This window comes from Eptatretus burgeri, chromosome 12 (genome assembly GCF_056783735.1).
Source record: "Eptatretus burgeri isolate ZD-2024b chromosome 12, Ebu_testis_v1, whole genome shotgun sequence".
Taxonomy (NCBI): domain Eukaryota; kingdom Metazoa; phylum Chordata; class Myxini; order Myxiniformes; family Myxinidae; genus Eptatretus; species Eptatretus burgeri.
Window position 1 is genome coordinate 87,961,115 of NC_140972.1, and position 144,179 is coordinate 88,105,293.

At 43.7% G+C, this 144,179-nt stretch overlaps 2 protein-coding genes across 5 annotated transcripts in view; both read right to left on the reverse strand.

Annotated features, from left to right (window-relative positions):
* Positions 1-7,293: 7,293 nt before the first annotated feature.
* Positions 7,294-61,375, reverse strand: LOC147016074 (protein FAM131A-like). Its single transcript, XM_085848762.1, has 6 exons — positions 61,300-61,375; positions 58,420-58,527; positions 47,781-47,864; positions 11,564-11,743; positions 8,951-9,061; positions 7,294-8,733 (listed from the first exon to the last, which is right to left on the reverse strand). The coding sequence occupies exons 1-6, from the start codon at positions 61,358-61,360 to the stop codon at positions 8,648-8,650; spliced, it is 630 nt and encodes a 209-aa protein (XP_085704888.1). The 5' UTR covers positions 61,361-61,375; the 3' UTR covers positions 7,294-8,647.
* A 15,765-nt stretch (positions 61,376-77,140) lies between these two features.
* The window catches only part of CHRD (chordin), a 124,421-nt gene continuing 57,382 nt past the window's right edge, over positions 77,141-144,179 (reverse strand). For 3 of the 4 annotated variants that reach the window (XM_085848758.1, XM_085848761.1, XM_085848760.1), the window contains 18 exons: positions 141,012-141,105; positions 135,490-135,631; positions 135,093-135,221; positions 126,710-126,801; positions 124,817-124,958; positions 124,594-124,700; positions 123,712-123,825; positions 121,928-122,066; positions 121,594-121,808; positions 115,361-115,474; positions 113,812-113,988; positions 113,449-113,542; positions 104,411-104,461; positions 100,169-100,272; positions 88,032-88,134; positions 79,451-79,644; positions 78,882-78,975; positions 77,141-77,858 (listed from right to left, as the gene is read on the reverse strand). In XM_085848758.1, the coding sequence (XP_085704884.1) occupies positions 77,809-77,858; positions 78,882-78,975; positions 79,451-79,644; positions 88,032-88,134; positions 100,169-100,272; positions 104,411-104,461; positions 113,449-113,542; positions 113,812-113,988; positions 115,361-115,474; positions 121,594-121,808; positions 121,928-122,066; positions 123,712-123,825; positions 124,594-124,700; positions 124,817-124,958; positions 126,710-126,801; positions 135,093-135,221; positions 135,490-135,631; positions 141,012-141,105 (2,155 nt within the window). In that variant the 3' untranslated portion in view covers positions 77,141-77,808. The remainder of the gene's footprint in view (positions 77,859-78,881; positions 78,976-79,450; positions 79,645-88,031; positions 88,135-100,168; positions 100,273-104,410; positions 104,462-113,448; positions 113,543-113,811; positions 113,989-115,360; positions 115,475-121,593; positions 121,809-121,927; positions 122,067-123,711; positions 123,826-124,593; positions 124,701-124,816; positions 124,959-126,709; positions 126,802-135,092; positions 135,222-135,489; positions 135,632-141,011; positions 141,106-144,179) is intronic. The other variant, XM_085848759.1, reaches the window with a different exon arrangement.

The following is a 144,179-nucleotide window of genomic DNA, read 5'->3' on the forward strand; positions in this document are numbered from 1 at the left end:
TTATACATAGATGTGTATTTTTTCATGTATTTATATACATATATGTGTATTTTTTCATGTATTTATATACATATATATGTGTATTTTTTCATGTATTTACATACAAATATGTGTTTTTTCATGCATTTTTATACATATACATGTGTATTTTTTCATGTATTTATATACATATACATGTGTATTTTTTCATGTATTTATATACATGTATATGTGTATTTTTTCATGTATTTATATACATATATATCTCTATTTTTTCATGTATTTATATACATATATATGTGTATTTTTTCATGTATTTATATACATATATATGTGTATTTTTTCATGTATTTATATACATATATGTGTATTTTTTCATGTATTTAAAGATATATATGTGTATTTTTTCATGTATTTATATACATAGATGTGTATTTTTTCATGTATTTATATACATATATGTGTATTTTTTCATGTATTTATATACATATATATGTGTATTTTTTCATGTATTTACATACAAATGTGTATTTTTTCATGTATTTTTATACATACATGTGTATTTTTTCATGTATTTATATACATGTATATGTGTATTTTTTCATGTATTTATATACATATATGTGTATTTTTTCATGTATTTATATACATATATGTGTATTTTTTCATGTATTTATATACATATATGTGTATTTTTTCATGTATTTATATACATATATATGTGTATTTTTTCCATGTATTTATAGACATATATGTGTATTTTTTCATGTATTTTTATACATAGATGTGTATTTTTTCATGTATTTATATACATATATGTGTATTTTTTCATGTATTTATATACATATATATATGTGTATTTTTTCATGTATTTACATACAAATATGTGTATTTTTTCATGCATTTTTATACATATACATGTGTATTTTTTCATGTATTTATATACATGTATATGTGTATTTTTTCATGTATTTATATACATATATATCTGTATTTTTTCATGTATTTATATACATATATATGTGTATTTTTTCATGTATTTATATACATATATATGTGTATTTTTTCATGTATTTATATACATATATGTGTATTTTTTCATGTATTTATACACATATGTGTATTTTTTCATGTATTTAAAGATATATATGTGTATTTTTTCATGTATTTATATACATAGATGTGTATTTTTTCATGTATTTATATACATATATGTGTATTTTTTCATGTATTTACATGCAAATATGTGTATTTTTTCATGTATTTTTATACATATACATGTGTATTTTTTCATGTATTTCTATACATGTATATGTGTTTTTTTTCATGTATTTATATACATATATATCTGTATTTTTTCATGTATTTATATACATATATATGTGTATTTTTCATGTATTTATAAACATATATGTGTATTTTCTAGTTTCAAACTTTTTATATTTTCTATTATATTTTCTATTATAAAATTATATTTTCTAGTTTCAAACTGATTCCCATATGCACTCTCCGTGTCTCCAACCTCCTGTCCCATTATCTATCCTGCCTCAAAACCATTCCATTTTTTTCGTTTCTTCCTTCTCAAAATGACCACAAATAATAATTCTCTTCTTTCATTCAGCTTGTGTGCACCTTATTCACTCTCATGTGTCCTTCTCCCCCACTCCTTGATCTCACTCTCACCAATATTCTGCTGTTGGTGTTGATCCCTTTCCATTTTGTTGCCTTCCATTCTGCTCTCGCTCTTCCACGAGCCTCAACCATGAATCAAAAAAAAAGAAGACTTTGTAGTGCATTCCATTAGATGTCAGATGCTGCCATTTTCGCTTCTTGATGTTGTCTTTCACAATCCAGGTGTTGCAAATTGTTGCCTCATTTCGAGAAAGGACTATCGACTTGGCACAGCTCTCAACTACCACCCTGGTATTTTTCAGGCACAACATAATTATCCTTGAGATACATTTATGACAATCATTCTGTTAGTTGTATAATTATTGTTATACAATCAAAGTAATTTATTTTGTGAGGCTCATCAATTCTCATGCAACATCACCAGATCTCTGGGGAAATGCCTGAGATTATTGTCAGGGTGCTCCACTGGGAATATGAAAAAAAATTGATCTTGAACACAATTCCACAAAGGTGTTTCACTCCTTATTGATCGAAGACACTGCAGACATCATGTCAGCTGTGTATTATTTATTGCCTCCGCCACCAAAGGTGAAGGAAGTTATGTTTTCACCCCTCTCTGTCTGTCTATCTGTCTGTGTACAGGATATCTCAAAAAGTTGTGGACAGATCCTGATGAAATTTTGTGGACATGCTGGGTATGTGACAAGGATGAACTGATTTGATTTTGCTGAAGATCCCGATTCGGATCCAATGGCTAGAATTTTTAAAGTGATTCTTCACCATTGACAGACAGAGCAGAAAACGATATATAGCACGATATTTCAAAAAGTTGTGAACGGATTCGGATGAAACGTGGTAGACACGTTGGGTGTGTGACAAAGAAGAACTGATTCGATTTTGGTGAAGATCTGAATCCGGATGTGGATACGATTATTATTTAATTTTTTAAGTGATTCTTCACCATTGAGAGACAAGGCCAAAAACGATATATAGAATGATATTTCAAAAAATGGATTGGGCCCCAATATGTTCACGTGGATCAGGCATTACGTGGCGGGAGGTATGCACTCTACCGAGTGCTCTTATAGTTTAATATGTATCTCTACTTTGTTTGTTAAAATACGAAACCGATTTGGTTTGAAGCTGTCATTTCAAATATGCTCACTCGTTCCTAAAACATCATAGAGATTTTATAAAAACAAGGATGCAAGACCTTGAATATGACAGAAATTTTCGATTAGAGGCTCCGGACGAAGACATAAATGGATGGATGGAAGGACGGATTGACAAGACCCTAAATATAAGCCCCCAGCAGGGCGGACGTCCCTTTTGAAGGCCAATAAAATGTTTGTCCCATCCAAGCACAACCCAGGATAAGTAAAATCGGAGAAATTTTTAATGATAAGAAAACAAACAGTAAATTGATTGCATTGTAAAGGCAAATACATACATTACAAAAGTTTGACCCTTTGTAGTTTGCTTCCCAATGTGAATTTTAGTTTTTCTTTCAATTTAACGTTATTCATCTTCCTTCCACTGCACTACAAAGGCATCTTCTTCATCTCCCTTAATGAGAAAACAATGGGAGTTGTAAATTAATTAGAGGAAAGCAACTTGGGAATAGGAAGATCTGTCTATCTAGCTCAGCTTGGTTGTAGTTCAGAAAACGGTCTGTGCTGAACTAATTTACTGGAAACGAGCTAAGGGTGCCCCATAAATGTTGCATAACCTGGACGAGTAGTCACACCCTCAGTGGAAGCTACACACGCTCCACAACCACAAGAGGTCAGTAGTTCAGAAATGTTTACTATTTCCCGTAAGTTCAACTGGTTTGCAGGAAATGATCGATTCATTTTGTTTTGATTCGATTCTCATTCCTAAAAGCTTGCCTCACAACATGAAGTGGTTCTAACAGCTCCGATTTTCCGAATGATGCTGCTGTATCGTTTTAATGCACCCCAAGCAATTTGTGTTGAAAGAGAAATACTTTAGTATTTAACTTGGCTGCTTTCATATTAAATTTGAGGTTGATAGTGAATCATGGGTGTGACAATGATAGATTTCGAAGACATTTGAAAGACAAAGCCATTCTAAGATAGTGATTCAAGGCCAATCTAGACTTTTTACCCAATATGATGATAAAACTAAAGAAAGATAGATCACTGAATGTCATGTATTGCCACAGACAACTATTTAGTGAAGTGACGTCACAATGACAGAAGTGGAAAACATTGTTGGTATTTCAACATCCTGGTCCCAGAAAAATCAAGGAAACACAAACCAAATCCGATCCTTGAAAATGAACAAACAATGCTCATGCATGACAAGATCATCCCATCACATCTGGACATTGCAAACAAAGCATTGAGTCTAGACATAATGCTCAAAAACACAAAAAAGGAAAAGTCAGCATTGTTGTTCTAGGTTTCAGTTCCCAATGACTTTGGACTAAATGCCACAGAAATCAGGAAAAAGACCAAATACCAGGACTTAAAAAAGGAAAAAAAAAGACATAAAATGTCATACCCCCTCCCCCGTTGTTTTAGTAATTTTGCTGGATGGAGTTAAAAGGCTAGCCCATATTTATTTATACCTAAAATGGCCACCAGTCTACCAGTCGGCCATCTTTGATCAGATCACAAAATAAAGTGAGACGTAGATGTATGCTGTCATGTACTGTGATTGTGCCAAGTTTGAACAAAATCGGGCCATGCATGTCTGAGAAATGGTTGGGGACACATTTAAGTAACAAAATGACTGTCAGTCAGCCATCTTGGATCTGAAATCCAAACAAAATGATGTGCTTATGTCAGCTATCATTCCTTATCTGCCTGTCAAGTTTGAACAAGATCGGTAACAGCATGTCCGAAATTTGTTGAGGACGTGTTCGATACCAGGTGTTTTTACAACTAAAATGGCCACCAGTCTACCTATCGGCCATCTTTGATCAGATCGCAAAATAAAGTGAGGTTCATGTGTTTGCCATCATGCACTGGGTTTGTGCCAAGTTTGAACAAAATCGGACAATGCATGTCTGAGAAATGATTGCGGACACATTTAAGTAACAAAATGGCCACCATTCAGCCTTTTTTTGTATACATTATCGAGGCTCGTATAAGAGTAGGGTTGGGTAAATAGAGAAGTTTTTTCGGTTAAGTGTCTTTGTATAGCATTTTCTATGCTGAATCTGAAAACGTTGGAATTTTTTTTTTACCTCCGATGACTTTTGACACCCGGAACTTTAATTTATTCAAAATGGCGACAAAAAAATGATATTTTTATGAATTTCTGACCAACTGAGAGAAAATAAGGCTTGTAATATATCAATTTATAGGTTTTTCCGATCAGGAAATACGAAAATGACACTTATGCAACGATTTGATGATTTTTAAAACACAATTTTTGAAAACAACACGATATTTTGCTAGAATTCAACTGTTTTTGTCATTCTCAGATCAACATAATACCGAGATCACACCAGTGCCGCCAACAAAAGTTCATCAATGTTATCCTGCACGGATTCATCGGGTTTGATAGCATTCTTTATAGAGTTGTGTAGCTCGGTCAAACTGAATTTTTGAGTGCGGCATTTCCCTGCTCCATCCTTCACACGTATTTGTTGGCGTATGTCTGGGGCTACGGTTAAGCGTGAATATGTCACTTCCGCTAGTTCTTTCTCCGATAGTGTACTCAGTAAATATAGATTGTCTGGGGTCAAAGGTCCTTTGTGCTTTTTGCAAGTTTGTATAGTATTCAATAGCCCAGTATTTTTCTTTTTCTTCAGGTCTTCCTTTTTCCTAAATTACTTGATTTCGGTCCAATGCAACATCCAATCAATTTGAAAATGTGATTAGCGTATTCCTTGACCTTATTAGTTTTCAATCAATTTGAAATGATATATTACAAGCCTTATTAGTCACATTAGAGAAGGAAAATATGAAAAAGGTCAATTTTTGGCCGTCATTTAGAATAAATTAAGGTTCCGGGGGTCAAAAGTCATCGGAGGTAAAAAAAAAAAAAAAAAAATTCGGATTCAGCATGGAAAACGGCCATAGGAAATGCTATGCACAAAATTTCAATCATATTTACCCAACCCTAATAAGAGCTAACACACAGAATGTGTGGCAAAGAGAGCAGGAGACAAGAGGGATGGAAGAGAGAAGCACAAAATAGGAGAGAGCAGAGACATCAGGAGATCTGTGGAACGGAGAGAGATGGGGCAGGGGTACATGGGGAAAACAAGATGGTACTACAGTGACTTACAGAAGGAAAACAGGGAATTTGAAGGAGGTGGGTTTGGGGTGGATTAACAGGGCGAGAAAAGATCATGCTTTTGGATGGGGGAAGATAAGAGATGGTGGTGAACAGCTGTTTTGAAGACCTGGAGGGAAGAGTGGGATTGAAGAGAGTGTGGGAGTTTATTCCAGAGGTGGGAAAAAAAGAGGAATGAAAGACCCTCTTCTGGAAAGGCCCTTGCTGCTCCTTTGGTTTGCAGTGAGTGCCCCAGAAGCAGCGGAGGAAAGAGAGTGGCATCTCCATATGTGGAAGAATTGTGCACTCAGCCAGAGGGTTGCCCAGATAGCTCAGATGGCAAAGCACTCATATGGCTTACTAGAAGACCTGGGTTTGCATTCCTGGTCTGGGCCTGTAATTTTTCCACATATACTTATAAGGAATGAAAGAGTGAAGGTAATCAGTAATTCTTGATTTCTGTTTTTGATCTTTAAAAAAAAATGACGTGCATATGTAAGTGATCATTGATAATAATCTGTGTGCTAAGTTTGAACAAAATCGGTAAATGCATGTCCGATAAACAGTTGACGACGTGTTCAACATCGGGGTTTTTTTTACAACTAAAATGTCTGCCAGTTAGCCATCGTTGATTGCATCGCGAAACAAAATGATGTGTATATGTACGCCATCAGACGTTGTCTTTGTGCCAAGTACGAATAAAATCGGTCTATACATGTCCAAGATATGGTTGCGGACGCACACATGCACGCACGAACACGAAAATCGAGACCAAATCCACAAGCCCACCTTTTGAGCTAAGTTCCATGGGGGCTAAAAAATGAGTTCAAGCGGACTTGGAAATTGGAGAAAGCTGAAATTATACCAGTGATATTTGGAGCTACAGGAATGATTTTTGAAAAACCTTTAATGAGTATTTAAAAATCATTCCGGGAATATCACTCCACACGAGCTGCAAGTGGAGGCTGTCAGAGGTTCAGTGAAGATTTCGAAAAGAGCCCTTGGAAAAAGGATATGAAAATGAAGTTTTACAGTTTGGTTCATGAATCACGATCCTTTATCAAAAACGAGGTGGACATTTTGAGTTGTCCTTCCCACCTCCTGAAACCCGCAAATGGCGATAACAACCAACAAGAAAAGGTATTTCTAAGACAGCAACGAATAGCATGTCGTGTTTTGAGTGACAAAATTGTGAAATATTTCGGTGAAACGGTATGTTTGAAAATGGTAATGCACATGTGTTTAAATGTACATGGCAATTACGTCATACAGAATGTACAGAATAACCTTGAATTTGGTGTGCCCTCGTCGCTCACGGGATAGTGGAATTAGAAAAGTCCTCAACTGATCCGTCTCCCGCCATCACCACTACCATGTGGTGAAATTTCATGCCTGCCAATAAATTAATTCGCACAGAATAAACGAAACAAATTATTTGATAAGCAACATCTTTATTGGGCACAATGTTGTGCAAAAGCTGCATGTGAGGAGCAGAATGGCTTTGCCACGAACCAATGCGATAGGTAACAGCCAGTGCAGACAAAATCAGCAGTCAAATACTGTCGAGTTTACAAGAGAAACTTCTCCATGAACTGTGTTTTCAGAAAAGGACAAATATTTTGGATTCACAACAAAGCAATACCATTTTAAGTGAATTGGTTTGTGGACGGGTGTGTGTCACGTGTGAACATTTGTGCATTCTGGTGCCAAATGCTAAACATAACAGGGTGTGTTTTGTTTGTAATTTTTTTGCAGAGAGGGTGACAGTGTATTAAATCCTACTTCCTCATTGAGGTAATTAATACAAGTGCTTTGTTTCTATGTTGCACTCAATTGTAATTAGCAAAATGCTAAGTGCTATGATCTCGGGATGCATATGCCGCTGGCAAAGCTTCTTCATTACGCAGAGTAAAACATGACTTGGGTCTATTTCTTCAAGGAAAGAAAAAGAAAATCATAAATGTGGTTCTTCTTCCTGCTTCCTAACAATATGATTCTTGTTTTCCTGATGATGCAGAGATTCCAGCAGAGATAGCAAAGCTAGTGCAGTAGCCAAGTGGTTATTAATCATGCAAATACAAAAACTGTACAGAGACTGGGCTATGGCTGTCGGCTCATTCTACGATTCCACAGCAATGACGGCTCTCCACTTACTTGAAGGGTTAAGTGCCACAACTGCAGAATTTTACCATGACAGAACAACTTCCTAGCGGGCAATGTGATGGAGGGATGGCCACCGAGGTGGTCAAACCTACCAACCACACAACCAAGTTCGTTAATTTGGCCAAGTTGAAGAATAATGACTTGGGGGGGAGGGGCTGGCCAATTAGAGATTCATGTTAAATCACTAATAAATAAATGTGGTACTAATGGTATTCAGGTAATTATTACTCCTCTTTTTCTTATGATTAGTATGATTATTACACAACATAATACCCATCAAGTACAAAAGTATTTTTTTTCAAGTTCGGAGAATAATACGAGTGTTACGGACTGAGTATCCGATAATTTATTTTTTAATTTGTGTTCAACAGGAGACTGCATGTCATCGGGACGCAGTTTGGTGGACTATAGCAAGTCAAATACGCATGATGTAACAATGCATTTTGAGTATTAAGGCTGCATAACAGCACTCTTGCATAAAGTACAATGACGCCTGCAATTTTACTCTTAAAAATAGCTTACAAAATCACCAACTAGTGGACAGACCAAGACAATGACAATTATTTCTTTAAAAACTTTGCTAAAACTTGACCGACTGCATCGGCCTGTGGAGTAACGATGATTATCTGTCGCCGCCAGTCTTGAGGTCTCCACAAAGTGCAGGAGGAAATCCATCAGAGATCGGTGTCAGATGACTGGATGAGAGCTCTGGGTTCAAAGGTATAGAATAGAGTGAATGGAGACATTAGGAAGTGATATCACCCTTTGAAAACCAACTTGGGCCTTCATCATAATATCTACGTGAAGAACATGAGCTTAAGATTACCGCCAAAGTGTGCAATCCCGACCCCCCCTCACCCCCTCCCCCGGGTCTCCTCAGCCCACTGCCAAAGTCGCTACTAGCCTCACCACCCCACTGACTGACCTGTGGATGGTGTTGCACTCCGACTAACATCTGTAGACTCGTCACTTGCATCATCGAGTGAAGACCATGCCCGAAGTCTTGCTTCAGCGATGGCAAATTGTTCAGCCACACCTGTATGTCAGGCATAAAGTACATTCATGCCCATATCCTTCTAACATTGTTAAGAGTTTATTCTGTTGCCTCGAGCATATTTCCTGGACACAAATCAGCTGATTATGATACGGTACACAACAAGAATGCTGACACCATCATCGTGTCTTTTTTTTACGCAGCATGTGGCCACAGGTTAGCATCAGTTCTTACAGGGGTGAAGCGGTGCCACTTGATGCAGTGCATCCTGTATGTTGGAGCCGGAATTTGTAATTTGGTCAGGGTATCAACAAAAGGTCACAGACTCTTCACAAAGGAGAGCGTGGGATGTTTACCATCCACTAACTCATGCTAGCAGATGAGACAACCATTTTAATGTTCATCCAAGGAATGGCACACACATTGATGCCTCACTGTCGGAGGGTGATACAGTGATACACGCACCTCGGGGGTTTCCTTCCCTTTGGTGTACATATGTTATCCGGGCACCGAACCCATCCCTCCTTTAACAGCTGCAATCAAAGGTTTGAGCTTCATGAGTATCAACAATTGTAACCATCAGCTACCACTTGAATGAATCTTTGTCAGTTGGGGTCTGTGACTTCTGAGTGAGGTTACAGTGACCACATCAACAGCGTAACGTTTTTAAAACTTTTATTTGAAATAAACAGACGCAAAGTCAAATGAGGAAGTTCACCATGACATACAATGTCCAACTCCGATTCCCACCTTGGGTTGTTTCTACCCAGTGTCTCTGTTCTGCCGGCTCAACTCGCGTGTGTTCACCTGTTGAATGATCGAGTCTTGTCGCAGTGTTCTCTCTCGTACGATGGCCCGTCCAGGATGATTTAAAGAGCTCAAAGGAATTCTTTCCCAAAACGCAATCTTAATGAGTTTTAATCAACCTGATTATAATCGGCTCCACGTGTTAACAACCACTCTGGACATTAACACATTGTTCACTCAGAGTTAAATCGAGCACAGGAACGATGGAAACACGTGGCTAGTCGCATGTCACCCGTCTCTCTACACCTCGCTCTCGTGGGTTTATGTAGTATCACAGAACAATCTCGTGCATTCCAGCAAATGCAATTCTCATCCATCCTGGAAATTTCGTCTGAGAACGTTCCAGCACCTTCATGAATCTCACCAGACAGTTTAAAGTACAATACTGCCGTCTACAGTCAAAATTATCTCATAACATCAAGCAGTTTATGTTACAATTTACCCATCTGTGCTCCACTAAACTTATAACATGCAACCGTCAATTTTAATCATTCATTTGCAGGCATTGACAAATGCTTACAACATCTAGATTTTAACTGACACTCTCACTGCCTGCTAAACACCCGTGGGACAGTGTATAGTTGGTCAAGATTCAAACACAGGCGAGACAGATCAAAGGTGAGTGCTCTGACCTCTCGGCTATCCTGCGAGCCCACCAGGATGTTGAGAGACCAACTTGTAGCAAAATACATCTATCGCACCTACTACCACTAAGTCTACTACTACTACTACTACTACTACTACTACTACTACTACTACTACGCTTCTTTAAACTGGTGCCAATTATTCTCCCCTTATTGTAGGGCTGACCAGTGAATGATTTGATCCATATCATTCATGAACTGGCCAGCCAAGCCTGACATTCAACTGGTACCAGTGAACCTGCAGCGACTGTTATGGAAACAATGACATTGAGTGGATGCGATGAAAATGAATGGAGTGATCGAATAATGTGGGAAAAGATACCCCAGTTGGGAAAGATGTAACAAAATCTCCCGTTCACCAATTCTACACATTATTCTCGGTCGTTATATTCAGCATAGTGAACATTTTTCCATTGCAATTGCCCGCTATATCATCAGTGAGAGAGTCCTCTTCTTTTGTTGTATGCAATGTAAGGCTGCAGATTAGCATCATTGGCTGAGGGTGCGGCTGTGCTGCTGATGTAATGCCCTCTGTACATTCAGGCAGGAATTTGGAATTTGTTGATGGTGCCGACGACGGCTCGCCTACTCCTTGCGAAGGACACCGTATGACCTTTACCGTCCACCAATTAATGCCAGGATAAAATGGGATTCCAAATTTAATGTCTATCCGAGGGACAGCACCCACATTAATGAATTCACCTGCCTGTGAAACACCAGGATGACAGTTTATAGCTGGGCTGAGATTCAAACCCAGGTAAAACAGCTTAAAGGTGAGTGTGCGTACTTCTAGGACATCCTGCCAGCCCAAGAGACTCCTCTTATGCATATGTTCAGGATACTATACATATAACCAGGACCAGGGAGATCATACAAGGGTTGGAGGCATCTTGACCCATCTTTTCCAATGGGTAGCATTTTGCCACATCTTACTCAATGAATGAAAACGATCAGCATGTATTTCGGAAAATGTACTAATACTGGAAGACTTGTATTTAGAGTGGGAGGGAAGGATAAGATGGTGGAAAAGAGAAAAGAAGAATGGATAACATTATTTAATTGAGCATGAGATGAATACATGCACTGAGCTTACCTGCAGCAAATAGGGCGGCTTGCTCTGTTGCACTGAGCTCACTGTAAGCCTGGCCTTCAGGTGTGGCTGGACGGCCACCCCCAGGTCGTTCCCAACCTTTCCAAGCTATGACATGTGCAACGCGTCCTCGAGCCATCAGGGTTGGTTGAGTTACGTGCTCACGCATGGTCTGTGACAGGCCTGAAGCATGGTGATAAAGAATCCACATTGAGAAGCAAGCAAAGGAACAAAATAAAGGAGTTTAAGCAAATTGTAATGAACCAGCACACACACACACAAACGTTTACTTCTACAACACTTCTTCGATAGCTTAAGAAAAAAGGCAAGTTGAGCAAGGGAAAGGAAAGCAGCAAACATAATCCTAGTGCTAATCTCATTTGTTCTGATGGTGTATCAAAATGCCAAAGCATAAGAAGCAAATGGATGTTTTTCTTTGTGTGCTACTTAGTGCATTCAACTGCAATTTTTAGTGCAAAAAATTGATTGCAACTGTGTTATTTTTGCTGTGCTTTCTTCCCTGAGATTAAACATTAATGCTGCAAGAAGCTCGAAAGCCGTTAGCAAGGACCGATGAATCAATCCCATGAGGATGCTCTGCGCATGGTTGGGAACTAAGCTCATCGGCATCTGGCATGATGCTGTGGCGTCCAGCTAAAAGGAAGGCCCGATTCTGATCAAAAGTAGAATTAATGGTAATTTTACTGTTTCAAGTAACAATAGCCATTATCACCATGGCACCGTTTTTACAGTCCATATGATGAACTTCACGGACAAAACAAAAAAAAATTATTATACATAATGACGATGACGATATGAAAACATCACTAGCGTTGAACGTCATCGAAAAATAGTTGCGAAGAAAAAATTTCAATAAGCATCTTCCTGAAATGAAAAAGACTGTCAAGGGAAAGCAGGCAGAAGGTTTAGGCAATCGTCATGACGACAAGTATTTCATTATCAGGGATGATGCAAAAGCCTGGTGGCTGGCGTCAGAGATGTCAACAAGTCACCTGAGCCGCATCTCAAGTCAAGTCTCATGTCTATGAGGGCAAGTCTCACATGACGTCTCAAGTCAAGTGTCACATTATGTCACTATCGTCGACTTTGGTTAAGTGTAGGCCTTTAAACTTAAAAGGTTTACACGAGGCATGAGCTGGTTGTTGATATGAAATTGATGATTGTTTGGGCATGCGTACTCTGTAAAATAAATAACATGGAAAACATGAAAATGACAAGGCTTAACTGCTTTAATTCAAACTCGTTGACCAGACTCGGTGGTGTAATAATTACATTTGGTGACCAAAATGGTTACAATCGGTGACCAGACTCATTATTTTGCGTGTCGTCAATCTTGGTGGTTCTGCTCCGAATATGCAAGGTTGGTGATTCGAACCCTGGCAAAGTCATACCAAAGACTTTAAAAAATTGTACTTTGCTGCTCCGTTGCTTGACGTTCAGCATTTCAAAGGATAGAGCACAACAGACAATCCCCATAGGGTAGCATCTATGGGGAGGAGGAAATCCTCCTTTAGAGGGGGCCCTGCTATCATGCGATGAAAGAGGTGACACCATTGGTGCCAAATCACTGGCACGTAAGTGTTGTCACTTCCCACAATTTCAGTGGCTCTGTTGTTTATGTGTTTGTCCATATGTGTCTATGACCAAGTATGAGGTGTGTGTTATGTTGTTGTTGTTGTTGTTGTTATGGATGGGCAATCTGAAATTTTTATACCACTAGTTTAACATTCAGCACTGATTTTATTCAATGCACCTTCAAAATGTTTCAGCAAATCAGATCAACCTCAGTATCTCCGCCGTGCTACCGGTAATGAAGTGAAGTGCGCATAAAGAGTGTAGCAGCAAGCTATGTAGTGATGCTCAGTGTCGATGGTGTAATGGTAAGAACATCCACCCCAAACTCAAACCATTATGCGTGTTTGTGTGTGTGGTTGTTTGCTTATTTCAGTTCCATTATGAGCCATAAAACACATAAACTAAATTAAAAAAAAACACGGAAGAAGCTCAATGGATAGGAACCAAGCAGCAGCAATAACATTCCCAAACGTACGCCGTACGGTGGGTCTACATGCCGACTGAACTCAAGGACGTATAATCCAAGGAATGAGGAATACTTTGCTCTACTTGCTTTTCCCTGTAGTTTATCTCCTTTTACTCCACCAGACACATGTATGTGTAGTGCGATCGGAGGCTCGGAGCTCAGCTACATTTTGGGCGGTGTGTAACTAATAGCTTTTGTAAGCTCAGCACAATCAATTTACCGAGTTCATGCTCACTTTGGTGTGCGACTCCAGCAGTCTTTGTTCATAAATATAATCACATCCAAGCAGACATCGAATGAAAATTAGTCGCAAACACATCACTGAGATATATTTCTTTTGATATAGTGTTCATTCATTCAAAGTCATTGTCAACAAGTATACAATCTCAAGTCTCAAGTTTAGTCTGAAGTCTTTAAGGCCAAGTCACAAAATGTGACTCGAGTCCAAGTCGCCCACTTGATTCACCATCTCAGGCCGGCGGCAGCAATGCTTGACCCCACATCCCAATATACACTTTATAGCAGCCTTCAGTGGCCTCAAAACGGATGTCAAAGCCAATGTGTGAACCTTAAAACCTTGCCCAGATTCTGAAATAGCTACACCCAAAATTTGAGGCCTCGAGGTGCTTTAGTTCGGCCGTGAAAGGATAACATACAAACACACAAACGCTTGAAAATATTGAAATGGATAATCCAATAAGTGAGAAGGCACACATCAGACAAGAAGCTGACGTCAATAAAGATGTATGAGTATCTGTGCTGGAATTAGCGAGCTAAGCACACACAAGGAGCAAACGTGCGTTTTCATCAAGTAGTTTCCCATCACTTTAAGTCCACGTTTCTCAACTCAGGATCCTTGGACCCCTCAGGAGGGGTACTTAATGGAAATGAAATAAAATATAATAAACATCACTTTTTCTTTATCTATGCACTGAAAGAGCACACTTTCATGTTCTGAACACATCACATAATTGTTCAAACATGTTGGCTTTCATCTCTGGCTCAGCTTCCCTTTATCCATCAAGAAACTCATGATGCCCAGTTTCAGAAATCAAATTTCGTATCGCTCTTATTTTCTCTTTTTTTTTTGTAAACAGCGTTGAGGATCGCGGAGGAGCTAGAACATAGAATGGATCAGGATGTAACAGAACAAAAGGAACAGTAGAAAGATAGGGGGAAACAAACCAACAGCAGGGATGAAGGACAAAATCGAGGGAGACTTGGAGAAATAAAAGATGTGTGGAAGAATGTGGAAGTCGGGGAGGGCATTATGGGGTGGACAAGATGGATGGAGAAGCAAACTCTCAAGGAGGAAAAACTGGAAACTTCGATCGAGGTGGGCTTGGGGCAGGCTAGTAAAGGTAGAAAAGATCATGGTTTTCGATGGGGGATGATCTGAGATGGTGGTGAACGGCTGTCTTGAAGACAGAGAAGAATGAGATAGAAGAGAATGTGGAAGTTTGTTCCACAGGTGGGAAAAAAGGAACGAATGAGTGGAGGTGAGCAGTGATCCTAGATTTTGGGAGCTTCACCAGAAGTGGATTACTGACAAACCATGTGTGCTTTGCAGAAACCTAGTGGGGGAAGGAAGGAATAGAAAATAGGAATAGCAGACAGTGCAAGAACAGAAAGGGGGGCAGTGGAAGCCAGTAGAAGAGAGACCACCAACCTGTTTGTGTTGTGAAAGTGATAGGCCCAGAAAGACTCAGCTTAATCACAGGATTATCCAATAATCTTGACAGCCTTAGTTTCCAGCACGTCAAGCTGAGCAAGGTGTGAGGCAGGGACACGAGTCCAAAGGGGAGAGCAGTACTCCATAAAGCTGTGGAAGAAGGTCTTGTAGGGAGATAAAAGTTCAGGTGTGCCAAGGAAAGACTGCACTATGGAGGATGTCGAGTCGGCAGCTGGTTTTTGAGGCCAACTTAGACATGCAGTTTACCCAAGAAGGTCATGGCTGAGGTGAGGCACAAAAGTTTGAGTGACTGAACTTCGTCGACAGGTATGTTAAGGAAGTAGATGGGAGAGTTCACCAGACAGCCCTTGCAGATGATAAAGTGAGTGTGTCAGATTTGTCAGGATTGTTTTTTTTTATTCCAAGTGTTGGAGTAGCTTGTGATTCTATCAACGTTTGAAGAGAAGGAAGTGGCTGCTGCCTGTTTATCTGAAGGCTGGGGGATGTGATGGCGGAAGTTGGAGTCATCAGCAAAGAGATAAAGAAGATTTTCCAATTTTCGGTAACCGTGTTGTTACCAAACACAGGTACATCTGGTTCTTTATGACATTCATTGGTGTGAGATGGAATTCACTGGAATTCCACACCTCGTATGTTCCCGACAGTGGTCCCTATAAATATATGAGGTTGTACTACATGACACCAGAAAAACTCCAAAACCACAGTCGAATCACCCATGATCCTTGAGCGTACCGACTACAGTGCAATCACAAGCATGACACAGGACAGGTATAACAATGTATTTGTCGGCACTTTCATCCATCTAAAACAACCCTTTACAACAATGCACAGTCTTCACAACCCAGGAGTTTTCTGAAGCTACAAACGCATGTCCTTATTACCAGTCGAAATGGTATCATCAGTGACCAAAACCAAAATACAACTGGAACTTTAACATCACTTAATGCACTAATCGACGTCACAAACTCAAAAACACTCATTCAAAAAATCTCAACATGGAAAAAACAGTCTCCAATCCTTAAACCTGTCCATTGTTATCATATATTTTAACAATACAATGGGTTGTTAATACCCTCCACGATTCGCACTTTTTCAAGTATGATGAGTTTTATCTATTTATTTATTCATTTATTAACTCTCCTACATCACCCAACACTTTGTCTCTCTGCCTGCTGAAACTTACTTTTAAACAGCAAACTCTTGCAAAATTATTAACTGGTAAATTGCAAAAGTGAAGACAACGTCCGGTAATATATTTTCTAAACTCAACGTTATCTCTCGATCTTCAACTCTCAGCTTGATTACAATAAATCTGCCCCAAAAAATTGGACTTCAATCAAATTATTAATCAACTGTCAGGTTTTTACACAAAATGTTCTCATTGGGTCGTTATCCATATTATATCCAACAATTTTCAACAAAAGAACTTTAAACTGAAACACAAAAGCATAGAAACAATACTCCATACACATATGTGTGTCATTATCTTCCTTGTACACGAGAATCAAACAACGACAAAACTTGGGTTGGCCTGTTGGTGTTCCAAACTTAACCCTGGCTCGTGACGAAGCGGACTCAGGTTCAGATCCCAAACACTGAACGGACCTTCGTCAAATTTTCAGAGGTTTATCAGTGGGGAGTGTTTTAGGCAACTAAGAAAACTTTTATACTTTATATTTTTTTTAAGTTGGATTTTTTGGGGGGATATACATGTTTTTAAATTGCTCTGTAGTGCCGAAACCTTTGTAGCTATGTGAAAGGTAATATTAAATGATCCCCAACTCCATTCATTAGTGGGTGTAGGGAAGTGTTTTAAGCCCCCACAAAAAAAAAAACGAGAAAAAATTGATTTCTTCAAAATGTCCAACAGCATGAGAATAGCACCGGGCAATGCCAGGTACCCCCTGCTCATAATAAATAATACAATTCTCTGTGTGTACATCTGAACAATCAGATTAAAGAAAAAAGATGGCTGGGTCAATCTCCACCACATTTTGCAGACATGCTGGAGGTACCCAGGGTCAGGTCAGGGGCACAAACAATTGACATCCCTCCCCCCCCCCCAACCCCTTCCACTCCCATAGGGAGAGACAAATTACAATTTTTCCCTGTGCAAATGGCACGGTGCATATGGTTTACTGAACTCTGCTGGAGACAGGGGGTGGGGGGGGGGATTACTAGCCATGGCACAAAATATATTTGCCTCAACTCCCCTAATATCCCCCCAGCCTGCACCTGGAGGGAGTGGGTGTTTTTAATTCATGTGAATGTACACTCATGTCTACTCATGTATTTGGCCTCCATGTGATTTATGTACAAGTCCCTCCATGAGCATTCATCATCATCGTTTTGTTTATGCACCACAGGGCACACTTTCACGTTATCTCAAGTTATTGTCCAAATGCGTTGGCTTTCATCTATTAGCTCAGCTGACCTTTATCCGCTAACTGACGATGTTCTGTTTCGTCAATTAAATTTGGTCATTTGCTCGTCATTGTTCCGTCTCGTGAGTGACCATAGTGCTCACAGTACATCGTTGATAATGAAGAGTCTCTTGGCAGGAGTTATGCTCGGTGGTTTGCCGTTGCCTTCCAAGCAGTCAATTTGGAATTTGTTCAAGGTGGTGGCAATAACTTGCTTATTCTCTGTGAAAGACACCGAGGGATCTTTAACGACTACAAACGACCATACAGTGCAGGTAGATGGGTCCACAAGCTTCGCACTTTTCTGATCAATGTCACACACTGATGCCTCACCCTGAATGCAAAACGGTCGGGTGACCGTAGCTGGGTCAGAATTTAAACCCAGGTTAAGCAGCTCAAAGGTCAGTGTGCATCCCTCTAAGCTATCCTCCTAACCTCCACGAGCCTCAGATCATTGTAAATATTTTAAAGGAAATTAAATAATCAAATAAGGATGCTCACGGGGCTCTTTGGGGAGCTTCAATTGCCATTCCTCCTTTGAATATCCAGCTGCTCCTTGCAGGCACACTGATTAAAACCCATCCTTCAATCCAAGAGACCTACCACCTCTTGCTTCCAATCCACCGTTTGCCTGATTCCGAATTTACTTCTGTACCATCACTCTCAATTTCAGGTAATAATTTTCCCAGGCGATGCTTCTCGATCAACCCTGCACCCATACACCAATCCCATGGCTCATTTACTAACAGCTGCTCCATTTGTGCCTGCCTTTCCATTTGCACATGTTCTTCCACATTATCACACTTTGAAACCAATTCCCCAATCACCACAACCTCACATCTATCCACGACGTCCGACATTACAATTCCCTCTCGGCCATTATTACCATTCCCGATCGATAAGTCCGTAGCTCCATTCACACCTGTGGTTTTGCCTGTACAAACCTGTCCCACAGGTTCGACAACGTATTCGGCCTCCACCAGCCACACTACCTTTTACACAAATTGCTCATCACTTTGCTCGTCGTTGCTCCAAAGTGTGTGCTCCTCCCCGTCATTAATTACAATCAAGACGATTCTCCCTTTTCATTACTCTGGAGTCTCCAGTTGCTCCATTTTACAAAACACTTCATTCAAGTCTCCCCTGTGTCCCTTCTTTTGTGTGATTGACTTATCCGTCAGTTGCGGCAAATTTTTATCCATTTTAACACGTCGAGCATATAATTTGGCATTCGACTCGCTCAGAAGTTGTCATCTCAGACCTCTGCACATTCATCATGTCAGTCAGCCTGGCATTTACACGGTCTATTTCAGCATTCATATCAGCATCTTGCCCAGCTGAGGTTTTGAATGGTGAGATATTGGTTGTAATCCCACTATAGAACTAGAAGGGCACTCGGTAGAGCACGTACCTCCACCACGTAATGCCTGATCCACGAGAATATATCAGTCCCAACATACTTTTGAAATATCGTGCTACATATCGTTTTTGGCCATATCTCTCAATGGTGAAGAATCAGTATAAAAATTCTACTATCCGGATTCGGATCTTCACCAAAATCAAATCGGTTCGTCCTTGTCACCTGTCCACAAAATTTCATCCGGATCCGTTCTCAACTTTTTGAGATATCCTGCACACAGATAGACGACAAACAGACAGAAATGGGGGAAAACATCACCTCCTTCACCTTCGGTGGTGGAGGTAATGAAGAATGTTTCAATGTTTGCTTTTGTACTTCCGATATTAACATCCATAGTTGCTTTTATATCAGTCATTTAGTATCCTGAGCATTAAAGGGGGTATTTGTCCCAACAATGATTACATCCATATTGCTCATTCTCACATTTTTCCCCGGGAACACATACATTAGTCGAGCTCTTTGCTCAACACTCAAAACCACCCTAGATTGATCATGATGGGGTTGAATCCAAATCCCTTAAGCACCATCTGAAGGCTGCAAAATAACTCCCAATTTCAGCCCAAAAAAGCCCCCCAAAAAATTCCCTCAAATGGAATCTGTAATGCAATCTCCAAATCCTCTTGTTCGTTTTTCTTGGAACTCTATCCTGTTTAAAACCCATAGCTGATTGCAACAGATTGCCAATCAACATACAATTCAAATTCAAAAGATGATAATTTGGTCACAGTGATTGTAATAATTCAACATTTCTGATGCCAATTCCATAACATGGATTAAAAATGCCAAGATTGCAATTTCCAATCTCTCGTTGGATATTAAAAGTTTGCGAACGATTTGTCACGGTGGGGATGAGATTCTTAAGTTGGAATGCAGTGTAGCATTTTTGCTTGGGAGACTCATGAACACTGACATTAGCCAATGCAAGAGAGGCCTGCAGATACTTAGACATGACCCTGGAGTTCTTTGTGACCTCCTGGATTATTGTAGACCTTGCTCTTGGAGCGATTTTCATTGGACGGCTGCTCCTGGATTGTGTTGAATTTTCTTCATTTATACACTATCTACCTGACAGTGGATTTCTGGAGCTCAAAATCTTTAGAAACGGTTTTGAATCCCTTTCTAGACCAATGAGCATCGACAAATCTATTTCTGAGGTTCTCAGAAATGTTTTTTGATTGGGGCACGAGACACTTCCACAAACCTGTGTGGTGAAGACCAGACTTTGATGACGACGAACAAAGTTTACGATTTTCATATAGAGCAGGGCTACCCAAACTCACTCCCAATTGTCATCTCATTGATTTAAACACATGACTGTAATTACCCCTTGAATTGAGCTGATTAACCTCGAGGTTCACAAACGTTTTCTGACAAAGAAACTGAATGTTGATTCATTTTGGTCAATAAATAAATAAATGAAAAAGTAGGTTTTTATTTTTATTTTTTGATGTGCTATTTATTTCATGTTCTCTTTATCTGATATTAGGACTTAGATGAAGATCTGATCACATTTATGCAGAAATACAGAAAGTTCTAAAGGGTTCACAACCTTTTTCTCACCACTGTAACTCTGTGCAGAAATTATAAAACACAGAGAATACAAAAGACCTGAAGACACACAAAAAGGAGGACAGCTTGGAGTTTTCTTATTCTTTCAGCTCTTGATTATGATACACAGATTGCAGATGTGGACTGAATGCCGGAAGGTGGAGAGGTCATTGGGAATTGAAGTTGAGCTCACTATTTCACCAGCACAATGTGTTAAATTTCCCAGTACAAGGAAATGCTCAGATGACAGCATTGGGAGAATGGATTTACTGTCATCAGAGCCAAAGCAGATGGAACAGTTGCAGGTAGTTCTCATTTTCAACCAGATTTCAATCGAGTACCGCTCACTCACGCTCCTGCCTTTGGATGACCGCAGTGCTCTCCTAGTCTCAGCCTGATCTTGTATTCTGCTTCTCTCTGCCTCTCTTTGCTCAATATAGCTTGATCTTTTTTGATCTCTAGGTTTACCTTACTCTTCCTGTTTGCACTTCGGCATGGACTCGTATACTAAAGTAAATAAAAGGTGGAGGTTAGAATTTTGCATCGCCATTCCCCAGCAGATCGAAGAAGACCAGAATTTTCTAGACAACATCGTCTTTAGTGATGAGGCCCACTTCCATTTCAGCAGCCATTAGAACAAACTGAACATGCGATTTTGGGAAAAACACCAAATGCCGAACATATGGAACAACCAGTTTCTGCAGCGAAAGTAACAGTTTGGTGTGCTCTCAGACATAGTGGTATAATAGGACCTTTCTTCTATGAGAACGAAGCTGAACAGTGACAATCAACACAGATGGAAATGTGGATATGCTGCAGAGAAGATTCCTTCTGGAAATTAGAAGGAAGCAAGACACCACAATTAATTCAGTCATCTTCCAGGAAGACGGTGCACCACCACGTATGCCGAGGGTGCTTTGAAGTTTTGAGATGACATTTCACAGGTGATCGACTCATTTATCGATGGATGGATATAACCAATGACCTCCATACTTCCCGGATCTCTCTCCTCCCAACTTATCTGTGGGGGTCCATCAAGGCTAAGGTCAACACAAACAGACCACACATACTGCAGGGGTTGAAAAATAACATCAGACAGGAAATCAGCTCCAGTTCTTTAAATAAGGGGTGAGCTCCAAAGGCACCAAGCTTCTGCCCTGCCTTGACCATGATACTTCTCCACTTCCCTCTGTCCTCAGCCAACTCCCTCCACTCTCCAACCACCCACCTCCCTGATCTTTCTGATATCCCTATTCACAAATACTCCCGTATCAACCACGGTATACTTCTTTTCCTCCTACCTTGCTCCCTCAACCTATCCACTCTCTTTACCATTCTCTCTTCCCCCATCTGTACCAAGTGCACAGCCTATCTCAGCAGGGATTTCTCCAATCTCTCCATCAAGCTCATCTGCACACCAATCTCCTCCCTGAGTTCATCTTTCCTGCTTCTATCCGTCCTCTTCACTCACACAATCCTCCTAACCCAGTTGTTCTTGCAAAACAGCAGCCTTTGTTGTTGTCTCTCTGGCATTACTACCATCTCCAGACCGTAAAGGTAAGCTGGCATTACACATGACATCAGAACCTTCCCTTTCCATTTCCTTGATATCTTTCTTTTTGCCATTACTCCCTCCACCCTCCTCCATGTATTCACACCCACATGAATCCTCTTCCACACATCTGCCTGTGACTTACCATTCCCAGTCACTGTTCCCTCCAGATACTCAAACCTGTCTGTCTGATCTCCTTCCCCTGTAACATGACATTCGTTTCTTTTCTCTGCTGCCTGACCCACATCACCTCAGTCTTCTCCATATTCATCTTCATCCCATGCATCCCAAATGCCTCCTTCCACTCCCCCAGTACTTCCTGCATCTCCCACCAACTCTCCACCACAACAGCCTGATCATCCGCATACAACATACTCCTCAGAATTCCCCCAATGTTTGCCTTCCTGATTACCAGCTCCATCACCATGACAACATTAGTGGGCTGAGAGTGTGTGTATCTAAAAACCATCATTCCTGCGAGCCTTTACTTGATGTTTTATTCCTCTGTTTTTTTTTGTGTAAATGTCCTCCTTTTTAGAGTTCCTTCACTGGAGTTCCAGCAATAGGCCTCCAGCCCTTAGTTCAGGCGGGAAAAGGTGCCCCGATTATCTGGGCCTTGTTGTAGCACCGACTTGGCAAGGTGAGGGGTCAAGTAAGGCTCGCGCCGACCAATGGTGAGAGAGGGGAGGGGGCAAATCACATCACCGATGATGTGGGGCCTGAAGGTGATAAAGGAGCATGGCGTTATAACGATGCAGATGCCCAGTCTCAAGTTGCAGGAAGGCTGCATCAAGTCTACAGAGGTGCTGGGTGACGCCACACTTCCACCCGTCCTGTCATGCCTCACTTCATCGGAGCCACACCCACTCTACCCAGTCATCCCTCCCTCATTCTACGCAGGCCAGTGCAGTCAACTGATATGAGTCACGGCACCTAAAACAACATTAGCAGGCTTGGCCTAGTGACTCTGCTTACCCTGTGGCTCCCTATCTCCTCTATCGTGTGTGTTTGAAGGCTGAAGGCAAAGGATAATTAAGGTTCCTGATTGGCATTTGCCCTGTTCCATGAGATGCATATGTGTCGGAGTTAATTATTGGGATTATATTATTTGCGATCGCTGCCTGTACAGTGTACAGATGTGCCTTTTACACCACACAATACACTTGTTAACCCGACTTGGTATTTGGCTCTTCTTCATGCTTTCGATGACCTCATCTTGTGGCTCCAAAGGAATCTGACTGAGCTAGAGATTGGTCGCAGTCTTGTACCGCTCGAGTTCCCAGCAATCATGAGGATCATTTGTACGCTCGGCAGAGGTGTCCCATGATTGCCGCCGGCCCGCCACTCACCAAGCACAGAGATTTTAGTCTGCACGGTGACGAGACATTGGACGCGGAATACGACAGGAAATCTTTGCGGCAGGAGACTAACGGAGTCGCTGAGTTTACATCACAAAAACTTTACAGTGTGGTCCTATGGTCCAGCAAGGCAAAACATGGATATAGTACATCCAAAAATAATTTTCAGGTGCGCAGTGTATCCCAGAAAACAAAATCACTTTGTGGAAATATCACCACTTTAAATTGCCCCTCCGAAGAAGACCTGAGAGTGCCGATGCTCGTGTATATAAAATTTGAACCCCTAACTTGGTGAGGCAGCAAGGCACAGATAGAGTCCCAAAACAGCAAATGTTGCATGACCTGCGAGCAACAAACATTGTCTCTGCTCTGGTGAACTCCTGTTAGGAGGTGGGGGTTCAGTCGGGCAAGATAAATTAAAGCAAAAATGGCTCTTTTGACTCTGAATACATATGAGCATGATGTCAGCGTGATGTTGTATTCAGTCAGCAGAGCCGTTTTCGTGTGTGTGTGTGTGTGTGTACATATATATATATATATATATATATATATATATATATATATATATATATATATATATATATATATATACACAATATACATATATTGCTGCATCCTTTTGTTCATGATATTGAAGTTGTTTAATTTGATAGTACCTTTCATGTAGACGTTCAGTATACTAAACATAAATATGAACCACGAAAATTGAAAGAAGGAGGGAAGAGAGCGGAGCAGGGGCATCTTGCCCAAACTTTCCCCATGGAGACATCTTGACATCGCCTACTCCAGGACTTTTAAGAGAGCATGGCACAAACATTATTGTTCTTTCTCAACGTAAAGTGGATGATCTGACATCAACAGAACATGGCGTTCAAATCTCCTACGGAAAAACCAATTCAATTATCGAGTCTTAACTTACCAAACCAAAAAAATACCGGCGGTATTGAAGTCATTTTTGTGTTCTCAGCGCGGTGTTACAAACAGACAAAAAAAAAACAACAAAACTATTCCATGTCATCCACGTTAGCAGAACTATATCAAGCTAACCAGTCTAAAAACCATCCTGTTAAATGATGCCAGTGTTAATGCAATACAAAAATGATGCCATCGTGGAGTCAAGCACAGAATGCTCAATCTTTTCCACCCTTCCTTAATTCCCCCCTTCCATCATTCCCCCGAGGCCTACAAACCCAATTTCACACATGCCGCACACACATGAAAAATGTGAAATTTGACAAAACAAAGGTGAATAGGTGGCAGTTACACAAGAAAACAACAGTGAGAATGTATTTATTTAACCATGCATGTCGTAATTAAACTCTTCACTGTGCACGTGGAAATAAATCCCTCGGTTTTCACTCCAACAGGTATTTGTGTATCATCCTGAGGTTATTGTCCGTTATCTGGAAAACTGCTTTGTTGTTAAACATTTCTTCATGCAGTTATCTCGTTATCTGGTTCCGCCAAGTCGTGTCTGACTTCTGGTGACTTCTGCAGTCCATGGAATTTTTAGCATTCGTCTCGAAAACCAAATTTCAAAACTATCAATGTTCTTCCTTTCTTTCTATTTCACTGTCCACGACTCACGTCCATACATTGCCATTGGAAATACGACATCATTCACCAGCGTCCTCTTGGTTTGTTTTGTCACATACTTGTCTTTTCAGATCTTTATCAATCCTGACATTGCTGTTCTCCCCAACACTAACCATTTATTAATTTCCCCTCCAAATTCTCCTTTCACGTCAACCTTATAACCCAGGAAGATGAAACTTCCCACTACTTCCATATGATCGTCTTCCAATCTGAGCATGTCGATCTTCTCAGTTGACAATACCTTAATCGTTTTTAGGTTTGGATAAATACCATCTTTTACACTTTCCTTCTTCACTATCTGCAGCAGTTTCAGCAAGTTATCTTTACTTTCTGCCAACAGAGTAGTATCATCAGTATACCATAGGTTGTTGATACGTCTTCACGCATATATGTCTCAATTCACTTGTCTTTCAACACGCGTACCAATTTTACTGATATGAATATGTTATCTACATCTAATCCATTACATGCATATCAAAATCTTCAGTGAGATCTCCTCATGTCATTATTCTCTAATACATATTCAGTAGCGACAAATCAAGCTCCTTGCTAAATATTAACCAAGTAATCAGCCTCATTTCAACCTCCACTTTCCTCATCGTAGATAGGTGGTATGGTAAAACCTTCAGGTGTCCATTTAATCCATTTCCAGTTCACATGAATTTTAAAATGTTCTTCTTCCTGGCTTCACAATGTCACAGATATACCCACACCCTTCCCGTTGAGCAGTCACCAGCAGGAGCAGTAAGTATCTCGATGGCATGCACCAAAATTGCAGCAGAACGAAGCCGACTCTCTTCTTCCTTTAAGTTAATAATTTTCCAATTAGATTAAGATTGGCTGCTTTAAGAACATGTTCACGTGACCAAATTCATTCATGGATAAGCAGGCCAGGCCTAACGTTCGATTGAAGGTGGGAGGCATTTTGAATTTGTTTAAGGTGCCAGAACTATCCAGCCTACTCTTCGAGAAAGACTTTGTGGGATCAATAACGTCCACTAAATAATGCTGATAAGCCTGGTGTCGGCTTCGTGGTCAATATGGCTGGCTTGTGACCTCAGGGTCCTGAGTTCGAACCCCTATCAACTGTTGAATTAACACCATGTGGTGTTGACTCAGCCTGTCAGCCTTCTGAGGTCAGTGAAATGGTACCAGTGTATTGGTAATAGGCATTTTGGGTAACCTATGTTCGAGTGGTGACCCATCCAGGACAGCATGAAGGGAATGGTATTATTATTAGTAGTGGTAGTAGTAGTAGTAGTAGTATTATTACTAAATAATGCTAGTAGAGGGGTCTACTGCTTAACATCCTTCTGAGAGACAGTGCGTTTTGTGATGCAACTCCCCACCTGCAAAACACTCATAAAACAGTTTGTAGTTGGGCAAACTCAGACTAGACAGCTCAAAGGTTGGTGCACTACCTCTGCACAATCCTGTTAGATTCCAATAAATGGGATACTTCCGTAGTAATTACCCCACGCATGAAGTGAAAAGCGGTGTGAGGCAATGGGTTCGCTTTGTCTGCCTATCCTCAGACGTCAGTCTGTGATCGAGGAACAATTTCTTTTCAATGGAATGTTATATTTTAAACACAGCAGAACATGAATCGGAACACAAACCTACACTTTACCAGTACTTCGGCTTTGAATTTGGCAAATTGCACGGAACCTTGTCCCGATCGTGCATGTGCATATGAGAGTAGTGTAATTGTTTTCATCTGTCTGTCTGTCTGGCAGTCAAACAAACTTTAAAAATCATTCCAATATTAGGGACATCATAAAGGACACAAACAACAGGAATGCAGAACTGATTAAACACGTTAAATAAGGTGGTGTGAGGGAGACTGTGCATCAACCGTGAGAAACTTCTGAAAAAAAAATAAACTTTTCTTCTACCTTTAAAATCTTTGTTTTTTTCAAAAAAAATTGATTGAATTATATATTTAAACACTCAAGAACACAAATCATCTTCTTGCCATTTCCAAAAACTTCCAGTTTTGCAGCATTGTACGTGGATAAAACATTGTTATGTTTGTGGGGTTGATGGAGGAACTTCATCGTAAAGGTAGGATTATATAAAGAAGCATGGCCCTTGGACGTGTGGGAGAAATTTTGATGTAACTTAAGTAGGGGAACTGTAAGCTCAAGTGTTATGTATCACCACAGGGGGAGGGGTGCTGCTGTGTTGCATTAGGTAGGATCTAAGGCTAATTTTTTTCAGTATGTGATTGCCCCTGTGACCTTTTCCTATGTTTTTGTATTTCAAGACCGGCGATAAAAAGGAATCATGTCCTTAGAACAACGACAACCAAGCTGGACATTTCCAAGCAGGCAAAAACTCCCCCTCCAGGAATGAAAACTAGTGAAACCACACCCCTGGGGTGGATGATGGATGGGGTGACGTCAGAGAGGGGAAAGGAGGATTGAGTCAGGATTGGCGGTCAGTCGGGACAAACAGGAGTGTGAAGGGAGTTTTTCGTGAGGTACGCACTTGGAGACGGAGGTCTCGTTTTTCTGGCTTCCCCTTGACCTGGTGAAGAAGGCTGCATCAAGTGCGATTTTGAAAATAAGCTGCATGGAGGTTTCTGAGCCCTGGTGTTGAATATTACTGCCCGAACTACCTCCCGTACATTTCCCACTCAGAGAGCGGCTGGGCGCCATTTTGCGAGCTTGCGCAGGGCGATGTGGGTTCGATCGCCCAAGCTCAAAAGAAGGCCACTTCTGGACATGGAGCTAAGTTCCTGAATAAAAGGAGGGATTATTCTTTTATTTATCTTTACCACTTGTCCGTTTTTCTAATGGTCTGTGTGGAGGTGCCTCAAAATTAGATTTAGTTCACATCACGTTTCATTATTACCCTGTTTTGATTTATCTCCATTAATTATAAATATCTGATTTGTGTCATTAAACTCCCATTTATTAAAGATTGCTTGTGTCTGTCTATTTGTTGTGGGTTCGAGTATATACCCTCGTGCTTCCATTTGCTACACATCTTTGCCGCCCTTCCATCCTGCGCGTGCCATACTCTCCAAGGATCACGTGTTCGCCTCCAAGGAAGAACTGTTTCACTATCCATCCAGGTCGGTCTTAAACCAGCATGGACATGACAATATTACGCAATTTTACACAATCTCAACCAATCAAATTACCCGCTCGCGCTCGCATGTGGTAGAAAATCGAGATTTAGACAAAATTGCAGCTCGTAGTAAATATAGATCGTATTCAGAAATGCAAAGCGAGAGTTAAAGAGACCCTTCCCATGTCCTTTTTCTCATGACTGCATTGGGTAAGGTGTTCTATGAACTCTCTAGTTATCCCCATGCTTTTTTTAAGGGGGGGAGGGGGGGAGGTACATTGTAATTGGCTCCGTCTGTCTGTGTCTGTCCATCAGTCAATCCGTCAGTCCATCATGCTATCTCCACCTAAACGGTACTGCAGATATTCACCAAACTTGATAATTATGATCAGCACATGGTAAGAATGTGCGAGAGCAGTACCATTTTTGACCCCAACCTCCTCGAGCCATGGGACAGGGTCAAAAGGTCAAGTACCAAAAATGAAGTTTTAAGGGCACATTTTAAAAGTTTCTCATGAAACTTTGTATATGCAATCAACAATGCGGCAGTTGAGCACACATGAAATATGTGATGATTTTTTGGATTTCACCCCTGGTTCATGTACCGAGGTGGGGCCTTAGAAAAACAGGCGTAAAAAGAGAAGACTTTTTAACGCCAATTTTGATATTGGAGAACTTTTTGCCATCTTTCAACTTTGCATTAGGAAGGAAGCATGGGGATTTGTGATGGTGCAAATTTAACATCTCTCCAGTTAGAATATGTGAATGAAATACTGAAGCAGTATTAAATAAGTACACGATAAAAAGACAGTTATATGACCTGTCAAAAATGTCCACAGAGCTGCATGATGGATGACAAACAAGACTTGTGCATACATAATTAATGTTGAGGGCCCTAAATGTGGCCCAACGTGTGGCCCTAAATGGAGTTCTTTCATCCCCTCTTCCTGTGCAGGCTGGAGTTCCTCAAGGTAGCGTTCTGGGCCCTGTTCTTTTTCTGGTTTTCATCAATGATCTCTCGGACTCTCTGGAAAATCCTCTATTTCTCTTTGCCGATGACTCAACCCTCTGCCGTACCATCTGTCATCCCTCAGACCGGCAAGCAGCAGCTTCTTCGCTCACTGCAGATCTGGATAAAATCACAAACTGGTCCAACACGTGGAACATGTCTTTCAATCCAGACAAATCTCACACTCTCACTATGTCTCTTCGAAAGGACCGTTTACAAAACCCCCCCATCCACTTTCTCAACAATCCTCTGGAAGAAGTCTTTTCTTTCAAGCTTCTGGGTCTCACTATCTGCCATGACCTTTCCTGGGAAAGTCACATTTCCAACCTTGCCTCAAAGCCAGTCGCCGACTGGGAATCCTCCGTCGTGCAAAGTCCTTCCTCGGCCCTCTTGAGCTCCTGACCACTTACAAAGCTTTTGTCCGTAGCCTGATGGAGTACTGCTCTCCCCTCTGGGCTGGTGCTCCTGCCTCCCACCTTTCTCGACTTCACGCTGTCGAAACCAGGGCTTTTAAGATCATTGGCATCTCCCGCAATGAAGCTGAGTCTTTGGGCCTCTCACTCAATCACCGCAGGTTGGTCGGTGGTCTTTCTGTCTTCTACCGACTCCTCTCCAGCCTTTCCTCCCCCTGCTTTCTCTGCCATTTGTCCCAACCACATTTCCACAGGGCGCTGAAGGTCCACCCACAACCCCTTCTGGTAAAACTACCAAAATCACGAATCACTGCTCATCTTCACTCTTTCATTCCTCTTTTTTCCCGCCTTTGGAATAAACTTCCTCACTCTATTCTTTCCCATTCTTCCCTTCAGGCTTTCAAAACAGCTGTTCACCACCACCTCTTATCTTCCCCCATCCAAATCCTCGATCTTTTCTACCCCCGATAATCCACCCAAGCCCACTTCCTTCAATTCTCCTGCTTTCCTTCCTGAAAGTCCCTTTAATGTCCATCTTCCCCTCGCCATGTTCCCCGTCCCATCCCCATCCCTCTCCCTTCCACAGTTCACCTGTGTCTGTTCCCCAATGTTTTGTCCCTTCCACTCCCGCCCCTCTTGTCTCATGCCTCCTTGCTGTGAGTTGTGTGTTAGCTCTCATACGAGCCTCGACCAAGGTATTAAAAAAAAAAAAAAAAAAAAAAAAAAAAAAAAAGGGTGAGGATAATCATGTTGAGTTATAACGGAATGCACAACACATAAGAGAATAAAATAATGGTCATTTGTGAATTCCAGAATAATAGGACCAATATACAGAATGTATATATATATATATATATATATATATATATATATATACATATATATATACATATATATGTATACACACACACACACACACACACATTGTTGCGAATTCGCGCCCGCCGGCGTGCGAACAGCCACGTAACTCCAATCGCGGCACGTCGCCCACCGGACGGACAATTCAGTCATGACCCTCTCGGAACAACGCCGGGAGCTAATCACGGGTGGGCCTTTCGACCTCACCACAATCGTGCCAATTGCCCACCCACGCAGGATAGGGTTGCTCGCCAAATTCGATCTACCTAAGTACCTGCGCGAATGGTCGACCGGGCGATCGTACCACGCCACAGGCCGACTCCGGACCCGAACCGCTTAAGCGGTCCGTTCCGTGCTACAGTGATAAGCGAGCGGTGTTATCGTCAGCCTTGATGGTTCCGATTAATTACTGGGATGTTGCACCCACTACGAACCCCTTACGAACCCCTTACGTGAAGCAGGATGGAGAGTCAATTAAAAGGAAGGAGACGAAGTGAAACAGGCACAATTCAACATGCAAGCACTTTTATTCACACACACAGACAAGCACGTATATACAGCCATACAGTCAAAATGCACATATAACAGTTAAAACAGTTCGACTTCACAGACGGCGCCAACACACACATTTATACAACAAGCAAAGGAAGGAAAAGAAAGAAAGAAGTCGCGACTTCCCTTTTATGGCTGGTGAGTCCCTCTCCCATGACCGTCAGCGTGGTCGCGCCTGGCCCCGACCTCTCTCGCGGCTGGCGAACCCTCTCTGCACTCCCCGTCCGGACGCGCAGGTCCACCTCACAACGGGCGCTGCCGCGTCTCCCGTCCGTGCCTTCGTGAGAGGGTCACTCACCAAGCCGCGGGCGCAGGACCTCTTTCCGAAGACCAACTCTCCACAAAAACCAACCGAAAAACAACCAGACCACCAGCCAAGACAAAGAGGAAGAGGCAGAAGAGGAAGTGCGCAAGAGGAAGAGGCTCCCAAGAGGAAGAGGCGGAAGAGGAAGAGGCGACCAAGAAGAAGAGGCGGAAGAGGAAGAGGCGCCCGAGCGCCCCGCCCGTGTCCGTCTTTTATAGCGCGGGGCTCCGCCCTTCACCCACCCCGTTCTCGGCTCCACCTTTCTTCGAGAGGGTTCCCGTAAAGGGCGTTCCCTCACGCTCTCCCTCCACCCCGCCCCGTGCGGGGGCCGGGGGAGTCAGTTTTTGGCTCTGGACCAGAGAATTATTCCCCCAAAATGAGACCCCTCCTTTACATGACCTCTGACCTTTGACCTTCATTGCCTCTCCTCCACTCCAAAGTGCGGGGAAGTCAAACGGAAGAAGCAGGCGGGGAAACCTGCGCATCCTCGCAGTTCCCTCCTTGGCGCCTTTGTTTACCGTTCGGAAGCGGACGTAGTGGCGAAGATGTAGTAGCGTAGATGGTGGAGGTGGCGTGGTTGCAGTGTGGTTGGCGCTGTGATGGGGATGGCATGGTTGTTGAGATGCTGTGTGTTTGAAATAAAAGATAGCACAGAAAAATGGCTAACTGGAGGATCGCAGCCCAAATGGATCACATAAATTCCCTCTATACAACGGGTTTGGGATAACTACACATGTACCTATGAAGATATCTCACCTGAGGGCCCTTTATGGTGTAATGCGAATTTCCACAGCCGTAACAATATATATATATATATATATATATATATATATATATATATATATATATATATATATATATATATATATATATATATATATATATATATATATATATATATATATATATATATATATAACGTGCACATGCAGTTCGAGAATTCAAATAACAGGAGGAGAATGTGTATGTTGAAAAAGTCAACGAATACGAACATTTTGTATTTCAAAAAACTATAGCGTTTTTAACCATGAAGCCTTTTGTTACGATTAATACGCCGGCGCACTATTTGAAAGCCTTTTTTTTAATGGAATTTTTTATTTATTTATCTATATTGTTCATTTTTATGGAAAGCCACTCAGCGCATCCTGGAGCTGAATGTTAGGTCTATATGTGTGTAAAGTTTCATCAAGATCGGTTCACTGGTCTAGGAGCTTATTCGTTACAAAAAAAACAGACAGACAGAGCAGGGGGGCGAGACCGGAGAGGAGACGCTTAAAAGACAGAAAGACCACCGTCCAACCTGCGGTGATTGAGTGAGAGGCACAAAGACTCAGCCTCATTGCAAGAGATGCTAATTATCCAAAAAGCCTTGGTTTCCACAGCATGAAGCCAAGAAATGTGAGAGGCAGGAGCACCAGCCCAGAGGGGAGAGCAGTACTCCATCAGGCTGCAGACAAAAGCTTTGTAAGTGGTCAGGAGCTCAGGTGGGCTGAGGAAGGACTTTGCACGATGGCGGATTCCCAGTCGGCGACTGGCTTTGGAGGCAAGGTTTGAAATGTGGCTTTCCCAGGAAAGGTCATGGCAGATAGTGAGACCCAGAAGCTTGAAAGAAAGGAATTCTTCCAGAGGATTGTTGAGAAAGTGGATGAGGGGGTTTTCTCAATGGTCCTTTCAAAGAAACAGGGTGAGAGTGTGAGATTTGTCCGGATTGAAAGACATGTTCCACGTGTTGGACCAGTTTGTGATTTTATCCAGATCTGCAGTGAGCGAAGAAGCTGATGCTTGCCGGTCTGAGGGATGACCGATGGTATGGCAGAGGGTGGAGTCATCAGCAAAGAGATATAGAGGATTTTCCAGAGAGTCGGAGAGATCGTTGATGAAAACCAGAAAAAGAACAGGGCCCACAATGCTACCTTGAGGAACTCCAGCCTGGACAGGAAGAGGGGATGAAAGAACTCCATTTAGGGCCACCCGTTGACTGCGACAGGAGAGGAAGTCTGCGAGCCATGAGTGGAGATGGCCTTGGATACCATAGGAAGAGAGTTTGGTTAGCAGGGCAGGGTGCCAGACTGTGTCAAAAGCACGTGATATGTCCAGGGATACGGCTCAGATTTCCTGTCTGGCATTGAGGACCTCCATCCATTGTTGGGAGAGCAGAAGCAGCATATCCAGTGCAGAGTGACCTGGTCTGAAACCAAATTGATGATCAGAAATCAAGCCATTGGACAAGAGGAAGGATTTCATGTCTGAAGCGATGATGGATTCCATAACCTTGCTGATGATTGGGAGAAGGCTGATTGGTCTGTAGTTGCAGGGATCTGTTTTTGCACCTTTTTATGCAGGGCAGTAATGTTTGCTAATTTCCAAGCAGATGGCCTTGAGCAAATGAGAGGGTGAAGAGAAGAGAGAGAGGGTGAACAACAACAGAAGAGCAGGTTTTTAGGACACGTGGGCTGATGCCTTCTGGACCGGTTGCAGAATCTGAGTCGAGGTTTGACAGCAGGCTCTCCACCTTGTCAGGAGAAAAGGAGACAGAGTCCAGGGACAGATGGGTGCGACTGGGTAAGGTGGGTAGAAAAGTGATGGGTTTTGGACACAAGAATTAGCTGCAAACACCGAGTTTAGGCATTTAGCCTTTTCACGTGCGGTATCAGCAGTGCGGCCATTTGAGGTAAGGGAGGGGATGGAGGGTGAACATACATCAGAAACAGATTTGATTAGATGCCACCAGGATTTTGAGGAGGGAGAGAGGTTTGAGAGTTCAGATTTGAGATGAGAAAGATGTTGTTTTCTGGCTCTCCTGAGGATAGATACACACATGTTCCGAGCTTTATGGGAGGAACTGAGATTGCCCTCAGTTGGGTTTGCTTTCCATGAGGAAAAGGCAAGTTGTTTCAGGACAACTGCATCACCACAAACTTCAGTGAACCAAGGGCGGGAGGAAGGGTAGGACAACTGAAGACGAGAGGGGATAAATCTGTGCATGAGGGAGAGCAAGTTTCTTTGAAAGAATTTCCAGGATGCGTTGATGTTTGAGAAAGTAGTGATAGGAGACCAGTCTATAAGTTTGATGGCTGCTTGGAGCCCCTGCCAGTCGGCTTGAGTGAAATGCCAGACTCGACGGCGGTGAGGTGGTTCTCTGATAACAGCCAGAGAGATGCCCACTTTGACAAGGACGTGGTCAGAAGAACCGATTATAGCGGAGGAAGAGAATCAGATATTGTCAGGGAAATTTGTCAAAATCAGATTCAGAAGAGAGGGAGTACCATTGGTTGAGATCCGGGTTGGGAAATTGACCAATTGAGTCAGTCACAATGAGTCGCAGAAAGCTTTTGCTGAGGTGCCATGACAGGTGAGAGAGGTACCCACACCTCGCCAACTGGCATGATGATCCCAAATGAAGTCGCCACATATGAGGAAGAAAGAGTTTGGATGATAAGATAGAAGTTGGTCCATGTTTTCGGATAATGAGGTGTTGATGGAGTCATCACTGTTTGGTGGACGGTACAGTACACAAATAAACACGTGGTGAGAGTGGAGGGGAAGCCATAGCCAGAGGTATTCCTGGGGATGTGGGGGAGTGAGGGCAGTGCATGGAGAGTGAGGAATAGAGTCTTTGATGAAGAGAGCAACTCCTCCACCAGGATGAGGCTCAGGTCTGTCATACCGGAGGAGGGAGTAACCAGGGAGAGATACTTGAGAGTGAGACACGCCTTTGGGGAGGAAAGTTTCTGTTTGGCAGATTATGTCTGGTTTGTCAGTGGCAACCTGTATGGAAAGATCTGAAAGGTTTGAGCGAAGGCCCCGGATATTTGAGGTCCACACTTTTAATGAAGAGGGAGGGGAAGAGGCTTTGGGTGCAGGGGGTGGGGGAGGGGGAGGGTAGGACAAGGAACGAGTGGGGGGAGTTAAAGAGGGTTGTTGAAAGAGTGTGGGGGATTGCAGAATAGCCAGGGGAGGGGGCTGGATGAGGAGGAGAAAAGGCTTTGTGGTGCTGGGGGAGAGGGGGGACAAGAGAGGGGGCAGACGGCAGTTGAGGATTTGAGGAGGTGGAGTGAAGAGATGGAGGTGAGAGGGCAGTGGAAGGAGGCAGCTTTGAGAAGGGTGAGTGAGGGGATGAATGGTGGGAGAAAGGTGAGGGGGAGTTTTTGAGAGAGGTGAGAGGGAGGCTTGGAGGGAGAAGAGTGGGATGGTTGCTTTGAGAGTGAAGGGTGAGAGGGGTGAGTTGTCACAGAAGTTGGAAAAAAAAGAATGGTTGATGGAAAGCGAACATTCATAGCAACCTGGGTTTTTAAAAAGTTTTATTTCAGAGATGCGATTAGGCATGTTTCTTGATGGATGCAATAAAGGCGAATTCAGAGAATGGAAAGAAGAAACGCTGTAACAGTTCGATTTTTTAGGCAATGTATGAAGGAAAGGTCGAATTGAGAGCAGTCTGTTTAAATAGTAGAAGAGTAGTGCATTCTGATACAGTGAAGAGTACCACACGTGTAAAAGAGGAAGATGAAGCATAAGAGATCGTTTTTATTATTATTATTAATATTTGAGAGAGTTTTCAACAGATAAGGTCATGGAAGTGTTGTAGAAAAAAATCAGAGGAGGAGGAGGAGAAGGAGGAGAAGGAGGAGGAGAAGGAGAAGGAGAAGGAGAATCGAGAGTCGTTGGTGTGCAAGGGAAAAGGTCGTCGTTTTATTTTTTTATTTTTTTTTTTGGTTTAACATAAGAAATAGAGTGATTAGTGGAAGGGATGGAGGAAGTTAGGAAAGTGGGGAAGATATAAATTGAAGGTGATGGGGAAAAAAAACAAATAAACGCGATCATACACCGAAGGGGAAAAAGCCTCAAGCCTCAAGGATAGGCCTCAAGCACCCGGTAAGACAAGGTCGACAAAATCTCACAAAAATAGCACGATTTTTGAAACAAAACCGAACTAGAAACACACAGTAACATGTAGGTGAGAAAATAAACAGTTAAAAGGGGACAGATAACGACCGGAAACTTAACTTTGAGATCATCAGCAAATAGCCCTGAAGGAGACCTTCCGACACTCCAAACCCAGAACCGGAAGTGATACATATATACATATATACATATATACATATATACATATATACATATATACATATATACATATATACATCGATATATATATATATATATATATATATATATATATATATATATATATATATATATATATATATATGTGTGTACATATACATATATATAGTGTTGTGGTTGACGAAATTCGCAAACCACCATTCAGGTCCCTTAGGTGAGATATCTCTGTAAGTATATGTGTAGTTAGGCCCAACCCCGTTGTTTAGAGGGAATAAATGTCATTCATGCGGGCTGCGACCCTTCTAGATAGCCGTTTTTCTTTTACGATCTTTATTTTGGACCAGCCGCCATTACTACCACCACCAACCACGTCTCAACAGCCATCACACAACAACCACCAACCACAACGCCGCTTCACGACAATAGCCACGACCTTTACCGTCACAACTCGCCACCATCGTATTACCACCATTCTTGCGCCACTTGTGGGCACCGATACTGGACTCGTGCAGGGCGCGCACCGAGCAGCGTGTTCAGAAACATCACAGACTTTCCGAAGAAAACGGATCAAAAACGACTCACGCCCACTTCTGCTCCGTCCTATCGGTGAGCGTGGGGCGATTTGGCCCCGCCTCCAGGGCGTTGGAGTGTGGTCGCTACATGCAAATTCATGGATCAAAAAGCATTCACGCCCACTTTTCCTCGGTCCAATGGGGAGCCAGTTAGAGGTGAAGGGTCGGAGGTAAAGGGTTAAAGGTGAAGGGGCGAAGCCACGGGGCATATAAGGGGCCGCGTTCGTCAGTCGAGGCAGTCGGGAGTCTAACACGTGCGCGAGTCGAAGGGCTCGAAAGAAACCCCGGAAGCGCAATGAAAGTGTGCGGTGCGCGCGCGCAGTTGGGAGTTCGCGGAGCCAGTGAAGAGTTGGGACGAGTCAAGAGAGGAGATGGAGAGGGCGATCGGACGAAGCTGTGGAGAGGCGGCGGCGGCGAAGGCGGTTGAGGGGTGCTCGCGTCGGAGTCGGGGAGCTGTGGAGGGAGAGGCCGGCGGCGCGACCGAGGTCGTGGTGGAGACGCTCGTCGCGGGACCCGAGACAGGGAGATATCCTCCTTTCCCCCGAGCATCAACAACCCCCTCCTGTTTCCCCCCCCCCGCGCTGAGATCGTGCGACAAGGGGGCCCCTTTCCCACCCCCTACCAGACACTGTCCGCGAGGCCCGCGGAGTTGGGGCGCCACTGCCACTTTGCGTCTCATCATCAGACGGGTAGGCCCGACGCGGTCTCGGCCCCAGGCCCACCTCATCCTTGAGGGTGGTCCTTTTCTTTTGCTTTGGGTATATGTGTTGTCGGCGCCGTCTGTGAAGTAAAATTGTATAAGTGTTGCCGTGTGCTCGGTAGTCGGATAGCTCTGCATTGTCTTCTTCTTTTATATTTGCTTTTTGTGTAATATTGTGTGTTTGTTCTCCTTTTACATTTGCTTTTGGTGTAATTGTATATGTGTGCTTTCCGTGTGCCATCGCGAAATAAATGTGAATTATGTTGAACTGTTTTCCTGTTTCGCTTCGTCTTTTCTTTCATTGAATCTCCATCGTACTTCACGTAAAGGGTTGGTGGTGGGCTGAATACGCCCGATAATTAATCGAACCGTCGAGGCCGACGATAACACCGCTCGGTTATCCCGATAGTACGGAACGGGTCGCTTAAAGTGGCCCGTGTCCGAAGTCGACCTGCGGCGAGGTGCGATCGCCCGGTCTACCCTCCGTGTGGGTACTTTGGTAGGTCGAATTTGGCGAGCAACCCTATCCCACGCAGGGGGCCGATTGGCACGATCGTGGTGCGGCCGAAAGGTCCACCCGTGACTGGTTCCCGGCGTTAGTCCGAGAGGGTCACGACTGGATTGTCCGTCCGGTGGGCGACGTGCCGCGATTCGAGTTACGTGGCCGTTCGCACGCCGGCGGGCGCGAATCCGCAACACTGGTGTCAGGTCGTGCGATATAAACTCATCGCCCTCCTCGCGGCACTGGTATCGGAGAACGGGAAAACGGGCTCTCCTGTCTCCAACTAAATTCACGGGAATCGGTCCAGGGGTGAGAGGAGCGACCCCCGATTCCCTCCAAATTACGATCGAGCTAAATTAACCCTTTACGAGAAGCAAGATGGCGTCTCAAGGCGAGCGGGAGCCGGGGGTATTAGAAATGGATGTAGAATGTGTAGAATCCATGGTCCAGGATGAAATCCCCGTGCAGGAAATGTTGGTTGTACAGGAAAACGAACTCGCCCAACTGAACCCAGAGCCCGAAATGGGTGCGGCAGCGGCCGCGGTGTATGACACCTCTCCTCCCCCTCTACACCAAAACCCTTCCCCGATCCCTGCCGAAACGGCTCACCCAAGCGCACCCGACATGGCCCAGCTATTCACCATGCTGGTAAAGATGAATGCGGATATGAAAAACGAAATGAAAGGAATGAACAAACAAATGAACGAAAAGATGGATGCGAATGCACAGCAAATGAACGGAATGGAAACAAACATGAAGGAAGAAATGAAAGAGTTGCGGGGTGAGACGCAGAACATGGGCCGATGCCTGCAGGCGGGCATGAAGGCCATTTGCAGGGAGCTTAAAATGGCGACTCCACGTGTGGGAGCGAACGAGCTGGAAGGGGGTGCAACGGCTGACAGGCCCGCGGTGGAGGCGGGTGACAAAATAATTCAGGGGGTGTGTTGGGCGAGGGTCGTGACAGAAAAAGTGACGGTAACCGAGAGGGACAAACTAATTGGGGTGACGGAGACGTGCACGAGGGAGATAACAAGGGGAGAGACAGAAATAATAGTTGAGACAAGGGAGGTAAAGGGTGAAGAGTTGGCAGAGACACGGGAGATGGGAACGATAGAGGGAAGACTGCACGATGAAGACGGGGTAAGTGACGCACACACACACACACGGAGGTAGTGGAGGACAATGGGGGTGAGCTCGCGGACTGGGTGGAGGCCCGGTGCGAGCAGCTGGATGGCCTCCTCCAGGAACGAGGGGAGGGAGTATGCCCCCTTGAGGCGAGTCACGACCAGGTGGGTTCGGTCGTGCTTTGCGAGGTCGAGGGGACGGGTGCTGTGGACAGGTGCACGGAGAGCTTGGGGGTTATAGAGGCCCCGGAGACCCTTGTGGGGACACGAATCCCCAGTGTGGTTGTCCCTGTGTGTGTGGTGCAAGGTGTGAGTGCGTCCCCGTGTGTGGAAGCGACCCCGTGTGTGAGTGGTGTGGTGGCGGTTGTGCCGGAGTACGTGCTTCCCAGCACGCCGTGTGTAAAAGGGGCACCGCAAGTGAAAGAGGCCGTGTGTGTGGATGAAACGGCCAGTGTGGATGAGGCACCGCGGGTGAGTGCCCCCGCGTGTGTGAGTGAGGGACGGTGTGTGAGTGAGGCACGGTGTATGAGTGAGGCACCGCGGGTGAGTGCCCCCGCGTGTGTGAGTGGTGTGGTTTGTGTGAGGGAAATGGCACGAGTGAGTGGAAGGCCGCGAGTGAGTGGAGCCACGTGTGGAGGGAGGTAGCATGCGTGAGTGAACGGCCGAGTGCAAGGGAGACCGTGTGTGTGAGAGAGCGGTATGTAAGGGAGATGTCGGTGGGCATGTGTGAACATGCAGCCGCGTCTCCCGGGGTGAATGTAATGGAATGGAGTGTGAGCGTCGTAACACGCGGGAGTGCGTATGTTGAATGGCGACGACGACGGCGATAGAGGAAAGAAAGCCGAGTAGCGGCTGTAGTTGTTTCGGGGACCGTGCCGGGTTCGCCCAGCAGCGCGCGCGAGGTCCGTGCTGTGCAACGCACGAGGCCCCCACGTGCTCGCTTGCGAGAGTGAAGTCCCGGTCCGGAAACGCACGCGGTGGATTTGCCGATCCCGCAGACGGACAAAGTTTAGGCAGGATTACGGATTTGGACCGGACGGGTTCTCCACGCGATCGTGTGTGTTAAGCTCCAACGGGCAAAGCACATGTGTTCGCGTGGGGAACCCCTCGAGACGTAGGGCTTGTTTTTTTTATGCGCACGGTGACGCCATGGCTGCACGTGGGGTTGGAATCCGGCAGGAGGGGTATCCCTGCCGGATGGCACCGTCCAAGGAGGGACGAGGTACACGTGCAGCTGCATGACGTCACGGGCAGGTGCAAAGTGCGCGAGCTGTGAGTTACCGCGCTGGTGATGCGCATGGAAAAAAAAAAAAAAAAAAAAAAAAACAGTAAGCCTCACTTTCGGGTGCACAGGATTCCTGGGCAAGGGGTGGAAGACCCCCTTGACCTGGGCACAGGATGGAAACTAGTTAGGGGGAAGGGTTAGCTTAGCTAGACCGACTTCATGGGGCAGGGGTAAGTCCTCATGGAGTCCGTGGAATGGATTAGTTAGAGGGATGATAGCGAGATTTCGGTTGGGTAAATAATTTTTGGGACATTTGAGAACAGTGACAAACTTGTGAATGTGTAGAGGGGACGCAGTTTAGCTACGTAGTGTTAAAAGGAACGTGCTATAGTGTAAGGGACGACGTGGGAGCACGAGTTAGTTAGGGGAGGTAGTTAGAAGGATGGCAGAGTTCAGTGGTGTGTGTGTTGAAGAGTTGTTGGTGAGTGAAGTGGAAGCATGTGCTTGGTGAGTGAGTAAGGCCAGCGGGTCTGTGTGTATGGAGCGAATGGGGACTGCATGGTGCGATGAGTGATTGGGGGGAGGAGTGACTCCCGCCCAAGGGACCCCGGGGTCAGTGTAGAGCGAGTTAGCTGGGTTAGTCAAATTAACAAAAATGGAGGTTGTTTTGTTGTTGGTGGGAGTGTAGGCTCGAAACCCGTTTGGAGGGGTGCAGGAGCCCTGTTGACGGGCTGGGAGCATGGCTGCGAAAGGTGAGTATCGCTGAGTGGGTACCCCGGGCACCAGGCTAGTCGGCCGTGGTAGGCCAAGGGCCCATGGGGGGCCGGGATAGCGTAGTGGGCACGGGTGCGCCTGCTTGGTGCGGGGGCCCGGGGCGCCATTAGCCGCGTGGGCAGTGTTGTGGGCACGGGTGACCCTCGGAAAGGGGCCTGGGAAGCCAGCCTGCCACGTGTGCGTTTCAGGGGAGGTGCCATGGGGGGCACTCCCTGGTGTTAGGGAGCTGGTAGGCTCGGAGGCAGTGTAGTGCCCGGGGGTGCCATAGCGGGAGATTCGGCAGAGGGTCGTGCCTGCCAAAGGGAGCCACGTGTCCCAGCCATGAGACCGTGTGAGGGCACGGAGAGAAAATTGGGGGGCGAGGCCCGAAATTGTAAGGACACCAACACAGGCGACGGGAATCTGGGTTGTTAGAACCAATAGTTTAAGCGAGAGGCGCTTGTTGAAAGCCCCGGGGTAGTTTAACAGTTAAATGGTTAGGGTAGATTAGGAGATGTACCCCTCCGCACCATCCATCCCCTCGCTCTCGTTGTGGGCCGCTGGACCCACTTTGGTTATAGATCGCTGAACTCTGGGGAGGCCATCCTGAGGCTTCGTTGGGCCTCGGCACAGGACGTTAGCTCTCCCTTATTCCCCTCCGGGAAGGGAACGTAGGGGTTGGGAGTAGGCTAGGTGACAGGATAGGTTAGCCGAACAAGGACAGTAAAGGGGGTTAGGGGACGATTTATAGTGGGGAAGTAAAAAAAAAAAAAAAAGTTGGGGCTAAATTGAGGTTTGACAAATTAAGGGAGTGGGTATAGACAGTGACAGGCAAAGGCGATAGGTTGGGAGGGAGACCGTAGGGTAGGTCCGAGCCCGCCTTCCGAGTGGCCAGCACCACCGCACTCCCTCCACCAACCTCCACTGAATGGCAAAGACTGGCCAGCTTCATCTGCTGGCTGCGTTGCTGCAAGGCCTGTGCCGGCCGGATCATCTGCAGCTGTGGTACTTCAAGGCCTGTGCCGGCCAGTTCGTCTGCCGGCTGTGTTTGCCTGCAGCGGCCTTCTTCTGCGGGCTGTGTTTGCCTGCTGCCTTTGCCATGCCATGCCCACTGCCCCTGTTCACCAGCCCCGTTCAATTTTTGCTTTGCCCCCCCTGTTCATTGCCATGTGCGCCAGGATCAGAAAGCAACAGTTTGCAAGCTGCAAGAACTGCCCTGTTGGCAGCTACAACACGGGCCTGCAGTGGCGGCCCGTGCACCGTGCTTGCGTGCATCCATTCATCCATCCATTCGTTGTGCTCATTGCGTGTGCCACTTGAGCTGGCACGGAGACTGCGTTGTGCAGCCCATGCACCGTTGTGGTTCACTGCGTTCAGTTCAAAAGGGAAGGCCTTGGACTGCGTGTGAGCAGCCAGCCACGTTCCCTGTCACCTGCATTGTTTGAGCCAGAGACTGCATGCGAGCAGCCTGGCTCCCTGCTAACTGCTTTCTTTTTGCAGAGTTCATTGATCCTTGGCCATGGTTTAGTGTAAAATTTGTAAGTTAAGGTAAGATGTACTATAAATATGAGTGCGCCCCCGGCATGTCTGTCTTAGCGCTGGCAATTTTATTTAAGTCGTCCGTGTGAGTGAGTTTGTTTAGGTAGTTACTCAGCCCTCAGGTTATTTATTTTGGGGACACGAATACCATGAGTGTCGCACTCAGTGATCCGTAGGTAAAATGTACTAGGGGAAAACTACACATGATGGCACACGAAAATTTGACGACTCGGGACGAGTCTGTAAAAAGGGGAGGGGGTAGTGTTGTGGTTGACGAAATTCGCAAACCACCATTCAGGTCCCTTAGGTGAGATATCTCTGTAAGTATATGTGTAGTTAGGCCCAAACCCGTTGTTTAGAGGGAATAAATGTCATTCATGCGGGCTGCGACCCTTCTAGATAGCCGTTTTTCTTTTACTATCTTTATTTTGGACCAGCCGCCATTACTACCACCACCAACCACGTCTCAACAGCCATCACACAAAAACCACCAACCACAACGCCGCTTCACGACAACAGCCACGACCTTTACCGTCACAACTCGCCACCATCGTATCACCACCATTCTTGCGCCACTTGTGGGCACCGATACTGGACTCGTGCAGGGCGCGCACCGAGCAGCGTGTTCAGAAACATCACAGACTTTCCGAAGAAAACGGATCAAAAATGACTCACGCCCACTTCTGTTCCGTCCTATCGGTGAGCGTGGGGCGATTTGGCCCCGCCTCCAGGGCGTTGGAGTGTGGTCGCGATATGCAAATTCATGGATCAAAAAGCATTCACGCGCACTTTTCCTCGGTCCAATGGGGAGCCAGTTAGAGGTGAAGGGTCGGAGGTAAAGGGTCAAAGGTGAAGGGGCGAAGCCACGGGGCATATAAGGGGCCGCGTTCGTCAGTCGAGGCAGTCGGGAGTCTAACACGTGCGCGAGTCGAAGGGCTCGAAAGAAACCCCGGAAGCGCAATGAAAGTGTGCGGTGCGCGCGCGCAGTTGGGAGTTCGCGGAGCCAGTGAAGAGTTGGGACGAGTCAAGAGAGGAGACGGAGAGGGCGATCGGACGAAGCTGTGGAGAGGCGGCGGCGGCGAAGGCGGTTGAGGGGTGCTCGCGTCGGAGTCGGGGAGCTGCGGAGGGAGAGGCCGGCGGCGCGACCGAGGTCGTGGTGGAGACGCTCGTCGCGGGACCCGAGACAGGGAGATATCCTCCTTTCCCCCGAGCATCAACAACCCCCTCCTGTTTCCCCCCCGCGCTGAGATAGTGCGACAAGGGGGCCCCTTTCCCACCCCCGACCAGACACTGTCCGCGAGGCCCGCGGAGTTGGAGCGCCACCGCCACTTTGCGTCTCATCATCAGACGGGTAGGCCCGACGCGGTCTCGGCCCCAGGCCCGCTTCATCCTTGAGGGTCGTCCTATTCTTTTGCTTTGGGTATATGTGTTGTCGGCGCCGTCTGTGAAGTAAAATTGTATAAGTGTTGCCGTGTGCTCGGTAGTCGGATAGCTCTGCATTGTCTTCTTCTTTTATATTTGCTTTTTGTGTAATATTGTGTGTTTCTTCTCCTTTTACATTTGCTTTTGGTGTAATTGTATATGTGTGCTTTCCGTGTGCCATCGCGAAATAAATGTGAATTATGTTGAACTGTTTTCCCGTTTCGCTTCGTCTTTTCTTTCATTGAATCTCCATCTTACTTCACGTAAAGGGTTGGTAGTGGGCTGAATACGCCCGATAATTAATCGAACCGTCGAGGCCGACGATAACACCGCTCGGTTATCCCGATAGTACGGAACGGGTCGCTTAAAGTGGCCCGTGTCCGAAGTCGACCTGCGGCGAGGTGTGATCGCCCGGTCTACCCTCCGTGTGGGTACTTTGGTAGGTCGAATTTGGCGAGCAACCCTATCCCACGCGGGGGGCTGATTGGCACGATCGTGGTGCGGCCGAAAGGTCCACCCATGACTGGTTCCCGGCGTTAGTCCGAGAAGGTCACGACTGGATTGTCCGTCCGGTGGGCGACGTGCCGCGATTCGAGTTACGTGGCCATTCGCACGCCGGCGGGCGCGAATCCGCAACAATATATATATATATATATATATATATATATATATATATATATATATATATATATATATATATATATATATATATATATATACATATTGTTACGGCTGTGGAAATTCGCATTGGACCATGAAGGGCCCGTAGGTGAGATATATCTAAGTACATGTGTCGTTAGCCCCAAACCCGTTGTCTCGAGGGAATTTATGTGATTCATTCAGGCTGCGACGCTTTGTAATAGCCGTTTTTCTGTTCTATCTTTATTTTGACCCAACCACGTCTCAACCGCCATCACACAACAACCACCAACCACAACGCCGCTTCACAACAACCACAACCACACCTGCATATCAACGAGCACGCCATCCCCACCACTCCGCCAGCAACCGTCAACATCTCCACGAACACAAAAGGGGAACAACAACAAATCCCACCCCGATTTCCCTGGTGGAATGTCCCCTCCACCGCCCCCCACGTGCCGCGAAGGGAAGGGCGGGGTGCCGGGGAAATAAAAGGGCGCACGGAGGCGACATGAAGAGGTCAGAGGAGGTCAGGTCAGGGTGGTCGGTGAGAGTGTCAGTGTCCGTCAGCGGTTCATGGTCTTCTGCCCGTCTGGGTCTTGGAGAAGCGGTCCGTAGAGCGACCCGCTCGTTGGAGCTTGCAGTCGGTGGAGAGTCCGGACATCGCAGAGGGGACGCGGACTGGAGACGCCGCTCTGCCAGCTGTGTCGCGCGGACCTACGCGTTCGTACAAGGAGCGCCGGAGAGAGCTCGCCCACCATCACACCGCGAGGGTGCAGGTAACCTGCAACGGTCTCGTGGGACTCGTTCGGTCTGCCAAGTCCCACGCCATAAAGGCCCACGGGCCCTGTCTGCCCCCTTGTCTGTGAGGGTGGCCTTTTCTTTTCCTTTCCAATGAATGTTGTTGGCACCGTCTGTAAAGTAGAACTGTATAAGTGTTGCCGTGTGTACGCGTATTCGGTAGTAACTCTGCGTCATTGTTTCTTTTGTTTTAACTGCGATATGTGCATTTTGGCTGTATATGTGTGCTTTCCGTGTGTCGCGTAATAAATGTGCATTGTGTGAACTGTTTTCCCATTTCGCTTCGTCTTTTCTTTATAGACCCTCCATCCTGCTTCACGTAAAGGGTTCGTAGTGGGCTTAATACGCCCGGTAATTAATCGGAACCGTCGAGGCCGACGATAACAACACTCGGTTATCACTGTAGCATGGAACGGACCGCTTAAGCGGTTCGTGTCCGGAGTCGGCCTGTGGCGTGGTGCGATCGCCCGGTCGACCATTCGCGCAGGTACTTAGGTAGATCGAATTTGGCGAGCGACCCTATCCTGCGCGAGTGGGCAATTGGCACGATCGTGGTGAGGTTAAACCCCCCACCCGTGACTAGCTCCCGGCGTTGGTCCGAGAGGGTCACGACTGAATTGTCCGTCCGGTGGGTGACGTGCCGCGATCCGAGTTACGTGGCCGTCCGCACGCCGGCGGGCGCGAATTCGCAACAATATATAGTCATGTCCAGGGGGTCTAACCAATTGACCAATACTTGGATGGATGGCCAAAACTTCTCCCTTGGAGGCCTACAACCAAATCTCGGAGATTAATGTGCACACGTGGGAAACCAGTTAAGCGCTGCATCAGAACGGCACAAATACACAGACACAAGCAAATTAGATAAAATCAAAGTACAATTTGATAACAACATTCAAATTTGTACAATGACAATAATCCAAATTATAATAATGAAAGGAAAATGTGAGGTAAACTAAATCTAAATCAAAATGAGGCACCTCCACACAGATTTAAATACAGACAAGGGGAAAAAGAACCAAAGAAAAATCCCTCCTTTGTCCCTGCACTTAGCTGTGTGCCAGAGATGGTTTTGAGGCTCCTTGAATCAAGGAATTTTGTAGACACACCCAACAAAATGGTGCCAAGCCACCTTCTTGGTACGGGAAGAACGCATGTCAGGCAATTTGTGAGCGGTAACTAACACCAAGGCTCAAAGAATCCATGCAGCTTCTTTTCACAAGCGAATTGACCAGCTTTTCCTCTCTTGCACCTGGTCTATTCACAACGATGGCCCACACGACGAGATGATTTCTGAGGCCCCGTAATGAGACCACGAGGCACGCTCTCCTTCCCTCTCAGAATCATACACACTTCACGGCTCAATCAAACCGTCAACGACCAAAGTCCTGCTCAGCACATGAGCCAATTCTCACAGCACAAACACAGCAATTGTGCAGCCTTCATCGTGCTGAGAGCAAAAGCGAGATCCTCCAGTGTCCTCTGACTAACATCCTCTCCTGACCGTGTACGTCCCTTTGTTACTACTCCGCAACCTTCCTACCTGGTCTGCTCCTCCGACACCCTCTTCCTCTTCATGGGTCTCATGTCACGCCCATCAAACTCTGCCTCCGGAGCGTGGCCTGCTCACACAAAACCTGGGAAGGCAGGGCCTCTGCCCCCTCGGCACATTTTGCTTGGTTGTTATTGTAGTTTTGGTTATAAAAACATGGGGAAAAGTCACAGGGGAGCAATTACATACTGGAAAAGTTATCCTTGATTCCTACCTAATTAACATGGCACCACCCCCTGTGTGGTGAAAAGTTACACTTAAGCTCACAGTCTCCCTACTTAATTACATCAAGTTGTCTCCTACACGTCCACGGACCAAACAACTCGATACAATCCTATCTTATAAAATACCTTCAACTACCCCCACAAACATAACAATATATATATATATGTATATATATATATATATATATATATATATATATATATATATATATATATATATATATATATATGTAAACTTACCTGAGAGGGATGCACGAGCAAGTGAGGCCAGTTCCTGGATGGCCGGAACACGCTTTGCCTTGGGTAGCATCACCTCACGCAGTCCTAAAAATAAATATAAACAATAAACAAACATTTAATGCTATGTCTCTCAATATTTGCCTGACTTGTCAAAGTTAAAAGCAAGAGTTTGCATCAGACTTTAAAGAACACTTTTTGTCATAATACTTTCAATGGTACATTCAATGGAGATCCTCCGTGTCCTCTGACTAACGTCCTCTCCTGAGACCACGAGACCACGAGACTAATTGAGGCGCCTCCACACAGACGTAAATACAGACAAGGGGAAAATGAACCAAAGAAAAATCCCTCCTTTGTCGCGGCACTTAGCTGTATACATGTCCACACCCTGGAGAGCGGTGGCGATTGATGTTGTACCATCTGTTATGCAGTTAGATACCGAGGCCACAATGCAGCAGTAGTTTTTCTGCACCAGGTTACTTCATTAACTGGTTTGATGGCTGACACATTCAAAGTTGGTGAAGTAATCAACCAAATGGACAAAGATCAAAACCAGAGACAGCATCTGTTTCTTTTGGGAATTAAATGTACACTCTTCACCATACAAGAAGAATAGGGGCAATACCCCTGGGCACTCACCTGGTAGAATATTGACACTGAAGAGGAAGTCAACGTGGGACGGAATCAGCAAAATGTATGAATGAACCAATGTTATAGCTAATGCTTATTTTGTGTGGCAAATCCTCCCCCTTGTAGATCCCCATCAACCCTGATTTTAGCTCATCTGGAATGTAGTTCTGGGGAGCTTATGGAATGATGCTTCGTCCGTCCATCAGTCTGTCCATCCGTCTGTCTACAAATACTTTCAATTTCTTCTCTGAAACTAAACATACGATATAGATGAAACTTGACCACAACCTTCATCATCTGTGATGTACTTGAGTTTGTTCACACCATAAAAAAATAAAATCGGGGTGTTAGGGGGTCTATGGGGGCATTGCTCCCCAAAATATGTATTTGCTTTCTTCTCAGAAACTGTACACACAATTTCGATGAAACTTGACCACAACCTTTATCACCCGTGATGTACCAAAGTTAGTTCATGGCATTAAAAAAAATCCATTGGTATTTACTTTCTTCTCCGTGACATATTGTTATGATTGTGAGGGTATATGAAGGAATGTAATTGGCAATATAGCATTGTGTAGAGTTGCTTGGTCCGTGGAAGTGTAGGAGGCATCTCATTGTAACTAAGTAGAGAACCTGTGAGCTTAAGTGTTAAGTGTCACCACACGAGAGGATAGTGTCGTGTTAATTAGCTCGGGTTTAATTTTTTTGATTTTTTTTTTTTTTAAATTGTGATTTTCCCTATGTTTTTATGTTTCAAATTGGCAATAAAGGTGGGGATCATGTCCCTAAAACCACGACAAGCAGACAGAAAGCCCCGCCTTCCCGAGTTTCGTGCGAGCAGGCCATGCCCCGGAGGTGGAGGACTGTTAGGCATGAGACCTGAAGAGGAAGAGGGTGTGGGGGAGCATCACACTGGATAGGACGAGAGATCGGCAGAGCGCACGCATGCACGAGGTCAGTGTGAGGAACGCACAAGGCAGAGTTGATTTTGGAAACGAGTCAGAGGCGGGAGTTCAGGACTTGCGCATTTTTGGAGAGCCGTGATCAGAGCGGAGGCTAGAGGTGCATTGTTTGGAGAGGCGAGAGCGGAGGGTGTACGCATGCGACGAGGAGGACGGCACAATCCTTGAATTCGTGTTGAGGCCATTTGGCTCGTGTGGTCAAGCAAAACGCTGGCCTTTGTCTCTTGGTTGGGTTGGTGAGGATGATTGGCACACAAAGCCGTTACACTGGGGATCTGAGCCTTGGTGTGGAGTGCCACTCATGGATTGCCTGACGTGCATTTGTCCTGCTATGAGAGAGCATCACCATTATGTGCGCGTCTGCACGTGCGAATAGGAGCGTCTCAATTCCAAGTTCCACAAAGACCGACTCTGGGCCAAGCTAAGTACAAGAATACTCGAAAGGAGGGGTTTTTTATTTTGTGTTCCCTTTGTCTGTATGTGAGTTTGTGTGAGAAGGCACCTCGACTTTAGGATTTATTATTTCATTATTATTTTCATCACCTTTTTGAATTTTTGTCCTTTGTAAATATTTGTATATTTTTATTAAATGTATTCCTTTTAAGAAGCTGTAGCCATGTATTTGTAGTGGGGTTCGAGTATAACCCCCCACCCCCCTTGTGTTGTGCTCCTCCGCCCTCTGGCCCTCCGCCATTGCACCCCCTTCCCGCATGCACTAATCTCCGAGTCTCGGTTGTGGCCCTTTAAGAGAGAAGCTTTGCCATCTGTCCAGGTAGGGGTTACATGACCTGAACACGACAATATTTTGTGGATCATCCATGTCTACCAGTGATTCCCTGGTTATCTTATCCAGCCACTACCAGTTGTGCACCCACGGGTATGGCCCCAATGTTTTTAAATAGCGTGAACAAACTTTGGTACATCACGGGTGATGAAGGTTGTGGTCAAGTTTCATCCAAATTTCATGTGTAGTTTCGGAAAAGAAAGCAAATACATATTTTGGGGGGGGGGGGGTAACCTCCCCTTTACACCCTCTTTGACGTTGATTTTTTAATGTCGTGAACAAAGTTTGGGACATCATGGGTGATGAAGGATGTGGTAAAATTTCATCAAAATTGTGTGTGTCGTTTCTAACAAGAAGGCAAATACCTCTTTAGGGGGGGGGTGACCTCCCCGCCCCCCAGTGAACTCCCTCGATAGAAATAAACTTTGATACATGACCAGTGATGATGGTTGGGGTCAAGTTTAATCGGAATTGTTTGTGTCATTTCAGAGAAGAAGTTATAGGTATTCATGGACGAACGGACGGACGGACGGACTGACGACACGCCATCCCATGAGCTCCACGGAACTACGTTCAAGGTGAGCTATAGATAGAATACTTGATTCAATACTGAGTATGTCCACGTCCTGTTCTTCACTGCATTTCACCATCACATTGAGTATACAAGCACTCAATTGAGTCGTCAAACACACATCTTGCACGTATGGACATGCAGACGAATGAGTGTTGATGCAATTATTTTTAAATGTAACATCAGAGGACACAGATAAATGCTAAATAAGTACATGTCCATTTTTATTGCGACCTAAACACGTAATGCTGACTTTGTGGCGAACGTTTCTTTTTTTTTTCTTTTTTTACAGGATCTAAGGGCCCCGTCACACCTTGACGTTTTAGCCAGCGTATGGCAAGGTCTCAAAATGTATGTAAAACGCTGGCATCCGCTGACCTATTGATGTTTTTTTTTAAGTTTTGGGCATATAATAATGTGTGGGACGTACGCATAACGTATTAGTAACCTACACAGAACATTTCAATCATATATAGATAACTGATACCAACGAATGCTGAGCGTGTTGTCGACGTTCACAACCTATGCCCAACGATAGTCTAACATGCATAGCTCACGGCAGCGTATCGCTGACGATCACGTGGCGTAGGCTATTCATAGGCTGCGGCTCGACAATTCAAATCATAACCGCACTTGACATCGAAGTGTGAAGCCGCTGTCACACCTTGACGTTTTCGCCAGTGTATGCCGACGTATGAAAAATTTGCCGAACCAAGCTGACACACGTCGAATACGTTATGGGTAAGTTTTGTATACGTTAAGAGCACGCTGGCATACATCGTAGTACATTGGCATATGTTGTAGTACGCAGAGTACGTCGAGAAATTTTCAGCATGTTGAAAATTTCTCGACGTACTCGGCGTATAACGCATGTTCCGCATATGCTGGCCATAAGTTGTAGGCACGCTACGCGATCGTTGACACATGTCGACACATTTTACTTGTACGTTACTCATAAGTCGAAACACGTCAAGGTAATGGTTAGCGTCAGTGTTCCAGACTCCCCGGTTTTTTTTTTGTTTGTTTGTTTTTCTTCGGTATGATGGTGATGTTGACGCTTCAATTTCTAGTGCCGTTATGATTTAAATTGTTGAGCGGCAGCCTATTAATTATATGATATTATAACCGCACTAGAAATCAGTGTTAACATCACCATCATACCGAAGAAAAAAAAACCAGGGAGTCTGGAACACTGATGCTAACCATTACATTGACGTGTTTCGACTTATGAGTAACGTACAAGTAACGTGTGTCAACGATCGCGTAACGTGCCTACAACATGTTACTCATAGGTTAAAAATAAGTTTCGGGTACGCCAAACATTACCTCGACGTGTTTCGACTTATGAGTAACTTACAAGTAACGTGTGTCGACGTGTGTCGACATGTGTCAATGATCGCGTAACGTGCCTACAACTTATGGCCAGCATTATGTGGAACGTGTGAGTCATACGTTGGCATACATTGAAAAATTTCAAGCACTGAAAATTTGTCTAACAGCTCGGCGTACTACGACGTATGCCAGCGTACTACGAAAAAAAGCCAGCGCACTATGACGTATGCCAGCGTGCTCTTAACGTATACAAACTTACCCATAACATATTCGACGTGTGCCAGCGTTTTTGCCAAATTTTGCATACGTCAGGCATACGCTGGCTAAATCGTCAAGGTGTGACAGGGCCTTAAGGCTCGTAATTGAGTCGTCAAACACACATCTTGCACGTATGGACATGCAGACGAATGAGTGTTAGATGAGACAAACACAGCCACTGAGCTTAGGGTGAGTGTCATCACTTCCCTGGGCACACTGGGTATCAGCGACGCCACAAAAATGACGCCACCTTTCTCACCGCATGCAGCGGGGCATTTCCTAAGGAGGAATTTTATCCTCACCATGGATGCCAACCAATGGAGATTGTCCCTGTTGTTATCCTTTTAAATGCTGAACACCAAGCAAGGAAGCAGCACGTACCATTTTTTAAGTCTTTGGGATGACTCAGCCGGGGTTTAAACCACTGACCTCCCAAGCTTGGAGCGGACGCTCTAAGAATACACCACCAAGTCTGGTAATAAAGCATTTCTGATTAAAAGCAAGTTTGCACATCGGGATTCAATGTGGAAGTAACAATTTCAATACTGAGTATGTCCACGTCCTGTTCTTCACTGCATTTCACCATCACATTGAGTATACAAGCACTCAAATCTGAGCCTGGAGAATGGCATTCCGTTCCCAAATCAGCTCCTGTTCCAGCTAATTGAGGATATGTGGCTATCTTGGCAAGGTTCAAATGCATGATCAATGATATCCTGTATAATTCAATTGGATTAATATCCGTCGAGATGGCAGACCAGGTGTCATGACATTAACATTGATATTGATAAGAGCATTCCTCGTTCGAATGGCCGTCTAAACAGAAGCATTATCATGCATTAAGGTGATGCCTGGACCATGTTGTTGAAGGATAAGCAATACATGTTGCTGTAAGATCACATTAATATGTCGATCTGATGTCAGATTGCAATGGATATGGATCAAGTTGGTGCAAAATAATTCAGCAATACCACCCCACATCATGACACTTCCACATCCAAAATTTGCAGCTTCCTGGACACAGACTTTGGCATATCGCTCATTGTGCTTTCTGTCGATCTGTGAATGCTAATCACGCCTTTCATTGAGAACCCTCGATTCTTCACTGAACATCACACTTGCCTATAATCTATCGGATATGCTGTTTTTGCCACTGGAAGTGTGCTTAGATGTGTCGTGGTGCAAGTCTTGGACAATGAATGGAACACGGAGCACAGATCCCTGATTGCGTAGTACATGGGTCCTGAAAATGTATCAATCCTGAGGAAGAGTCATTGTCCTTGGTCCTCAACTTTTGACAGTCAATATATACGCTACAAAGACCATCTTAAAACTCGAAGGGCACTTGGTAGAGCACATAGTAACCTACACAGAACGTTTCAATCACATATAGATAACTTATACCAACGAATGCTGAGCGTGTTGTCGGCGTTCACAACCTATGCCCAACGATAGTCTAACTTATGCATAACGTCGATGCCCAACGATAGTCTAACTTATGCATAACTTATGCTTCATAACTTATGAAGCTGCCATTCTCAACTAAACTTGTCAAGGGGACTCAGGGTCCATCATGACTCATAAAGCAATGGTTGCAGTTACTTGAGTTGCCACCCTCCCCGGGGGTTGTAAAGCCAGGATCGACACAAATTCTCAATGAAAATGTGGATCAAGTAGCACCACTCCCAGTGAGAGAGCATATATTATGACAGGCCTTCCATCTCGATCGTTTTTGCCTTAATTTTACATTTTCAGGCATTACAGTAAATTTTCAGTCTATTATGTTGTTTTCGACTTGACTGAAAAATATCCGGAGGAATTCCGATTTTATTTGTTTTTTCCATCTTGGAAAAACGACAGCAGCTTCGAGTGTCATTTGTGACCAGACAGGTACTGTTCTCACCACTTGCTCACTTTAATTGGATTTTAGTCATTTGACTGTTGTTCCGATTAATTTCTTGCCTACTTTGATTTCTTTTCTTTTGGTTCCTTTTCCTTTATTTTTTTAAACTGTACACAGTGATCTTCACTATTTATTTTTAGAAGGGGGCCACTTTTGCCGATAAGACATCAGTGTGAGAGCCGCCATACGGTCTGCAAGACTCCAAAATGGCTGCTATTGTTAGGAATTTGGAAGCTTACTGCACACAACAGCCAGGTCCCAAAGATCAGTTATATCGGTATGTGTTTGTAGGTAGGGTCCCGTCCCTTTGTTTAATGGGTGATTAAATGTTCGTGCGCTGCGGAGTTAGTTTGATAATCAGGGTTTTCTTTTACATTTTCAACCACAACAACAACACCTTCACCTTGCTCCATCCTGCCGCCATAACGCTCGCGGTGGGTGGAGTTCAATGAAGGACTTGACGTCTCTCTCGACCAATCAGAGAGAAGCGAGCGAGTTTGCCGTAGTTCGGCCAATGGGAGCCAACGCAGGATAATATTACTTATCTTCCTGTTTGAGGGGCCGTCCGCCGTGACACCAGCCATGCCCCCCGGTCCAATCAGCGGACTTCGCGCCCCTTTTGGCCAATCACAGGGGCAACGAGCAGATCGCGCGCCAAAACCGTCCAGTAAGAGGGGGTGGGTTACAAGAGGGAGTCCCCTCCCCCCAGGACGGGGAGTGAATAATTGATCAGCGCGATCCGACTGGGGGCAGTTGGTGTTTGCCTGCCGGATCGTCTCGGATCGCCTCGCCTTGCCTGCTGGCGTTCGCTGCCTTGTCCGCCCTCGTGCTGGTTGGCGTCCGTCCTTCGCCCTCTGTCCCTGGTGCTCGGAGTGGCATCACTGTTGCGGGTTCGAGTCCCACCGAGCCAGAACATCGAAGACCACACAAGGCAGACAGGTCCAAGCTCGCTCTGGTCTCCAGCTCACCTTTCCTCAGGCTGGAAGCCTTCAATAAAGACCCGACGGGGTCCATTTCTGGGTATTTGTGTGTGTGTCTGTGTCCGTGGGCCTCGTCTGATAAGTAGAAACTGTTAAGTGCCTGTGTTCCTTGTACATTATTTGCCTTGCTATATTCGGATAGCTCTGCCCTTACGTGCTCCCCTCGTTCCATAATTATTATTGTTAATAAATTCCCCTTTTTGTTGAATGTACCAGCTCGTCCTTGTCCTTTCTACCATTGGTTTGCCACGGTGCGTATTGGGGATTAGGAAGGTCATTGTTGCTCTAATCGTGCAATCGGCCCGGCAGGATTCTGGTACTCTCCGCTCGGGGTACGACTCGGATCTGGCTCGGTAATGGGCTAGATCGTGCAGATCCTGCCAAGGGTGAATTTCCCCAGTAGTTTGGATGACGTGGGTATTTAGGTATATTGAAATTGGCAATTGACCCTATCCCACGTGGTCGACCTATTGGTGATCTTCGGTCCGATAAGGAACCCGTGACCTTTCGGATTTATCTGAAAGGTACGAACTAAATTCCAGGTGATTGGTGGAGCCGACTCTACTGCTCCCCCAAGCAGTCGCGCTCGCTGCCGAGACCCGGCACCACAATGCTATTAGGCCCCGCCTCCACGTACTCTTTTTTTTTTACTTCTGGTTATGGGGCTGTAAGCATAATTGTTTGCACACTGCCATCTATTGATGTTGTGATGTTACTTTTATGCTTCGCATTGGAACACTCATTTGAAATTATTGGGTCAACTTGACAGCATTTATGACAGATTATGATAGGGGGTGTAATCACATTTGTGTATTATCAGCCGGGTGTTGGGGGCCGCACTTTAGGCCACCAGGGGCTACCAGTGGCTCGCGGGCCGCCCAATGGAGAATAGGGACTGTACGGTACACATCGACAAATCTGCTCTCCCCTCTGGGTGGTGCTCCCGCCACTCACCTTTCTTGGCTTCACGCTGAAGAAAACAAGGCATTTAGGATCATTGGTATCTCCCATGATGAGGCTGAGTCTTTGGGTCTCTCACTCCCTCACTGCAGGAAGGTCAGTGGTCTTTCTGTCTTCTACCATCTCATCTCCGGCCTCAAACCTCCCCCCCACCCCCACTCTGTCTGAGAGATGTCCCCGTCATCGTCCACCCGCTCTGTCTGAGATATGTCCTCCACCCCATGTTTCCGCAGGGCACTCAAGGTCCGCCAGCAACCCCATTCTGGTAAAACTACCAAAATCAAGAGTCACTGCTCACCTTCACTCTTTCATTCCTCTTTTCCCCGTCTTTGGAACAAACTCCCACACTCTCTTCAATCCCACTGTTCCCTCCAGATATTCAAAAACAGCTGTTTACCACCATCTCTTATCTCCTCCCATCCAATACCATGATCTTTTCTACCCCCGCTAATCCACCCCAAACCAACCTCCTTCAAATTCCTTGCTTTCCTTTCTGAAAGTCCCTGTAGTGTCCATCATGTTTACCCCGTGTAACCCACCCAATCCCTCTCCTTTCCACAGATCTCCAAATGTCTCTGTCCCAGACTTTTCTTTTCCTTCCCACCCCTCTTGTCTCCTGCTCCCATTGTTGTACATTCTGTGTGTTAGCTCTCACACGAGCCTCGATAGTGTATACAAAAGGAAAATCACACCACGGGAGAGAGTCGGCAAAATGGAATCGTCCTCGTCAGTCGGGCTTCAACAAGTGCACCGAGCTGCATGGCTAGGCTGCGTCGCAAACGTATGTCGATCGGCGTGATACTGGATGCCACAAACAAGGTCCTCAGCCTTAATGAAGCTGTTGTATTCAATGCCATCTTCAATCCCACCAAAACTCAGTCCCACTCATCCTTGGCAGAATGGAGTCAATAAAGCCCTCCAGGATGCATAGCCAGGCCGTGTCCCAAACACATATCAATCACTGTGATACTGGGCACAACATGCACGACCTTCAGCCTTGTGTAGCTGCCGTTAACAGTTCGGTCTTCGCTCCCGTCGAAGCTGTTGAATTCAGTGTGATCTTCAATCCCACCGAAGCTCAGTCCCATTCATCCTCAGTGGGAGGAAGTCAGCTAAAGGGGGTCGCCAAAGCCTGGTCTCTAGTTCTCGGCTGGAGGTGGTTGACAGAGCCCACCAAACTGCAGGCCTAGGCTGTGTCGCAAACGCATGTTGAACGGTACTGGACACCACATACTCGATCCTCTGTCCCACCAACACTGCCACCCATTGTCATGGTCTCCACTCCCATCAAAGTTGTTTTCGGCGCGGTCCTTGGTCCCATCTGTCCCCGACGAGGGGGATGTGGCAAAGTGCACTCCCTCCACCTTGCCACCATTTGTGTGTGCATGTGTCCAGGGCATAAAACTTTTAACCATTTGACCTTTTATCATCAAATTTCCAACAAACCTTTATCATGAGAATATGGAGAAAACTAATTTACAAAATGTACTTTCCTCTTTGTTTTAGCCGTTGTTTTTGTGAAGTTTCGGTCGAGTACAAAGCGGACATGAACACGGCTTTGCATTTTGAGATTCTTTCTCATTTATATCTGAAATCTAACCTCAAGGAAGAGCAAAGATAAGAGGATAAACAAGACAATGAACTGACAGTGGAGCAATGGAGTTGGACACACCGAGCAAGGGAATGAATGAATGAAAGAGGAGAAAGTGGAGGGGAGGAAACACAGTAACCTGCAAGTAAAAGAGTTGAATGAGGTCGGACTAATAGTGGGGCAACTTAGCATAACAATTGTGCATTTGGTGAGGAAAGCACCAAATTTGACACACTAGTAGCCTATCATATTATGAATAGATTTGCATATTGGGCCATCTCAAATTCAGCCGCTGATGGCTGTGGCAGCCATTTTCCACTGCCATCAAAAATTTTGAGATGGCCCAATATCCAAATCTGTTCATAATATGATAGGCTACTAGTTTGCCAAATTTGGTGCTTTCCTCACCAAATGCACAATTGTTATGCTATATTTAGCTAAGCTGCCCCACTATAATGGGTGTCAAAAAGATTGAGGATAACACGGGGGATGACAGGAAATAGGGGGTACACTGCTTGATTGAAGGCCGAGAGGAAAGAGAGGAATTTTACTGCCACTGAAAGGAAGAACAAGGAGATGAGGTGTGCAGTCAGCCTGGGTTTTGGGAGGAGGGAGTTACTGGACAAAACTTTTTGTCCATCCTGGAAACTTTTTGTAGCCAAACTTACTTGATAAGTTCTTTCCCGATGGAATTTCACATTTCTCGTTCATTTTCTTAAGGCACTCAAGAAGCGTGCTTCTCTTGCTGGCATTCATTTCCACTCTCCATCTGAAAGCTGTGAGGGGTGTTAAAAAGGTTCTATGAATGAGGTACTCACATCAGTCCAAGAAATGGCAACATTTTATTTATTTTCTAAATTTAACTTATGACATTAAAGGATATATAATTCGTTAGATATTTTCTGATCAGATGGGGCAGAGGTAGAGCACTTGCCTTTGACCTGTCAAGTTGGGGTCCGAGTTACAGCCTGATTGAAAACTGTCGGATTGTTGTTTTGCAGGCAGGCGCGGCGTTGCACCACAAACTTTGCCATCCCTTGGATGGACGCACTGGGTGTCCTGTCTGCCAGCATTAGTTGGTGGGTGTTAAAGACCCGATACAACGGTGTCTTTCAGGAATAGTTGGCGAGTTAACACTGGCATTTGTACTTATTTCAAATCTCAGCCAAAATCAACTCCAGTCGAACTTCAGTCAGGCCAGATGATTCATGAAAGAATTGGGCCAAAAACGTTTCCTGGCTCACCCAATAATAAGCTAGGAATAAATGGGGCTGTTTAAAGAAAAGAAGAGTAGAATTAGGAATAAATTACTTTTTCAAGTAATTACGAGATATACACATTTACTTAGACTTTTTTTATTTTTTTCAAAGTTATTTCTTGGATGATTGTGAGTATCTCGTTCATAGAACCTTTTTGAACGTCCTCGGTCGCATTCCGCAATGCAGCCTTCGGGGACAAATCACTCTCTTAGTCGATATCAAAGACCTTCATCGACAAACCTTTGTATCATTCTGAAGATCATATTTAATTATGTGCCGAGCATTTCCTCTCCCAAGCACAGGGATTCCACAGTTATACCTCTATCAATCAATCTGAAAACCTAGTGTTGGCTTTTCAGTTCGAGTGGCTGGCTTCGGATCTTAGTGTCTTGAGATTGAGCCCCATCTCCTGCTGAATTAACACTAGGTGGGGTTGACTCAGCCTGTCATCCTTCCATGGTTGGTGAAATGAGCACCAGTGTACTGATAATAGGGGCATTGTGTTAGCGGCACAGCCGTGTCCCTAACCAATGATGCAACCAGCATCCTCAAGGCTGCACTCTGGAGTGAGTGTGTGCCTCAATCTCCAGGAGGTTCTAAACCTTGTTAACAAAGAAAAAACATGAATACAAACATTAGGTCTCGTATTATTGCTTGATGTATCTAGAAGGTCCTTCTTGCAGGGATCACAATCAATTCTTGGCCCAACTGATCAAATACATTTAAACATTTTTGGGGCGACTCTTCGTTCCTCATGACACACAAGGAAGACGTCAGGGAGTGTTGCTCTCCAATGGACCTGGGTTTGTACTTCCACATCTCACTTCCACCAACCACCTGGCACTCTCCAACTAAAGACACTCATTTTTAGATCCTCCTGGAGGATCTCTAAAGTCTTACTCACGTTGTTGTTTTTCATCTTCTTCTTGTGGACTTTTTTGTTTCACAGCCTACAGTTTTCATCGAAACTTCCTGAAACTTGGCGTATATATGTAAAAATACTCTGCGCAGACAGTAACCATCTCCGATTTTGAAAATTCCTCCGAGAAAAAAAGTTATGACGTCAAAATATCTCCGCGAATGGAAATCGCCTAAAAAATTATCTCCGAAACTTGGCAAGCTTTTTGAATTCTGTTTGTGGGAATCGAACAGGGCATTGGCAGAGATGAATTACCACACATATGATACATCACTATGACGTCGTATCAATTTTTATGACGTCATTCCTATATTTTGACATTTTTTTGTTTCACAACCCAGAATTTTCATCGGATCTTCGTGAAACTTGCCATGTATATGCAGAAAGCCCACGCGCAGACAGTAACCATCTCCGATTTTGGAAATTCTTCCTAGAAAAAAAAGTTGACGTCATAATATCGCCGCTAATGGAAATCGCCTATACCATTATCTCCGAAACTAGGTAAGCCGTTTGAATTTTGTTTGCGGGAATCAAGCCGGGCATTAGCACCGATAATTTATCGCAAACCTGATACATCACAATGACGTCATATTCGTTTTTATGACGTCATCATTAAGAGGATGAGGATCTTAGCTCATTTGAGTTTGTTCCCCTCCAATTTTTCGAGATATTCAAGGTATGCCATGAAGCGGTACATCGCCATTTCATGCACCCAAAGCCAACACACCAACTCTGTAACATCACTACTGCCCATTAGGCTTCATAGAGCGAGGCATCTCACCGCTCGGGCACCGAGTTTGTCACCTGGAGGCTTGGGCCGGCGTCATGTCACCTGTAAATCAACCCATTGATAACGAAGTAGGTGTTCAAATTGTCCATGTGTGCTGCAAGCAACACTCATGCTGCCCGTGTACGAGCAACGAGCGCACGTACACACAAGGCGGTGAAACCACGTCTTCAACGGGGACGGGCAATGGCAGGTGAGCATGCAACACAGGTGTGCAAAAATAGAATACACCTTGCAAAAATTACTCCGCAAGTTGGACGTTGGGTCCGTTTGATTTGAAATTGTGTGAAATGTGATTTCACAAAAATAATTTTGCGCACACGATAATGAAGTGCCTTGTATAGATAGATAGCTTTGCTATATTAATATGCATGTATATATATATATATATATATATATATATATATATATATATATATATATATATATATATATATATAATGGTTATCCGAGTGTTACGCCATTTTAATATGCTATATAATGCAACATGTGATGCACAATGACACAAATGGAATAATAACCATAATATTGTAATAAGAGCATGATATGACATGAAGATATAAATCGAATAAACATTACGCACGCGCCTTCTCCTCGAGCTCCTTTGGCACGCATGTCACGTGCTCGCGAGCCGACATCGTCATGGCAACGTCGTGATGCGCGTTTGGAGACTTGGGCGGATGAATCGGTGGGGGCTACGAAAATGTGAGGGAGGAGCGTTAACCCTTCGGGGACTGGCAGACGGACGAACAGCGGCGCCTGACGCGGGTAAAACCGAATTAACGATTTCGATAACTCGACATTAATTAGACAGATGACGGTCGTCGTGCTTTTTCAAATCGTGATGAAGATAATAATAATAATAATAATAATAATAATAATAATAATAATAATAATAATAATAATAATGACAATGTATTGAACTTAATTGATACGATGGTGTGTTCAACGTTTTCTAATTCAGTGTAACGAACGAAGTACATTTTGTATCTCCGTGCAACAACATGATAACCAGGGGTTAACGCCCCCCCCACCCCATGCCCAACTCCCCAGTGGGGCAGCACCCCCCCCCAACCAGGCCTAAGAGCACGCACGCTGAAAGCATGGCATGATTTGGGGAGTTTGGAGGGGCGGGGGGGGTAATTTTTTTAAAACGACATAATTCTAAATGCAAATGACATTCGTTGTTTTCTTTTGTCACACAAAGTAAACCCTTGAAACAATGAAAAGAGCACTTTTTCATGAAAAAAGGGGGGACCTTTCCACCGTGGTAACGTTGATCCCCCCCACCCTCCTGGAAAATGGTCACTTTCACCATGAAAAGGAAACCCATTCCATGATACTATATTAGATTTTTTTTTTAAACTATTTTATCTCGTATGAACACAGCTTTTCTCCACTCGAGCCGTTTCTTTCAGAATATTGTATTCCTCTTTTATTTCTCTTTCTCTTTCTCTTTCTCTTTCTCTTTCTCTTTCTCTTTCTCTTTCTCTCTCTCCACCCTCCTCTCTCCCTCCACCCTCCTCTCTCTCTCCACCCTCCTCTCTCTCTCTCTCTCTCTCTCTCTCTCTCTCTCTCTCTCTCTCTCTCTCTCTCTCTCTCTCTCTTGGGGGCGGTTTTGGAGTGGAGGGTATTTATAAGGGGGATTAAAACTATTTTTCTCCTCTACAAAAAAAAATTAGGGGGCACTCCCATCAGCACACCACTTCCAGCATCCTAGCTGCAGTGGGGTAGCCCCCCACCCCAGCAAGGGGAAAAATCACTCAGGAGAGCCCCCCTAGCTTTATAAAACATTGGGGGCCAAGAGGAAATTAAATAATATTAGTTAATTGACCACATGGTTGATTTGTGTGTTTTTGTTTAAGTTTTCTAAGAGGAGTGACCGAGTGAGTTTTAGCACTGCATGGACGCCCCCACATTGAGATTTGCACTCGAATTACCCCCCACCAGCTCTCCTCGTATGTTATACCTGCCGTTCTCCCAACGGCATTGTGATGCGGCTGATCAGGTGTGAAAGGTGCCAACAATCCCATCTGTGACATGTGCGGGAACACGAGAGCCCTGATAAATCAGCACAGCTCGTTTACTTGTTAACCCGACCTGCTCGGTCTCGAATCGATTATATCCATATGTATAAAGGCCGATGACGTGACACGGACCGTACACTCTGAGTCTCCGACAAAGACAATCCGTCCGTGCATAACATCGCAACAGTGCAGGATCAATGGAGCAAAAGGGAAGAGTCGACGAGAAAGTGAAACAGCAGAGAGACAGAGAGAGAGAGAGAGAGAGAGAGAGAGAGAGAGAGAGAGAGAGAGAGAGAGAGAGAGAGAGAGAGAGAGAGAGAGAGAGAGAGAGAGAGAGAGAGAGAGAGAAAGACAGGGACTCACAGATGCCTCGTCCGTTCTTCATACCGAACCATGTACCTTCGAGATGGTCGTGTCTCACTCCCTGTCCCCAGGTGTGTGTCGATCTCGTCCTTCGATTCCTACCTTCTCTTTCATTGGAAGTGCCCACGCCTTCCCCGATGGGAACCCGCCCCGGACCCGCCTCATCCGTTGATTGTTCATGCGAAGTGGGGGATATGTTGTGGGGGGTGTGGGGGTAAAACTCAAACAGTAGGTCAACGTGGGAGACGTTAAAAGGTATCACGATATGTAATAACGGTGAAACCCTTAACTTTAATAGATATTAAAAAATTAACTAGGTTTACTATTAAACAACCTAACTACAAATGCACCTGTCCACAAACCGACTGCAGCCCCTTCCCCCCAATCATTGCCATCATGTGAAAACCATCATGAAACTCCTTTCATATCGGGCCGAGATTTCGTGGAGCTACAAGAAGGTAAAACATAACATCAAGTACCTTTACAAATGGTAACCAGAGTTGGTGTCAAAGCCATCCAATGCTCGCCTGTTTATACATTTATCGTTTTTAAAAGACTAGTCGAATAATATTTTTTTTAAAGACTCGTCTCATAATATTTTTAAAAAGACCAGTCTAATAATATTTTTTAAAAGACTAGTCTAATCACATTTTTAAAAAGGCTAGTCTAATAATATTTTTTTAAAAGACTAGTCATAATATTTTTAAAAAGGCTAGTCTAATAATATTTTTTTAAAAGACTAGTCTAATAATATTTTTTAAAATGCTAGTCTAACAATATTTTTTAAAAGACGAGTCTAATAATATTTTTTAAAAGGCTAGTCTAATAATATTTTTTTAAAGACTAGTCTAATAATATTTTTAAAAAGGCTAGTCTAATAATATTTTTTTAAAAGCTAGTCTAATAATATTTTTAAAAAGGCTAGTCTAACAATATTTTTTAAAAGACGAGTCTCGTAATATTTTTTTAAAAGACTAGTCTAATAATATTTTTTAAAAAGACTAGTCTAATAATATTTTTTTAAAGACTAGTCTAATAATATTTTTTAAAAGACTAGTCTAATATTTTTTAAAAAGACTAGTCTAATAATATTTTTTAAAGACTAGTCTAATAATATTTTTAAAAAGACTAGTCTTATATTTTTTAAAAGACTCGTCTAATAATATTTTTTAAAAGACTAGTCTAATAATATTTTTAAAAAGACTAGTCTAATAATAGTTTTAAAAAGACTAGTCTAATAATATTATTTTTTAAAACACTAGTCTAATAATATTTTTTAAAACACTAGTCTAATAATATTTTTTAAAAGACGAGTCTAATAATATTTTTTTTATAAAGCATTGCAGTGAAGTCTGATCCAAATAATTTTAAAGCAATATATGTATTTGTATATTGTAATCAGTAACAAGAGCGCAAGTGAGCACAATATACGCCCGAACAAGAAGGTATATACAGAATTCTGTGTAGTTTTGAAGGAGCGTGAGTTGGGGGCATTGAAGGAAGGGTAAACAATATTGTATCGGGTCATGGCAGGAAGAAGTTGGTTGTGGTAAACCAAGGTGCGAATGATGGAGGGAAAGTTTACTCAGAGGTTTTGAAAAATAGATACAGGATATTGGGTAAGTGGCTGAAGGCAAAGGGTTGTGAGGTCATGTTTTCTGGGATCCTCCCAAGATTAGGAAACAATATAGAAATTATGAACAGACCAATAGACGTCAACCAATGTCTGGAAGAATGGTGTAGGGAGGAAGGTTTTACATTTAAAAAGCAGTAGGAATCATTTAGGGGACAAAGGGAGTGTTTCAGAATGATGGCCATATGTTAAATAGAAAGGGGGCAGCAAGGTTTGCAGTGGGAATTGAGGAAGGAATTCAGGCTTTTTTTAGGTCAGTGGAGGGTGGGGAAGGTATTAAGGAAAGAACTGATGATGTAATTGTGATGAGTAAGGCCAGGCAGGAAAATAGAATTTCAGGAAGGGAAAAGTTAAATATATTCTACACCAGGTGCCAGAAGTTTAAATAATAAGATGGAAGAGCTTGAAGCCAAAGTAGATAATGAGGAGTACGATATAGTTACAGTGAGTGAGACATGGGTTAAGGAGGAGAGTAACTGGAGGACAGGATTAGAAGACTACAAGGCGTATCGGTGTGATTGGAAGGAGAGAATAGGAGGAGGAGTAGCAATCTGGGTGAAGGACAGCATTGCATCAAGAGAAAGGGGTGACATTGAGGAAGGAATAAATGTTGAAGATTCTGTGTGGGTATAGATTAGAGATTGTAAAAACTGAATGGGTAGAGATTAGAGATTGTAAATACAGTAAGATACTGGAAGGATGCTTTTATAGGGCTCTGGGTGTGAAGGAGGAGTGCATTAAGAATTAAAAAGGGCATGTGGTAAGGGAAGAGTATTGATTAGGGGGGATTTTAACTTGCCAGGGATAGATTGGGTCCAGGAACAGGGAAAGGGCAGAGCGGATGAGGATTTCCAAGATTTAATCTAGAATTTCTTTTTAACTCAGTTTATAGATAAGCCAACTCAGGGTAGTGCAGTGTTGGACCTCCATTTAAGTAATGATCCCAATGTGGTGGAGGTCGGGGAGCATTTAGGAGCAAGTGACCAAAACATTGTGTGTGCAAAGAGTCTGTTAAGCGTTGGAGTTCAGGATAGTAGGGTAAGGCTCTTAGATTTCAGGAAGGCAAACCTTGAGGGTATGAGGAGAGAATTGAGTGATGTAGATTGAGAGACTCTAACAACAGGACAATCGGCATCAGAGAAATGGAAAACCTTGAAGGACAAAATGTGTAGAGTGCAGAGTAAGTATATTCCAATGAGGTGTAAAACTAGAAACAGAAAGAGACCAGGGTGGTTGAGTAGTGAGGTGAAGAACGTTATTAAGAAAAAGCAGAAGGTATTTATTATGTTTAAAATAACAGGACTGGAGTTAGATTTATATCACTATCGGAGTAAACAGAGGCAAGGGAAGAAAATAACTCGGCAAGCCAAAAGGGAGTATGAAAAGGACATGGCGAAGAATATTAAACATAAATAACAAGGCTTTCTTTAAGTATATCAGGGGAAAAGAACAGGTCAGGACCAGTGTGGGCCCATTGAGGAATACAACTGGGAGAGTGGTTAGTGATGAAAGTAAGACGGCAGGCTTATTAAACAGGTATTTTTCTTCAACTTTTACAAAAGAACAGTCAGGAGAATTGCCAATACCTGAGAGTATCGATCGAGGTGAGGAAGGGCTTTTACAGAAGATCCAGGTTGGAGTGGAGGAAGTGAAGGAAGAGGTAGGTAATCTAAGAGAAGATAAGGCTCTGGGTTCAGATAATATGCACCCGAGAGTATTGATGGAGGAAGCTGAGCAGGTAAGCGAGATGTTAACAGATATTTTCAATAGATCACTGGAGTCAGAACAGGTACTGGAATATTGGAGAGTAGCAAATGTAACACCATTATTTAATAAAGGATCCAGAGAAGAATTGGGAAACTATAGACCTGTTAGTTTGACTTCAGTTGTGGGGAAGGTGTTGGAGACATTAATTAGGGACTGGATGGAGGAACCATTTCAACAAAATACAAACTAATTAAAGGTAGTCAGCATGAGTTTACCAAAGGTAGCTCCTGTCGAACAAATCTTTTAGAGTTCCATGAAGCAGTGTCTGATTGGGTGGATGAGGAAAAGGCAGCGGGCATAGTATATCTCGACGTTAAGAAGGCATTTGATAAGGCACCACGTCGGAGGTTGTTAGCCAAAGTGAGAGCTTGTGGAGTGGCTGGTCAGGTAGTTAATTGGATTACAAACTGGCTCAGTGGTAGGAAGCAAAGAGTGGCTGTGAGTGGGAGGATGTCTTGCTGGGAGGACGTAAGTAGTGAGGTACTTCAGGGATCAGTACTCGGACCATTACTACTCATTATTTACATCAACGATTTAGATAATGGGGTAAAGTAAGCTTTCAAAATTTGCAGATGACACAAAGCTTGGAGGTAAAGTGGATAGCAGAGAGGGTGGTGATCAGATACAGGAAAGTATTGATACTTGTATAGATTGGGCAAAAGACTGGCAGAAGGAATCTAACCCGAAGAAGTGTAAGGTGTTGAGGATGGGAAAGAACAATGAAAATAGAGATTACAGGATGCAAGGGCTAATTTTGCAGCGTGTCACACAGGAGAAGGATCTGGGGGTGGTAATAGATACGGGAGGTAAGCAGGCAGCACAGTGCCAGGTAGCTATAGGTAAAGCAAATAGGGTTTTCGGCTGTATTCGGAGGGGGATTAATTATACTGGGCTGCATTTGAAATATTTTTTTTCAGAGGTCTCGGTTTTCTCAACGGTCCTCATATGTTTTTTGCATGCTGAATTCAGAAATGTATCTAATTTCGCTCAATCAGGTCAAGTTTTTTTTAATGCTATCTCAATTTTAAGGAAGAAAAAAATCATCAAAATTTTTATTTTTTTAATTAGCTTTTTTTTAATTCAAAATCAGACTTACATTGACAGAAAATGTACAAACTATGCATATAATGACGCGTAAGTACACTTAATGTGGAAGAAAGTGCCTTCTCAATTACTTTCATTTCAATTTCAGAAAAATATAGATAAATCGTTGTTTCTGGCAAAACCCAACTTCAGTCGCTCCAGGAGTCGCTGTTTTCCTTCGTCTTTTTAATGTTGAATTTCACATTAACGGAACCTGTGCGTCATTTTATATATAGTTTGTACGTTTTCTGTCAATGTACGTCTGATTTTGAATTTAAAAAATGTTATTCTGTCAATTTTGACAGTTGTAGTACTCATTGTCAATTTTGTTATTCTGTCTGTCTGTTTGTTTGTCAATTCAACCACCAATTATTTTGGAAGTCCACATTGGCCACAAGGACAACATCGGCCGAATTTCTAAAATTGTCAATTTTCATCCGATTCACATGAAATTTGAAGAGGATTTGCATATGTAGTCATTGAATTTAACCACCAATTATTGTTGAGGTCAAATTTGTTTTATGGATTTTGCAAGTATCGTACTATTCATGACATCTTCTTCTTGTTTGTTTGTTTGTCCACATAGAACGTGAATGTGTATTAATTACATTAGACCCTTTATAACCAGACCCTCTTGAACGTTTACAACCCTGAGACCCATGAAGACCCACAAAGACCCTAAAACTCTTAAAACCATTTAAGACCCCCCCTGCACCCCCCCCACTGAAACCATTTACAGCCTTTAGAATCCGAAGACACTTTGCAACCCTAAGACCATTTACGTAAGACCCCAAAGACACTTTAGAACCCTAACACCCTTTAAGACCCTTTATAACCCAAAAACCCTCGAAGACCCCTTAATACCCTTTCGACCCCAAACACACTTCAAGACTCCAAAGACCCTTTAGAACCCCAATACCCTTTAAGACCCTTTAGAACCCTGAAGACCCCTAATACCCTTTAGACCCCAAAGACCCTTTAAGATCCCCAAGACTCTTTAGAACCCTAACACCCTTTAAAACCATTTAGACCCCGAAAGGCCTTCAAGACTATATAGACTACGATATACCCTTTATAACCCTTTGGATCTTCTTAAAACCTTTAGAACCCCAAAGACCCTGAGACTCCTTTCTACCCTTTAAACCTTCACACCTTTCAGATCTTATAATACCCTGTACGGCACGATGTCACGATGCCACGATGAGGTGGAACAATGCTCAAACTACTATGTATATACCGAGCTAACATGACGTTTTTCCAAAATGGAAAAAGGCAACAAAAAAGAAACCCCTCCAGATTATTTGTAGTCGAGTCTAAATCAACATGGGATAAGCGACTGTGAAAATGAGATGAAGGCCTCTGACTGATATAATAAAGGTTCTTCCGGTCACTTGTAATACCCTCTTCTTGTAATTGTCACTTGTAATCGAGAACTTGCATGGGCCAATCTTCGGAACACCCTGGGGGGGGGGGGGCGGGGCGGTCAAAGTTACTACACATTTGTCTTATGACCCTCATAGTCCCCCTGGCAAGTTTGGTTGAGATTGGATAAGTAACGACTGTATGCATCGGCTACAGACATGCAGACAGCAAAATATGTAGTTTAGTATGATGATAAACACATCAAAAAATACTCAGATAGTTCCATATAAGGAAGCAGCCAAAAAATTCCCTGAACAATCACAAACTCTCCACAAACTTGAGAACCAAACGTCTCAGATTTTAACACTCGTCACGTGTTACTCCATATCTACAATTACCTATAATTTCCATAATGTGTAAAATCTAACCTCAACAAAAATGATGACGTCAGATCTGATGAACTATTATATCCATGATGGATAATCGTTCCTATATATTGTTACGGGTTGTGGTGGTATATGAAGGAATTTAAGAGGAAAGTTAGGATTGAATAGAGTTGTTTGGTCTGTGGACATGTAGGAGACATCTCCATGTAATTAAGTAGGAAGACTGTGAGCTTAATTGTTACGTGTCACCACAAGGGTAGGGGTGGTGCAGTGTTAATTAGATAGGGATTAAGAATAAGTTCCCCCAGTATGTAATTGCCCCCCCCCAATTGCGTTTTTATAACATGATCAAGAAGGAAGAAGCCCCACCTCGAAGGGTGAGGGTGGGTGAAGTCACGCCCCCGAGGCTGATGATTGATAGGCGTGACCTCAGAAGCTAGCCAAACATGCCGAGCGGGCAGAGGCCCTGCCTTCCCGGGTTTCATGTGAGCAAACCATGTCGCAGAGGAGGAAACAGGGGTTTGGTGTGATGTCAGACGGAGTTCAGGGAAGGAAGGCACGAGTGCGGAGTGAGGGTCGCACGCGGTCGAGAAAGAGAACGTAGCTAGGAGATAGCCTGTAAGAACAGGGCTTTGTGGCTGGCTTTCTTTCGATGCATAAATAAGACGGCACGATTATGGTATTCATGCTGAGGCAATTTGGCTCGCGTGGTAAAGGAAAACACTGGCCTTTGGCTCTTGGTTGGGTCGTAAGGAACAGACACACAGCCTCGTGTATGTCAAATAGTGGGTTGGTGAGGACGATCGACGCACAACGCAGCTGCACGGGGTCTCTGAGCCTTGGTGTTGAGTGCTGCTCACGAATTACCTGATGTACATTTGTCCTCCTTTTGGGTGTTTCACAAGCATGGTGATTCATCAATGTGTATGCCTTCCCTAGGATGGAGGTTAAACGGGTTCTCATCTGTCGACGTTAGCTGGTAGACGTTAACGATCCCACAGTGTCCTTCACGAAGATTAGGCGAGCTATCGCCGGGACCATGAACCAATTCCAAATTCCAGCTCTGCCAACGTTACCTGTGTCGGAGTGGCGACCCGTCCCGACCCATCACGTCCAGACCCAACCCATCCTGTCCTGTCCTGACCAGGATTGTAACCCGAACAAAAGAAACTGCTTCGGAAAAAACCTACACTCTGTATTGACGACAGAGCATGTAGACGTAGTCCATGATCTGATTTGATCCAATTCCATGCATGGGGATAATATGGTTTTAGTATTTAGTTTTATAAGCAAGCATCAAGCCTGGTTTTGGCTTAATTGTTAGGGTGACTTGATTAAGATTTTAGAGACTTAAGTTCAAGCCCCTATCGAAGCGTTGAATTAACACCAGGAGGGTTGATTCAGTGTGTCATCCTTCTGAGATGGGCAAAATGAGTACCAGCTTATTGGTAACATGGGGGCACTGTATCAGCGGCGCAGCTGTGCTTCCAGCAAATGATGCAGCCAAGCAGCCACAGACTGCATACGAATAAATAAATAAATAAATAAATAAATCATCAGGTCAGGTCAGGTATGGGAGGGAGCATGCACCGGAGCAGCGCATCACTGTGCATCATGTAACATAAGTTTGTGTTTTGATCCGTGCAAGTGAGTGAATCAAATTAATGGGTAAAATGAGAGGGTGCGATGCTGTATCCACCACCGAGTAATCTCTTTTGGATGCGATTCCCACCTGAGATGCTGAATATCAGAGCCTGTTGTCCTTACGCACGTAGATGTAAAGCTGGCTGCCTTACTTGGGTTCAGGTTGTGAAGGTTGAAGATTGTTTTTTTTTATCGAGGTTGTGTCGGTGATGTGTATTGCATCTCTGGCTAAGTTCTCCCCTTGGAGTTACCTGTGCAAATCAAACAACCTGCAGTGTCGGAATCCTGTCGTGTGGGCACGGCCCAGAGAGAACAAACCTGGATTACCTTGTGCAGTGACATGTGGAGCAGACATCATCTATAGCAAACATATGAACTACATTTCTTTATAAAAACGTGCTCTTTACAGGAAATTGGTGAGCTCACAACAAAGGTATGATGCACAATGAGAGAACAATCACAAATAGGCCTGAGCTATTCACTGGAGTTATTTGGTTTTAAACGCCTTTGATGATCAATTGATTCATATTGGATGACGCTCTGGTGTATTATTTATTTAAATGTGCTCAGTTTTTTTTCATTTTGGGAAGTGCTATCCATGGATGCAAAGTCTTTCCTTCACTCCTCTCCCAATGCACAGGGAAGAAACGGATATATAACTTTGAACTGCTCCCATTTCTATTTCGATTTGAAATTGGAAAAAGAAAAAAAATTTTTTTAAGAAAATGTAAATTAGGGATGTCCCAGCTCAACATGCTTCGGCTGGAATCGATGTCCTTGCTTTGCTTACTGAGATATCTGTAATCAGCACACTAGCCAGCAACTACTCAGGTGAGTTTATCACACACAAGTAATAAAAAGAAACATTTAAATGTGAAAAAGGATCTGGAGATGGTATGCCAAAAAGTATACAAACAACGTAGGGATGGTCACAAGAAATTATCATTTGAAACCATCCCAACATCTTTCTTGGAATAATTGTTGTTCCTTGTCCATCCCTGCATCCATTTGCAACGATACTATGTGTGTTGATTGTGTCCATGCATGAATTTGACCAGTGATATATAAAACGATTATAAAAAACACACACACACACACACACACACACACCAACGAATGAAGCAGAAATCAAGAAAATGATCAAATACCAGAACCTCAAAAATGAGATCAAGAGATCTTGGGAGCTAAAGAGTGTCGAAATTGCTCCAGTGATATAATTGGAGTGACAGGAATAATAATGAAGAACTTCACTGAGATTTTAAAACTCTACCCAGGAATATTACCACATCGAACTACTAATGGAGGCAGTCTGGGGATCGGTGACTATCCTGAAAAGAGCCCTCGGACCAAAACTCTGACAACAACAAAGTTGAACATCTTGGTCCATGAACCGTGATCTCTTTACCGAAGAGAAGGTGGATACTTTGAGTCCTGGGACGATTTTGTTCCATCTCTTGTAACTCAAAAATGGAGATAACAACCAAACACACACACACACACACACACACACACACACACACACACACACACACACACACACACACACACACACACACACACACACACACACACACACACACACACACACACACAGGATTCAGCTGGTGTTGGTAGGGATGGTGTCACATAATTTCTTGTGACCATCCCTACCTCATTTGCATACTTTTTGGCATAACATCCCCCACTTCCTTTTACATTAAAAAAAAAAGTTTTTATTACTTGTTTCTGTACTTTAAAAATGTATTTATATGCTGGAGAATTTTATTTTAATTGTACTATGAAACATCTTGTCGATTATTATGTGTGAAAACACTCTGCATGAAATAGTCATACTATTATATAATGGCAGCAATAATATTACACCATTAACCGCACCCTTATCGATTTGATTTGCCCGTGGCCATTTGTGTCGTCACGGGCCGCTCCACCAGGCTGATTGACAGGCATTATCTCACCCACCCTTCTTTGGCCTTCATTGCCCAACAACACGTCGGTATGCCATGTGCGGCTTTGCCTACTTTTAGGAATCCTTTCGAGTTGTAAAAAATTTTGAGTAGTCATGGACCTTCCCACTGTAAAAATGCAATAGATACGTGGCCAAATCAAGTCCTGAGATTTAAACAATTTTGAGTTTGGTTGTCTGAAAAGAAGAAGAGGAATAATTACGAACGGGCGATCTTGGATCGCTTAGTTCCACTGTCCAAAAGTTTCATGAATGTTATTGGATGTGAAATGCTCAACTGATTACTGGTAGGTACAGTACTCTATAAGTTTCTCAGTTTGTGTATTGTTGGATTTTTCTTTGGAGGATTTGTGTTGGTTTAAACCTCAGGAGTGTCCGTGCCATCCCCTGCATAGGAACTCTACCGACTTCCTGATGAATCAAATTCAGAATGAGCATGAAAAAGGTCATTGCTGAGAACAACTGGACCCCCTGCTGATGAGCTATGGATGTTTCCCCATTGGTGATAATGTGGTGGTTCTGGTTATGTTTGGTAGTGGCAGCACCAGTGGCTTAAAAATGTCATGATTTTTGAAAAATTTCCTTCTTGTAAAAGACATATAAAGTCATATACGTTCCACATTTTCCTCTGGAAGTTGTAATAAAATGTCATTTCGTTGAATGCCTGTAAGTCAGTAAATTGAACTGGTTAAGTTCATGGCTCTCTTTAAGATATGATGGTCCATCTTCATATGACAGATTGCTTTTCAAACTTTGCAAAATAAATTGTCATATTTCACTGCTACATCTATCCGATCTATCCAAATTAATGATGGGCTCAAGGGCAGATCCAGAAAAAAATTTTTTAGAGTGGGGTGGGAGTTAATTTGAGGTTAAGATGTTCGAAGACCGCAAAATCTACCACCATGCTTTATTCAAGTCAATGTATTCATCTTAAATTTTTTCTGATTTGTACATCGTTAGCTCTTGTAGTCCACTAGCTATGCTTAAGAATGTCCAGAAGTTCTGTTCTACATGGATTTCATCTTGCAATGTCATCAATGATGCCATTCGTATTGAAGTCCTCACCATAGTGAATGTGCATTAGTCGCAGTCCATTCATCCGATCTTCACACATTGCTGGCCGCATGTAAGTCTTAAGATGTCTGAGTCCACGAATGGATCGCTCACACTCGCATGATGTTATGGGCATCAGGCAGTGGATGCTGGGGGAGAATGATCTGTCTCTCTGTCTGAGAGATTTTTCTGCTGTGTTTGGGACCTCTGATGCTGACTTGCCTTTCCACTTTATCTGCAGCCTGTGCACCGCTGTGTCAACTGTTATTGGTGATGGCACGACATCTTGGTAGAAGTCCACCAAATCAGTGATGACATGACTTCTGTGTCTACTGGCCCAAAGTCAGCAGATTACAGACAGGATGAGGTGCAGTGCCTGCATGGCCTGTTTGATGTGCTCAGTGAAGCGGGTCTGTAGTTCTGTGAACAGGTCCTAAGCCATTGGCCGGAGCCAGCCAGCAGCAGAAGTATCATTGGAGGAGAGGCAACAGATGTGGAGTTGCATGATGGTGCCAGGGGCGACTCGGTTCCCAGGGCTGGAAAAAGATGATAGCTGGGACTCTGAAGATTGCGTACAACTTCAAGCTGCAGCATGTGGCTCGTTTGCTTTGTTGTTGGTGCTTTTGTCAAAAGTAGTAGCTGGCCTGCAATATGTAGACATCAACACACGTCTTACTTTGAGGAAGCAACCTTTGTTTGTTGTTACCAGATTCAACACACCAAGTGGAAACTCTGCTTTTGTTTACGAGTTACAATTTGTTAATGATAGATCCAAGGATGTTGTGATTATTTACATTTGTTAACAAAGAAAATATGTGCAAGAGGGTCATACCCAAGTGCACAAAACAATAGGAATTGCAAACGAGTCGAGGAAAAACTGGTTAATCCACCCAGAGATAGTAGTGTCCTCCCATAAATATGCTTCCTCCACCGGAAAATCGAGCTACTTGACGAAAAGGTCACAGGCCTGTCACTAACTGTAGGGTTGGGCACACATCGACTTTTTCTTTGTTGTCCCGTTGAAAGGCGTGTTTTTCATGGCCATTTTTCACGCTGATCATGAATCCGTTGAAATTTTTGACCGAGGATGATGTCTTAGGTTGGTAAAATGCAAAAAATCAACATGGCCACCAAATTTACCCACTTTTCAGGTAAAACTTGATAATTATGGCCTACTAGGGCAAGTAATAATATTGACGTCTTAGTAAGACGTCATCCTTGGTCAAAAATTTCAACGGATTCGTGATCAGCGTGAAAAATGGCCATAAAAAAACACTCCTTTTAACGGGACAACAGAGAAAAAGTCGATGTGTGCTCAACCCTAATATTACATGCCCTCGTAAGCCATAATTATCAAATTTTACCTGAAAAGTGGGTAAATTTGGCGGCCATTTCGATTTTTGCATTTTACCAACCGAAGACATCATCCTATGTCAAAGAGTTCAACGGATTCGTGATCAGCGTGAAATTTGGCCATAAAAAACACTCCTTTCAAAAAAAGTATGGTTGTATGCCCAACCCTACTAACTGAGTCTGAAGAAACGCTGAAGATTTTGGAATCTTTGGGACAGGTCTTCGGAAGTACAATGTAAGTATACAAAATGTTTCCAACACAGATCGACAATAACATCGAACAAACACGCACAAAATGCGACAAAAAGAACCCAGGCACTAAACCTAAACTCGCCATTACAGATCGTTATAATAACGGATCAATGGAGCCACTGAAAGTTTAGCTTACCTGGTTAAGTAATTCAGGATTGTAATGAGCTTTGCTGCAGGAGATGATCCAGAAAATGTTGCCTTTCACTTCGGAGCCATATCTGAACACTTGCGTCTCAGGAATTAACACAGAGCTAGCGGCGAACGTAGCATGGCTCAGCTTTATGGCTGCATGAAAGCAAAATAAGCGTGTGATTGCTGATTGTCCAACAATATCTTGAACGACGATCACATTTGCAGAAAATGGTCGGGGCGGAAGGGGAGTCCACGTCTATCCAGTGAACCACTTCTGGGGCTGAATTGGCAATTGAGCTCAGAGGTCTCGACCTTCAATTACAGGAGCTTGGTCTTAAGGACATGTTCAACGTAAAGAGTTTTTGTTTTTTTTTAGCAATATGTTCTTGAAAATCCGCGGACTGAAATTCTGCAAATAATCATCATTGTAGTTGAAGACGGCCATCCACATGTGATGTGTGAACGACATGGGGACATGCATTTGTTTATAGAGTTGGAGCTGCTGCCCAAGCAGCAACCATAATGGAATAGCAAGCAAAGTAACCTGGTGTTGAGGGGTATCCAAGAAGGCGAGACCACGATGCATGCACACCCACAGTTGCAGGCAATAATTCGAAATTTGTTCAGCGTACGCACAATACCTTCCTACTCTTCATGAAAAACACATTGTGAGATTTAACGTTCACCCACTATCGGAGAGTCATTGGGCTGATTGGCACACACACACACACACACACACACACACACACACACACACACACACACACACACACACACACACACACACACACACACACACACACACACACACGGAGGTGGATACTTTGATACCTGGTAGGGCTCCGTTCCACCTTCTGAAAAGCCGCATATGGAGATAACAACCAATGACACACATCACAGCGTGTCCGCTCCTTTGTGCCTGTGCATGCACGCTTGGGTTGATCATCAAATTGGCTTTCCTTTGTGCTTTATGGGTGAAGACAGGAGGACGGAACAGTTGTGCACAAGATTTGACATTTAATTCGCTCATGCTATTTTGTTCTTCCACTTTTAAGTTGAATCATACCCACATCATCTTGACCAATCGACCGTCCCTAAGGTAAATATAAACTAAAGGGAGCGTTTCAATTTAGTGTGGTGCTTGCACGGAGCCAGTAGGATGGCCTAGATGGATGCATCGAGATGGTCACCCTTGAGCTGCCTCGACTGGATTCCAATGTTCAACCAGCTATAACTGCCATTCTGGTGTTTCCGCTCTTTAGGGTGATTCATCAGTGTGTGTGCGTGTTGTGTGTTTTTGAAGGTTCAATTCAGAGAAAGGACAAATAACATATCAGTCAACACGTGCGTCATTATGGTTCATTAACGAATTAACGAGGAAACAAAACACTGCAGGCCACATGTATTCATAGCAAAGAGCTTTAATACCGCCTTCTACGCTCCTACTTATAACAGGATAAAATGGATGCTCTCAATTGTTTTTCATGGTGCTACATTTACTGCTTTTTAACCTGTTCACAATGTTTCGGTATCCCTGTATTCCTCCACTTTAGGCACAGCCAGAAAGGCAATATATACTGTACACGTATTCCTCCACTTCAAGAAATTAATAAATATTTCCTCAGATTGATTTTTCTATACAAGTTCTAGTTGTGTCACTGGATTTTGTGATTTTTTTATTTATTTTTATTATTCCTCCGTAAGAAAAACATGAACTCGTTTTTTTTTAATTTTTTTTTTTTATACAAAATCCTATGTTTATGATCTTACAATCCCAGGTCGCTAGTAAAATACTATTGCTATTATAAATCAGTCTTTGTTCAAGTATGTAATGAAGAGTCTGGCAGGCAGAGTCCCTTCCCCACCCACCCCCTCTACCCCCATCCCACACCCAATTCACAATTTTACTCCTTTCCCACAATTAGTTATCTATTCTAACCATTCATTTGGCAATTAGACATCAATAAACAAGCAGAGCGTGAACTACCGGGTCTGGATTTGTGAGTGTACGGTGATGTAGCGGTGGTTGATTCTTGGAACCAGATGAATGGGTCTCAGGAGAAAAAGGTCATCATTGCAGCAGGAACTTTTCATTTGGTCCGTACAAGTCCTGTGCAGAGTCTGAGGAACAATGGGTTGAGCTCCATGTCAAACAAACTGTATTATGAAGAGCAAAACCCTCCTAAATGCTCGAATAAATACATGCACCTCATAGTATTCGATGGTGTTTGTAACACAGAAGCACTCTCAGAGGTTGCCAGGACAACATCATCAAAACACCTCACGTCCATCCAACAACGCCAACCTGATCAAATGTATAATGGTAGCAAATGTAAAATTATTGAATCACAAAATATGTATATATATATATATATATATATATATATATATATATATATATATATATATATATATATATATATATATATATATATATATATATATATATATATATATATATATATATATCGTGTGTGTTTGGCTTTCATCATGGTCACTAAATGCTGGACATGTTCTCCTGGTTGAGATCCAGAAACTCATGTGACAGTGCAGTATTTTTTGACAAATCCCAAACTATGACATGGTCTGGCACCCAGCACTGCTTGCTAAGCTCTTGCCTGTAGCAATCAAGGTCCTCTTCACACCTGCTGGCAAATTTCCACCACATGTGGGCATCTGTGTCACTCTCAAAGGATGCCCTTTCCTTCAACATCCAACCAGGCAGAATTTTGTCGTAAATAATGTTCTTGGCGTATATAAATATCTCCTCTGGTTTTTGGAGATTACAACGTAACAGCCTAATGACTCCCCTCTGTGACACAGGAGTGGCAGACAGGCACGAGCTGCCGTCCTCTTAGCAGGTGGAAAGAAGACCAGAAGCTGGTTTGACACCCAAAGGTGTACAGGTAAACAAGGTAAGTGCCACATAATTACTCTTGCTCCAAAAAGGTCTCCTTGATAACCCTGATATGTACTTCTATGACAAACCTCTGCATGAATTGCCATCATTTTAGCTCCAGGATCACACTATAATTAGTTATCACTTGTCTTCCTGACAATATATTGTCAACATTTAATGACTTCAACACCAATATAACTTTGTTTCGTGAGCACATTGTGTTGGCGTTGAGGTTTTTTTTTTACCTGGACAGTGAGAGCAGCAGGTATCGTGTGGAGAGTCTGCACTGCGGCAAGCTTTAACATCGCATGACTGCCTCTCACAATGCACAATTCCATCCTGTGAAGACGCGCAAGCCAGTACGAGGAAAGAAGATCATGAGCCACCACCCACAGGGAAGGAGTACTGTGCTCATTTGAATTTGCAAATCTCATTTTTTTAAAGCATTTTTGGACTTGATGGGTTTCGAAAAGAAGCCTTGTTAAAACATTAAAAAGTCATCAACGGTTAACAAAACAGTATGCAAACAGAAAGGGGGTGAAAACATAACCTCCTTCCACCTTCAGTGGTGCAGGTAACAAATCTGTACACGAGATCCTTTTCGGAGAGAGATAGAGATAGAGATCGAAAGCTTCGTCTGATCCAAGTCCAGCAAAGTAAAACAAAATATTGGCAAGGTGATTGCAGACTGAGATATAAATGTGCTTTGCTGAGAAATATATTATTTAAAGCAATGCTTGATTGAATTTTTTTGTGTGTGTGTGTGTGTGTGTGTGTGTGTGTGTGTGTGACAGTTGTGAAATGAAACACTCACATTACATGTGCACACTACGCAGTGCACCACCCCAGAAGGTAAAGCTGGCCGCCAACGGGCACCGCTAGGTTGTGATGCGCCAGCGACACGGCAAGGCTTTGGCCTCGGCCCATCGGCCTGCATTCGTTGAGCCTCGCTAACATGATCCTCTCGAGTTCTCGGCAGAAAGCCAGCACCAAAATGATGTTCTGGAGCTGCAAAAATTCCATTAAACAGGATATACATGAAAATAACAAGAAGAGGTAGTTAGCAACAGTATCACTGACACTGTGACAGCTACTTGTGTCGGCCTGCCAAGAACCTGTTTTGTGCAAACGCCACTTCTCTGTTAATAGAAAATAACCACGTTAGATCAGTACACCATGCCATGCCAAACATGATGTGGGTGGATGCTATCTCTGAATTTAATGCTGAAGGGCGTTTTAAAGGTCAAAAGGGTCAAATGAGGTCAAATTTGATGTGTTATCAATTGTGCATGAACAGACACGTAAGATATGATGGTTTTTTTTTGCTTTAAGTGCATCGAATATGATGATTTTGTTGTTGACAAAGCCATTGGACACACTCAAGTGGCGAAATCTGATAACAAATGCCTGAAAAATCAAAAATTACATCATACGCCAAGAATATTGACCTTTTTGAAACAAATTCAGGAGGCATTTTCAGTCCTTTCACCTTGATTAAACATTTCCTCACACGATGATGTGTGAAAATGATGCTTTAGACTCGGCCGGGAGGGTTGAGGGGGTAGGAGGTGTTATCCTTGGTATTATTATTATTGTTAATATTATTATGAATAACTAGATGAGCCTAGGTGTCGATTTGCTGGTGGAACAATTAGTCATCCTGTTTGCCAAAAAAATGCTATGTCGGTCACTTTGCCATCACGGTGTGGACTCAAAACAGTATATGAGGCTGCAGCCACGTAGCCCCTGCTACTTCCCTCACAAACTGGTGTCTATACCCGAGTTCGGAGTTTGTAGCTTCCACCTCCTCTCCCACACCCCTTACACCGGCCGTGGGTCCCTTGCTGCTGGAAATGTTTCCCTCGCGTTATTATTTTTCACACTTTGACAGGCCCTACCATTTTGGGTGAGAGGAGAAGGAATGGAAGGCAAATTTACCCGTGCATAGAGTGCTTCAACCCCTCCCCCAACCCCCTCCCCATACTCATGTCCCGCTTCCTCCCCCGTTTTGCTCCCACGTTTCTCCTGATGTCCCTTCCCACGAGAAATGTCTCACACATAATGACAGGCTTTGACAGGGGGGGAGGGGGGGGAGGAAGGGAAGGTGTCCAGATTTACCCGTGTAAAGAGAATGCTTCAACCCCTCCCCCAACCCCCTCCACATACTCATGTCCCGCTTCCTCCCCCGTTTTGCTCCCACGTTTCTCCTGATGTCCCTTCCCACGAGAAATGTCTCACACATAATGACAGGCTTTGACAGGGGGGGAGGGGGGGGAGGAAGGGAAGGCGTCCAGATTTACCCGTGTAAAGAGAATGCTTTAATCCTTCCCACAGCACCTCCCCGTCCTCATGTCCCGCTCCCTCCCCCCTTTTGCCCCCACATTCGTCCTGATGTCCCTTCCTGCTAGACGTGTCTCACACACGATTACAGGGTTTGATAGGCCCCTCCATTTTTTTTTGGGGGGGGGGCAAGAAGAAGGAAAAGAGGACAAATTTACTTGTGCGAAGAGTGGTTTTTGACACAAGTTCTCGATGTAAATATGTATCGTGTAGCAACGCCTCCAGGTGGGGTTTCCTTCATGGACATAACCCTGGTTTTTTTTGCCTACACAGAGCTGTCAGTTGCCTATACACCACCCAAATCAAGGTATGTGTCAGAGAAACATGCTGCATGCTTGGAACAAGATCGCCCGTAGGGTGAGAACTCTCCTCATGACATATTAAGTGCCATCTGTCGGTGAGAGGTGGAAATTCATGCAAACTGCATACATTTACACATTCATGAATGTATTTTGTGCATATAAAATGAATGGCACAGCAGGATAAAGGGCTTGTACAATTTAACATGATTATTGTCTGTAGATTATTGTTTATGCCTAGTGTTGGCTTAATGGTTAGGGTGGTGGGCTTGGGATCCTAGGATCCTGAGTTCAACCACCCCCCCCCCCCTTGGTTGTTGAATTAATACCAGTTGGTGTTGACACTGCCTGTCATCCTTCTCAGGTCGGCAAAATGAGTACCAGCTTTCTGGGATGATTGAGCCATTCAAGTTTCCTGCGTCAGAGTGGCGACCTTTCAAGGATTGTACCCAAATGCCCAGGAGACTGCTTCAGCAGCACAGACGCTCTGTCCAGAGTATGGTCCAGATGGATGGATGGAATAGAAAATAAAGAATGCTCCTTTGATCAACAATTAAGTATATTTCCCCCTTGAGAAAAACTCATATGTTGTGATTTCAAAACGGAAAAACGTCCTGAAGCTCAACAAATCATGTCCACAGGTCAAATAGTTCCAGTTATCCTCAACTCAGGAAACACTATGGAGTTATATTATTATTATCGCTGTCATTATCACTGAAAAGACAGCATATCAAGACTACATTAAATGAATGCTTTGCAGAGATCAACATAGGCTGCCAGCAGCCCCTGCCAAAACTCTAATCTGCGTTCAGTGAGGACCCGAAGAGCAAGGATACGGTCAGTCGTTGACCTCTTTGGTGTAAAGCCTGACTGCTCTGGACGCTGGTGCTCAAGCAAATGGTGCTGAACCCTATCAAGATTTATCCGAGCAAAGACCTTGCCCGGCACTGAGAGCAGCATCACCCTTCGGTAGTTGTTGCAGTCTTGGCGATCACCCTTCCCTTTCCAGAGAAGGACAACAAGGCCCCTCTTCCAGTCAGTTGGGATGATGCCTGTGTTCCACGCAGAGCACAGAACTGCGTGCAATGACACGAGTGCAGTATTTCCACCAGCCTTGAGAAGTTCAGCATGGATGCCACAGATCCCTGGAGCTTTACCCCATTTTAACTGGTTCCCTGCAGTCTGTGTTTCTACAAACGAAGATGAACCACAGTTGATTGGAGGGTCAGCAGGGGGGATAGTAACACCGCTGGTGTCCAAGTCGACAGCTGGGGATCAGCCTGGTACAACCGCTCAAAGTAACCGGCCCAGCAGGCCTTCACTTCGGACTCCTCTGTCAAGAGCCTGCCACCCTCTACTCTAACTGCAGGACACCAAGGAATGGGCTTGGATGAACGCAATGTGCGAATTCCCCCTGTAAGCGGGACCAGAATCACCTGTCCACAGGTGATGCTCTTCCTCCTCACAGATTCCTCGCACATAGGCCTCCTTGTCCACCCGAAGTGCATGTGCAGTTTTACACCTCAGCTCCCTCGACAGTTCAGCTCTGCCATTCAGCCTGGACCTGCGACTCTGGTCAATGGTGTCCAGTGTCCCTTGAGAGACAAAATTCTTTTTTATCCTACGGTGAGTTCCAAGACATCCACCGGCAACATCAAGGACGGTGGTCCACACCGCCTTGAAGGCACTCCACAACTCTTCAGGATCCCCCATAGCACCCAGACCCCCCAAATCTCCAATCAGCCTGTTTGCAAACTCCTCAGCCACCTTCTCATCCTTGAGCTTGCCATCATCCAGCCTAGGCTGGAATGGTGCCATTCTCCTGGATTTAAGGTGTAACTTAAGAGTTGCTTCAACAAGCCTGTGGTCAGTATTGAGGAACTGAATACTCCGGTCGGCCCTGCAGTTCTGGATCATCCTCCAGCGACCATCAATGGACACATGGTCAATCTCCTTTGCCACACCACCAGCGTTGGAATACCAAGTCCAGCGATGAGCCTGTGGGTGCTGAAACCATGAAACGGCCACCCTAAATCCAAACTTCTTGCAAAGTCAAGGAACTTAGTGCTATTCTGGTTCACAGCTCCAGACCCTGAGGGACCAACACACACCTCATAACCATCCCTATCAGTTCCAGTCGATGCATTGAAATCCCCCAAGACTAGAAGTGTATCTCGTCTGGGGCACTGATCAACCACAGACTCGAGCGTGACATGGAATGCATCCTTCAAGGTGAAATCACTCACTTCACTCGGAGCAAAAACAGAGACCATGGAAACGACACCTAAGGAGTGACAAATCCTTTGTTTCATAATACGCCCGTTGACCGGTGTTACCTCAATTATCATTGGAGTCAGCTTATTGGACACAGCTCCAGCAACTCCTTGGGCATCAGACCTATAGTAGGTGAAGCCACCCGCCATGATCTCGCCGCAATCCGGTCTCGGAACCTCAGAGAGTGCTGCACTACCGATGTCCAAACGCTTGAGCTCAGATGATAACAGAGACAAGTGATCATCCTCTCTTCGGGATAGGACATTCCAGGCAACCACCGGAAGTAACCGCCTCAGGTTAACCTAAGGAGACCGCCATCTGGTGGATGACACCTGAGCACCACTCCGACACACACTATCACAATCTGACCTGGGAAGGTTACCCCATGTTTTCCCTCCTCTCATCAAAGATTGGGGGTTCCGAAGGCTTTGCCCCAATCCCATCATCCGGTGAGCTGCCCTGTGGATGGAAGCTGCACAGGAGGTACTCCCATGGAGTGGGTTTACAGATTATTTTTGTGCTTTTCGTACGTTTTGCAAAATGAATGATTTTACAGTGGCCGAGTGCAAATCCTGCGACCAACCTCCTAATAAGAAGTAACCCATCTGCAGGAGGACGTCCGCAGACACAGTTGGGCACAAGATATGGATGGCTGTTGACATCCTGCTGGGTGTCCATATCCACACACCATGCTCACCAAAAAACTTGGTGGGGGAGATTGTTTAATCACCGACAATCCGACCATGAAACAAGTTAGTACAGGTTTACATGGTACCTGTCACAAATCACAGATCTAATGTGACCTGACCTGACAAAAACTAGGCATCCTACATCGTGCAAAGTCCTTATTTGGCAGACCTGAGTTTCGAGCCACATACAAAGCTTTCATCCACAGTCTGATGGAGTTCTGCTTGACTCTCTGGGCACGTGTTCCCGCCACAAACCTAGCTCGACTTCACGCTCTGGAAACAAAGGCTTTTAGGATCATTGGTATCTCCCGTTATGAACCTGAGTCTTTAGGTCTCTCTCTCTCTCTCTCTCGGTCTCTCTCTCTCTCTCTCTCTCTCTCTCTCTCTCTCTCTCTCTCTCTCTCTCTCTCTCTCTCTCTCTCTCTCTCTCTCTCTCTCTCTCTCTCTCTCTCTCTCACCGGAGGAAGGCTGGTGGTCTTTCTGTCTTCTGCCGTCTCCTCTCCGGCCTTGACCCCCCCTCACTCTGTCAATGCACTGCCCCCCCTATATTTTGGCAGGGCGCTCAAGTTCTGCCACAAACACCCTTCTGGTGACACTACCAAAATCAAGAACTACTCCTCATTTTCACTTTTTCATTCCTCTTTTTTCCTGCCTCTGGAACAAACTCCCACACTCTCTTCAATCCCACTCCTCCCTCCAGGTCTTCAAAACAGCTCTTCACCACCATCTCTTATCTTCCTTCCCCCATACAAAATCTTGATCTTTACTACCCCCGTTAATCCACCCCAAACCCACCTCCTTCAAATTCCCTGTTTTCCTTCCTGAAAATCCCTGTAGTACCATCCTGTTTACACCGTGTACCCTGCCTGCCCCATCCCTCTCCCTTCCACAGATCTCCGATTGTCTCTATTCCCCACTATTTTGTGCTTCCCCACTACTCCTGCCTTGTTCTTGTCTCCTGCTTTGTTATATGTTTTGTGTGTTAGCTCTTACATGAGTCTCAACATGATATACAAACAAAACAAAAAATATATTCCTTTCCTGCAACACTTGCATCTTGTTGTGCTACCCCCACATTCACATCAGCATTTCATGGGTTCCAAACAAACATTTTGAATTAGGGGTCACCTCCATATGACGTGTAGAGATATGGACTCTTTACTCAAGGTAGATGTGTCAGTATGGTGTGTTATCTCTATTTTTAATGCAGAGTCGAGGCTCATGGAGGAGTTAGAACATAGAACGGATCAAGACGCAAGAGAACAAAATGAACAGCAGGAGATGAGGAGACGCACAACAGCAGCATTGAGGGACAAAATAAAGAGAGACTTCGAAGATGAGGGATGTGAGGAAGAATGAGGTCTGCGTGAAGCCATATATTTGCCTGGTATTTTGCACAAACAACGGCAGGCCCTCGTTGGCCTTTCCAGAGAGCAAAATCTGAGCTTCATCGTTGGTTGCCGAATGAGGAATGCCCGAGAACATCCCGACTTTGCCAATGGTATTGGTTGTGATGGAGCACTTGCTCATTCTGAGAAGTTTGTCATTGAGGTGACAAACTTCTCAGATGGAGCAAGTGATCCATCACAATCAATACTAATGACCAGGTCGGGATGGTCTTGGAAAGTTTTCCAGCAAGACTTCTTCCCATAACCTCAGAAGGATGAGGTGTAATCACAACTGGTGAAAGCATGGAAGCTGAGGACGTTATCATTCACGTTCTGTGTAAGTGTCTTTACATTTAACAATGGTATGTATGGGATAACATTTTTCGTTTCTTGGATATCCCAACTGTCATCGAAGCTTCGGCAACATTTTTGGAGAGAAAGTATTAGTGCAACAGCATCTGCGTCTCTGTGGAGAACACCAATTCTTTCATAACCAACGCTAACTGCTTCACATGCATGTAATATCAGTCTAGTGTCGACTTCTTCATGATTTCCACAAAGTCGGAGTCTCCTCTCGTCGTAGATCTTGCATCTGGTGGTTTAATGAAACCAATTCCTGTTACTGACTTGTGTTGCTGTTGTAACTCCTTTCCTTTGGACATAAGGACATCAGAAAGAAACTTCAGCAAGATCTGCTTTGTTCTCTTCCAGTGTGATGAATTGTACCTCCACACTGGTGACATTTTGAATGGGTTTCCTCTTTCCAACAAGTTTGGATCGTGTGATTGACTGTGGTCTGATTTTCAGATCAAAGATTTGGCAACTTTCTTGTTTCCCAAGTGTCTGTATGAGAGCATGACCATCGATATGTATGCAAGTCTTCAGTTGAGTGAATATGATCTGGTCAGTCTTTGGACCGTCACGGCATGTAGCATGTAACCCAGTGCTACATGTGACATGGCGGTGACTAAGCAGACTCTCTTCACTGGCTTGCCGGTGGGGAGGGTGACTGTGACACCCTGCAAGACAAAAAAACAACACCTGACAAAGAGTGGATGAGCTCCCTTTGGGAGCTAACGGCCATCCAGTAAGGAGATGGTGTCTCTGAAAAAAAACACCCATCCAGTTGACAGGAAGGGCATCCGACGGTAAAAAATAAATAAATAAAAATTCCTCCAACACCAAACATGAATCTTATATCCGGTGGTTTCGGAAAGGCTATGGCATCCTCTTCAAGCAACAGGCTGTCGTGAGAAGTGGGAAAGCAGGACCACAGAATCCACGGCTGCGGCTAAAGAGTCATGTGGAGAAAAATGACAACATCCAAGTTGGAACACGGAATGTTAGTACAATGACCGGCAAGGAGAGAGAGAGAGAGAGAGAGAGAGAGAGAGAGAGAGAGAGAGAGAGAGAGAGAGAGAGAGAGAGAGAGAGAGAGAGAGAGAGAGAGAGAGAGAGAGAGAGACAGAGAGACAGAGAGACAGAGACAGAGACAGAGACAGTGGATACTATGATGAGAAGAAAAGTTGACATCTTTGTACTGGAGACAAGTTGGACTGGAAAGAGTACAATTGTATTACTGCGGAGAACAGATAAAGATAAATGGAGTCGGAGTTGTATTGAGAAATGGAGTTGGAGTTATGTGGAACATCTGTTAAAAAGTGGAAAGAGAAAGTCCTGGAAGTGAAGATAATTAGTGATAGGTTGATGATAGTGAGGTTGGTAGCGGTACAGTCTCAGCATATGCGCCACAAACTGTGTGTTCAGACCACGAGAAAGAGGCATCCAAGAGAGAGCAGTTATAAGACCGAGTCAAGAGTGTATCAGCTGGAGAGAAAGTTAAAATTGGTACAGACTTAAATGGCCATGTTGGACAAGATGTGGGTGGATATGAATTGGATGGATCTGATTCAGTGTACCATACTCTGTTACGGAGCGTTGGTTTTGCCAAAGTAGTTTCTTGCTGAGGGTCATGCTGGAATGGCATGCCATCCGTCTCCCAGCGGAGGTTAATAAAGAGGAAGACCAAGCGAGAGAGCGGTAAAATACACATGGTGAGGCAAAGAAAACAGTCGGCAAGGCAAAATGAGAAGCAGCACAAGAACGGTATGATAGTTGGGAAACACCAGGGGGTGAGAAAATGATCTGCAGAAGCAAAAGCAGCCCTTTTATTTGAGGGGGGTGGTGGTAAAAGATGATGCTGGTCAGATACTACATGGAGTAGAAGAAATTAAGAGAAGGTGGAAAGAGTACTTTGAAAGATTACTAAATGTGGAAAATGAGAGAGAGGCCCTGGCAGAGGCATGGAAAAATTGGTGGGGAGGGAGGGTGACTCTTGCCCATCTCTCTGTGGGCTCGATGGCATGGTGGTCAACAGTGGAAAACATTTAGGACCGCAATCATACCTGGGCAATAACGGCAACAATCACTGGGATGTTTACGCACTGGCTTGGTGCAGCTGAGGTGTGGGCAGCGCACTCTCTCGCACTGCACCTCAGGGGGGCTGCCCTAAAGGGGTACAAGTGCAAGAGATGAGAAAAAAACACGTGACTGCAGAAATGAGGAGTTTAATGGCAGGTGCAACCTCATGCACATTTCATAGAAGCAAATAAAGTGCAGCGTGCAAGAAACAAGCGCAGCAGCACACATAGTGTTCCGTTTACTCCTCGATATGCGAACGACACACGCACCGCACTCCTATAGTTCAACACACTGCAATCTGTGTGTGTGTCGTTGTGGAAGGCAATTTCAATTTACTTTGATGTTTATTACGAGCAATCTGTAAAAGTTTCCTGTTGGCTCAAAGAAGCCTCTTAAATGAATTGACCAATAACTTCCATAAGGTTATTGAAAATAAATGAAGTACTTAACTCCATTTTTCAGAAAGCAACACATTTATGAAAGGAGATGGTCATATTAGTCCAAAAAATAACTTTAAATACAATTCGTTTAACAATCAAAAAGTTCTGAAGGTGTCAAAGAGTGAGAATTATTTTAAAGAAACTTGAGGTTGATGAATAACTCATCCCAAATATGTGATATTTAACACATGAACACTTTCTCTCAAAAAGCTGGGGTCGGCGGCCCGTAGAGCACTTACATCCAGAGTCTTTCGTAAACCAGCTGGTGAGGTCTAATGTCCGACTGCAGATGGGAGGAACTTTGAATCTGGCCAAGGTTCCGGCGATAACTTGCCTACCCTTCGTTGAAAGATACCGTGGGTTCTTTACTGTCCATCAGGTAACGCAAGCAGATGGGTCACCCAGCTTAACCTCCATCTTTGTGATGCAATGCCCTGCTTGTGTTGCAACCAATCAAGACAGCTGATAGTCATGTTGAGAATCAAACCCAGACTATGGCCATCTCAAAAGCAAATGTACCTCCTCCGAAATATCCTGTCGGACTTACAGTATTATAGGATAGTTTAAATAATAACTAGAACAGCACTTGGTAGAGCGTATACCTCAACCAGGTTGAACAGTTTATGTTTTGTATCCCACTGATGGGCCGGATCTGGATCCGGACCTGAACCAAAATCGAATCTCCTTGTTCTTGTCATATAACCAATGAATCCACCTCGTTTTGTCAGAAATCATCCACAACGTTTTGAGATATCATGCCAGATACAGATTTTGGCTCCATCTCTGAATGGTGAAGAATCACTTTAAAAATGAAGAATTCTCGTATCCGGATCCAGATTCGGATCTTCACCAAAATTGAATCAATTCTTCCTCGTCACACACACCCAACATGACCATCAAGTTTCTTCTGAATCCGTACAAAACTTTTTGATATCCTGCTCACAGTCAAACAGACAAACGGACTGGGGTGAAAACAAAACCTTTGTCCACCTTCTGCAGCGGAAGTAACAACAAGCGTCTCAAAAGGCAAATCCCGTCCGAGTCTGCTTTGTACTCGAGCTCAATTGTACGAAAACAAGATCATCAAATCACGATCTGTTGAGAGTGTGTGATACGAGAGTCCAAGGCGAAGGAATGGTTTTAATTTCAGAGGATGAGCTGAAATAAGCATTGCGTCCCGTTCAGATTGTCACTGTTGCATCGGTTAAACGAGAATCAAAGCTTCAGGCGACACCATTCAACAAATTGCTCTTGCCATGGAGTTTGGACGTGCAACCAAATTTGTTACTTCACATATCAACCATAACTAAAGCTTCCGACTTGCTTTTAGCCTGGTAAATCTTCTCCGTTCGTATGCAGTACAAGGCTGTGGGGTAGCATCATTGGCCGAGGGCACGGCTGTGCCGCTGATGGTGTCCTCTGTTGGTGAAGGCAGGAAATTGTAATTTGTTCATGTGCTGGAGATAGCTCGCGTACTCTTCACGAAGGACACCGTGGGATCTTTTAACGTCGACCAACGAATGCTGGCAGACGGGATTCCCGTTTGTCGTCCATCCGAGACGGCACACACACACACACACATTCATTAATCACCCCACTTGTGAAACACCGGGATGACAGTTTACAGCTGGGTCAGGATTCAAACCCATGCTTGACAGCTTCGAGGCAGAGGTGCATACCTTTGGGCCATCCTATCAGCACAACCTGGTGAACATAATTCCCTTGGTTTGACTCCCATCATTCCCATAACCATTGATAACATTTGATGAAATAACTTCAAGCATTTTTTAACAAATTGAACAATCGTCGAAAAATATGTGGAAATACCGTTACTACGTTACCTCTGCCGCCGAAGGTAAAGGAGGTGATGTTTTCACCCCTATCCTGTCTGTTTGTGTGCAGGATATCTCAAAAAGTTGTGGACGGATGAAAATTCGGATGAAATTTGGTGGACATATTGGGTGTGTGACAAGGACGAATTGATTCGATTTTGGTGAAGATCCGAAAGTTATTTAATTTTTTAACAAGAGCTCAAGGGAGCACAATATACGCCCGAACAAGAAGGTATATACAGAATTGTGCTACTACATGGAAAACAGCATCCTAGTTGCCATGGCAACCACTTTAGATGACGAACGTATGTCGTGACACACCGTCTCCACAGTCTGTACCTATGTACCAAATATGAAACGTGAAAGTTGAAAACTTTGGGAGTTAGAGTGCGGACAGGAACGGACGGACGGACAGACGGACAACCGGTATCACATAATACATATATATATATATATATATATATATATATATATATATATATATATATATATATATATATATATATATATCGGGCGTATAAAAAGTGATTCTTTCCATTGAGAGATGGGGCCAAAATGATATAGTCCCGTATAGAATGATATTTCAAAAATGTATTGGGCCCGATATGTTCTCGTGGATCAGGCATTACGTGGCGGAGGTTCGCGCTCTACCGAATGCCCTTCTAGTTTTTCCTGCAACAAACACATTTGATTTTTATGGTACGTGGCCAAAATTCTGTGTACGAGTCAGTATTTATTTATTTTGTGGGCCAATCCAGCTGTATTTTTTTTATCATTCACAGTTACATTTTTCAAACTCAAGCCGATATTTCTTATAAACTGCGGTATTAAATGTAAAGGCAATTTACATCGTGGTATGATAAGCCCTTTGGAAGCTCCCATAACATTGTTTTTCGCACGAGATGTTGTGTTTATATTGTGCCACAAAATCAGTGGTGCGTTCAAGCTGAATGGTAGGTTAAGTTAATGGAGTATATAATGGTGGATGCGTCATTGACAGGCGATGAGATCAGGAGGAGAATGCAATGGAAACACTGGTTCCAAAATGTACGCGCACATTTCCATCGATATAAAAAAAACTTACATCTACTGTACAAGGGTAGAATTTATCGCATTGAAAAATAATCCAATTAATTTATTAGGTCTAAATGAAGGAAAAATATTTTCTCTCAACACACCCCCTTTCAATTCAAGGTTAAAGCACATCATCTAATCCAACATCAAGGTAAGATACACAGCGAGATTAAATCGTATGGTGCATAACAGCTACGGCTGCTGTATGACGCCTCAGTGTGGTGTATGATGCCTAAGGGTGGTGTATGACACCTAATGGTGGTGTATGACGCCTAAGGGTGGTGTATGACGCCTCAGTGTGGTGTATGACGCCTAAGGGTGGTGTATGACGCCTAAGGGTGGTGTATGACGCCTCAGTGTGGTGTATGACGCCTAAGGGTGGTGCATAACAGCTACGGCTGCTATATGACACCTAATGGTGGTGTATGACGCCTAAGGGTGGTGTATGACGCCTAAGAGTGGTGTATGACGCCTAAGGGTGGTGTATGACGCCTAAGGGTGGTGTATGAAGCCTAAGGGTGGTGTATGACGCCTAAGGGTGGTGTATGACGCCTAAGGGTGGTGTATGACGCCTAAGGGTGGTGTATGACGCCTAAGGGTGGTGTATGACGCCTAAGGGTGGTGTATGACGCCTAAGGGTGGTGTATGACGCCTAAGGGTGGTGTATGACGCCTAAGGGTGGTGTATGACGCCTAAGGGTGGTGTATGACGCCTAAGGGTGGTGTATGACGCCTAAGGGTGGTGTATGACGCCTAAGGGTGGTGTATGACGCCTAAGGGTGGTGTATGACGCCTAAGGGTGGTGTATGACGCCTAAGGGTGGTGTATGACGCCTAAGGGTGGTGTATGACGCCTAAGGGTGGTGTATGACGCCTAAGGGTGGTGTATGACGCCTAAGGGTGGTGTATGACGCCTAAGGGTGGTGTATGACGCCTAAGGGTGGTGTATGACGCCTAAGGGTGGTGTATGACGCCTAAGGGTGGTGTATGACGCCTAAGGGTGGTGTATGACGCCTAAGGGTGGTGTATGACGCCTAAGGGTGGTGTATGACGCCTAAGGGTGGTGTATGACGCCTAAGGGTGGTGTATGACGCCTAAGGGTGGTGTATGACGCCTAAGGGTGGTGTATGACACCTAAGGGTGGTGTATGACGCCTAAGGGTGGTGTATGACGCCTAAGGGTGGTGTATGACGCCTAAGGGTGGTGTATGACGCCTAAGGGTGGTGTATGACATCTTCAGCTGGTGTCTGACAGGCTCGATTCCTTAACCAGACATAATGGATAGTGGGAGATTAGAGGTTCGAACCTGACGCCGGCCGAGTCATAACAAAAGATTTTTTTTTAATGGTATGTGCTGTTTATTTGCCTGACACTCAGCATTTAAAAAGGATAGAGCATACAGACAAACAACCATAGGTTGGAAACTATTGTGCAGACTTGATTTGCTTAATTTCCAATTTGGACTCTGCAGTCAGTCAGGTTGCCAGCTTGGATAATTTTAGATGGCATTTTGCACACTGCAGGTGTGGACGTAGGTGGTACAGATCTGGTTCACCTATGCTCGACCCTCCTTGCCCCCACCCAAAATTTCATCGAGATGATTTCAAAATAAAAATGCTGTCGAGGCAGGTTGGAATGCAGAGGGGATTCAAAGACTACCCTTAAAGTACCTCCTCTCCCCCCTTTCCCTTCAGTGGAAAATGTTTCAAGTTAACATGTGGGACGCACCATACACCATATTTTGCATTTCTCTTTGCAAGATGCCACCCCATGTGAACGCAGATAATTCAATGGGTACCCCAACCCCTGATGCACCTCTCATACATTCGCTATTGTTCATTGCCTGAGAAGAAAACTTGTTGTTGCAGTAATATATATTTTTCAGTCATCGTCTATAGATAGAGTTCATAGTAAGTGTACATCTCATGTGTCGAAAAAATAGGGGCAATTACCTCGGGTGTTCACCTGTATGTGGATAAGATAACCAGGGAACTACTGGTATGCATGGATGACCCACAAAATATGTAACGGAGAAGAAAGTAGACACACGGATTTCTTTTAATGCAATGAACAAACTTTGGTACTTCCCGGGTGATAAAGGTTGTGGTCAAGTTACATCGAAATTGTGTGTGTGTGGTCTCATAGAAGAAAGCAAATACATATTTTATGAGGCAACCCCCACGTCGAACCTCTTCGACCCCAATTTTTTTAATGTCATGAACAAACTTTGGAACATCATGGGGGGTGAAGGTTGTGGTCATGTTTCATCAGAATTGCATGTGTAGCTTCTGAGAAAAAAAGCAAATACCTATTTTGAGGGGCAACCCCACCATAGACCCCCTAAGACCCCAATTTTTCATTTTTTATTTTTTTTGTTATTGCCATGAACAATCTTTAGTACATCACGGGTGATGAAGGTTGTGGTCAAGTTTCATCAGAATTGCATGTGTACGTAGTTTCTGAGAAGAAGGCAAATACTTATTTTGGGGGGCAACCCCCGAAGACCTCCTTAGTACCAGATTTATTTATTTTTATTTTTTAATGCCATGAACAAACTTTGGTACATACACGGTGATGAACGTTGTGGTAAAGTTTCATTAAAATCGTGTGTGTAGTTTCAGAGAAGTTGAAAGTATTTGTGGACGGACGGACAGACGACGGACGACGCACCATCCCATAAGCTCCCCGGAACTACATTCCAAGTGAGATTTTTTTTTAAAAGAAAAAAGCATAAGGCCTTGTAAAATAAGTAAATAAACCAGAGAGTTGGTGTCAAAGCCACCCAATGCTCACCTGTTTATACATTTTTCGTTTTTAAAAGATATAGTCAAATAATATTTTTTTATAAAGCATTGCAGTGAAGTCTGATCCAAATAATTTTAAAGCAATATATGTATTTGTATATTGTAATCAGTAAAAAAAATAGTGTGGTAGATAAAAACATTAGAAAGGAAATAACTTGCACCAAAAGCTTTAACATTTTCACGCTCACACTGACACTCACGCTCACGCCGGGGGTATCGCTATAGCTTTCTGTTCTTCGAACAGGCGAGCTAAAAAATAAGTGGTAACGAGAAAAAAAATCTTCCAAAACATTTTTTCAATATTAAAAAAATCACCAAAACTGCACCTAATGATGTTCAATAAGTCAGAACTTAAACAGAAATGAGCAATATTAGAAGATAAGGGTGCAGCATTATGGAGTAATGGTTTCCTTAAGCTTAGATGACTGTAAGCGGATGTCAGGAAATCATTATGGAACGTATACAAAGTAATTTTTATTATTGCTGAGTCCATCCAGTCGAAAAAAAAAGAATTTTTTTTTTTTTTTTTGAAATTTGTTCTACCATTATTATCAGTATTTCCGTCGATATGTTTGTGTCTGTCTGTCTGTTCAGTCCAGTTCTCCGTTAATACAATGGCGATTTTGATGAAACTTGGTTGGTAGGTTCATACCATGACCTAGTTGTGTGCAAATGAGAACCGTTGCTATGGACACCACCGTTGCCTAGCAATGGGACTTTGAAATTTTTGAAAAATCATAAAAAAATTATTTTTTCGAAAATCAAAAATCGGGCCACGAGCGACTGTGGGCAGTACATTCAGCCATATTGTCAAAAACTTCCAGCCGGATCCTATAAAAACTGTCGGAGAAGTTAGACTTTGAATGAATCCTGGTCGAAAACAATAAAAAAACGAAGTTCGTTATATCTCAGAGACTATGAGTCAGATACACATGAAACTGGTATGGTAGGTTCATGGTATGTCCTAGTTATGTGCGAGAAAGAACCGTTGCTATTGGCCCCTCCGTTGCCTAGCAACGGCCGAAAAACCTCTAAATGTGGGGGTATTTTAACGAAAAAACAATCTGCAGCATTAACCCTTGAAGCTAGAATCATGAATTCTCTTGTGCTTAATCCTCAGGTCATTCCCCATCGAACGGGCCCATCGCGTCAGGTTCTATTGGGTAGGCGACTACCCATGTCCGCCTACCGGCTTGTTTATTTATTTGTCTTGAAAATATGGTCAACCAATTTGCATGGCTGTTGAATTATTTCATTAATTATTGAATCAACAAAATGTACTACCTGTTATTAATAACATATTAAATGTAATCTTAATTATTTGTTTTTTAAAATGTTTTGCAGTGAATTCTGGGATTTTCTAGAGGAAATTGTTTGGTGAGTTTTGCGCAGTCTATACCCTTATCGGAATCATTCCGTGAAATGAAATAAGCCCCCCCACACATCCCTTTGTCAAATCCTTCATCTCGTGCTTTGTCTTTGCCATAGTTGTTTCACACCCACTCACTTTGAAAAAATGATTGGGAGCCGACATGCTGAATACAAGAATACCCACAAACATAGGGAGCGAAACTGGTTAATCAAAATAAAAAATTTCTTGTACACTTGATACATAATTGTCAAGGTGAAGTGGAATAAGAGGAAAAGTCCTTATTTTGCAATGAAACTGAGCACAATCCGCAACTTTAAACATGAAGAAGAGTTGGACTCCAATCTGACTGCAGAAGACACAGGACACTGAACATCATATCAACAACAAATAAATATATTTTCTGCACAGATTGTGCACTGCCTTTGCTCTCTACCCCCTGCCCTCAATATCACCTCCATCACTCCGATATCATCATCCTTCGTGTTTGGTCATCTACCAGGATTTATACTTGGTAAAAGATGTGGTTTCAGTGGAACTTTCTTCAAGATAAACAACGTGTAAAACAAAATCAAAGTAATAATCACTGAAACAGCTCTTCCGTTGACTGTCTTCATGCCTTCACTGACGAACTCGCCGGAGACATTGTGTTTTTGGGTTGTACATTCGGCTGTCCGTCATTCCGTCCATCTGTGCGTGTTAGGTTTACGTTACTGCAATAACTTTAAAATGGCTGAAGGGATCTAAGTCAAACTTGGTACAGGTATGTATAATTATTCAAAGGTTAACTGATAATATTTTGGAGTCGAGAGGTCAAAGGTCAGAGGTCATGTTTGGTAAAAAATAAATAAATAAATAAATCTGTTACCGTGCTAATTTGGAAACCAGTGATTGGATTTTGACCAAACTTGATACAAGTATGTATCATATGATGTAAAGATGAACTGATTAGATTTTGGGATCAAGAGTTCAAAGGTGATGTCAGGTTAAAATGTGATACTTGAGAACATCTGGAGGGATTTAAATAAAACTTGGTACAAGTATGTATCATGATGCAATAATGTGGGTGGAGGCATATTGGTCAACGTCGCAACGTTGATGAATGCTGTTCTTGTAAAATCTGCAGCATTTAAAGCAGGTTGCATGATGAATGCATCCATCCCAACCATTTTTATCCAATCGTATTTATTTTAGGGCAATACACACACACACACACACACACACACACACACACACACACACACACACACACACACACACACACACACACACACACACACACACACACACACACACACAGGAGATTAATAAGTTTGTGAAAACTGCTTCTTCACTCGTCTAATACTAATAAAAGGTAGTGTGTGTGTGTGTGTGTGTGTGTGTGTGTGTGTGTGTGTGTGTGTGTGTGTGTGTGTGTGTGTGTGTGTGTGTGTGTGTGTGTGTGTGTGTGTGTGTGTGTCGTTGATTGGTATCTACACATGCGGGTTTCAGAATGTGGAATGGAGTCTTCCCAGGGCAGGCTCAAAGTATCCACCTTCATTTTGGTAAGGGGTCACGACTCATGGACCAAGTTGTGAAGTTTCTGTTCTCAAAGTTTTGTTCCGAGGGCTCTCTTCAGGATCGTCACTGAGTCCCGGACAGCTTCCAACTGTAGTTCATTTGTAATCATATTCCAAGGGATGGTTTTTAATATCGCTGTGAGATACTTCGTCATCATTCCCGTGAGACTCTTTGTGATGACTGGTCCAACTATGGCATTCATCAGCTTCCAGGATCTTTTCACTTCATTGTTGAGGGCTTGGTGTTTGGTCATTTTCTTGATTTCTGCATTGTTTAGTCTAAAATAACTGGTATTAACACCTCAATTTGCAATGCCTTCTTCTCTTTTTTGTACCCAAGTTTGACATCTGGTTGCAAGGCTGTTTTCTATGATCACGCTCGATGGGACCATAATGTCATACGTGAGCGGTACTTCAATGTTTTCAGTGATTGCTTTTGGTTCATGTACCCATAAATTCTCTGGAACTGGGATACCAAAGTTTTTGCAGATTACTTTACAAACTCTGTTGTGTCATTGTGTGTTCAGCTATTCTGACGTGAGTTTGTTTTTGTATGTGTGTCATTAAGCACAACATATCATCCTCTTTGCTATCCACGACCATATACTACATTCACTGAATGTACCACCTCCACCACTCACATTTTTCCTCCTCCCCCTCCCCCTCACTCTCACTCTCTTTCTCACCTCCTCCTCACACCACCTTCTCGCACCCCTCTCTCCCTGTGTCCTCTCGTCTCCTCTTCCCTCCCTCCGTCCTCTTGTCTCCTCTCCTCTCCCTCCGTCCTCTCCTCTCCCCTCCCTCTATCCTCTCGTCTCCTCTTCCCTCCCTCCATCCTCTTGTCTCCTCTCCCTCCCTCCGTCCTCTCCTCTCCCCTCCCTCTGTCCTCTCGTCTCCTCTTCTCTCCCTCTGTCCTCTCCTCTCCCCTCCCTCCGTCCTCTCCTCTCCCCTCCCTCCCTCTCCCTTTAATAACCCCATCAGCAAATCGACAGGTTGTATTTACTTGTCATAAATAAAACAGGATGTGCATGAGGAGTTATTCTAATATATAATGCAACATACCATGTATTATTTAGAGCTGTCATATGCTGAATGTTTCTCATATGGTTGACAGAATGTATATCACCTATGAAGTTATCCACCCCAAACCACCTCCCCAAACCGTTAATACACCCCAAGCCCACCTCCTTCAAATTCCCTGTTTTCCTTCCTGAAAGTTCCTGTGATGTCCATCTCGTTTACCCTGTGTACCCCCCCCCCATCCCTCTTCCTTCAACAGATCTCCTCATGTCTCTGTTCCACACTGTTTGTTTCCTTCCCTCTCCTGCCCCTCTTATCTCCTGCTCCAGGCCCGTCGCCATGGCTCACTATTAAGGGGGACATATGAACTGGATAGGGGGGGGCACAATTTAATATTTAGTATTTTTGATAACCCAGTATGCCATTGTATTCATGCAGCATTGACGCATCTATACTGAGGCTGCCATCGCATGCTAACCAAATTGATCTCAGCTAGATTTAATATGTTCCGATGTTTTTGGCCTAAAATTATTCGAATGCAGGAGAGCCGCAACAAACTGGCACATTCACAATGCAGATATTCAATAATCAGACAATTGGCACCAATTCAGGTGCACTTATACAAGGTGTTGTGAAGAATTGGCATTAGAAAATTAATATACTAACAATGACTAAACGGGGGAGGTTGGCACCAGAATCAGTGCACTTTGAAATAAGATACAGTTGGCAATGACCTGCGATCACCACGTTAAACTATCAACAGCAAATACGACCAGCCTGAAGATACCACAAGGTCCACATTTAAAACAGTCAATTACACAGAGGTAAGGTTATGCACAAAGCACTAGATATGGGATATGCAAAGCACCAAACACAACATTTAACTGAAACATCAGAAGTACAAAGCAGCCGACCACGGCGGGTGCTGACCACAACCACAACCACAACCGCAACCTTTTTCCTTTTCTTAGCCATTTTCGTATATCCATGTCTTTTTTTACTGCTGCTAGCTAGCGGTCTCCGTGACTCGTCCCTCGTGACTCGTGTCACTAATGTCGCAACTCGCGAGACTTGACGGTTGACGGTTTTATTTATTGAATGATGCATCCACCAAAAACAGGTTTTATCTGTAAAATTTCAAATGTTAGCACGATTGCAAACACACATATTTTTAATTTTTATTATAAAATTACTTTTGTAAAATGGAGGGTTGTGAAGGTCACGCGGTGCACTTCATCATTAATTATGTAAATTTATGTCTTTTCTTTTTCATATTATCATATTATGACTATATTACATTTATACCTAACTTACAACCAATCAGGTAACCTGCTTAATCGGGCCTCCATATCGAAGACGCTGATTGGCTATTCCTTAAAACTAAATGATCTATGATATATATATATATATATATATATATATATATATATATATATATATATATATATATATATATATATATATATATATATATATATATATACATATATATATATATATATAACCACCCACAGCATCGACATTCGACACGAGGTCTTGCGGCTGTCTGTCGTCTTGGCTGCTGGTGTTGGCACTTGCATTATTATCTTTTATCTTGTGGGCTTGGACTGTATTGTCTTGCCACTTGCTTTTGGAGATGCGCTGGCAAGCGCACACTTATCTCTTGACTGTTATTCAAAGAAGGATATTATTAAAGAACAGTTTATCCAAGAAGGCCTCATTATTCACCATGTTGAACATCTGGAATAAGGGTTTTTAGTTCACACAGGTGAACTCTTAAACAGCAAGGAGTTCACAGTGGGCGCTAGTCCTTAAACGCTAAGTTGTTCACAGGGTACAACAGGGCATAAATGGGTGGCGTACAAGTGGGTGGCGTACACACCAGATGTGCCATGGGGGGGCATTGCATCCAAATGCCCCCCCCCCTTAGCAACGGGCCTGTCCTGCTCCCATTGTTGGGCGTTTCTGTGTGTTAGCTCTTATACGAACCTCGACAGTGTATTAAAAAGAAAACGTTTCACTCACCTTGCAGGTGCATACAGCACATGTGATGTACCCAAAAGGGGGCACCAGTGGGTGCCAGGAACTGCCGACTGCATGTAGCCGATCATCTCCCTCGAAATAGCATCCTGAATTTGCAAAACACAGACAATTATTAACAATAAACCGTATTATTGTGTGGCAGTTACACAGCATGGCCTGTAGCACCATGCATGGATTCATTAGTCGTATTTCGATTTGAGTTTTATCACGCCAGAAGAGTGATTGACACTGGAATCAGTCATTAAGCACAACATATCATCCTCTTTGCAATCCCCACCTCCACCACTCACATTTTTCCCTCCTCCCCCTCCCTCTCACTCTCACTCTCTTTCTCACCCCCTCAATTGAAAGTACTCAATTTAAAAATTCTTACATTATGAAAAAGGATGAGGAGGTGCTTTAATTGCCTTCACCATCTAAGGTGGACAGAGGTTTTGCTTTCACCGCCGTTTGTCTAACTATCTGCCTCCGAGCAGTAAATCTCAAAAGGTTCTTGAGGGATTTGGACAAAACTTGGTGGATGAGTTAGTTAGGTGACAAGAAGAAGCCGATTCAATTTTGGTTCAGGTCCGGATCTGGCCTATCATTGGGAGACAAAACGTCAACTGTTCAGCCTGGCTGAGGTATGCGCTCTCCCGAGTGCCGTTCTCATTGCCTCTGGTATAACATATTTTATCTTTATTACAAAGAAAAAAAATCCATCCACTATATTGTTTAACCTTCTGGACAATGTGTTTTCAGAAAGTATGGTCACACTATGTGTGGGGATACTCTGGAAACAAAATGGCCACCTCATTCTTACCATACAAAAAATGATATCTTACAATCTCTGAGATGATGAGAATGAGGTCATAAGCTTTTATAAAGACCTATCTTCCATTTTCAAGTGTTTTTAATAACAAGGTTCCTAACATGAGTTAAAAGCATCTCTAGAAATAGCAAATAGGACCGTGATTAAACAGCCAAGTTGTTTCATACAATTATGAAGTACAAGCAACTTGGATGCCAAAGGAGGCCATTTTTGCCGATCATTCTGATGATTGTGATGTGTTATACTCTTTTACAGAACATCGGTGCAGCCGAAACAATTTCTTGCTTTTTTTTGAGGGCTTTGCTTTTCATGGGATCAAGGTGTAAGGTGTGTAAGGTGTAAGGCAGGGGTGGGGGAGAGAGAGAGAGAGAGAGAGAGAGAGAGAGAGAGAGAGAGAGAGAGAGAGAGAGAGAGAGAGAGAGAGAGAGAGAGAGAGAGAGAGAGAGAGAGAGAGAGAGAGAGAGAGAGAGAGAGAGAGAGAGAGAGAGAGAGAGAGAGAGAGAGAGAGAGAGAGAGAGAGAGAGAGAGAGAGAGAGAGAGAGAGAGAGAGAGAGAGAGAGAGAGAGAGAGAGAGAGAGAGAGAGAGAGAGAGAGAGAGAGAGAGAGAGAGAGAGAGAGAGAGAGAGAGAGAGAGAGAGAGAGAGAGAGAGAGAGAGAGAGAGAGAGAGAGAGAGAGAGAGAGAGAGAGAGAGAGAGAGAGAGAGAGAGAGAGAGAGAGAGAGAGAGAGAGAGAGAGAGAGAGAGAGAGAGAGAGAGAGAGAGAGAGAGAGAGAGAGAGAGAGAGAGAGAGAGAGAGAGAGAGAGAGAGAGAGAGAGAGAGAGAGAGAGAGAGAGAGAGAGAGAGAGAGAGAGAGAGAGAGAGAGAGAGAGAGAGAGAGAGAGAGAGAGAGAGAGAGAGAGAGAGAGAGAGAGAGAGAGAGAGAGAGAGAGAGAGAGAGAGAGAGAGAGAGAGAGAGAGAGAGAGAGAGAGAGAGAGAGAGAGAGAGAGAGAGAGAGAGAGAGAGAGAGAGAGAGAGAGAGAGAGAGAGAGAGAGAGAGAGAGAGAGAGAGAGAGAGAGAGAGAGAGAGAGAGAGAGAGAGAGAGAGAGAGAGATACTCCATCAAGCTGCAAATGAAGGCCTTGTAGGTTGGCGCGCTGTCATCTTCACCACAATAACATATGATATTCTAAATTTACCCTCAAAGGGAACTTTCAACATTTAAAATAAAAGTTCAGCCGACCAGCCTGAAGAACCCCCAGGACGAGCTCCCCACTTATAGAAACCGCCATTTCGGCCACACAAGAGGAAGGCACAGAAATCTCCATGTTTACCCACCGATTCCTCCTTTAGTTACTCACCCCCATTAACCATGGCCAATGATACTACAAGATTCTGCAATTGCTAAACGTAAACACAGCCAGAAATCAAATACCTCTGTCAATCACTCTTTCCCATGTTACAATTTATTTTTAATTCTACAGAATCAAGACTCATGGAAGAGAATGGATCAGGATGCAACAGAACAAAATGAACAGTAGAGAGTGTGGGGGGGGGGGGGCACCAACTGCAGAGATGAAGGACAATAGAGAGAGAGATTTGGAGAAACAATGAGAGGAATGGGAGGGCACATGGGATGGACAAGATGAATACAGAAACAAACTCTCAGGAAGAAAAAACTGAAAATTTGGAAAGGCTTGGGGGGGGGGAGGGGGGACAAGGTTAATAAAGATCATGGTTTTAGATGGGGGATGGTTTGAGATGGTGGTGAATAGCTGTCTTCAAGACCTGGAAGGAACAATGAGATTGAAGAGAATATGGAAGTTGGCTCCACAGGTGGGAAAAAAGAGGAACGAATGAGTGGAGGTCAGCAGTGATTCTGGATTTTGTAAGTTTCAACAGAAGTGGGTTGATGGTGGACAGTGTGTGCCCTGCAGAAACCTATAGGAGACAAAGCATGGAAAGAGCAGATGGTGCAAGACCAAAAAGGAGGACGTAGAAGACAGAGGGACCAACGATCTTCTGCTTTGGGTAAGTGAAAGACCCATAGACTCGGCTTCATCATGGGAGATTCCAATAACCTTGAAAGCCTCGGTTTCCACGGCCTGAGGCTGAACAAGGTGTGAGGTAGGGCCCCTACCGTAGGGGAGCCAGCCCAGAGGGGAGAGCAGTACTAGATCAAGCTGTGGATGAAAGCCTTGTAGGTAGATAGTTCCGGTGTGCCAAGTAAAGGCTTTGTACGACACAGGATGCCCAGTCAGCAAAAACGTTGCAAAAATATTAAATTGTGCAAAACTGTGTCGTCGCATTGCAAAAAGACATTTTCTCCCATATCTGGTCAAGCAAACGGTCTTGTAACCTCAGGTCGAGATGCACTTTAACAAGCCGTGCCCTGTTTGGCATCACAACAGCCGATCTGCATTTAAAGGGTTGTCGCATGTTTGTAACGAGCCCCCAAACACAGGTTTGTGCACGTTTTCTATGGAAACGCAAGACATACGTTACCCCAAATTCATTAAATATGCCCAGTTTCGATATCCCTTGCACAGACAGAACATCCGATATCAAGGACCATTCACCAAGACAACAGGCAAACATCTGGATTATTCCAAGCCATAGAATGTCTGCCTCCATTTGGCTCATCCATTTACCCTCAGTCGATTACTGCATGTTCCAGAGGTTCAACAACAGATACTTTGCTATGATTTTTATCTCCTTCGAGTTTATTGATGCATACTTTCCTCGTACACATTAAAACTTTCTGGTGCATTCCTCAACCCACCCATCGGTGATAGTCCCCCCCTTCCTCCCCCATTTTCCCCTTATATCTTTATCTTTGTAAATACTGCTTCACTGGTTTAGTGTAAGGCCAGATTAAGTCAATGTATTCATCAAATCCGTTCATAAGTCCATTAACTTTGTGTTGGCCTTTCATCATGCCTTGATGGTGACTTCTTATTGTTATCATTATACACAAGGAACTTATTATAACCATCAAATTATTTATTCATCCTTTCAACCTGTACGGTATCACAACTGGTGTTCCTTGGCATTAAAATCGACAAATCACGTAACAAATTCCCATCGGCAGACCGTAGGTTAATTTACAACTGCTCGTTCAATTTGGGAACGTGCCTTTCCACATTTAAACACACATTCACAAGCTGCGTTTTGGGCTTCGGAAAGGGCACGATTTTCATTCTGTTGGTTAAAATGATCTCATACTGCATTCCTGGTCCCCCAGGTGCAACCTTGTTGTTGCTAAGATGTTCCTTCTGCAACCTCCTTGTGGCTAAGATGACACATTAGCTGCAAGTGATTCAAGAAACGTAATGGCGCACTACCCCGGGCAGCTGCGGACAGCCGACCGCCTACATTTGTACCGTATTCTGGCTTATTTCAGTCATTATGCCACCAATCTCTCGCACAACTCACCATTTTGTTGTGAAGGATTCCTGTGTGAGTCAGGAACAGGCTTTGGATCACCTGATGGGAAGAAAAAAAAAATCAAACAATTTGAAAATTAGAGAGAAAAAAAAAATCGACAATTATTTGTAAGATACTTATAAAGCCAGAGTTGAGCAAGGTGGGGCAACATGCCCTTCCCCCTCCAAGATGAAAACCCACCTGGCTCCTTTTGTTGGGAGAGTAAATATTTTTCATACAAGATTTGTGGCTATTGTTACCTTCGCAAACTTTGTTGCGAAGGTGATGTTTTGATCGCTGTGTATTTATTTATTTATTTGTGAATATGTGTGTTTGTTTGTTTGTTTTTTTATTCACATAACTCCAAGAGTATTGAACTGAATCGCAGCAAATTTGGTGGGATGATTGGTTATTATCCGAGGACCATTTGATTAGATTTTGGGAGCGATCGGGTCAAAGGTCAAGGTCAAGGTCATGAAAAGGTCAAAATCGTCTTTTTACCATAGCGCGGTCAATTTGTATCCAATTTGCATGAAATTAATGCCAAAATGTTCAGAATTCAATGTCCCATCTTGTGATATGTGACATGACACAATGACGTAATAACCCTTATTAGCGGTTGGGAGTCAAAGGTCAGGGGGGGTCACGACATTGCAAAATGTGCGGTTTTTGTCATAACACGGTCAATTCTTATCCGATTTGCATGAAACCAACACCAAAATGTTGACTGTTCTGTTCCCCACACTCTAATACCAATTACAAAATTAAGAGTACAAAGGTCAAGGTCGAGGTCATGAAAAGGTCAAAATCGTCAGTTTGCCATAGTGCGGTCGATTTTTATCCAATTTGCGTGCAACCAATGCCAAAATGTTGTGAATTCAATGCCCAATCTTGTGATATACGATATGACACAATGACGTCATTACCTTTGTTAGCGGTTTGGGTCAAAGGACAGGGGGATCAACGACCTTTATTATCATAACGCGGTCAATTCTTATACAAATTGCATGTAAGTAGATTCACAATGTTTAGAATTCAATTCCCTATCCTGTGATGTGTAATATTTGACAGTGATTTTATTGGTGAGTTTAAAGCATTAGGGGGGGCGGGGAGGGGGAGGGTGGTGTCACTGAACTTATTTCTTATAACGTGACCAGTTGTCATCAGATTGACTTGACACCGACACCCAAAAAGGTCAGGGAGATCATACAGAAATTGTACAATGTACGTGAATTAGTGTCAAACAGCAGGAAATTTAATGTTTTAAGCCATCATAACACATATGAGATGGCAGATGTGGTATGGGATTAAATACCCTCACAATCAACAGTTTCTGGGGGGGGGGGGGGGGCAAAATGTAGCGTTGGCGAAGGTATGCGCTCTACTGAGTGCCCGTTCTAGTTTCGCATAGAGTCCTCTGATGCAGACATTCAGGTTATTACACATATTACTAAGACCAGGAAGGATATACAGGGGGAGGGGGAGGGCATCATCTTGTCACACTTTGTGCCAGGGCAGCTTTCCCCACCTTACTCAACTTTTAGCACACATACTTACAAATGCACAAACACAACATGATAGAATGCCTCTGACAATACATTGTTCAACAAAACCTTCACTAAAAAAAAGTCTATGGTATGAGGCACAAGAATCCATCCATCCATTGGGACCATACTCTGTGCAGAGCGTTGGTGCTGCCTGAGCAGTTTCCTTGGCTATTGGGCACAATCCTGGACAGGTCTCCACTCCGACACAGGATACCAGCAAGCTGGCACTCATTTTGCCGACCTCGGAAGGATGACAGGCAGAGTCAACCCCACCTGGTATTAATTCAACAGCCGAGTGGGATTTGAACTCAGGATCCGAGGATCCCCAGCCCACCTCCCGAACCATTAAGCCAACACCAGGCATACGCACTAAAATATGAGGGATAAATGACACAGATTTGGCTGTATGGGACGTGATTTGTGTCTCACTGCTCCATCAAGTTAGGAGGTCTAAAACAGTATTAAACTGATTATGTTTGCATGGTCACAAGTAAACGGTTGTGCCGTATGCCGTCCTGTCAAGAATTCAGGATGGCATGCCGTTGAAGTCATGGGGACTCACTCCTATGGAGAAGGGGTCCAATTGTATGACCATGCATTCTGGCACTTCAGGGTTTGTGTGTGTGTGTGTGTGTGTGTGTGTGTGTGTGTGTGTGTGTGTGTGTGTGTGTGTGTGTGTGTGTGTGTGTGTGTGTGTGTGTGTGTGTGTGTGTGTGTGTGTGTGTGTGTGTGTGTGTGTGTGTGTGTGTGTGACCATGTGCTGCGGTGCATGTGTATACCAATGGGAAAGTCTTGTTGTACTGATTACTTTGGCCATGGGGTCAAGGTGCATGTCTCAAGTTGTTTAAATGTTTGATTTTTTTTTACCATTTTTATGTTAAAAAGGCACCTTCAAAAGAGGAGCATATAACAAGACTGATATCATGGTTGATGTCTCCACTGTCCTTTATTTGTGACATTTAAATCCTCGGTCTTTAAAATCGACTTGAACACGCTCTTCTGAAGAATCAATCCTTAATTTATTTTCAGTACAACCGAAGCGGTACGCAGGCACACGCGGTGTTTAATGCAGTGTTGCATTTATCGGGTCAGAAGGGCTCTGTTTTGGTCTTCATGTATATTGTAAAAATGGGAGCAAGGTGTAGCAGGTTGGGTGGAGGCGTAGCATCGCCCGACAGCTCGGCAGATTCACACATCCTACCGCTGCAACTGGTCCCAGCATCTCCATCATGGGTTCGACACTGCACCTCTTTATCGCTTCGGGCCTACACGTCATCGGTGATGCGACGCGCCCCTCCCCTCGATCACCTTTGGGCGATGGCCTGGTCCGGGGGTGGGACGATCCCCGTTAGTCCCCTCACCTTGCTGAGTTGATGATGTGGCAAAGCCTGGATAATCAGGCTGCCGTTTCCTGCCTAAATTAAGAGTTGGAGGTCTAACCAAACTCTACTGTAACTAATTTAGAGAAAAGAACAAAGGTAAGGACATAAAAAAATTCCATCTGTCCCTTATTTTAAGACACACTGGTGTGGATCTCAAGTTTCAAGCTTTATGCATTAGCGACGCATTTCTAAATGACATTTAATTACTTTTCCACTTATTCTACATTCAATATGGGAATAACTACACTATACTAACCAATAGGAACCATATATTCACAACCATTTAATTATATCTAATATACGAAGCTCTTTGTAACACACATATATATATATATTTATATATATATTTATTATTATTTTTTTTTAATTCACAAAAATATCGACTTCCTTTTAAAATATATATTTTTTAATTTTGTCTGAAACTCTCCCTGGCACTCACTAAAAAAATCCCTGAAAGTTTGATGAAGATCTGTTCAGCCATCTCTTTGTAAAATGGCTACAGACACAGACACAGACACACAGACAAAAGGCCCTCTTATAGTGAAGATTGTAAACATTGCTACAACATCTGAAGTGCAGCCAAAAGCATCTGTTGTTTTTTGGGGCACTTGGAAGCATGTTCATCATCAAGTTGTTCAGTTTGAGTTTAACTTCTGAAGACAAGAAGTACACGCAACAATCAACCATTGTTCTGATATATAATGTGCTGAAGAACTACCGCATCAATGAGCATGCCATCCTTCAGAAATAATGGTCCTATTGACCTTCCTGATCTATTGTGATATTTTAGTTGAGCAAATAAATTCTCCTCCTCGTCCACTGGAATACGTCTGGCTGTGTGTGCATTCCTCTCCACAACCACCCAGGATCGGGCCTCTAACTTTCTGGCGGCAAGCCTGTGGGAGCACTGACCCCAACAGTACTCTCTAGCAGGCACTGCGGATTAAGGAACAGAAACCGTGAGGCAGAAAGAACTTCCAAACCCCACAAACCCCTCATCCAGCAGCCTGCCACAAGAGCTTGCAACAGAACCAATATTCCACAAAAGGCTCCTGAGGGGCAGGTGGTGATACTGCCCCGGATGGCTGTGGACAGCCTACCACCCACGTTGATCTCATAATTCTCAGTATTTTGGCTTATTTTGGTCATGATGCCAATTAACACGATGCAGCTGGCCTGTAACTACACAGTGTGAACTTAACATGTGCTATAAGCAATCCCAGGCATATTTAAATACTTAAAGCGACATCGCTTATTTAAATACTGACGTCCTCATGGATATTATTAAAACACTGAAAACCTCAGAACTTATTTAAATGGACTGTATTTTAAAATTCATTCTTCAGAAAGCATCCCCCCCCCCACGGACTCCCACAAGGAGTGCTGCCCCTTCACCCCACAAGGGGGCCTACAACTGCCTCATTGGCCCCTGCCTGAGTATCCCTTTTTCATGACGACTGGTCACCCCGCGGCTACCATGCTGCTTGACTGTGTGTCAGGTCGCCAACAAACAGCCATAGTATTGTGGATAAGACCCTCCATGACTTCATGAGACTGATCAAATCTGTAAACGTTCCAAGCCAAATTTCTGAAACTGGTACGTTCTCTCTCCTGGGACTGGTAATAACGAACTTTTCATCCAACATCTCTCATTCCTCCTCTGACCACTCTTGGCAAAGCCCATATTTCTCTGGCTATTGTTACGGAGCGACCTCAACACCGCATAATGGAGCTGTTCACACAGGCCAACTGGCAGGCAGCCCTCTCACAAAAGATTGGGCTTTTATCTAGATTGCATCTGATGGTATCGATCCCAACCAGGAGTGCTTTCAAAAAAGCCTTCTTCTCTTCTTTCTCTTTCTCTTTCTCTTTCTCTTTCTCTTTCTCTTTCTCTTTCTCTTTCTGTTTCTCTTTCTCTTTCTCTCTCTCTCTCTCTCTCTCTCTCCCTCTCTCTCTCTCTCTCTCTCTCTCTCTCTCTCTCTCTCTCTCTCTCTCTCTCTCTCTCTCCTAAATTGCCATGTTACAGATGACATATATAAAAATGACCGTTTTTACAGCCATTTTTCCCTGCTGTGCAGGGGTTTGGCTTTTTCTTGAGGCAATGTTTTATGGCCGGATGCCCTTCCTGACGCCAACCCTGGTCACCTCTTACGACACACAGGGATATGGTACACCTATTCTAACCTGGGCATACACCGGGACCAGTACACTGGTACTCATTTCGCCGACCTCGGAAGGATGACAGGCTGAGTCAACCCCCTGGTGTTAATTCAGCAGCCAACGGGGCTTGAACTCAGGACCCTGGGATCCCAAGCCACCACCCTAACCACTAAGCCAACACCAGGCTTATATATATATATATATATATATATATATATATATATATATATATATATATATATATATATATATATATATATATATATATATATATATATATATATATATATATATATATATATATATATCATGAAAACAGGAATAAAATTGGAATGCAAGTGAAAACAAAGCAAGTGATAGAAGAGAGAGAGAGAGAGAGTAAAAGAGAAGAAAAGCTACCAATGGCAGATTAACGGACCACCATTCAATAATACATATATATATATATATATACATATATATGTATTATTGAATGGTGGTCCGTTAATCTGCCATTGGTAGCTTCTCTTCTTCTTCTTCTTCTTCTTCCTCTCTCTCTCTCTCTCTCTCTCTCTCTCTCTCTCTCTCTCTCTCTCTCTCTCTCTCTCTCTCTCTCTCTCTCTCTCTCTCTCTCTCTCTCTCTCTCTCTCTCTCTCTCTCTCTCTCTCTCTCTCTCTCTCTCTCTCTCTCTCTCTCTCTCTCTCTCTCTCTCTCTCTCTCTCTCTCTCTCTCTCTCTCTCTCTCTCTCTCTCTCTCTCTCTCTCTCTCTCCTAAATTGCCATGTTACAGATGACATATATATATATATATATATATATATATATATATATATATATATATATATATATATATATATATGTATTATTGAATGGTGGTCCGTTAATCTGCCATTGGTAGCTTTTCTTCTCTTTTACTCTCTCTTTCTCTCTTCTATCACTTGCTTTGTTTTCACTTGCATTCCAATTTTATTCCTGTTTTCATGAGAATAATTTGTACTTTCGCCAATGTTTATGTTGGTTGGTTCTTCCTCGCTTACAATTTCGAATTTTAACGGTTTTTGCATTGGTCTTAAATCAGTTGCTCATGAGCCTTTATAAAATATTCTAAACTTGCGACTTAATGAGGCACAGGCTATAACTTGTTTTGACTGTACATTCTGATTTATTAAGCTTTGATAACATTTTTAAAATCAAGTCCAAAAATGCTTTTAAAACTGAGTTTTTTTTGCAAATGCACATAACCACAGCATCTTGTTGAAATCACCTTCCTTATTGGTGGTGGCTCGTGGTCTTTCTCTCCTCCGACACTTCATCGCACTCCATAAGTACTGGTAGCATTTTATGAAATCCATTTCTGGCACATGCTCCTCCGTGCGTCACTCCAAATGAACTCCCTGCAGAATCTGCTTGAGACCAAGAAGAATGCCTCAACTGAGTGTTTGCCTGCAACTCTCGTTTACCCCCATCGATTGCTCTCTGCTTCCAACTTACAACCTCACACCCACTGCATATCAGACTCTGTCTTTCTCACCCAATAAGGTGGAGAAAGTTCCGATCACCTCAACTTCTGCATTGGCGACAGGCCTGGATGGCATTAGTGCCGATATTCTCAAATCCTGCATTTCTGCTCTTGCTTCCCCTGTCTATTCTCTTCGGCTTGTCATTCACCTTTGGCCGCCACCTGGAAGACAGCTGACTTCGCTCCCATTCGCAAGAAGGGTTAAAAGCAGATACTCTCAGTTCCAATAATAATTAGTAAAATCATGAAATCCATCATTGGGATTTTCAGTCTGATCTGTGACTATCAGTTTGAAAGCCATTCCAGTCACACATCGATGAATTAGCCGCTACTTCTCTCTCAGCAAGTTGTCATACAACGTAAATCTCAAACAAGTGATCCAAACCTTCTTCTCTGGACATATCTCATGCATTCGACAGGTTCTTGCATCCTGCGATGCTTGCCAAGCTCTCTGCCTGTGGCGTACAGGACAACTTTCATACCTGTCTTTCTGACTCCATCCACTCGTGTAGTCAATCAGTTTCCATAACAGATATTTTTGGAAAAGGACACATTTTAAAATGTCATTAAAAGCCTTTAAAAGCAAGAATAAATTTATATTTATCATAGGAGGTATTGAGAATGAAAAATATCAAGAAATAGCTGGAGGGTGTGGGTAATGGGGGGTGTTGGGGGGGGGAGGGGGTGATACACGGTTCTGCCTGGCTGAGTGAGCTTTTCCTGGCAGTGGTTCCGGGACATGTTGGACATTGAAAAGCCATGGAGTTATTGGCCTCATGGTGGTTATCTTTTGCCTGCAGGCCAGCAGCAGCACTGCCTGACCCCACGTCCCAATATACACTTTACAGCGGACTTTAGTGGAATCAAAACAGACGCCAAGACCAACGTGCGCTAGCTGAAAACCTTGCTCACCTTCTGTAATACCAACACCCAAAATTTGGGGCCTCGAGGTGCTATGGTTTCACCATGAAAGAATAACGTACAAACACTTGAAAATACTGTATGTATCCACAGTAGATGAGCAAAGGAAGCAGAATGAGCAAGTAATTTGTTGGTGTTAAATGAAATTTTTTTTTTTTTTTTTGGTATTTTGAAAAGAAGCAGAGGTTGTACAATAGAAAGTTGAAAAACGTGAAAGCAGAACACCCAGGATAAAAGAAACCTTTAATCTTATGACGCAATGTGTTGGTCTTCAAATAATAAGGCACGCTTTCAAGCTGGAGTCCTTTGGAGTTAAGCCAGACACACAACATGCTATGGATAAAACACGGGAATGGATTAAAGACAATATCAACAACACAGGGATGAAACGATAACAGAAAAGACAACGGATCCAGTGCGGAAATCTTAGCTTTAACGAGCTTCTCCGAGGCAGGTAAAAACCAACGTTCGCCGCGTTCTGACCTCGAACTGGAAGTGTTTTATTCCCATTCTTCTATTTATATTAAGCTAAGGCTCATGGGGGAACTTCAACATATATTGCATGTAGGACTGGTATGTGCGGAGGCATCAGCTCATTTTTGGGTGAATTATAAGGACGGAAGTGCACGATGGACAAATCAACGCAGTACTGCTGGACTTGAAGTGCTCATGTAAGAATACCAAGCAGGCTAAGCTCTTTAAGAAGTGTAAATATATCAAAAAATGAGGAGCCACGAGTTCTAAAGTAGCGGCTGTGAATACAAATCCACCATGATGTTCGACTCGATGAAATCTGATGAAATCTTCACGGAAATCTGATGAAGCGAGATAATAATCTACAGTGCGAGCGAACAGTGATTGGAAAGTGGATGGAAGCCAAGAAACCCATGGTGCCAGATTCATGTTAAACCAATCAACCAAATGAAGGTAATCACAATTTTTTCACAAACCTCCCCAAACCCAAGCAGATCCTTTGTTGAAGGTTACCGACAGGTATAATTATGGGCACAGACTGAGAGAGAGAGAGAGAGAGAGAGAGAGAGAGAGAGAGAGAGAGAGAGAGAGAGAGAGAGAGAGAGAGAGAGAGAGAGAGAGAGAGAGAGAGAGAGAGAGAGAGAGAGAGAGAGAGAGAGAGAGAGAGAGAGAGAGAGAGAGAGAGAGAGAGAGAGAGAGAGAGAGAGAGAGAGAGAGAGAGAGAGAGAGAGAGAGAGAGAGAGAGAGAGAGAGAGAGAGAGAGAGAGAGAGAGAGAGAGAGAGAGAGAGAGAGAGAGAGAGAGAGAGAGAGAGAGAGAGAGAGAGAGAGAGAGAGAGAGAGAGAGAGAGAGAGAGAGAGAGAGAGAGAGAGAGAGAGAGAGAGAGAGAGAGAGAGAGAGAGAGAGAGAGAGAGAGAGAGAGAGAGAGAGAGAGAGAGAGAGAGAGAGAGAGAGAGAGAGAGAGAGAGAGAGAGAAAACAAAGCCGATAGATACGAAAGCACAGAGCCACAGGAATAATGGCAATCAGTGTCCAAATGAAGTCCTGTTCTTGTACACGAAGACTTACCAAGACAAACAGGGCAGCAGGTTCCATGTGGGATAGTACGGTGAGTGCAGTACACGGGTGGGCAAGCCACGGGGTCGCAAACCACGGTCCCTCGCTGCAGTCAAATATTTGGCAGTTGTTATTGTGCGCAAAACAGCAAGGGGGTTGAGGGAATTTATGGACGGAGGATCATGTTGAGCAAGTGTATCAAGGACAAGTTAAATACAAGTCAACCGAGTGAGCAATAATGGTCATAAACCACATTTAATTGGTTATCATCATCAACCCCTTAACTTATGTGGAACATTTTTGGTACAAAGAATACAAAAAATATATTAAATAATGCCTTATGGGATCTATCGATCTTGCCGTCACGGCTCTTACTTGACAAAGACAGTTGACACAGTTGGGATCGTAGTTTGGTTTCCAGCGCTCCCCGTGTGAGTGTTGCCGGCCCTCAAACATGCACATCACATTTTCCAGGGAGTTATCCATTGGGCTGGACTGGCTTGGCGTGGCCACCTGTTGTCCTCGGAGCCAGCACATGTTTGGAACTCTTACCTGTAAAAACAGACATACCAGGTCTTGGTTATTCTTGTGCCTCCTACATTTGGGATTTTCATGCGTCCACGTAGTCATTATACTACCCTCAAGGCCTGTGTTTTTCAAAGACACCATGAGATGTCTTTAACAACCACGAATGAGAATAAACAGCTGACTCCGTTTTCTCACTAAAGATGGCATGCTTCACATTGGAGCATCCATTTCTAGTGCTGCACGACAATAGCAGCTTATAGTCGAACTTGCCTCCATAAGAGATCTACACCAGAAGAAGACGGTTCAGTGTTGAGGACTTATCAACAAGATATTGCAATTTGTGGGTCATAATCAGCAAAAAAAAAAGACAGCCTCAACTGAACTTAGCCTCGAAGACTGTATGAAATCGGAAGCATGGAGAGCAATATGTTTTTTTTTAACAATTACATCTAAACTCAAAGTCTGACAGTGATTGGTGTTTAATCTCAACATATATTCTTCTTCGTTCATATGCAGCACAAGGCTGCGGGGGTAGCGTCATTGATTAGGGTGCGGCTGTGCCGCTGATGCAATGCCCTCTTCTCGTTAGGGCAAGAATTTGTAATTTCTTGATGGGGCTGGCGATATCTTGCCTACTCTTTGCGAAGGACGCCATGGGATGTTCAACGTCCACCAACGACATTATTGAATGACTCTGCCTGTGAAACACTGGGATGACAGTTTGTAGCTGCGTCAGGATTCGAACCCAGGCTAGACAGCTTCGAGGATAGTGTCCCTCCCTCAAAGCCATCCTGTCATTCCTTCAACAGGTAGTGAGTGACCTTTTGTCAGAATCAAATAAGAGTGAATGTTATTGCTTTTAAAATAGCCCAACGAGAGCTGTACCCACTTCGCGAATGTATTGGCCACATTTGTAATGTACTTGCCAGATGTTGTTTGACAAAGTTCTCAACAGCTTACCACTTGTGCTGAAGACTCAAGATCTCCAAGGACACAAGAGACTAAGGTTCACAGGGATACGATGCATGATCGTCGATGAAAGAACAGCACCTTAATCTGTAACTTTACTGCACAGGCTTTTACAAGGATCAATTGTGTAATCCACTGTATAGTTGCTCATCGTTCACGATCAATATGAGCACAATGCAAATGTTATATAATTCTCGGATTGCAGTGCAATGCTTGGAGCAGTTGGTTTTGTCTGCCATAGATATGACTGTGTCTGATACAGCTCTCTATCTCTCTATCTCCCTCTCTCTCTCCCCCCTCTCCCCCTCTGAAGGCAATTTCCAACCCTATGACACCAACTGTGATGTAATTATAATGCTCAGTTTCCAAATCATGTTGCTTTAATGATGTCATGTCCTTGGAGAGCGAGGTTTGGGTCAATGCTCACCCGGCTCTGCACTTCCCCATGAGGATGAGTCTTCGTTGTGAGTCGCAGAATAGTAGAGCCATTGTCCAGGTGTCTGAGCATAGTTTCGTCCAGTCTTGTGAGTTCTCCATGCACCTGTCCCACACAAGACAACAATATGAACCACCTTGTGCCTTTAGAGGGTGTGATGACAACACCGCTGATGTACTTTCAGAACGATCCCTCGTTCCTATATGATGAAGGCGTCATCCCCAAATGCAAATGTGCTTATCCACAGTGAATTATCTACAGTGCTGGAAAATGTTCGCCCAAGTTTCAAAGCTGCATAAATTAAGTTTACCATGATATTTACATCCCTCTATCAACAGTTGTCTTCCACATGATATTCTCATTGATGCAGTGTGTGTCTGGGATAATAATAAACAAGCGCAAATGAGCTAAGATCCTCGTCCTCTTAATGATGACGTCATAAAAAACGAATATGACGTCATTGTGATGTATCAGGTTTGCGATAAATTGTCTGTGCTAATGCCCGGCTTCGTTCCCGCAAACAAAATTCAAACAGCCTGCCTAGTTTCGGAGATAATGGAAAAGGCGATTTCCATTAACGGCGATATTATGACGTCAACTTTTTTTTTCTAGGAAGGATTTCCAAAATCGGAGACGGTTACTGCCTGCGCGTGGGCTTTCTGCATATACATGGCAAGTTTCACGAAGATCCGATGAAAACTCTGGGTTGTGAAACAAAAAATGTCAAAAAATAGGAATGACGTCATAAAAATTGATAAGACGTCAAAGTGATGTATCTTATGTGCGGCAATTCATCTCTGCTAATGCCCTGTTCGATTCCCGCAAACAGAATTCTAAAAGCTTGCCTAGTTTGAGATAATTTTTTGAGCGATTTCCATTCGCGGAGATATTTTGACATCATAACTTTTTTTCCTAGGAAGAATTTCCAAAATCGGAGATGGTTACTGTCTGCGCAGGGTATTTTTACATATATATGCCAAGTTTCAGGAAGTTTCGATGAAAACTGTAGGCTGTGAAACAAAAAAGTAAACAAGAAGAAGATGAAGAACAACAACGTGAGTAAGACTTGATCCTCCACGAGGAGCTAAAAAATGACGTCGAGTCTCGATAACATCCTCTTGACGTCCAATCCAAAAATATTTACATCTCCAACAAAATGATGTCCAATCTTGACAGCATCCTCTTTGACATTTGAAATATTAACTTGAGGAAACAACCTGGAAGGCTAAATTAGTTGTTACCTCTGCCACTGAAGATGGATGGAGGTTATGTTTTCACCAATGTCTGTCTGTCTGTCTGTCTGCCTGTCTGTCTGTCTGTCTCTTTGTAAGCAGGATATCTCAAAAAACTTATGCATGGATTTGGATGAAACTTGGTAGACAGGTTAGGTATGTGGAAAGGGCGAATTTATGACATTTTGGTGGGGATCCAAAACCGGATGCAGATATTCGAATTATTAAGTGATTCATCGCCATTGAGAAGATGAGGCCAAAAATGATATACAGCATAGCATGATGTATCAAAAGGTTGTGGACGGATGTGGCCAAACCGTGGTGGATGAGTTGGGTAGGTGACAACAACAAGCCGATTCGATTTTGGTTCAGGTTCTGATGCAGATCCATCCTGTCAGTGGGATACTAAACGTAAACTAATCAGCCTGGTGGAGGTATGCCCTCTACCGAGTGCCATTCTCGTTTTATCGTCATCATTGCAACGATTATAATGATTATTTAATTGGTAATTTAACTATTAATCTCACAGACCCGGCAGTCTGTCAGGGACCACAAAAAAACTTTTTTTTTTTAAATCAGGAGGGCAATCTCATCAATCTCGTGCAATAACGATAGGTACGAAGAGGTAACATCTGGGTTCGTGGATGAGCGAGAACACAGAACAGATCAGGACGTAACAGAACACACAAGGAACAGTCGAAAGAGAGGGTGGTTGGGTATGTGTGAGTGTCACACACCCAACCGAGCCAACGGCAGGGTTGAAGGAGAAAAATAGAGGTCTGACATGATGGTGAACTTGATGTAACTTGAAAGAGAATGAACAAAAATATTACAGTGACATTGGTGTTCTAACCCGGAGATCAAGATCACGTAACTCCGAAACAACAGTGAACCTTCAAGTTACCGTACCGTCAAACTGAGGATACTTTGAACACCGGGGGTAACTTTGAACTTCACCGAGGGATCATGGGAGCATGCACCCAAGCAAGTCTTTCACTTCATTAACCTGAAAGGTGTATAATGAACATTGCAGAGAATATGAGATTGAAAAAAAAAAGAAAAGAAGTATTCTCCATGTGGTATTCTTGGAAATTTGTTCAAAGCTGCCGCGGTGTTAAAGAGTTGCCCTAGTTGAGATGGCACTTGGTTCCACGACGGCGCAAGATAATAATTAACGGTACGTGTCGTTTCGTTCTCTGAACCCAAAGGGTGATTTTTGTTTGTCTATGTACTCTGTAGATACCGTGATGAGATTTTCACGAAGCTTGCAAAGCGATTGTTTATCACACAGTCATACATCACTTGCTAAATTACTCAATCTACCATGCTTGATTGAGCAGACTCACATAAAACGATGTTTGATTGACGGAGAAGCTGTGTTTGTGTGTATCTTTAAGAGGGAATGGCTGGCAGGATGGTCTAGAGGTACTTGCCATTCGAGCGTGAGCCGTCTCGCCTGGGTTCGAATCCCGGCCCAGCTATAAACTGTCATCCCAGTACACTGCGGGCGTTGCGATTCATCAATGTGTGTGCCCTTCCATCGAATGGATGTTCAATTTGGTGTCCAATCTGCGAGCATTAGTTCGTGGACGTTAAAGACCCAACAGTGTCCTTTCGCTAAGAGTAAGTGAGCTATCAATGGCATCCTGGCCAAATTGAAAATTCTTGCTGTAACTTACAGGGGGCACTGCATCAGCAGTTCACTCCCAGGAAATGATGCTATCAACAGCCTTGTGATGCATGTGAGAAAAAAAAGAGGAAGACGAAAAAGAAGAAGAAGAAGAAGAAGAAGAAGAAGACGAAAAAGAAGACGAAAAAGAAGAAGAAGAAGAAGACGAAGAAGAAGAAGAAATAAAGCACTTGTAGGTAATTTGTACATCGACGTTATGAATAGTTGTTGTTGTTGTATAGCCCCGGACAGTTCTCTCGAACAAGCCTGTGGCACGTCGACAGCCAATCGATCTCCCAGGAGCAACCCAGAGATCCTCCACATCCAGGATAGTGTACCCCTGCCCTCACAAAGTCAGGGGCATGTCAGAGTGGGGGAGACAGAGAGAAAGAAAAGAGACAGAGACAAGAGTGAAAAGTCCATGAGGACCGATTGGCACAATGACCATGACCGCGCTGTCCTGACGAATCCGGGCAGCAGGGAAGAATGGGGAAGATTTGGCCCCCGACTTACGTTGGGGGGTACAACCACTGCGAAGAGGCGTCCCTGATAGCTGCCCGAATAGTTGTTAATTTAGATTCAATCTACTTCTTTGTTTGAGTCGAGAACCTAGAGGTTTCAAGTTTGTTTCTGGATTGTTACACTCAGGGCCAGATTAAGGCGTAGGCCAGTTAGTCCATGATGTAGGACCCTGTGCTTAAAGGGGCCACACACGTAAGGCTTCGGGATGAAGCCTTCACCAATCCCTACATAACTGAATTTGAATACACACGTAGATCATTGGATAGAAAGATAATTTAATAATAAACTAGAAGGGCACTCGGTGGAGCACATACCTCCACCACGTAATGCCTCATCCACGAGAACATATCGGGCCCAATACATTTTTTGAAATATCATGCTACATATCATTTTGGGGCCAATCTCTCAATGGTGAATAATCACTTTAAAAATTCCAGTAGTTGCATCCGGATCCGGATATTCACAGAAATCTATAGATTTCTATACACACCCAACCTGCCCACCAAATTTCATCCGGATCCGTCCACAACATTTTGAGATATCGTGCACACAGACAGACAAACAAACAGACAGACAGACAAACAGACAGAGAGGGGTGAAAACATAACCTCCTTCACCTTCGGTGGTGGAAATAACTAGAAAGAGCAATCGGAGATTGCAGACCCTTGCCAGAACTTGTTTCGTGTGGTGTTTGTGCAGTTTGTGCGGTGTATTTTGTGTGACATTTGTGTTCTGGTGCGGTTACGTAATTAATAACAGACATAATTAGAAATTCCACTTTATAACTGCCGGCAGTGATGACCGGGTACCAAGACGTCCCGTTTTGATGCAACCCCGCTCTGATTGGACACTTGACCCTGAGCCATGACGTTTTTCATTATTATTCAAATGAATTTAGAAAGGGATTTAGATAAATTCAATTCAAATCAAATCTCTCTCTCCATCTAGTGCAGCCTGTGGCTGCTGGTTGCATCATTGTTTGGGACGCGGCTATGCCGCTGATGCAGTGTCCCCCTTAGCAGTACACTGGTGCTCGTTTTTCCGACCTCAGAAGGATGACAGGCTGAGTCAACCTCCTGGTGTATTTTAATTCAGCGGCTAACGAGGCTTGAACTCAGGACCCTAGGATCCCAAGACACCACCCTAACCACGAAGCCAACACCAGGCTATTCTAATCAAATGGAAGACCAAACAGGTACAAGTCCTGCATTGGAGTCATCAGAAGGAACCCAAAACAAGCAAAAAGCAAAGATGAAGTCATCAGGAGGAACATGAATAGTATTCACATTTCAGCTGCTACTCCTCCACCCTCAAAACCCATCCCGGCACAGCAAAATGAGCCTTTTACAAAAAAAACAAACAAAAAAATCAAAAAGAACCCAGATCAAAATAATGAAGTAATTCTGACTGATAAAGTTGAAATTTAAAACATGTATTCCCCATCAGTACGAGATAATTGTGAAGTTTCACATCGATTGATTAAGCTGTTCCAGAGAAAACATTATTAAATAATTGAGACAAGAGTATGCTCTGCACAGAGTATGGTCCCAATGGATGGATGGACTGCGCATATGCGACCAGGACAAATTCAGAGCCAAAATTTTGATAACCTACAGGTTTGTGTTCCGATTAATGTTCCAATTCATGTTCCAATTTGTGTTCAAAATCGAACATTTAATTGAAATTATGTTTTTCCTTGATTATAAACTGACTTTTGTAAACAGGACAGACAGAGACAGACAGACAGACAGAACTGAACCAATTGCTCAACGCGGCTTTCCACTTCGTGTGCATGGGGTAAATAGATCATGGTATTCGTGGACTGTCTATCCATCTCCCATAACCCTTACACATCCAATACCTGGTCTACGCTGCCATTCCCAACACCCTCACAACGTCCAGCACCTGTGTGTCTCCAGTGCCTCCCCACCGCTATCATGCGTCCAGAGGTCCAGAACATGTGTGTCGAGGCTGCAACCCCCATCACCCTCACCCTTCTCATGTAAGTTGTTCTTCCTTACTTCCTCCCTTCCTTCCATGTATGTGCTGCTTCATCAGGATGAAGATTACCGCACTGCGGTTGTGCGCAGGCATGGAACAGCACCGATACAACCATTGTACCAGTACACTGCCACTCATTTCACCGACCTCAGAAGGATGACAGGCCGAGTCAACCCCACCTGTTGTTAAATTCAGTGGCCAACAGGGCTTGAACTCAGGACCCTAAGATCCCAAGCCAGCCACCTTAACCACTAAGCCAACACCAGGCTTTTTCTTGATCTCCCTTAAAATATTTAAAATTAGGGCCCCGCGAACTATTAATCTGGCCCTGGTTACACCTTAACCCCGAGTCAGCTTTAGTCTTTCACATCTGGAGTCCGAGACCAGTAGAAGGGACTCTAAGAGTCGAATTAGAATCCGAGAACGGACTTCAAATTAGAGTCCTACATCCCTGGTCACTATGCATGCACATCTCTTTTTTTTTTTCTCTTTATCACTATTTTGGATGAGAAATACAAATTGTAATCGCAAGATAATAAACATTTTCCTGTTCCTTCAACTACGATGTAACTTCAGTCGAAGTCGGGATCACCTGAAATTCAAAAATGTAACCTGTCTTTTTTCCCCCTTTAGACACAGATTCTTTTGCTTGTAAACAGTACGAATGAAGTAATATAGTTTGAACAATATATCAATGAAATACTGGCTCAACATCCCTGCATAATAATAATAATTATTATAGCAATTGTAATTGTAATAATGCAGTGTGCTCACAATATACGTAGTCTTGGTAAACTCACCTGATTACCATCAAAACTGCGTAGTGTGACCTCCTTATGTCCACTAGCAAGCTCCAGGCCAGCCGCCTGGTCCCCATGCCAACCCCCAGACAGCCCAGCAGCCCACGCACTGTAACGGAGGCTACAGTTAGGCCCAAGCCACAGCCATGCCAGGCTTGCTGCCCCTGAGTGCACGAGTGGCTGTGACCTCAAACCAGCCAGAAGTACTGGGGATTCTTTTCAGGGAGGAGGAGTAGAATAATAAATAATTAAGCGACGTATATCTTTGTTCCAATTAACATAGCGAGACAATTAATATTTTTCAACTCGTCATAAAGAAACGTGGAAATATTACCTGTTGCACTGGAAGGAGGTAAATGAGGTGCAATCTGACCGCGCAGTTCTCCGCCGTCGGATACGACGCTCAAAAAGAGCTCGGCAGCCATCAAGCGATGCAAGTCGCGTGCAGCAAGTACCTTCCACATACCTTTCACCTGCAGCACACATTTCACTTGGAATGGCAGTACTTAGAACACTGACCGTCCTTGTATACAAAGGACCCAAAAGACCGACGCATACAGCATGCATTGCATCTCTTTCTAAAATTAATTGAACACATTCACCATTACATTTCATTATGGTGGGAGCTTGACTACCCTTCATGAAGGATACCATGGTATCTTTAACGTCCACCAACTAATGTCAGTCGATGACACGCCCAGTTTAACGTCCATCCCAGGGACGGCACATCGATGAATCACACTCCCTGTGACAAACCAGGATGACAACTCATACCTCGACAAACCATTTCTGTATGGACGTCGCTTTGTGCATGGGGGCATTGTCATGCTGAAACAGGAAATGGCATTCCCCAAATTGTTGCCACAAAGTTGGAAGCAAAGAATCATCTAGAATGTCATTGTATGCTGCGGCATTAAGACGTCCCTTCACCGGAACTTAGGAGGCTACACCAAACTATGAAAAGCAGCCACAGACCATTATTCCTCCTCCAACGAACTTTACAGTTGGCACTATGCATTCGGGCAGGTAGCATTCTCCTAGCATCCACCAAACGCAGATTTGTCCGTCCGACTGCCAAATTGTGAAGCATGGTTAATCGCTCCAGAGAACGTGTTTCCATTGCTCCAGAGTCCAATGGTGGTGACCTTTACACCACTCCAGCTGACACTTGGCATTGCGCATCGTGATCTTAGGCTTGTGGGTGGCTCTTTGGCCATGGAAACCCATTCCATGAAGCTCTCGCCGAACAGTGCTTGTACTGATGTTGCTTCCAGAGTCAGATTGAAACTCGGTAGTGAGTGTTGCAACCGACAACAGACGATTTTTTCCACACTATGTGCTTCAGCACTCGGCGGTCCCGTTCTGTGTGCTTGTGTGGCCTCCCACTTCGTGGATGAGCTATTGTTGCTCCTCGACGTTTCCACTTCACAATAACAGCACTTACAGTTGACCGGGGCAGCTCGAGCAGGGCAGAAATTTGACGAACTGGCTTGTTGGAAAGATGGCATCCTATGACGGTGCCACGTTGAAAGTCATTGAGCTCTTCAGTCCAGCCAATTCTACTGCCAATGGTTGTCTATGGAGATTGCACGGCTGTGTGCTTCATTTCCTACACCTGTCAGCAATGGGTGTGGCTGAAATAGCCGAATCCACTAATTAGAAGGGGTGTCCGCATACTTTTAGCCATGGAGAGTACTTTTGTTCAGAAAGAACACGCGTGGCGAGACTATGTGCTCCACGGGTGCCATTCTTGATCTCCTCTCAATGCCGTCCATCCATCATTTGCTGCTTCAGAAACACAGGCTCTTCAGATCATTTGTTTTCTTCTTTCTCGCCTCATTGCTGTCTCACAAATTACCTGAATTCTTTTTATCCCCTTCTATTCTCATTTCCACAATTCATTTCCTCTAAATATGACCCTTTTTACAAACGCTTAAGCAAGATATGGTACCCATGAATTACTTTGTTATTTTTCACTTTTTCATCATCTCATCACCGGCACGTCTGACTTTTACACTCGGGATACAAACATTTCTCATTCCATCTGCATCTGTGTGCTGCTCATGCACACTTGAGTACCTGCACAAATGCCTTCTGGTGTAACTCCAGACTGCTTACCTGCCCCTGTTGGAAGTCTGCACTCAGGGATTGCACCACAATCCTGTTCAACCTGCGCTGAGGCTTCATCTCCACAGCAACAGAGCTTGTGCTTGTAAGTCCAACCACATGCACCTGCCCCGGGATGGGAAACGAATGAAGATGTGCTTTGGGGCCAAAGAACTGTGCACAGTGGTGTAACGTACATGCGCTGTGTGTCCTATCGTCTGTGTGCTCATGACATTAACAATACAGATAAGGTTTAATAGTATGACAATGAATATGAGATATGCCAATTGAGAATGAGATCGAATTGATATATGGCACAGAAAACATAAATCAAAAACCTATCTTTTTGTGCAATATCATACAAGGAAAGTTACACGGAAAGAGTTGACTTGGTCCATTACATCCAGGTTGCATTTCAGCTCTCACGAGTAATAGTAAACACACTGAAAAGATCAAGATAAATGACAACAGGTACAGGTACTTTGCCAACTCGAGCATAACCGAGGGATTAGCCGGAGTATCTCCTACCTACACCATTGTAATTGTGGAATGTGATAATATTGTCACACTTGAGGCTCCGTTAGCAATGCTGGCACGCAATGGCCAGAGAGGTTTACACATACAATATTACTCGATGTACCTTGTCTATAAATTGCATATGCTGTCTCCTCAGCATCACGTGAAACAAACTACTTACTCCGACAGGCCCCTGTTACATGGCAACCTAACCCATTCGAAACAAACGGAACGTGTTACACTTACCACAGTCTAGCCATTGATCCCTCCCCCTCCCTCCCACTGCTGACACGTAACAGTATGAAGAAGATGAAGCATAAGGAAGACATTTCGCTATTAAACTGTTCATCAGTTTGGAAAGATGATTACAGGCACAACCTGGTATTGAACGGAGCCATTGTCTTGCACAGAAAACTTGGCCCAACCAGCAGCACCGGTCTTTTTAGGAACCAATGCCTCATTTCCTGACAGCAGACATAGGAGCGCTGCACACACAGTCGGACAGAAAGTACATACTGCTGCATGGCAAAGCTAAGCCTCTGCAACAGTAATGATGATTCAACTTTCCAGTACAGCGTGCCACATGCTGAATTCCGCATACCGCCGCAACTCTTTTTGCTCGTGATGGGCCCGGCTATGCGACGTCCTCCCGCTGCCTCCAGCGCTAGCCACAGCTCTCCATGTGCCAGAGCACTTAGGTCTTGCTCTTCCAGATCTGTCCACACCTCTGCCACATCTGGCTCCTGCAAGATCAAATAAACAAACTGAATCAACTACCGTTGGCCTTTTACATTCAAATGAGAACGCAGCATCCCTTCACTGACTTGATAATCATCAGTCAATTTTCTTTCAGTATACTATGTCATGATTGATGAATGGCAATGACGAGATCATGAGGACTACCTGTCCGAAGCAGCGAGCCATCACAAATTGCACTAACGCTAAAATATGCATTGACATCCAAATGTTTGCCCAGGTATTGTTTATTACAGTGAAGTCACCAAGTCAGTTAATCATGGGCATCTCAAAATACTCCATACCAACTTACAAAAATAGAATATGAACCGTTGTTTTCCTTTAATAACAAACAACAACAACAACAACAACAACGATACACTGAGTGGTGAAATATATCAAGACCAAAAAGAGAAAAACAAAATGGAGAGTGGATTGGAAACCATAAGCTAATTGAGGAGTTTGATTCCAGAGCATGGTAAATGGCAATTCACGTTATCCGAGTTACTGGCAGTTTAACTATGTTTGATGGTAAAGGGTCCTAATAGCAAAGTATTTTTCTTCAAAGCGTGATACACGCCAGGTAGTTTCATGGAGAACTAGAACAACACTTGGTAGAGCACATACACCTCTGCCAGGCTGAACAGTTTATGTTTTGTATCCCACCGATAGGCTGGATCTGGATCCGGACCTTAACCAAAATCTAATCGGATTGTTCTTGCCATCTACCTAACTCATCCACCTAGTTTTGTCACAATCTGTCCACAACTTTTTTGAGATGTCATGCCATATCTCAATGGTGAAGAATCATCTATCTATAATTTCAGCAATGTGCGTGTGTGTGTGTGTGTGTGTGTGTGTGTGTGTGTGTGTGTGTGTGTGTGTGTGTGTGTGTGTGTGTGTGTGTGTGTGTGTGTGTGTGTGTGACCGCTGTTTCTCGACAACCACTGGTCCGATCTAATTGAAACTTGCCAGGTATATTGCTGGGGACCTGAGTATGTGCCTTTTCAAGGTTTGATATTAATCAGACAAGTGCTTCCCAAGTTATGGCCATTTATTTACCAAACCAATGACAGGACACGTTGCTGCGTAGGCATGGCCGCTGGGGAAGAGATCCTCAGCCGCGATCCCCGTTACGGGTTACAACGTACGGACTTCCGGATAGTGATGACTTACTGTATTCTAATAATTTCTCGATTTCTTATGCGCATTTATAGATAAACACAATGCCCCAATCCAGTCGTCGTTTCCGAGAGCGAAGGAACGGCCTGTGTGGTTGTTTCTGGCACGTGGTTTGAACGTTTTTTTTTGTTTGTTTTTTTACGCAAGCACTAGTTTAACAAATTCAAGTATCTACATCCGGATCTTCACCAAAATGCCATCACTTCCAGGCAAAAATAGAATTCCTTTCCTGTGGTAATTCTCTGCAGACTACTGTAGTTGGGACCTGTTACCAACTATAGTATATGAGAGAGTACAGTTCTAACTGTAGCATTTTTGCCTGGAATTCCTCCTTGTCATATACATCCAACCTGTCCACCAAGTTTTGTCTGAATCCGTCTCCAACTTTTTGAGATATCCTGCTCACAGTCAAACAGACAGGGATGAAAACAACCTCCATCCATCTTTGTTGGCAGAGGTAATTATGTGGATAGACACTGTGAGCTCAGGGTAAGTCTCGTTCCACTTTCTTACACACACCGACAGAGATCACAACCAAAGGGCAAAGTGGTGAAAATCTTGGTGAAGAATCACTCACATGAGCAGTGACGTTAGCTTGGGTATGGCGCAGAACTTTTCCCTCTCTGAGTAACAGCACTTGCACTCTGACAGTGCCATCTGCTGCACTCCCTCACCAAAAGGAAAAGGTCATTAAACTTAGTCGATATGACTAAAACTCTTCAGTGTAAAATATGCAAAGGTACAGTATTCATGTTGTGGTTCTCAAGTCTAGCTCTAAGGATCCATAGTTTGACGAGAGTATGACAATCTCAGAACTTCGACCCGAACTTTTTCAACATGGAACTCAACATGAGAGGCAATTCATTCAACTTGATCATAGTTATTGAAAATCCGTTTTCAAATTTATGTCTTTTAATTCAATATGATCTTGAAATCCAGACTTAGAGCACTCCCTTAAATGAGAGAATTGTGTTCAACCTTAAAGCAAAATTAGAAATACAAGAGTTGTTGTTATCGAAGGCATATTGGACCCAGATTCAATTATGAATTTGCCCAACTGGTGACATCCTTCGTGAGGTGTGGCTGCACCACTTATGCAGTGCACCTACACTTCAAGGCAGATCAGTTTGGATCATGAACCATGCTCTACACACATTGCCAGTGTTGCTGTAGCAGTTTTTTTGGCTGAGGTTACAATCTTGGATGTGTCGCCACTCCGACACAGGAAGTCAGGGCAGCAATTTGGAATTTGTTGAGGGTGTTAGCAGTAACTTACCTACTATTTGATGAAAGGCACTGTAATATTTCACGTCCACCAACTCATGTTAGCAGACAGGTCTCCAGTTTAACAAGGATTGAGGAATTGACGTAAAGCTGGCGACCCGTCTGCTTTCATCATTTTGTGATGTTAAAAGGTCCCAAGGGGTCTTTCAACATCGAATATGGGAGTCATCACCCACACTGTGAATACATTTCAAATTCCTGATTAAACTGTGGATAGCAAGTGGTGTCATCTTCTTAGACACTACACATATGACATCATCAGTGTCTGGAATGTTAATAAAAAGAGAAAACAAAACATATTTTGGTTTGAAAACTCCAAACTGCACTTGAGACAAATATCATTTCAACTTGTGTCAGATAACTTTCAAACTAGTTATTGCACATTGAAGAACTGCATGAAATGCAAGAAAAGAAATAAATTACAATGGCTCTCTAAATGTTATCTGCAAACAAAGTATTTAATAAATCATGTGGAAACTAGGAATGATTTTCTGATGGTTTTATCTAATGATAATAAGCGAAACCAGTAAATACAAGTATTACTTCCGTAAAACAACGCAACAAGGTATGAAGGTAGAAGGTCTTATTAATCAGAGATTAACGGTGAATTTGACGTCAACATTGAGAAGATCATTATTATCCCGTCCCTCGCGCAGCAGGAGATGGCATTTTGCAATTGCTTCTGTCTGTCTGTCCAGGGAATAAAACTTTTCGTTTTTTACTATTTTAGCTTTTGATATCAAATTTTCAACAAACTTTATTTTGAGAATATGGAGAAAGTAATTAATAATCGTGTCAATATGTCAAAGGGCAAAGTCACAGTGAGTTGAAATACAGTATGCCTTATCAGCCCATCCATATCTGCCCAGCGTGAGACAGCCGGGTGTTTGTTTGATTATTTTTTTAATTGCTTCCGTGTTTCTTTATTTATTTAACATTTGAGCTTCTGTGTGTTTTTCCAAGCCATAAGTTTTTTTACTATTTGAACTTTTGTCATCAATTTTTCAACAAACCTTTTTTTTTAGCTCTTATTTTTGTCACGTATAGTTTGAGTACAAAGTGAATGCGGATGGGCTTTGCAATTTGAGATGCTTTCTAGTTACTGCTGTATTGATGAAAATGCACTGAATCAGAAATCAAAGATAACGTGTATAAATTAAATCTCCACTGTGTTCTGAATTGATGATATTGTTGTGAATTCGCACCCGCCGGCGTGCGAATGGCCACGTAACTCGAATTGCGGCACGTCGTCCACCGGACGGACAATTCTGTCGTGACCCTCTCGGACTAACGCCGAGAGCTAGTCACGGGTGGGCCTTTCGGCCTCACCACAATCGTGCCAATCGGCCCCCCGCGTGGGATAGGGTTGTTCGCCAAACTCGACCTACCTAAGTACCCACGCGGAGGGTAGACCGGGCGATCGCACCTCGCCGCAGGTCGACTCCGGACACGGGCCACTTAAGCGATCCGTTCCGTACTATCGGGATAACCGAGCGGTGTTATCGTCGGCCTCGACGGTTCCGATTAATTCTCGGGCGTATTAAGCCCACTACCAACCCTTTACGTGAAGCAAGATGGAGATTCAATTAAAGAAAAGACCAAGCGAAACGGGAAAACAGTTCAACATGATGCACATTTATTCCGCGGCACACGGAGAGCACACATATACAATTCAACAGAATGCACATAAAGCAATTGCAACAAAAGAAACACAACAATGCAGATCTACAACCGACTACGCGTACACACGGCAACACTTACACAGTTTTACTTCACCAGACTGGCGCCACACACACACGTTTACACAGAAACAAAAGAAAAGGGCCACCCTCAAAGATAAGCAGGCAGACGGGGCCTGTGGGCCAATATTTGCGCGGGACCTGAAAGAGCGGTCAGGTCCACGAGACCGGGTGGATCCTACCCGTGTCTTTGTGATGAGCCGCAAATGTGGCAGCGTGGCGGTGCCCCGACTTCGTGCTCCTTCGCGGGTTTCGTTGGCACTGCTTGTAGTGGGGTGGGAACGGGGCCCCGTTTTCGCACTATCTCAGTGCGAGGGAAAAAATGGGGGGGGGGGAATTGTTGATGCTCTGGGGAAAGAGGATAGCTGGCTTGCTTGGGTCCCGTGACGAGCGATTCCATCGCAACCTCGTCGCCGACCGCCGTCTTCCTTGCCTCGGACCCGAACTCCTTGGTCTCTTCCCCAATTCTCCTCAGCCGAATGCAGCAAACCACCTGTACGCCCTCGCCTCCCGACTCCACTCCGCGCTCCAACCCGACTCTGCCCAAAACACTCTCCGCTCTTCTGAGGCCGACTCGACCCAAACCGACTCTGCCGCTGCCACACTCTGCCGCTGCCACAGTCTGCTCTCCAAAACTGACCCAAATTCGCCCCGCGCTCGGCGCTTTATAGGCCGGCAGGAGAACCCATATGCAAATTTCTGGATCAGAACGAGCTCGGGGGTGGAGCCACGCTCGCCCATTGGACGGAGAAAAAGGGGCGCGAGTCTCCCCTGATCCTAGAATTTGCATATCTCGATTCTACACCGACGCGCCTGGAGGCGCGGCCAAACCGCCCCACGCTTGCTGATTGGATGGATCAGAAGTGGGCGTGTAGCATTCCTGATCCGAATTCTCCTCGGAAAGGCCGCATTTTGCACTCGCGGCTCGGCGCGCGTCCCGTACGAGCCCAGGACAGCCTGACGCTCGGTGTTCACAGGTGGTGCGGGAATGGCGGCAGAAGGAGGAGAGGTGAAGGTGGTGGAGGGTTTATGGTGGTGGTTTATGGCCATGGTGCCGTTTGGAATGGCGGTGATGCGATGTTTGCGGGAGCGAGTTGTGAAGGTAAAGATCGTGGCTGTTGGCGTTGTTGTTGTTGTGAAGCGGCGTTGTGGTTGGTGGTTGTTGTGTGATGGCGGTTGAGACGTGGTTGGTTCAAAATAAAGATAGAACAGAAAAACGGCTATCTCAAAGGGTCGCAGCCCGAATGAATCACATTTATTCCCTCTAAACAATGGGTTTGGGCTAACTACACATGTACTTACAGAGATATCTCACCTACGGGACCTGAATGGTGGTTTGAAAATTTCCTCAACCGCAACAATATCATTTTGCATGTTTAACCAGAGTTGGTGTCAAAGCCACCCAATGCTCACCTGTTTATACATTTATCATTTTTAAAAGACTCGTCTAATAAAATTTTTTATAAAGCATTGCAGTGAAGTCTGATCCAAATAATTTTAATGCAATATATGTATTTGTACATTGTAATCAGTAAACTAGTACACATATTAAATGAATGGCAAGCGTCTAGTATAAACAGGCGAGCATTGGGTGGCTTTGACACCATCTTAGGTTGAAATTTAAAAATATATATTTTTTTAATTTCAACTTCACTACACCAATAGTATACCCCAAGGGAACCTCCATGCCAAATATCAGCATCCTAGTCCACATATTAAATGAATGACAAGCTTCTAAATAACTTGCACCAAAAACTTTAACGTTGATGTGCTACAAAAAAGTTAAGTTCAAAACAGGTCAGAAAATTTAAACATTTGAAATTATTTTTTTTATTTCAACTTCACTACATCAATAGTATACCCCAAATGAACCTCCATGCCGAATATCAGCATCCTCGTACAGTATGTCCTCGCTAACCGGAAGTTCACATATCGTAGTTTGGATTATTCGTAATTTAGTTTTAATGACCAATTTTTCAATTATCGCAAACATTTTATGCCTATCGTAATGTCATTGCAAGGAAAAACGCAAAAAAAAAGTTTCAAACTGCCTGCAAAAAACAACAATCACACAGGATGCGCATAAACACACTTTCACTTTACTGCGCATGTACCGTACGCTGTACTTGTACGTATTCTCTTCACGCTCGACTGCATACCTTCCAGTATGAATCCCAAGCGACCCGCAAGTCTTTTGCCGAGCACACCTCGTTTCAAGAGACAACGAAAGGCTGTCACATTGAAGGTGAAATTGGATATAATTAAAAGACATGAACGAGGTGAAGGGACAACGGAAATCGGCCGCACGCAGCAATCGCTGCATCGACTGCACATTCGATCATTCAAAGTTCGGCAAAGATAAAGAAAATATCACAGATCGCGACCAGTTCGAGTGCAACGACACTAACGAGAATGAGAGATGGTGCCATGCACAACATGAAGCATTTATTATGTGTGTGGATAGAAGATCAAACTAAACGTCGCATGCCTTTATCTCTTGCTGTGATACAAGAAAAAGCGTGTAGTTTGTGAGGGCATTGGCCCACGATTACGTGATCAATTACTTCTCCAATCATGTTGAGAAGTACTCCAAGGAGAACAACATTGACAACAAATCTTTGCTGCTTGTAGACAATGCTCCTGCCCATCCTCAGCAAATGGAAGACTGGTGTGAAAACGTGCAGGTAGTATTTTTACCACCAAATACTACCTCACTTTTACAGCCTATGGATCAGGGAGTTATTGCTGCTTTTAAAGCCTATTATGTTAAGCATACCATGCTGAAGCTTATCAAAAAACTGATAAGGACAAGCTATCAATCAAGGAGTTTTGGCAAACATACAACATAAAAATGGCTTTGGAAAACATTCAGGATTCGTGGGCGGACGTGAGTGCCTCCACAATGAACGCTGTGTGAAAGAAAGTGTGGCCCGAGTGTGTCCACAATTTCACGGGGTTTGCTGATGTTCCGTTGATTACAAGTCAAATTGTAGACCTGGCGCAGGAGGCTGGTTTTGAAGAGGTTGACGAAGAGGACGTGGATGACTTACTGGAGTCTCATGGAGAACCCTTAAGCAATGAAGATCTTATGGAGTTGGAACAGCAGTGGGCTCTTGAGGAAGAAGAAGATGCTGTGACACCTTCATCCGAGCACCTCACCATGAAAAACCACAGCCAAATCCTCAGCTCGTTTGAAAGTGCCATAGAATTTGTTATCGAGCAAGATCCAAATCTTGAAAGGAGCACTGATTTTAGATGTGTTGTTTAATGATGCCCTTTGTTGCTACAAGGAACTTTATGCAGCTAAGAAAAAGAAAGCCATCCAGCCCACTCTCCATGCATTTTTCAAGCCAAAAGATGCAGCACCAACTCCATCCACCATCCAGGATGCTCCTTCAACCAGCTGTCAAGAGACCGTTCCCACTGGTGAAGAAAGTGACAGCACAGTGTCAAGTGAAGAGGGGGACGAGTCTGCCACTCCGCAAGTGTGACTTGTCCACCGCAATCAACTCCGTTCCTCCAGCCTCGGGGTAAGTCGCCACTACTCGAGGAGTGTGTTTTGTTTATTTGTGTTTATGTCCAAAAAATTCCGAGCCAAAAACACATCCCCCGTTTAACACATTGGTTTCTATGGGAAAATATGTTTTGTTTAACACAGTTTCGCTTATCATAAGGTTTTCCAGAAACGCAACCCTTGCGAAAAGCGAGGACTTACTGTACACATATTAAATGAATGGCAAGCTTCTAAATAACTTGCACCAAAAACTTTAACATTTTCACGCTCACGCCGGGGGTATCGCTATAGCTCTCTTTCTTCGAACAGGTGAGCTAAAAAGCACATCATTATGCAGAACACCTTGATCAACTGCATTACCTCGAAACACGTTTCACTTCAAACTGCACATATAACATTAAATTGAGGATTCAATTACGAAGGCGAGCATTTGTTTCCGTTTCTCATTGAACGGCCACAAAGAAACACGTATCATTAAAGTAAAAGGTAAAACAATCACATATTCCAAACATACTGTGGACTTTTTAAAGTACTTTTTTTTTAAATACTGAATGATATTTTGCCTTGGAATATAATTGTGAAGCGTTACTTTCTCTATAAATGGTAGGACCCATTCATCTGATTTGATCCCATCGGATTTCCAATGCTTGCTTTAAAAAGCATTTTTCTCCACTAGAGGGCCCAAAAATTTTCAGCAGCAGAACCAAACCATGACAGAACCAAGCTCAACATCTGTACGGGCAAAGGCAAAAGCTCGAGGCAGACTTCATTAGTTTGTTTACGTATGGTATGTGCCATTTAGATTTCCAAATATGTTTGGCAGTTGTACATGCTCGGACGCACTCAGAACAAACTAGGAAGATCTTGAGGAACTAGATGGTATTCATAGAATACTTACCCTGCGCAGTCTTGAGAAGGACTTGGTGTGCCAACTCTTCTTTTTATAAAGGTTTTTTTTTTTCTTTGATCCAATATGGTGCCAGACCAGTGACCGATGATATCACTTTTATCAAATTATATTTCCCATGGGTAGTTGATCAATTAGTTAAAGTTTTTTATTGATCGGTTAGCGATTTCAACAATTGGAGAGAAAAAATTTTTTTCCTACTGACCGGATCAAGCGTTGCACTTGTCATCTGTGCCTTCATAATTTGACATCATTAACAAATCATATTCCCCATGGGAAGTGCTTGACAATGAGCCATGTGTACATTTTTTCCATGCAGTGGTTTCGGAGATATAGAAGTGCAAGGTTTTTCGTTTTTTTCCTGGATGACGCCTGTACCACATGACCTATGACATCATAATTATGACTATAAAAATTCTACAGGAGGCACACCTATGTGGAAAATTTTGTGTCACTCGAACCAACAATTGCAGAGAAATTTTTTTTCATACTGAATGGATCAAGCATTGCACTTGTCAAATTATGACGTCATAATGAAGGCACTGATGACATCATCATTAACATAATTTATTCCACATGCGGAGTACTTGACAATGAGGCTTGTTTTAATTTTTTTTCCATGGAGTAGTTTCGGAGATATAGAGGTGCAAAGTTTTTTGGTTTTTCCAATATGGCACCTGTACCATATGACCTATGATGTCATAATTATCACTATAAATTCCAACAGGAGAAGGCACACCTATGGTAAAAATTTCATGTCAATTGGACCAACAGTTGCAAAGAATTTTTTTTTCATTACTTATCGAATCAAGCGTTGTGCTTGTCGAATTATGACGTCATTATGAAAAAAGCGATGACATCATCATTAGCACATCTTATTCACCATGGGAGGACTTGACAATGAGCCATGTGTACAATCTTTCCATGGAGTGGTTTCGGAGATATAGAGGTGCAAAGTTTTTCAGTTTTTCTCAGATGGTGCCTTTTTAAAGGCGATGATGTGACTTATGACATCATAATTATGACTAAATAATTCTTCAGGAGGAGGCGCACATATTTGGAAAATTTTGTGTCCATCATACTCACGGTTGCTGAGAAAATGAATTTTGAAAATGCAGACACGTATGTACACACGTACGGCACACGCACATACAGCACACAGACACGACCAATCGATGAACCTCGTTCTTTGCTTCGCGAGCGCAGGGAAAAATTTAAAGGTAAAATTTCATAAAGGTAAGCAAAGACATATATATCCTGAACAAGAAATTCCTACCTCTTGCTTTTCAAATGGGAAGGTAATGGCAAACAATCAATTGATTGTTCTTTTTGTGTTGGCATCTCCTACCCTCCAAAGTAAAATTTCAATGTCTCACCGAGTCATCGAAGATGTTGGTGAGATTTTAATTGTTTTAAATGAGCATCTGTGGATGACGGACAAGCAGGAAGCGATTCTGTCGACAATAACAGGTGAGTACTAATGAAAGACATGTGAGTAGAGAAGTTTAAGGCATACCGGGCAAAAGAAGACCTTGTGAGACTAGCACAAAGTGTAGGTGGTCAGCGTTGTCCTCCAGTGTAAGCATAGCAAGGCCACCGGCATGCAAGGCCTGCCGACTGGAGACTAGCAACACACTGAAGGTCTCTGACACACACGCACACACACGCACACACGCACACACACACACACACACACCATCATCAGCATCATCATCCTTACTGATCCATTATCAGGGTTTTGATCCATCAATCTCTAAACAGGAACATGCTTACAACATAAACCGACTGGATGTATTATGTCCAGTAAACAATGTTTGTACTATTAATACTACTACTACTACTACTACTACTAACACACACACAAACACACACACATCGGTGTGAGTGAGGTTCAGGCATCGAGTTTTTGGTACCAGCAGTGAGGGCACGGTGAAGCATTAGCCGCCCTTGCAGCTCTGCGACAGATCGGTGCGCTGAGCCCAGCCCCATGTATAGTCGTCCTGCATGCAGCAGGTGCAGCACCTGTTGTGGTGGCCTCTGCCACTCTCCACACACCTAACAAAAGGATTCAGTTGCAGAGGAGAACTGGTGCCGGATATGTTTTCATTTGGTCTTAATATGTCTAGAATAATAACCTTTCACAAAAAAATAGTTGTAGTTGGGAAGATCCATTTAAAAAACAAATGAAGGCACCATGCATCCAATAGTATAGCTGCCCAACAGGTAAGACTCTGGTCTGAAGATTTGGTCCTTGCCTGCTGGACAGGTATGCTAGTTTGTGGTGCCTTCATTTCTTAGCTTATCTGGAATTAGAATTCCAGATAAGGTGTTGTCATCGTGCATCGTCCGTCCATCTCCTATTTCAACTTATCCGGCCAAACCACTGGGCCATTCCGGCTGACATTTGGCAGCAACAGAAATGTTGCTACTGATAATAAAATGGCAAAAAAAAAATGGTAATGGGGATTGCAAAGCTCGTTCCGGTCACATGACTTTAAGTAGGTCAAAATGGCCGACTTATTAAATTTCTTCAAAAATCTTCTTCTCCAGACCCACCAGTCAGAATACCACCAAATTTGGGTTCCACCATTAGGCCAGGGCCCAAATAAGCTCCAGGTACAGTGGTCCTATTATTGAATAATAATGTCGTGTCCAAATATCCGTTAATATGGAATTTCTCAGAACCGGGATCTGAAGGCCCGAGAGATGGTCCAATCGGTTCAATCGGCACTGCATTCAATATTACTTCACTTCACCATTCCGCAAGGTCATCCAAATGAGCGGAAATGATGGCAATCACACACGGAAAAAAAATGGATGAAAACACGCCATTACCTTTGAAGGGATATATTTTATCATGAAAAGCACAAGGAAGAGAGTCGACAAGACGCTATGATAACGGAACAAACCAAACGAGTCAAAAAGACACTACAGGAGAATGGGATAAGCAAACTTATAGACAATCCATCCATTGGGACCATACTTTGTACAGAGCATCAGTGGTGCCGAAGCAGTTTCCTTGGCTATTGGGCACAATCCTGGACGGGTCGCCACTCCGACGCAGACACTCCGACACTCCAGTATAGAAAATAAGGAGAAATAAAAGCTCAAATCCTAACCCACTAGGTATCAGAGATCGCACTTTTCTTCGACACAATAATGCAAGCATGACTTCGCTTTTCCATGCAATGTGCAGGGTGAAGGCAGGACTCGATAGTGTCTGCTTTAGAGACCAGGAGGGAGATGAGAGCCAGAATGAGCAGGGCCAGTGATGGGTAGGCCTTCACCTTGGCCATGTGGTCCCCTTTTGTCCATTTTCCTCCAGGCTCTCCAAAAACACAGGGTGATCCCAGCTTGGGTAAATCCCACACGAGGCTTCTCCTCCAAGCGAGGTCTCTGTCTTCCTTCCACACGAGCCTCTCTTGGTTCTCTTTAGTGGAATAACGAGTCTACTCGTCCTCTCTTGTGGATTCTCCTCATGACTCTCTGGTGGCCTCTCTCGTTGTCTCCCTGGGCTCTCTAGTCTCGACTCCCCTGCAGGACATTCTCTGGTGGACTCTCGCCTCGACCCCTCTGCACATGAGATGACCGAGTTCTCTTCTTCCTCCTGTGTGGACAATTCCTCTTGGATGCTGCCCACGGGGCAGACCCAACAAAAAATTAATGCACATCTTTTCTTCTAGGCTCTACAGCCCACTGTGCTGCCATTGCCAGCACAAACAGGCCAGAGAGCTCATAATCAGCATCATTGCATCACTGTGATATGTGTGCCTCTGCCAAGGGATGTCCACACCTTGCCCCACCCACACACAAAAAGTTTTGTGTATATATATATATATATATATATATATATATATATATATATATATATATATATATATATATATTTTATTTTATTTTTTTTTTTTTACGAATTTCGCCCGCCCGGCGTGCGATTGGCCACGTAACTCGAATCGCAACGCGTCACCCACCGGAACGGACAATTCGGTCGTGACCCTCCTGGAACTACCACCAAGGACCTAGCCACGGGTGGGGGTTTAACCTCACCACAACCCAATCCGCATTCTACCCATGCGAAATAGGGTGAATCGCCGAATGTCGATATACCTAAGTACCCACGCGGGTAGCGTACCAAGGAGTTGTACCACGCCGCAGGTCGACTCCGGACACGAACCGCTTAAGTGGCTCGTTCTGTGCTGCAGGGATAACCGAGTGGAGTTATCGTCGACCTCGACGTTTCGTGATTATTTATTGGGTGTCTACACCCACTACCAATCCCTTACGTGATACAAGATGGAACTTTCAAACAAAGGAAAGGACGCAACGAAATGGGAAACAGTTCAACAAGCAAGCACTTTATTTCACACACATACAAGGCAAGCACGTATTCACAGCCATACAAAAATGCACATATAACAGTCAAAGCAAGAACAATACGCAGAGTTACTACTGAATAAAGCAATGTACAAGCACTTATATGGGTTTACTGAATAGACTGGCGCCACACACACATATTTATACCAAAAGCAAAGAAAATACAAGCAACCCTCACAGGCAAGGAGGCAGACAGGTCCGTGGACCAAATTAACGTGGGACCTGGGTGATCGGCCAGGTCCACGAGACCAAAGGGGTCTTACCCGCGCCCTCGTGGCGCGATGGCGGGCTAGCCGCAATGTCCGCATAACGCACCTGACTCCGTGCCCCTGGTATGGTCGGTGAGCTCCTCCAGGCGTGCGTTGCGCAGGCATATCCAATAGTATAGCTGCCCAACAGCTATGTGTGCTTTGCATACCACGACACAGATATGTTGGTTGGTCGAAACCACGGTTGGGGCGGGGAGCGGACGGGGTTACCGGCACTATCTCAGCATGGATGGGGGAAATTGTTGATGCTCGGGGTGGGAAGAGAGGAATGGCGGACGCTCCGTCCTGCGAGCGGGGTCTCGGGACCGCACCGACTCCGGCGAACTCTCGCCCCTGAGTCCTCTTCTGCGTCCCTGCTCCACTCCGCGACTCGTCCCTCAACCTCCACTCCGAGCTCGTCCCCTTCGCCGTCCGATCCCCGCAAACACACGACACAGACTCCACGACTTCCGACTAGCGCCACTTTCTGCACCCCTTTCTGCACCCCCGAGCTGCGTTGTGCTCGTGTCTTTATAGACCGGGGGAGGAGCTTGTATGCAGATTCGCGGATCAAAACGTGCTTGGAGGCGGGGCCACGCCACCCGACGTTCAGCCATTGGTCAGGCAAAAAGGGGCGTGAGCCTCTCCTGATCCGATTTCCCCTCCTAAAAGGAACGCATTCACGGCGGGTTCGGAGGCGGGACCATGCCACCCGATGCTCAGTCATTGGATGGAAGAAAAGGGGCGTGAAGCCTTCCTGATCCGCTTCTCCTCTCCCAAAAGGATCCATGTGCACTCGTGGCTTGACGCGTTCGGCAAGAATCACTGAACGGGCCCTGGACAGCACGACGTTCGGTGTTGACTGGTGGTGTGGTTGATGGTTGTGGAAGGAGAAAGGCGAAGGTGGTGGGGGGTTTGCTGTGGTGGTTTGGTTGTTGGCGGGCGTCGTTTGGGAATAGCGGTGAAGCGATGTTTGCGGGATGGAGTTGTGGAGGTAAAGAGGCGAAGGTGGTGGTGTTTGAGTTGTTGGCGGCTTAATGGTCCAAAATAACGATAGAGAAAGAAAAATGGCTAAATAAAAGCGTCGCAGCACGGATGAATCACACATATTCCCTCTAAACAACGGGTGTGGACTGACTACACATGAACTTATCGATATATCTAACCTGAGGACCTTTCTGGTGTATTGCAAATTTCCACAGCCGTAACAATATATATATATATATATATATATATATATATATATATATATATATATATATATATATATATATATATATATATATATATATATTTTTTTTTTTTATCTACCCTGTCTATAAATTACATGCACTGCCTCCTCGGCGTCACGTGTAACAAACGACTTACTCCAACAGATTTCTGTTACATAGTAATCTAACCTCTTGAAACACATGAACCATACTACACTTACTACAGTCTAGCCATCGATCCCTCCCCCCTTCCACGTAAGAATAATTAGCTTCAATATGCAGTTATCACAGCTATGTTGGCCAACGATCTCTCTCATACACACACACTGCAACACCCATAAGGGCGAACTAAATTTTGATGATTGGCCTCCTAAAAAAATTCTTACCTTACTTTGATGCAATCTTTTTTATTATCGGTTTAAAACTACATAAGAAAATTAACATACAGTGCAATTAAACGTTGACAAAGGAGAAAGCCATTTGGCCCATCATGTCTATTCCATATCCACACCCCATTAACTTGAAATCTATGAAATTATTTGTTTGTACAGTTCTTATTACATTTCATTTTCACCATCAATGCACTCTCCTTCAGTATTCACATCCATTTCGTAAATAAATTAAATATAGCATTTTAGCTCCAGGCAGGAAATTTTGCCTTTATGTATATACATATATATTTCCCACCCTCCCCCCATAAATAAAGTAAATCAGACTTCCTTTGTCATTATTGTCCTCCAGAAACATTCACTTTCACATGAAAAGATAAATAAAGTTATCTCATAAAGTCAATTGTTTCAGCCACCGAGTGGACTTTGTCAGGGATTGTGGTGGCCATGTGGGCTTACATGTAAAATACCCTCCCAGAGAGGAGTGGAGCAACAGAGGCCTCCAATAAACTACAACACCCAAGTAACCATTCTCATATGTGATGAAGGGTTCTCAATTTTTGCCTACTTCCATTGGAGGCCTGAGCTACTGTGCCCCTTTCAGTAGGGTGTTTATGATCAAAACACTTTCGGCCTTCCTAGTCCTTGGTGGAGGCCAATATGTGGCTGAAACATTGGACCTTCTGAACCTGTAATTTTTGAAAATGTTTTTTTTTTTTAATGTGTAGGTAGACTGTGGGCATTACAGTATTGCCTATTCATATGCCGTAATTTAGCACTGGTCATCTCATGCTGCCCTGATAATATTAAAAGTCAACCGCAATATGTGGGGAACACCACAAGTCAGTAGATGATCCCCAACCTGCAAACTGTTAATCATCCACCTGGGTTTTTAATAAATAATCCAAATAAACAATCGAGTTCTTCTGAAACTAACTTTGTGTCTCTAACTTCATAGAATACAAATGCTAATTACTGTTACTTGTAAAGAGATTTGAACTGACATCAACAATGTCAGTCTGGCGTTCGCACCACCAGGTCACAACCACGTGTGACTACTGAGTCAAAACAAGTCGGTTGTGCTTGTGCCTTTTCCACACTTTTGTATTTGCAACATTTATGAATACAATAAGATATCTTACACAGATATCTGCACACAATTTATGTACAGAGGAGGGATATAGATTAACTACGAAGAATAAACACATCTCACCATGTTGCCTCGTCTCGACTCAGAGGTGATGCGGAAGTCAAAGAGAGACACACCGTATGGGTCCATAAACCTCATGATGTCTGGTCTTGATGACCTGTAAAAGAGGTGATTGAAGGATTTCTAAAGCAGCACACAAATTATTTTTTTACTGCATGTTGTCCTATTCTTAGAGGTCCTATGGCCTCCAGGTCAACAGTCAACACCAGAAATTCTTGTGTACGTGTCGATTTTCATTAAGCTGCAGCCTGTTGAAGGAAAATTATGTTCTTAAACATCTCTCTGTTTTGTTAAATAAAAATTTTAAAAAGCAAATATGCAGATAGACATAATGACTTGCACTTAAGACCCAACACCTTGTCACAGCAGAGGGAAGGAGAGAGTCGAATACATGTTAAAGGGAAAATCAAGTTGGGCCGCAGTGTGCAGAATATGCATCCACTCCCATGAGAGCCAGAAAACCACATCCGACTAACCTCAAGAGTGAACATTCTAACCTGTCTCCTTCCTCAAATATGTAGTGGCACCTTGTCAACTCAGTCTCTGGAGTATGCTCTCCCTATGTCCCTTCTCTCACTTCAACTAGCACGACGGGTCACTGTGCTTGTGAGATTGCCGAATGCCTCAATTCTGTCTTTGCTTCCAAATCTCGCACACTCAACCTCTCACTCCATTCCAATTTTTTGCTAACTGCTACTGGATACTGTCTTTCACACTTGAGAAAGTAGCTAGTTATCGTGTGCAGCCTGTGGCTGCTAGTTGCATCATTTTCTGGGGGCACGGCTGTGCCGCTGATGCAGTGCCCTCGATTACCAATACATTGGTACTCAACCTTGGAAGGATGACAGACTGAGTCAACCCAACTTGATGTTAATTCAACAGCCAACAGGGGGCTTAAATTCAAGACCCTAAGATCTTAAGCCAGCCACCTTAACCGTGAAGCCAACACCAGGCTTACCTGAGAAGACGGAGATGTTTATTGAAACACACGGCTCGGAGACTGGTACAGACCCAGATGGCATCAACACGCACATCTTTTTTTTAAAAAAACGTTCTCTTCCACTTTTAAACATCCTATTTCTACTCTGTCCATCCTATAATTTGCCTTCAGTCAGGTTTCGTCTACTTTGAGGTTAGCTAACATCACAGCCTTACACAAATAATGGGCAAAGAAAACCATCCTTTTAACTACTCATCTATTAGCTTCGATAAGGAAAGTCATGGAACCCATCATTGCAGTTGACATCAAATCTTTCCTTTTCTCCAGCGATGTGTTCTCAAACTATGAGCTTGGCTGGTCATTCCCCCATGAACATGCTACTTTTGCTCTCCCAAAAATGGATGAAGCCCTCAATCCTAGATATAAGATCAGGGCCATCTCTCTGTACATATCTCGAGCAATTTGACACAGTCTGACTCTCCAAGCTCCCTGCTTATGGCAAACAATTTCACCTCCTCTCTTGGCTTACTGAATTCCTCCACTCTCAAAGTCAGCACATGGTGCTCAATCGGATTATGTCATCTCATCTCATCTCGCGATTGAAGCTGGAGTGCCCCAAGCTGTCCGGTTTTTCATCTTCATCAATGAGATTTCTGATTCTCTGGAAAATCCGCCTTATATTTTTCTGATGACTCCACCCTCTGCCGTAACATCCATAATCCTTCAGACAGGCAGGCAACAGCCTCTTCCCTCTGCAGACCTTAAGGGAATCAGGAGTTCCTCCAAAACTTGTTCTTTGTCTGTCAACCATGACAAATCTAATACTCTCACTCTGTCTCTCCAAAAAGACAGTCTAGAAGAATGTCCCATCTAGTTCCTTAACAAAGGAATTTAATCACTCAAACTTTTGGGCTTCACCTTCAGCCATGATGTCTCCTCTGCAAACCACATGTCCAAGTTGACCTACAAAGCCTGCTGTCGTCTGGGCTTCCTCGATTGTGCAAAGTCTTTCCTTGGCAAATATGAACTTTACCAATTTGTAAGGCCTTCGTCTGAAGCTTAATGGAGTACTGCTCTCCCCTTTGAGTGAGCAACCATGTCTTACATCTTGCATGCCTTGATGCCATCAAAACAAAGGCCTTCAAATGTATTGGAATCTTCCATGATGAAGCTGACTGTCTAGGCCTGTAACACCTGCATCACAGACATGTCAGTGACCTCTCTGTCTTCACCACCTCCTTTCTGGTCTTATACCAACTGCACTTTTTCTGTGCTCTGAAACATTCCCAACACCCACCGCCTCTCCATGTTTCTACAGGGTGCATGAAGTCTGCCAGTAGCCCACTTCTGGTGAAACACCCAGAATCTAGGCCCACTGCTCACCACCACACATTTGCTCCTCTTTTATCTCACGTGTGAAACCAACTTCTTCATTCTGTTCAATGTCATTCTTCCCTCCAGGGCTTCAAGATGGCTGCTGACCACCTCCTCAGGTCATTCCATTCCATATTCATGATCTCTTCGATCCCAAATTATCTTTATTCACCCCCACCACCTACACCCGAAGCCAACCTGCTGTTCCTTTTCAGGTTGTTGTGTTTTATCCACTCTCTCCCTCGCCCACCCTATTGGCTTTTGTTCCATTTATATATCATCCCCATTTTCCCATTAATCTTCTTGCTGTGTTGGAGCTAGTATCCAGCTTGTTCACCCCATGCGCCTTCCTCCGTATCCCCTTGCTCTCGTTATTCCCCATGTCCATTCGTCCTCCAGGTGTTCCTTCTACTCTGCTCATAGTGTTTCTGCCCTTTCCACTGTGCTCTTCCTCTTCTGTTATGTTCTCATATATCGTGTGTTTTAGCTCCTCCATGACCTTCAACTTTTATCCAAAAAGTACCAAATTATTTGAATATATATGACATTATATCCTACCCCTCAGCCTGATATATAGTATTATCCATATGACAGATAATTTTATATTTTCGAAACACCCACTCTCTTCGGGAGCATTGACAACTTGTCATCAGCGTCGTCATCGCCCCCTCCCTCTGCAAGGGGGGGAGGGGTCTTCATTTTTTTTTTTTTTGTCTTTGTGCCCATGACTTGATCCTGGGTACTACCAACATTTATGCGAAATTTGGTGGAGATCGGGCCAGTCATGTTTTTTTCTATTATTTTCAGATGTACACACACACACACACACACACACACACACACACACACACACACAC

Bases quoted from the DNA above. Each gene is read 5' to 3' on its own strand.
- LOC147016074 (XM_085848762.1), bottom strand. From the start codon at position 61,360: ATGACGATGTCGGCTCGCGAGCACGTGACATGCGTGCCAAAGGAGCTC. The intron at 11,744-47,780 runs GTAAGTTTACAT...ACCATGCTTCAG, and splicing joins TGCTCGTGCATCCCTCTCAG to GCCTGTCACAGACCATGCGT. The intron at 9,062-11,563 runs GTAAGCTCAGTG...CCTGACATACAG, and splicing joins AGCCGCCCTATTTGCTGCAG to GTGTGGCTGAACAATTTGCC.